Source organism: Pararge aegeria, chromosome 20 (genome assembly GCF_905163445.1).
Source record: "Pararge aegeria chromosome 20, ilParAegt1.1, whole genome shotgun sequence".
Taxonomy (NCBI): Eukaryota; Metazoa; Arthropoda; class Insecta; order Lepidoptera; family Nymphalidae; genus Pararge; species Pararge aegeria.
The window spans coordinates 11,171,490-11,315,668 of record NC_053199.1 but is presented as its reverse complement, the minus strand read 5'-3'; the positions used below and the strand labels follow the sequence as shown (position 1 = coordinate 11,315,668).

The 144,179-nt window shown below is 34.8% G+C and overlaps 1 protein-coding gene across 1 annotated transcript; it reads right to left on the bottom strand.

The window, feature by feature from the left end:
- Window positions 1-36,909: 36,909 nt before the first annotated feature.
- On the bottom strand, window positions 36,910-119,593 carry LOC120632887 (lachesin-like). The gene is made up of 11 exons (XM_039902926.1): window positions 119,558-119,593; window positions 118,032-118,196; window positions 82,906-83,078; window positions 67,213-67,420; window positions 53,601-53,771; window positions 46,940-47,068; window positions 45,325-45,463; window positions 41,596-41,747; window positions 40,466-40,570; window positions 37,406-37,468; window positions 36,910-37,124 (listed from the first exon to the last, which is right to left on the bottom strand). The coding sequence occupies exons 2-11, from the start codon at window positions 118,135-118,137 to the stop codon at window positions 36,910-36,912; spliced, it is 1,461 nt and encodes a 486-aa protein (XP_039758860.1). The 5' UTR covers window positions 118,138-118,196; window positions 119,558-119,593.
- Between the last annotated feature and the right edge of the window lie 24,586 nt (window positions 119,594-144,179).

The following is a 144,179-nucleotide window of genomic DNA, read 5'->3' as shown; positions in this document are numbered from 1 at the left end:
CTTTCTTACAGCAATTGAATCAGATAATAAATATATACGACAATATATATGCGACAATATGAATATTAGTAGGCAATGGTAGGTACAACACTAAAGAAGGATAATCTAATAGATAATAATATTTATCTCCGTTCACATACACGGTAATAGAAATCCACCAAAATCCATAAAACATTTAAAGGGGGACGTATCTACACCAGTGGAAAGCTTCATCAGACTTTGAAATTGAAATGTAAATAAAACAACGTCTAGACGAACGTTTTGGCTGAAGTGAATAGTAAACATAATATTTCTGTTTTATATTCTTTTATTGAGAAGTGACTTTACTTAATGCCGAGCTGATATCTAATATTAATAACTTTATTAAAAGATATCTATAGGTAAATTAACCGAGGTTAGATATACTTACAAAATTCAATTTTTTACAGATTGCTTCGGTACTACAAGCTGACAAAACAAAACATGAAAATTTTTGACTACGAAGAACTAACTACGAACTACGACTAATGAAGATGGATGTTTTTCAGTATCTGGTTGCTTATCTGTATAAGTATTTATATGTATTATAATCATAAAAATATTCATCAGCTATCTTAGTAGGTACCCATAACACAAGCTACGCTTACTTTGGGGCTAGATGGCGATGTGTGTATTATTGCAGTATATTTATTATTTTGTGTGTGTTTTTGTGTTTAAACTTATCCCTATATTTTATAATGAGAAAACGTCAAATTCTGGGAAATTAACCTTAAGTTAGCGGAGTTAATGTCGTCGATTGAATAACAAAAAAGTCAAAAATTAGGACGTCTTTTATTTTCTTAATAAATATGGAATGGCCGTCCAAGTATTTCTAGCAAGTAAAAGTTGTTTTTTGCAATATCTGTGGTATTGTTACAGCTGAAATTGAAGCATGCTTCCGTAAAAGGAGCTAATTTGCTCTTTACTTGAAGATACTATAGATCGTACAAAACACTAAAGCCGAATTGCGCTAAACAAACGCAAAGTGCTTTGTGTACTTATGCATAGATTAATCTACTCATTATCGGCCCACTGAAAGGCACGAGTCACCTTTCAGAATGAGAAGGGTATAGAATAGTCTACTACGCTGACTTTGTGTTAATTGCGGAGCCATCACACGACTATGAACAGATTATGGAGAATATGCATGCAGGTTTTATCACAATTGATATGTAACCGTTTAAATTAAAATACTTTAATTGAGGAAGGCAAAGGAAAGGACGACATGGAGAGAGCTGGGGGAGGCCAACGTCAAAGAGGCGACTTCTACCGTAACTGTACCTAATGGAAAAACTTAAACCACAGAGACAATAACAATTAAGAATCAAACGAACTTACCTAGCGATGTTTGATTCCAATTATGTGAGTGTTGCAACCGAAGACAATTACTATAATATTACTTGCAGCAGTACACGGTCTGGTGCTATCTCTGTCACACATTTAAAGCTATAGCATCCTGAAAACTCTTTTGTCTCACTCCCACGGTTGGAGGCCCAGCTAACGCTAGCTGCCGTGCGCCAGCGCCACCTGCACTCATTGCATTGCATTGTTTCAGAGTTTTATAACTTTTGTGTTATTATTTTTTATTTTTATTTTATTTTTTGGGTTGGGAGGGAGGGATGCCGTAATTGTCTTGTATGTAATGTTGATTGCTTTGCTACTAGACAATTAAATACTATGCCTTCATAACGTAATAAAGGTTAAATTAACATTTATCGTCGTTTTAATAAAGTCTTTATCATTTGATCCTACAATTTCTCTGCAATATTACTTAAGCAATAGGTACGTTGGAATGAACGCCCGCCATCGTCCGAACCGACTCCAAATTGACCCCGGCGCGGTGCGCGGCCGACTTGGATGCAGCACGGGTGCTGTGCGCTCCAAAGCAACTTAATTCGATGCCAGTGGCTTGTAAAACTTTTTTCACTCAGTGCGCTAATGTCTGAGACCCAATCTTTTTATGGGATCTGGATCTTCGTATTCTAATAAAAAGATGTCCTTCCGTGCGGCTTTGCCGCAACTTTCTGATTTTACGTATGTATGTTTTTATAGCCAACGCTGGACAAATACTAGGATTTTTACGAATAGGTAATCTGATAAGTGGTTAGCCAGTTCCAGGATTTGATGTCTTGATCAGATCGGTAATTGTAATTACAATAAAATTTGATTGAACTGACACATTTTCTAATTTAATTAAAATAAGGGTCTGCAACGTTTGAGCAGAAGCGATAGCTAAAGGGTGCAGACTTTATACGATAAATCTCCAAGTTAAATATAGAGATACAATTAGGAGAGATGATAATTTAATACTACATTTGTGTCCCAAATCGATCTTTAGTTTGCTCTTAGTCGATCAGGTGCATTAAGAAACCGATTTACACAATAAATTAATGTCACCTTGGCTAGGATAATTGATAAGGCTGATCTATGTGTATTTAGACTACTGTAAGTAGCCCCTAAGTTAACTTTTATTTTTAGAAAGGAAATAAATTATTCAATATTAGATTCATAAACATCAAATTGACTACTTTTACAAAAGAGCCAAAAAAGACTTAATTCAATTGTTATATTGATTCAAATAGTAAGTAGCGGTGGGAGCCAATACTAAGAGTATATCAAAGGAACCCTGTGTACTCCACGCTTGGTCATCAATAAATTGGTTTGGCTTTTTTTTTTTTTTTGACGACCATGGGTTTCCATGGCTGCCATGGCTGAATGGTCAGTACGGTATCACTAGAATTTTTTTTCGGTAATTATTTTTCTGAACTCTAGCTACTAGGCTCAACGGAAGAAAGGCAAAGAAGTTAACATGTTGCCAACTAAACGTGAACGCATCGACTACATCAAAGTACGGGTCGAGTTTCCAAGATGCATAATATCTGCTACATTTGTTGTTCTGAGCACTTGCAAAGAGGTCAACTTGAGGCATTCCGGATATATTGATAATTTGTGTGAACACCTAATCAGAAATTTCCCACTTCGTGTCATTACCTAGTTGAGATTCCCGATCCGCTATTACATTATCGCAAAATTTGATGTATGATGCAAGAACGTGAATGTTTCTTGACTCACACCACTGCCAAATTTTCACATCAAATATTGCACATCTCCCATTTTGTTCACATAGCATATGGCAGTTTTGTTGTCAATTCTTAATAACACATACCTACAATCTTTTAAGTCCATTGTAAATATATTTAACTCATAAAACGCGGGTGTTAGCTCCAGCGTGTGTATATACTCGTATATGTATATATATATATATATATATATATATCTATATGTAAGCTCATTTAGGCGTCCGTCCAATTATTGTTGGCATTCCGATCATTGCATGTCATTGAGGCCTACTAAAAATTTCTAACGAATAATTACTATTTTTTCGAATTGGAGAAAATGAAGAGAGTATGTTATCTCCCCACCATAAGAAGTCCTCTATTAGATATTTTCCTAGTTTAATTTGTTGGTTGTAATCTTGCGAAAAATTCAATGCCAGGAAATTGTCCCGTTCGAATTATTTAGTGTACCGTAACTGACGGCAGGACATGCGGAGGTCAGAAGTCTTATAAATTCGGCGAAGTATCCAATTTTACTTTTGTTGTATATTTGCGCATGAGCTTTTTCGTTCCATTTCTAATACGCTGTTTCTTTTCGTCGGGTAAATTTACAGTTTACCTTTAATTTGCAATTTGTGCTTGTTATCATAACACTTTTCTGGTGATTAATAACGAACCCTAGTTCGTTTCGTAGTGTTGACGTTCATTAAACAACCCTTTTTTGACTTTTTTTGACTTTCATATGAATGAGACTTCTATTAAATCTTAACCGTTTGCGATCAACTTTATGTACGGAAATTAGAAAGTACGCGTCTTTTGAATCTATTGCAGACATAAATTAATTATCATTTATTAGTTTTAACGCAGTCCGATGGCCCTCCATCGTGAAATGATTAACATCTAAAACATAAAGCTATTACTTCTGTTAGGCTGTACTGGCTGGCTGGCTGTAAAATGTCCCTCACATGGGGTACAAGATCATATGAAATTAGAACGTAATAAGTCCACATTGCATTCGTCAATTATTGTCGATTTTTTTTTTTTTTTGTGTTTGTTATTTTTAAAAGGTATCTTGAAAATGAAATGAAAATGAAAATGAAATGAAAATTCAATGTGCAATTCTTTATCTTATACCCTGAACTCAATTTAAAATGGTGTTACCGGTAGTAAATTTAAACCATCGGTCATAAAAATAGGTCAATCGGCCCGCGATAGGTACCTGAGGTTCCTACGCGAAGAGGCGTCACTAGTGTGACGCCTCTTCGCGAACTGGTGAGAGTAGCCAGCCGGGCGGCGGCCGCGCGGCGCATGCTGGCTCCGGTCCCGCGGCTGGCGGGGCGCGGGGGTGACCGCGGCGCGGCCGCTGCTGCTACTCTTGGCAGCGCCCCCCCCATTAGTTTAAAGCGCCCCGATGAACCGCTGTCGCTTCTGCAGTTACTCTGTATAAAGGTCACTGAAAGCTATCGACTTAATCTTTGCAGGCCGGAGCTGAAAAGGTGCTCATCAATTCTTGTAGTCTTGACCGTGTCTCTAATATTTTTATTGAGAATATTTAGAGCCGCGAACCTTCGCGAATGGGACTAGAGAGACTCATTATAGAGATAATGGATACCGTAGATGAGTCTGCCCGCGTCACTCTAGGTTTTTATTATTTCTTGGGCAACATTTTTAGAAGCCTGGGCCCAATTAACTACTTGTCCTATTGCGGCTAGGCTACTGGAAAGTTAGTTTGGCTGTATAAATCCTTCTTTACATTGATCTCTAAATTTCTAAATTTAGTTTTGAAACTCTCATGTTTGGACAGTTTTCGAGCGGTAAATAACGTTTTCCCTGCTCCAATTGGATATCTTTAGTTAAGCCACTTGTCAATATGTGCATCCACAATGATGCAATATCCTTGTGTTTTTTTTCTTTTTTTTTTTATCTTCCTCTCCAAGTAGTTTCAGGCTCCAATGACGGTATAGTTTCGTCATCAGGGGACTTGGTATGGACATTTTCCGAATCTACCCCTAGCAGTTCAGGCCCGATCTGTATTAGCGATGTGCACTCATTAGACGCCACGGCCGACGTGCTAGGCCCGGGCGGTAAGTCGGTCAGCTCAGCTTCGTCATTTTGAGCCTCATCGTAGTTTTCACTTAAATTAGAGCTAAAAATAAATAATACTTCCTCATCACCTACCTAGGTGGATTTTGGTATTTGGATAAATTCCATTAGGTATTAAACTAAAGTTCTCTATATTTTCTCAACAAGGCTCTTGTGGAGTAATATGCCTTTATTAGGTGCAATTCTTTATCCTCTACACGTTTCACGTGGAGTGTGAAAACCTCAACACTGTTAAGGTGGAGTGGTAAGAGACATATCCTCAACACGACTCGCGTGGAGTAACGGGTCTCGACACTGTTCAAATGGAGTGATTGTTTTAAGTATATATCCTCTACACGATTTACGTGGAGTTGAGGCAGTCTTAAAAATTATAATGCAGTAAGTAGGTACCGTACCTATGCCCATATTTGCTAACTTCGGAACTGCAATCTGTTGCCGGCCTCGTATCCAAAATATTCCATAATCATTTTAATGATTTAAATGCCAAGATGACAAAAAATAAAATATTAGGGTAGTTGTAACCTATTCGGTAATCATGTGTAAACAAATTTCTACCTTATTTCAAAGTAAACTGATAAAAATTACCTTGCTTATCCTAGTTAACCTCGTATCTTTCTGACGACACGGACGATACAGAACGTCGTAGTTTCCTTCATTTGGAAGCGGTCTTCCTGATTTTTCGCAATATATCATAGTAATCACGCTCTCACTTTCGTTTTCCCATAATAACTTTATAAGTAGGTAGGTACAAAAAAACCTAATCAAAAACAACGTGCGACTTTGATAACACAAAAACATGTAATGAGTGCAGGTGGCGCTGGCGCAGGGCAGCTAGCGTTAGCTGGGCCTCCAACCGTGGGAGTGAGACAAAAGAGTTTTCAGGATGCTATAGCTTTAAATCTGTGACAGAGATAGCATCAGACCGTGTACTGCTGGAAGTAATATTATAGTAATTGTCTTCGGTTGCAACACGAAATATAATATGAAATACCAACAATAATAGTAATCTTAAGTGAAATTTATAATTATTGTTGTCGAATAAATGGCTCTTTTTTTTTACTTAAAATACAAGGTAATAAACAACCATAAAGATCCTTAGATATTTCGCTGCACTTAATCGAATAGTTTTGAGCATCCCACTGAATTGTGTTTTCCAATAATTTGTTTTAGTGAAGGTTAAATACACTTTGGTGCAGTGGGTTAGCTGATGCGCTAAAACAATCAATCACGTACGTACATCCGATACATGATAAATGCAAACGTTTACACGAACTCGCTCACTGAAACATTTAACTTTATTCATTGCGTTTCAATCAATTCGTTTTACTAGCATCGGATGGTACTTTAAAATTTATAGGCATTAACTGTGAGTTTTTGCAAATATTAGGATGTGGAAAACGCGTTTGTTGACGCAAAGTAGGTAGCAGACAGTATCACGAGTCGCAGGATATAAAAATATACGTATACTGTGTATTCAGAAATAATAAAAACCAGCAGTCATATTCTGCAGTGGACGCGCATCGTTTGAAATGCTCTTCATCATTATAGGCGTAGAGTATCCATGAACCTGAGGTGTAGGTGTTCAGCTTCATATGCGTGTAATTACACTGGCAAACACACGCTTCAGACCGGGACACAGCGATGCCAAGCAGGTGGCAGAAATAAGCATGGCAGTAATACGAGCTTTGTCACAAAAAGCTCTACTTACTACTCTACTAATAACAAAAATATAGTAAATCCTCTGAAAAAGATTTATGTTGAGAATGGGTGCTGTGGTTGTGCGCTTAGGGTGGGGATGTGCGCTAAGGATGTGCGTAGGGGATGTGTGGATATGTCTTTCATCATCAGGTCAAATATGTAGTACGAACCAATTAGTTGGGCTGCCATTTATTACTCCAAAAAAAATATCGCACTGTATAGCACAGCTTCTTAGGTCAACTTGTTGGCATAGCTCTTATTGACTACTGATGTAGAAAGAATTTGTGAGAAATATTAAAGTAAATACTCTAGTTGAAAGCTGGCCTTAGTTTTTGTTATAGTCACGCGTAAAATCCATTTTGGAACTCCATACTGCAGTCAAAACATATGCGTCAAGAAATACCAACTCAGGACTCATATACAGACAATTTAACGGCGTTGCATTCAAACAAAGGAATTCTCAAATAAATACTAATGGCGTAATCTCAGGCAATTCAACACTGTCCCAACGTCTTCAGGGAAGAGGCGCCGCATTTATAGTGCATTAGGAAACCCATTCGCTAGTCAGGGTTTCCGTAGAGATTTAGATACGTCTTTGTAAGTGAAGTATTCTTTAACTAACACATACCTACACAACCACACTTATTACAAAGGAAAAAATACCACTATACTATACTATACTCAGATTCGTCCGAAAGGATAAGCAAATAATACTTAATTAATGGTTGAATAGGCAACTAAATGAATGCCTAAAAACAACATGCCTTTTCGGGAAGTTCGAAAAATCATTATACACCGTCTAAGGACTTAGACTGAGCTTGATGAGTTAGTTAGTGAGAGAGTGAAAATTAATTGTTTCTTAAGTGTTAATATAAAAAACGCATTTTTCCTTTAATAACAAAACCATTATCCTTCTTAATCTATTAATGCCTGGGTAACTACTAGAAACAGTTCTCTTTTTTTCAAAAAAAAACGACAGCGAAATGTCTACACTTGTCAGACTTTGATTTTACGAAAACAAATGATTGCTCTGGAGTTTATTATTCAGGGAGGAAACGGGAATACAGTCGTATGGAAAATCCCGCCTTCACTTTTCTCTCGGTCCCGATTATTATCGCTAGCTAGCTGCGCCCCGCGGTGAATAAGTGTCCACGTAATTTATTTAAGAGAAAAGACGGCTGACGGCAGTAGGCAGTAACCCTGCTTTCTGAGTCCAAGGCTGTGGGTTCTATTTCCACAACTGGAAAGTGTTTGTATGATGAAAATGAATGTTTTTCAGTGGCTGGGTGTTTATTTGTATATTACATTTATTTATGTATATTATTCATAAAAATATTCATCAGTCGTCTTAGTACCCATAAGTAGATTGCAATGTGTGTATTGTCGTAGTATATTTATTTATATTGATTATTTATTTATTTTAGTGTAATTACGTGAACATAATATGTTCACCCGTGGATAAGTATATTCACCCGTGTACAGTAACGGGTGCGCGCCGCAGAATGCGGGGTGCAGCTATTATACATCTAATTTCAAGGAAGTTTGCCATGGAGAACTATAGCTATAGTTCATCAACGGAAAATTTAGTTTGTACAAACAGCTCTGGAAAGATGGCTATTTCAGGGTAAAATAGGTACACATAGACTGTGTTAATCTAGGGTATAATCTATGTCCGTACCAAATTTCAGTCAGTAGTATCAAACATACAAACTTACCTACAAACTCTCTATATAATATTATATAATAGATTATATAATATGTATGTGACGTGTGATAATAATCGTCAAAGCTCGCAAACCTGTATGAGAGTGGGGTGGACCATCTAAGCTCTTAATATCTCTTCTAATTTTAATGAGGCCTGTGTACATAAATAAGCTTAGTTTCGTAAATATTATATGTATACAAATAATATGTATAAGAGTTTTGTATCACAAAATGAAAATTCTAATTTCAAATCGCTGATAGCAAAGTCTATGTTACATAAAAATTAACTCCTGTTCTCTTTGCATCGATACAATGGGCAAATGGCGGCAATTATGATATTCGTTTAACGAGATAAAGCTTATTGCTGGAATCGGTAATGAGGACATTATGCAGACGACATGAAACCAATCTGTGTTTCAAATTTAAACCGATTTATACATACCAATTCGTAAAGTGTACTTAAAATACTATACAAATAATAAGTTATTCTAGGTTATTTATATTTTTCTTTTTTATTACTTCCCAAAATTTTTAGGCCACACCCTTACTCGTTTTTCTTGCACGCCTGCTGCTAGTAAATGCTTAAGCATTAAGTCAGCCTTTTTAAACCTTTTCAAACCTTTTCTTTGGTTGTGCAATACAGTGAATATTTTTTTTTTATTAACTAATATTATAAAAGCAAATGTTTGGTAGAATGTTTTTAACTTATTAATGCCAGAACAGCTGTACCACGCATAGAACGTTTTATGGAAATATGTACGGTCTAATGGAATTAAGTTCACATACTCGTAAGTCCCCCGGTAGATAATAACGAGTCCATTGACATCTCATTCATAAAAATTGGCTAAATAGATTAGGTGCTACGGTGGAATTTCTACATACATAGACTGCTAAAATCATAACCTTTCATTTTGGCTATGTCTTATTCTGGTAAAAAATATTCTACATCACACGACGTAAAGCTCACATTTGTATGCGTAAATTTGGGTAGAATCGATGTTGAGTCGAAATGGTATGTGAAGGCCATTAAAAGGTTTTTTATTTACTCGCTAAAGCTTGGGACGTGCGCTCGGGATGCGAGCGAGACATTTGAGTTATGGATTTATGTAAGTGTAAGAATGAAAGAAATAGCTTTGGTTCTTTTAAATACGAACTTAGTCTTATCTCCGAGATGAGGTGCACGTTAATCTCTAGTACCAAGATTTGTATTTCAGGACACAACTTTTGTGCTTATAATTTTAATTTTACAAACACCAAATGCGCCGGCTATATTGAACGAAATTAAGTTTTAAAAAAACTTTAAAAATTCCATTTTACTCTGATATTTTCCAATCAGTACCATCGGCAGCTGTGTTTCCTGCCACGCATAATTTGAGTACCTTTAAGGCAAGAGTGAATAGGCTTTTTCTAGGCTACAATTTGACTCCCTTATTGACTAATGTTTTTACAATATTAATGAATTACGAGAAAAGTGTAAGATCTGACTTTCAAATTTATTATTTTAATTCTTTTTTTATGAAATCCTTAATATTGTTATCCTTGTGTCTTAGTCGTTATCACGTTCCTTTAATAAAAAAAATCTAATAATAAAATTATTGATATTGGAATTATTTAATTAACATATTCCGAAATTTATAATTTGTAATAAATTACTTTTCAAAATATTTTCACGCCATATTCCTATAGTTAAATTTGAGCATAATAATAAAAAACACCACTATTGTTTATTTAGCAAATAACGATTATTTGATTTGAATCTTCGAAGAGAATTGTTAGTAGGACAGTCCTTGTCAACAGAAAATAATAAGAAGTGAATAGTAAGATTCAAATATTTTAGATTATATAAGAACGGGCATGTATGTCAAAAAAACATATCAAGAGTCTGCAAAACCGCAGCCGCTACCCTAAGCTGCACAGAAGACATTAAGAGTCACTTATTTACTTTATTCCCGAGAACGTGACTTGAGCGTGTTGCAAGTTTTCATTTCGCACTCGGAAATTGCGCATCCAGTATAGCCGTTATTTAGAATTACGTTATTTTTTTAATGTCTTAGATATCTAAGTGCGAGCGATGATAGCCTAGTAGTTAAGGCTTCGGCTTTCCTTGCCGGGGAGTGAGTTCGGTCACCGGCATGCACCTCTAACCTTTAAATTTCAGCAATTAAATATCACTGTTCAGTTTAACCCCACCAAGACCAAAGTCACCGCGTCACAAAAAAAACCGCGTTCACCGCAGCACCTCAGTTCCAGAACACTCTCCTCACTATTTCCAATAGCATTGGGAACCTCGGTGTCAACATCTCGAACGAAGTCCAATTCCGCGCTCACTTGGAAGGCAAAGCTAAACTAGCTTCCAAAAAGCTTGGTGTGCTCAACAGAGCCAAACGTTACTTTGCGTCAAAGCATAGACTCCAGCTCTATAAAGTGTAAGTAAGACCTCACATGGACTACTGCTCTTATCTTTGGGCTGGGGCACCTCTTCACCAACTCCTCCCATTTGATCGGATACAAAAGCGGGCAGTTCGACTTGTTCCAAATTGACTTGCAGTTTGGAGTCCCTGGGGCACCGAAGAGATGTTAGCTCCCTTTGTGTATTCTATCGACTCTATAATGGAAAATGTTCTGAAGAGTTATTTGCGTTGATACCTCCTTCCCTGTTCTCTGACCGCACCTCACGCCGTATAAATAAATTCCACCCTCATCATCCGCATACCTGGTATTCTTCTACTGTTCGAAATACTAGATCATTTCTACCGCATGCTTGCAAATTATGGAACAATCTCCCATCTGATGTGTTTCCTCAAAAATACAATCTAGGGTTATTCAAGGTGGCATCGGTGGCTCCTCTGGTGCTGCAGATGTTTATGGGCGGCGGTGATCACTTATCATCAGGTAGCCCACTTGCTCGTTTGGCCAAACCAATCACTGGCATGCTTGAGAGTTCTCCATAAAGTTCTCAAGGGCGTATAAAGTCTACCAATCTACACTTCTTATTCCAAGAGCTCTTGCTCTTTAGTGGACCGGTAATGGGTGATGATGGTAAAAAAAACAACTTATAACTCTCTAAAAATCATTGAAATACGTAGGATCTCAATACAAATATCCAACCGTAAAGCTTAAAAAGAAACCATGATAATTCCTTGCGGTTGTGAAAATCGGTACAGAAATTCTGAAGTGCCAGCATAAAAAGACAACAATTTTAGACATGGCAGCAGCAGGCGACCGTTACGTTGTCTGACATACACTTCAATTTTATTTGTTGTTGAAGATACTTTACATGAAATCAGTAGTTATAACTAGGTACTTTTTGATAGACGTATGTGGGGTGTAGTCCTTTGCGGAGTGATGATAAACGATGGATATTGCTAGAGATTGATAAGTGGACTGTATTTCCTATGATAATAATTGATAATGTATATATGTAAATGATATAATGATATTTATAATGAGTACGCGTCGAGTGGCAACCCGAAGTGCACTGTCCTAGTTATGGCCACGAGGTTCGACGATTGGGTAAACTGATGACGGTGCAGTGTTCGGTACACGCTGTGACCCAAAACGTGTAAAGTCAGTGTAAAGTTCAAATAAAATTTGGCCTACAAGTAGATTATGTTTGGCCTACAAGTGAACCATCACGTAATTTTTGCTATAACAGTAACACTAATTGCCATGGTGTGACGGCAGATCAGAATACCGTTGACACTACCCCGATTCCTCACACGGGTAAGAGGCGAATAAGGGAGTCTGACGGATGACGGGATGCAACGTCCCCTGTGCTACTTCTACCATCTCCTGCGATCACCAATCCACCTACCCAGCGTGGTGATTATGGCCAAACCCTCCTATTGGGAGAGGCCTTTAGTCCAGCAGTGACCTGTTATAGGCTGTTGATGAAGAATAACACTAATTGGTGAAACTCACTAGTCTTGCGGTAAGCCTGTTTAACTACAGATCATAAAGTAAAAATACAAAAATTCAAACTTCATTCATTTCAAGTAGGCCTAATATGAGCACTTTTGAAACATCAAGTCAGTCTATTTGAAGTGACTTAACCACCGGTTCGGAAGGCAGATTCTAACGAGAAGAAGTCGGCAAGAAACTCAGCAGTTGCTCTTTTTCAACCTTATACAGTTTACAAATCTTTTAAATTTTCTATCTCGTGAGAGATGAGACCGGAGCCTCCTTCTAAGCAGCGTTGGCGTTAAGAAATCCATCAATCGTATAGTAACCACGATTTATTAAATGTGTTTTAACACATTGTTTAAACTTACGCATTGGCAGGTCCAAAGTTACCTATATATCACATTGAGGGTAAGGAGGCGCCACTGACGCGCGCACTCCGTACCCTCAATGTGATGGCCGAGAAGACGGATTTATTTTGTTGCACTCTGAGTGAACTCACAAATATAGCGATTTGAATTTTATCATATACACTATAGTTATATATATTATTAAAATTTACATAACATGCTGCATTGTCGTATTAGGATAACTTTTTCCTGTAATGACAAAAATGTAAGATGGGAATAAATAAATAAATAATAAAAGGTCCATGGTCGGGAAAAAAAAATGTTAGGTAATGGGTTATTCTGTTAAAACATCAGTATCAGTGCACGTCCGAATTGCGAAGCTAGGATATGGCAGAGTCAATCTTCGTGGCTCGGAGGGCACTTATGCCTTCAGTGCAGTTTATTATCACTAACATGTGATTTTTGTCGTTCAAGGCCGCCAACCTGCATTGCAGCAGCATGGTGAGCTTATGCTCAAAACTCTCTTGTATGGAGCTCTCTCCATACAAGAGAGTTTGCGAGGCCTGCACTCGCCAGTTGGACATTAAATGGCTGAGGGTGGTGAGGTTAAACATGCTGTAAAACAGATATACCATGCTTACCTAGTGTTATCTGGTGGGAGGCTTCGGCCGTGGCTGGTTACTTACCTGCCCCAAAAGGCGTACCGAGTTCCATACGATCGCGTAGAAACCTATTAGGCGTATGGGCCTAATATAGCTGCCGTACCCTTAACAGGTTGGCCCGATACCATTTTAGACTGCAATTATCATTTACCATCAGATGAGATGGTAGTAAATGGCTTAAATATTGGATAGAACCGGGCGTTATTTTGTGGCATTCCTTGTAAAGTCAGCATCTCATGGGGATGCTCCGGTTTCCGAAGATCTGTTTGGCGTGGAGCATAAGGATTAAAGAAATTATAAATTACACCATACATATTCTCCTGCTTTTCGAGGAGTATGGCAAATTTAACTTAATTTTATAATACTTCAATGGCTTACTTGTAGTCGAAGAAAAAAAAACAATGCAGCTGTAGACGAAGATAAGCAAAAGGAATAGATACCTTTTGTCTTAGCAAATAAATAAAGCAAGAACTCTAAACGAACGGATTACAGGAAGTAGGTATTTGCTTTGAAATTATTCTCCAATACCACCGTAATGGCATTTGTGCACGTGACTTGACTCCGGGAAGGGAATGCTCGCGGCTTAATGTTTTCCTAGTATCCGGTAGTATTTCACTGATATTAAGTGCGATATTTTTATAGGAAAATCTACCAAAGATACTCTTATTGAAATTACAATTTGTTAGCTAATTGGTCCTACATTTATCTAGGGCCTCGTAAATATAATTTTTTTATCTATATTTTCAGATGTAATGGAAGTACATTTGATCTTCGGAAACCGATCATTTTCATCAACTCGTAACGGTCCACTACACGGTCCACGGGTTTACCTATCAGAATGAGAAGGGGTTAGGCCGCTGTCCGCAACGCTGGCCAAGTGAGCATTCATCATTATCGTCATAAAGTCAACCAATGGACGTCCACTGCTGAACATAGGTCTTTTATAGGGAATTCCAATTACTGCGGTCTTGTGTCGCTTGGGTCCAGCAGCTCGATAGTGCGGATTTGTACTTTAAATGTTTTTAAATGTTTTCCCTCACCGTTGATGCAAGTGATATTTTAATTGCTTAAAACACACGTAACTTCCAAAAGTTACAGTTGCGTGCTGGGATTTCAACTAGGCCCCCGAATGTGCAGCGAAAGACATAAAAACTGAGCTATAACCGATCATCCAATAAATCCGTTACTTTTGGTAATATTGTGTAAAGCAAAGGTAAAGCTTTTTTTATTTATTCTCGTCTACACCCGTAACAAAATTAATCATACCAACATTCAACATTTCTTTCATGACCTTTACCATATACGTATAGGTATAATACAGGGACGCGTTAAGGCTAATTTAATTTAATTCAAACATCGGAGTCGTTTTACGTAATGTAATGTTGGGTAATTCATTTCCGCAAGTCGCAACACAAGTGAAGAAATGGGTTCCGCTCATTTATCTTATTTACGAGGGCGTGACTCGTTTTGCTTTGCGTTTTAATTTAACGCGACTATTTTTAAAACTAGGTGCGCCACGCGGCTTCTGCCGTTTCTGCCGTTAATTTATTAACTCGCAAAGATCTATAGAAATAACACCGCCATTTTAACTGCTTCCACTCAAAGATGGGGGGGGTCTCTAATATAATATTTTACTTTCTTTCAAACTATGCGAACAAACAACATTTAAGGCAACATTGTCTCGACACTAAACTGTCTAATTTTTTAATGGTTTTTTTTTTTGTTTAATGCTTTAAAATAACGTTTGAAAATCATATGAGGTAGATATATAATATGTTATCGAGGTCTTTTTTTGAATCTACAAAAGACCAGTATTTAGAACTTAGTATTTCCGCATAGTTGGCCGTTTTGACAGCATATGTGGATAAAACAGATCGCGGTAGGTTTTTCCTTCTGGCTTGACTTTTAAATACTAGCACTTCAGGTTAAAATTTGTTCTTACTGTAATTCAATATAGTCTATTTTCATCATCATCATATCAACTCATTACCGGCCCAGTACAGGGCACGGGTCTCCTTCACAATGAGAAGGGTAAACGTAGTGGATTAAAACCGGGGTCATATAGGTTTTTTTACTGTGGTAATTTACTCCTCAGAGGCTGAAATTACCCATCAACATTAAATAAATAAATAAATAAATAAATATATTACAACAATACACACATCGCCATCTAGCCCCAAAGTAAGCGTAGCTTGTGTTATGGGTACTAAGATGACTGTTGAATATTTTTATAAATAAAATACATAAATACTTAGAATATACATATAAACACCCAGACACTGAAAAACATTCATGCTCATCACACGAACATTTTCCAGTTGTGGGAATCGAACCCACGGCTTTGGACTCAGAAAGCAGGATCGCTGCAAACTGCGCCAATCGGCCGTCGAACATTGATTCTCAGTCCTGAATACAAGCCACTTCTTTTATAGGAAAATGTATTTTAGAGCATGGACCCAGTAGGCTGTTCCAATGTGGTTTGGCAGGCTTAATAAAGATTAATGAAGATAATTTATTGCGGCATTAGACACAAATCAGATCAGTTAGGTCATCTCTCACAAAACACCCTGCTCAAATACCCTCAAATTGGTATTTTTGTAGCTTATCGCCAAATATTGAACTACGATATTAGTTATAAAGTTAAACGCAATATTAGAGTAGTTAAACTAGCTTCCAATATTTTAACTAAGCAAATTTCTTAAGCTGGGAAAGCTTGCATGAGTAAACTGGAGCGGGAATTTATCTTGTAGCTCTTATAGATACTTTGTAAACTATGTAATGTACCTACGTAATGTAACTTGAAATCGATTTTACGTTTTACTAGCGGATGCTAGCAACTTCGTTTGAGTAGAATTTCCGATATCCCGAGAGGTTGAGAAATTTTCCCGCGTTTTCCTATAACCGTCTACAGAATGCAAGCCTTAACATAATTAAAAGTCGAACTACAAAAATGGATATAATAACTTGAAAAATTAAATTTTTCTACTAACTTTTATCCTTTGTTTGAACTCTCGGAAAGAAATTATGAAACTGTGTAACACGTACTTCTTTTTTTTTAACTGAAAACCAAAATACACATTTTTAAGATAGTTAATGCCTCGGAAAATTAAAGACTTTCTTAGAAACTTGCATTCTCTAATTTAATTGTTCGGGGTTTTTTCCAGAATTATGAAACATTTACGAGTATGTTCTTATTTTCGTTTCATGGTTAAATACCAAAACCTCAAATAACTTGGTATGTGGGCCTTTCGTATTAAACCATGAAACTCATGATGATTCATGAATATAACTTGTAGAATTACAGACTGTCCGACAAACTTTCTATCCCTATTTAACTTATTTTGTATACGAATATATTACAAAAAATTGTTTGCAATAAGCCTCTAGGGTGCTCAATGAATATTCTCTCAAAATTGCAAACTTCTACGTTCGGCCGTTTGGACTGTGGGTCGTATATCAGTCAATACGTCCAAAGCCTTTTATAGATATAGATTTAAGTTTTTATTACTCATAATGGAGAAAATATCACAAATTAATAAAAAAAAAAAACATTTTATGGTAAACGTTTAGGACATTAGAGGTAAAATAATTACTGTCAACTGCCAAATGGACTGGTGTGACTCACTGCCTGTTCGAGAAACACTACTAAGGTGGGGTGGTTTTTAATGCTTCAATCAATATATGTCGTTTATATATGGCTCCTGCATATTTTAGACATATATATTAACAAATTTCAATGCCAAAGAGAATCAAGGCCCTGCTTATAAAGTAGTCATCACATCATCTTTGTCGCTGCCGTTCAATTACAGGCTTTTTAGTGTAAAGAACAAATAAAATTAAGAGCATATCTTTTGACAAAGGTAATTGAATGAATATGTCTATTTTCATATAAATATGGGTGAATGCACCCGTATAAGTACCATATCACTAATGAGCTGTATGCTTCAATCTTGTTTACATACTCAGACCTGTGGTTTTCACTGGATTCTGAAGTAACAATGAATATAATAATAATAATAATAAATGTACTACGACAATGCACACAACGCCATCTAGCCCCAAAGTAAGCGTAGCTTCTGTTATGGGTACTAAGATGACTGATGAATATTTTTATGAATAATATACATATAAGTAAAAACCCAGACACTGAAAAACATTCATGCATCACACAAACATTTTCCAGTAGTGGGAATCGAACCCACGGCCTTGGACTCAGAAAGCAGGGTCGCTGCCCACTGCGCCAATCGGCCGAGAATGATAATAACGTCAATATGTCATCAAAATACAGAAATGACATAGACTATTTTTTAGTTAAAACTTCGGATGCTCCGGTTTCGGAGCAAAACGTGCTCATAGGGTACATTGCCGCAATCTGTTTGGTGTGGAGTATAATCATTATAGAAATTATAAATTACACCATACAGATTCTCCTGCTTTCTGCGGAGTACAGCAAATTAAGTTTAATTTACATAATATATCATGGTATTCCGCTAAGTAAAACCTGCTTCTATCCAATACATAAAACTTCTAAGTCATATACTCGTAATTTACTAAAACAGTTTTTATTTACAAACCGTCTAATGAACTCTTGGCACCTGTTTAGCGAACTGAAGCGTCTGCAAGCACTCAACTGTCTTAAGAGCTCGGTGAAGTGAGAAGCTCTGAGTAATACGACAGAATAAATCGATATTTTATGAAAGGGGATTTATTGATGCACACTCAAGCTAACATACCAATTATCAATGTGAGAAACATATTTCAGGGAATGGGAAATATACGTAAGTTTATAAATTTTAAGCATAAATTTAAGCAATGTGTTATAACACAGTTTGTACAAAAATGTAAAGAATAGATTAATTTCATAAAAGCAAGGTCGCTTGGAAGCCTTCGGCTCAGCTATCATCTCTCACAAGATTGAAAAATGATTATATAATATTTGGATAGATGCAAGCGTAACTTTGCGGAAATCCATGATATATTATGAAAATTAAGCTTAATTTGCTATACTCCGCGAAAATCAGGAGAAGCTGTATGGTGTAATGTATGATTTCTTGAATCCCTATACTCCACACCAAACAGATCTTCGGCAATGTACCCTATGAGCACGTTTTGCTCCGAAACCGGAGCATTCTTAGGAGTTGTTGACTTTACAATGAATAATTGTTAAGACTATATAATATTGATTCATTCGTCCATAATATTGATTCGTTCTTCATTCAGTCATTGTATTTTATTGATTTTGGAAAAGAGCAACTTCTCAGTTTCTTACAGATTTCTTCTCAGTAACGTCTGCATTTCGAACCGGTGGTCACTACAAACAGGCTGACTTAACGTTACAAAGGTGCTTTTTAAATTAAGTCTACTTGAATAGATTTAATTTAGTTTTTTTTATCACATTATCACATTCTTGTATTTTGTGCCTTCAATTGAACGTTAAATATAAACCTTTCATTTAAATGTCATACCGCTAACATGGAAGCTCGCTACCATTTAGCTGCATCATCACTTACCGCCAGGTGGGATTGCAGTCAAGAGCTAACTTATAGAGGAATAAAAAAAATATGTAAGGCTTGTACCTTAAATATTATCGGATTATACATCCTGTTGTATATATATATATATATATATATATATATATGTGAATGACGAGGCTCTTGCGATCGACTTATGGACGGGACAAATGGTCCAATATGATCTGAGCTACAACTAAGCTTTATCTGCTTTAATCTTATTAGATTTTAGAGGAATGTGTGAGTTTCAGGATGCAAAGAATACTAATTTTAAGTTTGTGTAATAAATAAATAAAATAAAAAAATAAAAATAAATGAGCGTGATACAGACAGCCATGTAACCCTCATATTCCAGGCATCATTATTGGCGAAACTTTTTTGATGAGTAATAGCAATCTGACGCCCCAGGACTAAGAACATACAGAAACCGTATACACGATTAATATTGAAGCATCAAAAAAACTCCACTTTAGATTGGTTTCTCGAATAAACCATTTTGTCCACACAGTCACTTCATACCATTACGCAGTTGATAGTTATTATTTTGCCTGTAATGTTCTTAACGTTCACCATAAATTGGGAAAAAGAAAAAAGTTTGTGTGCTAGCAACATTCTGCGGCTGTAACGTGAGACGTTTTCACTTTTTTTGGATACAATAACAAATGAAGAAGGAGTATGTTCTTAATTCAATGTCTGGCACAGTACCTAGTCTCCGGCGGCCCCATTTCCCCGGATATTTTTTTCTATTTCGAAGAAGAACATTTTTGCCTTCCGCATGGTGATGATAACATCAGTCAAGAATAATATTCTGTGATGGTATCGGTTGGGGCTGTATTTATAAATTTTGTAGTATCGAAACGTCCAGAACCAAAATTATTCAGAATTCATAATTCATTTATTGCATAAACTATGTACATATATATAATGGTCTTATGACCTAAAAGAAAACAGCATGCCTGAGAATCCACAAATCTGCACTGGGCCAACGTGGTGGACCACGGCTTTAACCCTTCTCATTATTTGAGGAAACCCGTGCCTTGTAGTGGGCCAGGTTGAGGATAAAAATCCGCAAAATTCAATCTCGCTTACGTACAGTACGTAAGCGAGATTGAATTTTACTGTTTAAATGCACAACAAAATCAGTAAGAACGAAGATAAGGAGGTAAGTAAGAGTCGATTTACAAAGGAAATTGCTCAACCCAGTCTCGGACTTGCATTTACATAAGTTCATAAGGAAAAATTGCATTTTAAAGACAATATTGCGATTTGATATAGTCGGAAGGTAGCGGGTGTTTCCGCAGCACAGTTGCAGTTGATATATGACTGAGCGAAGATAAATTGCATTTTGATTCTCTTCCACTGTATGAAGTGTAGTGTGACTTATGGATTTTACATTTTATTAACGTACAGCTGATCGGAATAATGAAAATGTGTTTAATATTCTCATCACTTCTCTTAGAATCTTCTTGAATCTTTTTCTTTCTTACGAACTTCTACTTATACAGACATACTTGACGTTTCAAAAGTGCTAATAAAGTAGGCCTACTTGAAATAAATGAATTTTGAATTTCGAATTTTTATAACTGTACAAACTTTTTCATAATAAATATTTTTGTACAAAAAAAAACCGACTTTGTTAAAATTACTAAGATTATAGTACCTCACAAGGAAATTACCTAGCAATATTCTACATTTTATTTGTCACCGCCTTAAAAATGTACAAAATATTTATTTTATTTCTTGCTTTTTAATTGTTTAACGAAGGAAGTTTTTTTGTGTCAATTTTTTTTTACGCTTTTTGGATTGTAGTCTTGCATTTGTCTAAGTGATAATAGTCAAATGTCAACTGATCATAACCCACAACAAGATATTGCTTTTCCCGAGGCAGGGGCTGTTAATGGTTGAGTAGTTCTCCCAGGATTCCCCCTCAGGTTTTTATTGTGACGAGCATAAATAGGTTGTTCGTGATCATTTATGGTCTTCATTCATAAAAAAACAAAATCAAAATTGGTTCATCCTTTCGGGAAATACCACAAACAGACACACACCCAAACATAGAAATTCCAACTTATAACACCCCGTCGTTTTTGCGGCGGGTGTTAAAAGTGTTACTAAAATTAATAATTTTATCAGACATATTCGCTTAGAATGGTGCCAAAAATGCTAGCTCGATTTTCAGGTTAAAAAGTCAGACTACAATTATTTCTCAAAAGTGATAAATTTAAACATGAGAATAGTTGAATTGATTATATTATGACACAAGCCACTGTAATATTACCAGCTACTGTAATATCTTAGGTAAGCTAAAGGTACCGTGTCATTACCGTGTTTCATTTCGCGTCTTTTCATATGATTTTCATCTTATTAAATCCTTGAAGGTTATTACGAATGTGATGTGAATAATAAATAGATCTCAGCTGAAAACGGCATGATGTAAACAGAGCTTTCTTTTTTGTTTAAAATTGTAATTTATGATGTATTAAAAGGTTTTTAGTTCTTGTTTACAGTTTCCAAGTATTTGCGTGTAAATGCCGCCATCTTTAAAAATATAACAAAGCATGTGGGAAATAGGCTAGAATGTGACAAAATGGATAGACTTAAGTTAAATGTTATCTACTGCAACAAAACCTCCTCCTTGGTCGTTCACTCTTGACAGAGTTGTCGTGGTCGACGATGATACATTTTCTTTGGCTACAGCAGCCCTCGCGATGCGCCTCTACTTGTTACGATCTTCAGCGTTTCTGGAACATGGGACTATGGAGGTTCAACAAAACAGATAAAGTTTTTTTTAATTACTGTATGTTAAATATCATTATATATGTGCAAGAGTTCCAATTTTTTTTTTTTATTTAATAAAACAGACCTTTTGAAATTTTATATTGGCGCCTTTTTCGGGGTATATTATGAGTTACCCAAGGGTCAGTTTCGGTATCACTCCAACATGACGGAATAAATAAATTAGGCTTCTCCCAACGACCCTCCTCAACCCTTCCCGACAAATGGAACAATTATGCATCCTTTTGCGGTGGACACGTATTTATTATTGACGTAAAAAGGTGGTGTAAGCGTAAGGGCACACTAGCTACATTACTCGACGAAGAATCTATATAATAACGCAATTTAGCAATAATAAAAAGGACCACAGTAAACTTTATTCTTGGCCGTTTGAATTTTTAGACGGCCGACTGGCGCAGTGACGCAGTTATGCCATTTATACTGAAAGACTTAGTTTATTCGTAGTCTATACCTAGTTCTGTATTTAAAGAGATGACGCTGGTTTACGTGAGTCGAATTAGTAATAGATATATTTTTTTTGCTGGAGTATATCTATTCGTTTACAAAAATGGTGACGATACATGTTTATTGACGTAAAAAAGTACAGTGTAAAGCAAGACAATCTAATTCCAATTTAACTATCCTTAAATGGATTATTAAATGGCTTTTATGTGTTGTAATTTGTTTTCTCGATGATCTTTAACTTCGTTACTCTACGAGTCGTTGACTTTCACTATGCAAAATTTAAACAGAACTTTTACTCCAATGCATGAAAGAAAGACAGTAAATATACATTCGTATTTTTAAATACACGGTTGCATGCTCATATCGATACGTCAAGTGGAGGAAATGACGAAAGCGAGAAAAGCGTCACCTACTCGGGATGTATGTCTAATAAGATCGCTTCATTTTAGTTACCTATCGAAGCAATATAAAAAGCAAGCTCGGGTGTCACGATGCGTATAAATTAAATAAATGATTTATCTTTAAGTTTAATTCAAATATTAAATTTAGTCATAAAACATCATCACTCCATCGTCTTGTGTAAGAGTTATTCTGTTTGGGAAATAGACTTCAAACTCGTTCATCAACTGCACTTCTTAACTCCAACGCTCATATTCGTCACACATTCTATTTATCCCTGATTTAATTATCGTTAATTGATTTTTGTGGAAAAGGTACTAAGTAAATGTATAAACCATCAAATCTCACCTCTAAAAGTTATACGAAGGAATTTCAACCCATATTCAGATAGTTTTGAGACATTTAAGACCTTTTTGTAAAATTTTATTGGTGTTTTTACCTACACTTGAAGGAATTATCAATTTTTTACCGTCGCTATGAGACTGATGTGAAAGGCATATACTAATTTCGGCATCGAAGGTAGGAGAGCCGTAGCTTAATTTGATAAAGCGCTCAGGCCGAGATTGCCAGAGAGTCGCAGGTTCAAATCCTGTGGGTTCCGAAATTTTTTATATGCATTTTAAATTTAAAAAGTTTAAGACCTTACAAATAAATGTGACACAACGTCGCAATTGATAACAACACAAGGTGATAACAGCAACTGCGACGTTATATCACATGATGATATTGACTTACGATGCAGTGATTTACCACACTCCAACGAATAAAACCTTGTGATGTAAGACGGTAAAAATAATATAGTAATAATTGTCGGACTAAGCAGATAGGTCACCTGACGGTAAGCGGAAAAAAATCCATACACTATAAACAGAGCGACCATTCGCAGGGCAAGGAACTGGTACTGCAATGCCGCTTTATGCCGCTTTATGTCCATCAAACTTGGGCGTAGGTGCTGAGTGTCATGCGCTTGTAATTACACCGGCAGCCATGCTTTGCAGACCGAAACACAGCATTGCAACAATGTTGCTGAGCAGCAGAAATAAGAATGGCGGCGGTTCTTCCCCGGACGAGCTCAATCGTAGAAAGCTCTACGACTACTAATACTTAAGCCTCGGTAATGAACTGCTTACCCAAGCTCCCACGTGCATCTTCCTCCTTCATCTCATTTCCTTCAAATCACCATTTAAATTTTCAGGCAAAAGGCCACATTCACAACTTGGCCACGCATCCTTGTAACGCTCAGCTATGGATCTCAAGTGAATAGGCAGCCTTATAGGTCACGAACGCATTTATGCGCACAGTATTTTAAGCCCGACTGTCAGTCAAATACGAAATTTCCACTCCACAGTCAGGTCAATCGCAAATACCCTGGTGAATTCTTTATGTGCTCTCACTAAGAACCAAATTTGAAATGCATTTACGATGTTATACCGTACTAGCAGTGCTTGTGGTCAAAATTTTGGAAATTGTTTCTGTAAATAAACTAATAATTTTCTTTTTTGTCTGCTTTAACGGTCACATAAACATAACATGATTGTTTCCATATCAAGGTACTTCTCAAAGTACATATCGAGGCACTTTACAGTTACATTCTTCAAGACATATGAATGCATAGTGAAAATTATACTTGGTTTTACACGAATTTCGTTGTCAGGCAAATTTCTAACTTCTAAAGCCTGAATTTTTGGATATTTAATTTCGTATTGGTTGCTATACGCGCAATAATGTCCCTTTGTTTTAATTGTCCAACTTGAACCTAAAATCCTTGTGTTTTTCCTTTCTTCTACTGGGTTGCCCGACCGAGATAGCTTCTTAGCGATAGGGCCGTTTATTTTTGCTTGTTATATGTGTTATTAAAGTTCATTTCATATTTGGTTTATAACAAAGTGGATTTCATTAATTCATTCTCCCATTTCTGGTATGAGGAAATTAATATCCCGAACATTAAACATATTCGAGCATGTTGGTATAAGTAACTTGAGTAAATTATACAAATATTATATTATAACCACGATTATTCAAACCACGTTTCGAACAAATTTATCTTTGTCCCGAATAAGTAATATCTGAGACAAGAACAAAGCTGTGATTTTATCTTTACGTTTGCACATATAATATTATAGGCGCAAGTGTTCAAGACAGCGTACACACAAGATTAGTTAGAACTTAACTGAAATAAAATAATTCAATCGACCTAAGGTCAAAGATCTATGGGATGTGATTTTTTTGGTAATATTAATACATATCTATACCATCGCTCTGTTTCCACTTTTATAGACTAGCGCTCATAGTAACTGATGATGCAGCCTAGATTCTAATTCTAGATTTTAATACTCTCTTTTAATATTCAATAGGTTGCATACCTATGTACAACGGAAGGTTCAGACCAATCAAGTACGGAGACAGGCCCAGGAAAAGAAATTGATTTAATTCTCGATTTTGTCAGTAGCCATTAAGTTTTCTGGACAATTTTGAAACTTCGGGTCGAGAAACTTAAACAGACACTTAAAGTCTTTAACACTTTTAAAGTTTCTGTAAGTTATAAAAAAGTTTGATAAGTTTATATAATACACTCGCGACATTAGGACACTCGCGACTTCATTCGTGCATAAGTCAACCTTAAAAAAGATAGACATATGCTGCCTTTTTTTAGAACTTTTAATTACTTTTTCTAACATGATTCGATCGAAACTTTAACCGTTTACTCAGCGGAAGCTCTCAAAAGAAAGAAAAGCCCTGATTTTGAAACATTCTTCATTGGTGCTGTTATTGTTCGTAGCGTGATAAAATATAGCCTAAAGCTTTTAATCGGACCAGTAGTTCCTGATATCACCGCGTTTAAGTAAACAAACAAACGAACTCTTCAGCTTTATATTAGTATAAGATAAGATAAGATAAGTAAGTGTACGAAATATTTTATAGTTTTTGGCATAAACAATTCTATTTTGTCTAAAGTCTACGTTCAAGGTGCTAATATTTGTATATCTCATGAACTCGTTACACGTAGTTCTCTGAAATGGAGCGATCAAAGTTAATAGTGTTGACTTCGTTGGTAGTGTTACGACTACACAGAGGTTGTTGGAATACGTTTAAAGTAATATTCTACACAAACGAGCTTTCTTTTTCACTTTGTATCAGTTTTCTCTGAACTTAATAGAACTTAGAATAAATTTTCAGTTAACGGAACTTTTTTTTTAATTACATCATTAGTACAGAAGTCCCCAAAGTTTGGGAACGTGTCTTCTTTTTCGGTTTGGGATAGATTCCATGGTTACCTAATATTTAAGGTTTGGGAAATTCAGTAACGTCATGTGTTTTTTAAGCGATGTCTATAACAGCCTATAACAGTCCACTGTTGGACTAAAGGCCTTTCCCAACGGTTCGCTCATAATCAATAACGCTGGGAAGACGGGTTGGGGATCAGAGTAGATGGTCGTAGTAGCACACTGGTGGAAGAAGCTCATCCGCGGGAAGAGAAAGGGCGCTGACGACTGTAAACTAGGGGGAGTTTGATCCCCAGCAATTAAATATCGATTGCTTTAACGATGAACAAATCATGAGGAAACCTGTATTCCTATGATTACTTAATATAATTAAGGGGTTGATAAAAAACACTTTTAAGGGTATTTTTTTATTTCATTTTAAAAAAGAAAGATTCTTACCACAAGAGTGTGAAACGTCTATGTTTTTTTAAGTTTTAAAAACAGGATTTTTTTTCTTCTGTGCTACTCTACTAAGCGAATACCAAAATCCTTAGAACTACCTTCTAATTTTTAATGTTCTAAACGTTGAAATATATAGAAATCTCATACAGTCTTTTAATCCTCATTCAACCGTTTGAGGGTAGATTTCCTGAATAAAAATACTTGATACATTAACCGTTGCATAATTCTGCCAGTAAAAGTCAGAATATAATCTAAAAATCAGTCTATCTGCTTTGTAGATTAGCCGAATAAATTAGGCAGACAGGTAATACAGATATTATAAACAGACACTTCAATATTATCAATTGTATAGATTTGATCACGTTTACTACGTGATCGAGCTATCTTCGTCAGTTAAAGTCAAAATTTTGGCGCCATAAATCGCCATTGGCAACACGCACTGCCTAATAATAATTCCAAAACAAAATTGCTTGGTCGCAGGTAGATTAACTTAGCTGTACCTACTAAGCCATTTGTAAACGGACAAACAGGGCAGTGCTTAAAATATAATTACGCGAGTCTGCCTTCGCCGGGCAGTGCTCTTGTTTTATTTTAATAGCCTCCCGCACACGTTGTTCGCCATTTTCATCGGAATTAAAATGAAAATGAGCTTTTAAAATGCTCCTTTTTAAAACGTATGCAAATATTGACGGTTTATTTTAAAATATGGAAATGTAATATTTATGTAACTTAGGGACCGTTCTTCTGTAAAGCTTTACTAAGGCGTATTGCTAAGCGATTTTGCTTCAACATGATGTTTTCGATGAATGTGATGCGATAGCCTAGTGGGCAAGACTTCAGCTTTTCGAGGGTACCGAGTTCAATCCCAGGCACACACTATGTGCCTTTTAAGAATAAATATAATTTGGTTTATAGGTGAAGGCAAAATATTGTTGAGAAATCTGCATATTTACAAAATAAAATTCTGCCAATACTCCCTATTAAAATTATCTCACTCAAAAAAGTCTAAGGTAGCGCTACTTGATTAATAGGTATGAATACTAGCTCTGCGTATATCGTAGTATGTAGCCATACCGTTATTAAGACATTTAGTATTAAATGTATTGGATTTTAAAGTGGCCCTTGTTCGTTTCTAAGTACAAAATTAAGTTGAGATTGTATCGACGGTTTAGTCGAACACACATATATGTTATTATGAATCCTATAGGAAGCTTCTTTTGTCATTTTAAAATTAACCTAAATCCGTCTCCGGGAATCAAGCTATAAACAAACTTCTTCTTCTTCGTCGTTTGCTTCATTACTGAAGGTCATGTCCGGAGCCAAGTTCCTTCGTAGCGATTTTTATCACAGCCTTCCCATCATGTTCTTTACTCGGCCTTATTGATAGCTTCTGTGATAGGAAGGAAGGAGCGACTTTACCTGGTCAGACCAGCAACGAGGTGAAACAAACACGCTGTATTTAATATTTTAAATCTTAGTATGGCCATGGACTTTTATTCGCTTTAATCCTTCTCATTTATATTAATATAAACGTACTGACCACTAGTACTAGAAACCATTTTATCAACAGTCCTATTTAGGATCTACCGCGAAGCGTAGTTTTTCTTTCCCATATTCATCAGGAGCATACTAACGTCCACCTGCTGGGGATAGGCCTTTAGGAATTAATCAACTCAAAAATACTGTAGGTAACACATAGATAAACTCTGAAATCATTGCAATCCTTTTTTGGACAGTTGCATTATAAGGAACATTAAACGTTATACCTTCGATCCCGGGTATTATCAGCATGTGATAATCACCGGAAACCGTATTGGAGTAGCGTGAAGGTTCTAAGCTCTAACCCCTGTCCCTAATGAGAGAGTAGCGAGTGATAATTAATTAAAAGGTGAAATATAACGTATTATATATATAATACGTTATATTTTACCTTTAACTAATTATTTTAATATAATAATATTATATAATATACAAGCTCAGATAAAAAAGAAAACTCCGCCATTCTATCGATCGTAAATAAATTATTTCGTAACCAAAGAATTTTAAAATAATTTAGCTACATCTTTGTCTCTTCAACAGCTTGGTGAGAGAATAAAATAATAGTCCCTACCTGCATGATTGATATTGTTGCTTGTTATTTTACCTTCGTATTCAAATGATATTGTAGCAGTTTTTTTTCCTTAAAATGTGACTTAGCTACTCGTATATCGGTTTACCGCTCCCAAAACCGACTGGATACTAAATTTCACGAAAATCATCGGAGCCGTTTCTTAGACTCAGATTATATACATCAAGGTATTAGCCTATTAGGTATTGCTCGTTTAATATTATATTATACTAAGACAATACACACATCGCCACTCATCTAGTCAAATTAAGCGGAGCTTATGTTATGGGTACTAAGTTGACAGATGAATATTTTTTATGAATAATATACTTCTTATATACAGATAAACACACAGCACTGAAACATTCATGGTCATCACACAAACGTTTTCCAGTTGTAGGAATCTAACTGACAGACTCAGAAAGCAGGGTCGCTGTAGATAAATATATCAAAAGAAAACAATTACTAACAACGAGATAACAATGAGGAATGTAACCAAATTGGTGCTGTCCGCCTCTGAGCCTCAGAGAGAACATTAAACCATCGGACCCGGTTATTATCACTAATATGTGGTATTAGCCGAAAATAGCGTAAGCTCTGAACCTCTTTCTCCCGAGAGAGACGAGAGAATGATACGTTGATAGGTGTAATATAATAGTAATAATGGTCACAAATTGTTTACTAACTAATCATTTAGATGTACCAATTAATTGAAAATATGGAAGTAACAATTAATTAAAATCAATATGTTCTTCCGTTCCTGGGCCAATATACGTTAATCATTAAAGTAACAGACCCGGTTATCATCACTTCATCATATCAATCCCTACCGGCCTACAACAGGGCAAGGGTATCGTCCCACAATGCGAAGGGTTCAGGCCGTAGTCCACCACGCTGGCCCAGCTCGGATTGGTGGACTGTGAAGCTGTTACAAACATTATGGAGATCACTCAGGTATCACTAAGGCATCAGGTGTCCTCAGGTTTTTTTTCCTTCACCGTTATAGCTAGTGATATTTTAATAGCTTAAAACACACATACTCGTAACTTGGGAAAGTTAGAGGTGCGTGCATGTTTCGAACTCAGCCCCCCAAAATTGAAACCGAAGTCCTAACTCCTAGGCTATTACCGTGTTATTATTTATTTGTGTTTATATCTGGCAATATGTTGTATAATGGGAGAAGAGGATCACATGCTTCCTCTAGCTAACTTAACAATCACATCGTCATCATCATCTTAACCCATTACTGGCCCACTACAGAGCACGGGTCTCCTCCTACAAAGAGAAAGGGTTAGGCCGTAGTCCACCACGCTGGCCCAATGCGGGTTGGTGGACTCAACACACACCTTTGTAATCATTATGTAGAACTCTTAGGCACGCAGGTTTCCTCTCTATACTCAACTATACGTGGCATTTAATATTATTAATATAATAAAGTTTGTAATTTCCTACATAAAACTATACAATAGCAAATTAAGCTTCACACGCTCAGATAAAATAGCAAACTCGGCAATTTTATCCGTGATAAACAAATTAACATTTAAACCGTTTTTGCCCGCATATCTGCATAACAAAGAGTCGCCGTAGCGAATGGGTCGGACAATAAATAGGGGTAGATAAGGGTCATCTTGTCTTACGTATAAAGGGCTCTGAAATTAGTATTCGCTATTGTAAGTTTTATAGTTTGCCAGTTACATTTCCGCAAATCTTTATATTCACACAATAAGGGTACAGAGATAGTTAATGCGTTTCGCATTGCAGCTTCAAACCACAAACCTGATTCTAATTAGCATGTAAAATTTGCTGAATGTATTCAATAAACCTTCTCTTCATTAAATGGTAAAATACCTATTAAATGAAATGAAATGAAATATTTATAATGCTAAATATAAGTTACTTATTGGTGTTTAGGATATTAAGTTCCAACATATTCTGTTAATACATCAACATGCAAAATTTAAACATTAAGTTATATTAATAATAATCTTATTTGTTATCAATTATATAAAATAATGTTTTGAGATTTATAGTGTCATATTAAATCATTGTATTAGTTATTTAATCACAATTCTAATCGTTGACATCGTTCAAAGAGCAGAGGCCCTGAAATGGAGCTGGGCTGGCCACATATGTCATAAGGGGGATAGGCGGTGGAGCCGAACGATTCTGGATTGGCAACCGCGCACTGAACACAGAAGCATCGGCCGCTCGATTGGGGGATGATATCGTAAAGACAGCAGGGAAGAAGCAGGGTGCAGCTAACCAGCAATAGACCGAGATGGCGGCAAATGAAGAGGCCTTAGTCCAGTGGACTGAAATAGGCTGATGATGACCTATTAAGGCTGTAACGTATAGTATATCCTTGCCAAAATTGACTTTTTAGGGTCTTCAACGCAGATGATAGATTATCTGCTTGTTTACTGTAGTAAATAACAAATTTGTGATTTCTGCAGATTTATTAAATGAAATGAAATAAAAATTAAATAAAAATACACTTTATTGTACACCTAACAGAAATGAAATTATAAACAAAAAAAAACACAAAATAAAAACCAACAGGTAAAATCGGCGGCCTTCGCAAGAAAGCGATCTCTGCCAGGCAACCCAACAAAGGAATGGAAAAAAAACACTTTAGGGTTAGGTTGTACACAAGAAAAAGTTACCAAATTATGATATATATATATATATATATATATATATATATATATATTTAACTCAATTATTCTATCATAAAAATTATAAGCCTAAAACATAGAAGGTACTATTTATTAGTTGTTGCTGGTTAAATATAAAAGTATAATTACTCGTATTTATGTCCAAGACTAACACGTAAATGTAAAACAATATTGTTTTTTTTTATTTTCAAACACAGTTTTAACCCAGATGTAGTCAGCATGTCAATTTATATGATGAAATACGCTAACGCACAGCAATTAGGTCCAATTAATTGCGCTTGAGCGCATAATGTTTGGGTAAAATAAAATGCTGCTGTCGTTTAAATCAAAGGTGTAAACTTTGTACGTAGTATTATCATATTCTTGTGTGTATCGATTTGTGCACCAGCTTATTTTTGTCTAACGTTTTGACAATGTGCCACAGTAAGAGAACCTTTATGAGTATATTTTGACAAGAAAATAGTAACACCTGTTTTCTTCTTTTACAATAATTCACGATTGATTTGAATCAGATAAATTTTATAATCTGTAATAAGTATGAGGGCAGTAAGATGTAGGGTTACAGTGGCGTGCATAGAGGGTATGCACAGGGTATGCAGATGATATAAATAGTGAAGAAATCTCTCGTACGAGTTAGGATATACTTAAGGGTAGGCTTTTATAACTCTTGCAATGCCTATCCTGAAGTTTTTTATAACTCGTACTGGTGATTTTCTAAATTTTATATCATCTGCATACCCTTTATGCACGCCACTGTGGGGTTAGAAATAAATAATAAAAAAACAATTTTTATTATTAAACATGTTTAATGTGATATTTATTATTTACAAATTATGATTCTATAGGCAGGTAATATATTGTAGTCTACAAGAACAGAGCTGTATTTTTTTTTGCTTGTTTTACCTCACTATATTTACATAACATTACCTAAAACTAAATAACGCTTATGATAAACAAAGTTTATTAAAAACCAAATCGATTATTAAGTCGTTTGAAATATGAGATTTGTACTTTAGTATTTATTTATTAAAATCTCACGTTCAAGGGACTTAATAAAAACAAACATTTTTCTATTTTTGTAGTCGTGTATTAAAATTCGTATTAATTATAAAATGAAGATTAATAATAACTATTATTACTTTATTTCGATAGACTTAGAGCCTAGCAACCTTATTTTTAGTAACTTAAACTAGGCGAATGACTAATAATATATATACATTTAAAATTTACATTTTATTGATATGCTTTGTTAAAATAATATATTTGTACATGTAAGGTTATTAACTCCAAGATTGTTTGTGTTACATAACAATAAAAGTTATTACTTTAAGTTTTCGTTTAAACATAATATTTCTTGTAACATATTGTTATGTTAAATACTCAACGGATGGTTATAGGTTTCCGTATATTATTTTACCCGGGTGTTAACAAGATGTAAGTAGCATCGTTGGGAAGTTACGTAAGCTAAATAGCGTATGAAAATCTATTTTTGTATTTAAATCTGCTGGTTGTTAAACAACCACGTGTTTCTGTTTAATTAACAATTCCCAGTGTGGCAGCATTGGGCCAGTACGGTACAATCAAAGATCCTACGGGATCCTGCAGTGCCGACAACAAGACAAAAAGTCAACCAAAAGTTGTACTCTCACAAAGGAGACAGACGGATCAAAGGCACGCTGCACACACGCATTATGACTGTCAATAATATTGCGTGTAGTTGGTGACATAGAGAAAAAGGGCTGTGGAATTTTGAAAATCCCTTAAATGATGATTATGAATGTAAAAATAATCCCCAGTACATTATTTGAATTTTTCCCGAGTACAAGTGTGACCTAGTTCTGGTGTGTAGTTTGCAGGAGTACAAAATTCCAATTTTCAGCTTGTTAGCACCAGGGCCAGTTAACAAAAGTTCTATTGTCCTTTTGTTTCGACTTTTGAGTTGTGTTTGACCCTTCCGGGATCCTTAGGGTTCGTTTCGAGAGGAGATGAGCGGAGCAAAAAATTGACAATTAGAGTGTTTTAATTGGGCGACAAGAAAACGCTTGAATGTGATCTCACTTAATGGCAAGTCACAATGCAGTGCAATAATAAACCTAATTTTTAAGACGGTGATATACGGCAACAACCTCCCATCAAACTACAACAGCACGACACGAAATGGGCAGGAGCCCATGCTAGTAGTAATAATTTACAAGTTCCCAAAGTTGTCCTCCCATCCTCCACTTACAATACAATAATGCTAAGCAGGTTTTGACCACTTGCGTTTAGAAATTACTTTCTTCTAGCAAATTGATTTAAAAACTCAACATTAACTGTTTTCTAACCGGCGCATGTGATGCGCACGGTTCAAAGCAACTGGAAAACAATGAACGTTGGCTTCCTGCCGGACTGCTAACTGCAAGATAGACCACGAGCGGTCAATCCTCTCAGTAAACCTTCATACAAGGAATCCGCTCACGAGCTAGTTAATGATCGCTGTTTCCCGATTTTTTTTCGATTTTTACGAGTGAAATCAAACCATTTATTATATTTTTAAATGTAACTGAATCCGTCGTTTAAGCCGTCAGAGATCGCATAAACTTATCCCAATATTTGAAACACCTGTATCTGCACATGTCTAGGTAACAGATTTGTCTACTTTTGATAACTCATCTCCTCTTCGCTCTATGATACAGTGTCGGGCAAACTCTGACTAAAATAGGTTATGAATATAATTTGAGTACCTAAAATTCAAAAACTATTTCAGACGTATTTTACATTAAAAATTTACAATTACTACTTACGATAATAATTATAACTTATATCTCCTACGAGACAGGAGATTTATGCCCAGCTGTGGGACATAAGTTTGATGATAATGACAATGGTTCAGTAACTTGCTTTACGATCATATTCAAACATATATTCATACATATTATTCAAACGCTTGTTATACCTTTTTTCGCACGTACCCGCTCTTTTGCCGATTATTCTCTCATAAAAAAAGAAGTCTGTGAGATATTTCTTACAACAATAACGCTGCCTATAATTTTATTTGTAATGCTAATTTATTTTCTTTCAGGATTTAAGTTTGTGAGAGCTATAGATAGTATTTCTTCTTATAAAATATTATGATTCCGATAACAAAAATTAAAATTAAAAATTAATTTATTATAAATTTCGTTTCAGTGTCGCGCTTACAACAATAATGAGAACGGGAGCCTTGAAAGTTCTTATTCAATCTTAAAGGTACTCAAGCTATACGTGGCAGGACACACATATGCCGTAAGAAGCAGCAGTTCGTATGAAATGTGGATGAAAAGGTTTCGTGAGAGTTGATTGGATTGCGAAGTCCCTTAGCATACGCCACGGTTAGTGTTGCCAGGCGTCCGGATAAAGCCGGACATAGTTAGGCTATTTCATTGCGTGTCCGGTCAAAATAAACGATGTCCGACTTCTCCGGCTTTTATCAAGCTTTTACATTTCGCAAGTCGATAAATGTTTATCTCCAATATACTTTTTATTGATGACTCTATTTGACTGATTAAGAAGTACTAAGACTGACTTGGCATTCGATTTTAGTTTATATTTCAGTAGACTAGACACTATCCAGCCTTTTTTCTCAAACGTCCGGCCTTTTTATCGAAATATTCGGCCAAGCTAGCTGATGTGTCCGGGTAGTAGGTTTGGCGACATGGTAACCTATCTACGGAGCATATTCAGTAAAAACTGCTACGAAATTCAAACACCTCTTTAACGACTCACTAGAAAACTTAGTCGTTTATACGACTTTTTCGAAACAAAGGCGTGCATTTAAAAGAACAGCACAAGGTTCCTAAAACTTAACCTGCGCGGATTACTACCTACACAAAACTAAATTGCTTAGAGTAACCGCTGTCAGTACAAGTACCTCTTGGCTTTTGAAGTAAAAGTCACTGAAGAGGTTTTTGTATAAAGCGCAATACTTCAGTCTAGGCACCGCAAAGATAAGATGGAAGCCGACGCCAAGAAACGCGTCACAAACTTTTGCGGTGAAACTTTAATACTTTTGTCTAACTATTTGAGTCTTTGCTCTGTTTCAGTTTATTATAATATAGCTTATTTTATTTAGAGTACCTACTTCCCTTTGAGCATTATTGGCACGAAAGTTACTTTTATTTATACATCTTAATGTTCTTTGTTTTATAACATAAAATATTTCACTTATAAAATAATGCTGGACTAATAAAACATGCAATGATTATGTATTTGTGTTTATTATTAGTGAATATAACAGGACGTCAAATTACGGTTAATGCTTTAAATTTATTCAATAGAAATTAATTGCTGCATAATATGCTATATTATTGTATAATACAAACTATAATTGGTAATAAAGTAATTGATTGTCAGCACATATTATGTAGTAAGGTCGTTTTGTAATATTTTGTTATATATAAAAAACACTACAAAAAACAACTTTATAATGCCTAAGACAAAATCTTAGGCATTATAAAGTTGTTTTTTGTCGTTTAGTTGTTATATTATACTTCGTCGGTCGGTCGTTAGTTCCTCAGTTAGTTTTCTATTTGAGTTATCTATGTCCACTGGCTTGGGTTGTCTTGCCTGACAATCATGAAGAAACAATAATCTTAATCAAAAAATAATCTTCATTACAGTTTACTTAACTATTTCAGAACATTATGCGTTTCCAATATATGTTGATGGGCGGAGGCAAGTTAATAATTGCAATATACCAGGGACTGATTATATAATATTTATACATTTATTTTCATGAATGGATAGTAAATCTCCAATAACTTGACTTCAGCTCTGAACTTTAGATAAAAAATAATTTCATCGTACCTACAATGGCAATAAAGAGAATAATATTTAAAGTCATATTATACCTGAATAGAGTTTATTAACAACAATAAGTCTCAAGAAACGTAACAAGTGAATTTACTTGAAGTATAGAATACTACAGTAACATCCATAACGAAAAACTGGCAGCAGCGTCCTCTGCTACTACTACTACTGCGATCACCAACTGGTCTGGCCATCGTCGTGATTATAGGCAAAACATCCCGTTGGGAGAGGCCTTTAGTCCAGCAGTTGACTGTTATAGGCTATACATTGACAGTATTGTGCTTAGAGAGATCTAAAGTTTGTTAAATCATATAAATGTAGAATCATTAGTTTAAATCAATAGTTATAAATGATATTTAGGTTTATATTGATTAATTTAATCTTGCGGTGTTAGTTGAATTTCATTCGCAACGGCACATTATTCAAGTAAGCAAATTATAAATGACCAGTGAATACTGTGAATATTGTAAATTAATCAAAATGAAACAATCAAACCCGACAAAGAGAAGGTAGCCCGCTTTCGCGGTTGCGTGGAGATTTGAGCATTACTTGTGACGAATTATAAGAGTCTTACTCTAACCGAGGGCGTTGGGTCAAGTGAATGGTCGTAAATTCACACGCTACTGCAGACTTGGTTAATGGTTTACAATAGTTGATATGAAAATTGTATCAGGTTACCTCCAAGTGATCTTATTTCCTCATAGTTTAGTTCCACTTCGCTGTATGAAAACGTAACATTCCGAATCGATTGCTTTTAAGGTGATTCAGGTCAATGAAAAAATTATATAAAAAAAAAAAATACTGTAATGTGATGCGTTTTTGTCCATTGTAATGGACGTATAATTAATTATCTTTACAATCCTTACCAACGTTATGTATTTACTTACAAAATTGATAATGATCTACGGTGAGCAATTCTATATTATGTTACTTATTTTACAAAATTATTCAATGTAAAACATTAAATTGACACACATTTTATTTTTGTAAACTTATCATCTTTCACCTCTTATCATTGGTTTACATCTAAGTTTATAAGTATAAGTAAGCATTTTTACATAACTAATATAGTTCATGAGATGTGGCAACATTGATATAATTGTAAGGGTGGGGAGAGAAAAAGCTTGGTGGTAGCTAACGCTCCTAGAACCCGCAGTCGGTTGCCAGTTGTTGTCCAAGACGGACTGCTCTATCACGTTCTGCATTGTATCTAAATGGAGAAATATTTTTTAGTATGAGTAATAACACGGTAGGAACATTTTTGATGATAGGAGATAATAATATGTCAAAAACATTGCTGTACACCTCACCAAAGGTCAAGCCACGTCACGCGTGCTATTTAATTGGATTTTGTAAATCGATAGATTCTTATACCAGAGTTATAATAACTTACTAAGATAATTTACACAGTTCCGCACAGAAAATCAATTTTATACAGGTTTTAAGGTTTCAAACTTTGTAATTTCAAAAAAAAAAATAAACAATTCTTACCATATGTTGTCACATCGGGTGTATAAAATTTCTGCTCAGCTGGTTGTAAAGCCACCACGTAATCTAAACAAGAAAATTAAATAGCATAAGTTCTAGATTGGTCAATTTAATAATAAACTTTTCGCTGCTATTAGAACAGAGCAAGTTTAATCTAGTTTCAACAGGATTACACGTGGGACTCATTAATTAATAATTTATAATTCTTCATTACACGATTATAAAATACTAGCTGTTTCCCGCGACTTCGTCTGCGTTTGATTTTGTTTTTTCATGTGGCATTAAATTTAGTTGTAGTTCTATAAAAATATTCAGTATCGCCTTAAATGAGGGGTTTGCTGCTGTCCGCTGAGGAGTTCTGTCCCCTATCTCCAACCACATTCAACAGATCTACACAAAGTTTGGGCAAAATTAAAAGCATATTATTACCTCTATAGTACAAAAATAATTATTTAAATCGGTTATAATTTGTCGGAGTTATAGTGTAAAATCATCAAACACTTTCATCCCCTCTCCCAAAGGAACCGAGCTTAATGTCGGGATAAAAAGCATCCTTATTCCTTCTTACACTTCCAAGAATATGTGTACAAAGTTTTATGAGGATCGGTTTAGTAGTTTTGCGTGAAAGCGTAACAGACAAACTTACATTGACATTTTATATTAGTAGGGATCCCTGTCCCTATAATATTAGTAGGGATTTAACACTAATGAAACTGCAACGAATTATCAGACTTGTCAAATATCTTCAATGGACCTTGCGGAAAGACAGAATTTTATAATTATTTTCGACATGTGTTTTATTATTTTTAGCAATATTAGACTTTTTATCTCTTCTTTTCAACTCAACTTTAAATTTCTATCTCAACCTAAACGGATTCCAGTGAAAATATCATGGGAATCCGTTTTTGAAAAGAACAGTTTCCCCAACTGTTTAACTATCTGGTGATAGAAGATGTGTAACGTCTTAAGCGGCCAACAGGCTGTATTTTTTAAAGTTCTGTAGTAAAGAAGTAGGCAATTAGGTCATCGTCACTCTTGAACATCAATTTACGGCAAATAGCAACTGCAATTTACGGCTAAATTTCATAAATTATTAGAAGAGTACCAGGCGTCCAGATAGAAATTGATGTTTATAGTATTTCTACTGCGTGACGAGAGGAGGAATAGTTGTATTATAGGTAATTAATGTCACCCAAGAACATCCGCAACATAATTTGCGGGTAAGTTTTAGAAATTACTTTTATGGTATGGACTGGTAAGCGTTGTGGTGAGCGCTGTGGTTTTAAGTTGCAGGCCCTGGGTTCGAATCTCGGCCGAAGCTAGTTAACACAACAAAGACTTGCCGCCAAGGTATTTAGCGTTTCGGTACGATGTCGCGTAGAATCCGATTAGAGGCATGGGTTTAATATAACTGCGGTTCTCCTTAACAAGTTAGCCAAATACCATTTCAGACTGCATCTTCACTACCACCAGGTGAGATTGCATAACTTGTAGCGTAGTCCCCCGGGCGTCTAACAAAGCCAACAAGATTAGACGCCCGGGTGCGTGCCCTATTGGTTTTTAGTTTGGGTATAAGCCTTTAGAGGGGGGAGTCCCACCAAGCCTCCGTCCTGCCCAACGGTCGGAGGTAGCAATAAAGTTTTTCCACTACGCCAAAAAAAGAAAAAAAGGCTTACTTGTAGCGGAATTAAAAAATCGGTAAGAAACTACCAGGCATCCAGACAGTGAGGATGTTTATTTCTACGGTGTGAGGTCAAAGAATAGAGACGGTGTTAATAATGAAAACGACTATTTATATGGATATTATTCGTATGGATAATACACAACATTCTTTACTGTTTATACCACGGTAAACAGATATGCAGCATTGCCGTTTATTGTCGATTATAGCCCACATAATTGGAACAGATGATGCCCCGCGGTTGTCGCTAATAACGCCTATTTGTTCAGCTGTTGGCAATTTACAGATGCGTCATGTTACATTGATGTATTTATGTGTAGTAATGCATTATGCATATAACTTTTATTTTATTAATCATAATAAGTCGAACTAATTGAATTAATTTAGTCTCAAACCACACGGGATTTGGGTACTGAGACATGGTAGGGTTGCACTCCCGGACTTATAATCTTATAAAACTTTCACACATTTATGGTGACGCTTAGCATATTCAACAGATAACTTAAAATTCAGTTAATCAGTAATGGAAGCGTACAGCCAGGTATGCTTCCCAGTCGTATTATACATATGTACGTAAATAAACAAACAATCTATGGACGTTGTCTATGGACGTTTAGGAAAAAACTCACCGAACACTTAACGGTGAGTTAAATTTTTTGTCAAATTAAGTTTACATCGCATACGCTTTGTCAATGCTATATGCACTTGTAATTTACGTGCATATCAGTCCATGTTTTCTTGTGTGTGCTATACTTAAAAACGTATAATATGCATGTTGTTAGTGCTCTTAATAAATAAATAAATAGACGTAGCTCAAGTACAAAGAATTAAGAGAATCCGTGTACACGACCAATATTGAAGCATCAAAAACCACTCCACTTAAGTAGTGTTCATCGAACAGGCTGTTAGTCACTTCTTTCAATTTAGTAGTTGAGAGCAATTATTTTACGTCTTATGTTGTAAATAAACATTAACCATAAAATGGGAAAAATGAGAAAAAGTTCGTCAGCTAGCAACATTCCGTGGGTTGTTAGCCATTAGCCATACGTGCGCCGGGCGTCACTGACACAACGAACATTAATTAATTAGGGTTCTTTAAGTTTTTAATTCTATGCCCACGTACATAATTTTAAATTCCTTAAACTTGTATCTCTTGTATTTAACTGTCTGTTAATTGAGTTGTCGTTAGTTCTCTAATCTATTATGTCTATTTAATAATAATTATAATAAATTCCGTGGTTGTGGTTGTTCTCGTCGTTGTTGTTTTCGCCTTTAGAGTTTAAAAATTATTAAATGAAATACTTACGATTTGGCACTGTCGTGGTGGTGTTTGCCATTAGTACTAAAATAATAATTTAGGAAATGTTAATTGTAACACTTACGATGCGGTGTTGTAAACTCTGTTGTTGTTGTTGACGGCGTGGTTGTCGTTGTTGTGGTAGTCGTTGTTGTCGTTGTTGTTGTCGTCGTGGTAGTTATCTTTATTTCTGCGATAAAATAACGATATTTTAGAAAACAAAATTGCCTAGTTTATTACCTGACAGCTTTATTTTGCTGAAAAAAATGTTAAAATTGTTCCAGTAATTCCGGAGCCTATTGAGTACAAACAAAAAAAAATCTTGCATCTTTATAACATTAGTATTGATATATCCACGCTTACAGAAAAATTCAATGATATCAAATGACAGAAAGATGTTTTTTTCTTACTAATAGAAAATCTATTAATGATAACTTATAATAAATTGACACTGGATGGTAAAAGCAAAGTTAAAGGTGAAGTCTATTGTGTGCTTCTTATAAAACTGGGCGTGTTTCGGTTTAAAAATTTCGGTTTTGCTTTTCGGTTTTCGGTGATATAAGTATGCGATGGATATCTTGTTTTTAGAACTTAGATTATAAAACTAGAATTCTTGCGAAGTAATTTACGCTGTACAAAGATAAACGTGTTGTTTTTCACGATCGCGTGACCGCAGCTTGGAGAGTAATAAATCGCTCCTTACATGTCAGCTAACACTTGGTTAATTTTACGTGGGTATAACTTCTAAGAAATTACTATTACAGAAAAGAGCTAACGCGTATTCGTAAATGTGTACACGCAAAAGAAGAAAAAATCTATTATTATATTTTATACACTCATATTGTTTCTTCAATTTTAGGTCGGGGTTTATTAATTTATATAGGTATATATATAAATATTCTCTAAGAGCGTACTTGCAACTTGCCTTCTATTTATTTGTTTCTTCAACTGCCTCGTTGGTCTAGCGGTTAGCATGTTCGGCCACCGATCTCGAGGTCCGGGGTTCGAAGCCAAGTCGGGCAAATTAATAGTATTGGGTTTTTCTACCAACAAAATTCTTAGTGCCAGCTCGGGGTTTGGAATTTGGAGGTGATTCACCCCCGTTCCTCGGAAAGCACGTAAATCTTTCGGTCCTGCGCCTGATCTGCTTCCGATCGACCACTGTGACCGAAATCGGTCAGAGAAACTGTCTTTTGTTTATATTTTAGCACTTACCATACAATCTCAAAGTCCCTTCAGATTTGCCAATCGTATTTGTAGCTATACAGGTATATGTACCAGTGTCTTCGTTGCTAAATTCTGTAACAGTGAGGACGGTCCTTATCTGGTAAGAAGAGACGCGAACTTCGCTTATCTCATGTTTTCCTCTGAAAAGAAAGATAAAATAAATAAATATTACAATACAAATATCGCCATCTAGCCCTAAAGTAAACGTAAGATGACTTACCTACTACGATAAATATTTTAATGAATAATATACATAAATTCTTATAATATACAATAAACAACCAGACACTGAAAAAAAATTGTATTCATTACAAAAACATTTTCCGATTGTGGGAATTGAACCCACGGCCTTGACTCAGAAAACAGCCGCCGCCCACTGCGCCGACAAAGACATGCCGCTAAATGAAGAAGCGTTCGAGTACCATCTTGCTTGGAAATTGATTAGGGTATGGGTGTAATATGCCATGCACCTAACAGGTTGGCCCGTTATATTATGAAAATTAAGCTTAATTTGCTATACTCCGCAAAAAGCAGGAGAATGGTGTAATTTATAATTTCTTCAATCCTTATACTCCACACCAAACAGATCTTCGGCAATGTAAGCTACATTTCTTTACATTCATTACATTAATACGCACGTTTCGCTCCGAAACCGGAGCATCCTCAGGAGATATTGACTTTACAATGAATAATTGTTTAAATTAATTGTCTTAACATTTTTTTACTTTTCGCGTAGTAAAGCAAATTAAGCTTAATTTTCATAATATATCATGGATTTCCGCAAAGAAGCGCCTGCTTCTATCCAATGGTTGGCCCGTTATCAACATAGACTGTACCATCACTTATCAGTAGTTGAGATTGCAATCAAAGGCAAACTTGTAGTGGAATAAAAAAAAGATGTGAGTAATATTCCTTTATGCTGCTGTTTCAGCGGAATTTCATTATTAAGAAGACGACGGTAAAGTTTCACGGAAATTATCGTCGAAATATGCAGAATAGTTTCGAACCTGCCAGAGTTTATCTTTAAATTGATAACATCTTTACGCAATTTCAATAGGCTTTTGGGAAAAAAGAGGAGTTTACTGATAGTAAAACAGTAAACGTCCTTGGTCAGTTTGTACTTATAATAACAAAGAAAACTTCTTTTGGTTGGCTTTTGAAGGTAAATAACAGTTTTATTACTCATACTGAATAACCCAGATTCTTCTTAATAATAAAAGAAATTCAGCCGAATTTCATTATTATGAAGACGACGATGAAGTTTCACGGAAATCATCGTTAAGATCGGTCGCGTCTTAACGCGATTTCATCAGATTTTCGAAAAAAGAGCAGTTTTTCTAATATTTACAAAGTTATTTATGCTTTTATTTAATCCAATTTTTTTGTTTATTTAATTAACTTATTCTTAATTTTATATAGTTAATTAATGTTAGCTATTTATGGTAACATAAAATAGCAATACTACATCTATTAAAAATTGTTTTGATGGCCTAAATGAAATTTATACATTGTCTAAACTAGATAAATTTTTATCTTGTTTGTGTAGTTGTAAACTAGTTTAACACTATTCTTCCGCATGCAGTGTTTATCGATAAGTAGCTGTACATTTTTTCTTCATACTGTATAAGCTAGTTTAAATCGTTTTTTTAAGTTGTTAGTGAACCAAATAAAAAAAAGTGTGTGCGTGTAACCTTTACGCGCGATTGAAGTAAAACTTTAATTATTATTTATTGATGAAAGAGTAAACTGTTCCTGGGACGCCCCAATTGAATTTAATATTCACTATTTCATTTTATATTCTATTTAAAATTCATTAATTGCACTTTCACATTTTATAAATATTTTCATTTGTTAAATACAATAATTGGGAGTAAAAGTTGAAGGTTAGATAAGCACATGTCAATATAACCTTATCAATTAATATTATAGAATGTCGCAATCGTCAGAAAATTTATTAATAATTTATTTATTACAAAAGTAATAAATAAACATAAGTAATAAATAAGTATTTTAAGAGATTTTCAAATAACTTTGCAATTTAATTTTTTTTTTTAAAACTGTTGAATTTTTATTCACTTTGCTATTCACAATTGATAGGTTTGAAAATATTGGAAATAAATAATCATATGATATTTGCCACTAGCTGGCGTATAAGTCATAAAGCGTTGAGTATATGACATATACTTACGACCAATCCAAATTATTAATTTTTAATATTGGAAACTACACAGACGTCTGACGTATGACGACGCTAAAAAACGACGCGACAAGGCCTGACGCGTTACTTCCGTCAGAAAAAAATCTGAGTTACTCCCTAGTCGCGCCTAAAGAAGTTATAATTTAAAAAAAAAATGCGTTTTTATTTTTATTAATGAAGTAATCAGAAAATCCAAGTATGTAAAACGTGAGAAAAAAAAAATTGGACAATTTGTACTATTGCTAAATTATTTTGAATAGCGCAACGGTGCGCCTACTCTCGGACAGAATGAATGATCAAAGGCAATCTGATCCGGGTTACGCCGGATTAAAACATTTTGATGTCAACATTTTTCAATTAACAAACAAAATGGACACAGCAACATTCTGCCAACCTAGTGATATATTGACAGTACAAAAAGCGTACTCAACATAGGTAAAATCTGGTCTGACAGTGAAAAATAATTTGCTAGGATGTTCCCCGTCAATCATGCTTTAGACTATTTTTAGGGTTCCGTAGTCAGTAAAATACGTATCTTCTTTAATTTCATTACATAATGTCTTCAAACATAAATGTTAGAAAATAGAAAATAAACTTTGTCTGGTCACGTCAAAGCTATGTTCTATTTTTGTCATTGGTTTTAATTTATTCAAACAAACCTATATCGTAAATCTATATAGTATTTATGACACACTAGTTTAATGCGCTTAATGTAATCAGATTTGTTAAAAAGTCCCAGAATAAAACAATAACTTCTAAACAAAGGTACTGAAATATCTTAAAATTTTCTAATTTATTTGTTATTTTAAAACGGCCACTTACTCTAACAAATTTAATGCTTAATCCAAGAAAAAATATATGCTTAAAATAAATTGCTACTACTAAATGCATTGATTAGTCTCATAAAGGTAAACACCTAACAGGTTAGCCCGTTGTCATCTTACACTGCATCGTCACTTAACACCAGGTGAACCACAACATTAACATAGGTGGGTCGCCAAGGAAAGGAAGTGTTACCATCTCGGTATTATGCTGCGTAAAAACCCTTTAGAAGTATGAGTTTTTTAACCACTACAAGGTAAGCTCGCTACCATTTTATATATATAATCATCACTAACCACCAGATATAATTGCAGGGCTAAAAAACAACGCACTGACTATTTTGGAAACAAGGTTTCTCCAATGGTGTGGCTACAGAACCCTGCCGTATGCGTGTTCTGACACGCACTTAACCAGATTTATGTCGTGTTTCGATACTGATAAAACCGGCGACCGGGATTTATTGGAATCGAAAAGAAACATTTTTACACCATCCCATACGGTTCGAAGTAAAATTTTATTCATTTAAAGTGATTTTTGAATCCCCTTTCAGTATTTATAAAAGGCATTTAATAAAATAAATTGGATTTTATGAATTTATGAGTTAAGCCACCGAATTTTATTGAACAAAACGATGCCAATTCGGAAGCTTATGTCGGATGAAAATGGGATGGGAAAAGTATTATAACTCACTTACATACCCAGAGAGTATCATTTCCTCTCCACTCTTTAGCCAATAGTTGATGGCTGGAGGATAAGCTTCTACAAGGCACTCCATCTGTGTTTGTGATCCAGTGGGTACTCCGATCACCTTCGTCGCTATCATTATTGTGGGCCCAACTAAAAAAAAGGAATATGGCATGAATATTTTTAAAAGTAAAGCAGTAAGAAGTTGTATGTCGAAGTTCCCGGGTTCGATTCCCGGCAGGGACAATTTGGGAATCTATAATTGCTATCCGTTTGGTCCGTCAATTATTATTATAAAAAATACCATTATTCGAAAAAAAAAAAAATAATATTCATTTATTTATAGTAGTACCTAGGCCTATAAGCACTTTTAAAACGTCAATTCAGTCTATTAACTTGACTTTAACACCGGGTCACAATGCAGACCATACTAAGATCATTTAGTACTACGATTGCTTTTAAATGTTTTTGAATAGAAATCATAGAACTTTTCAACTTAATAAGTTTTAGATGCCATACTTAATTTTATTGTTCAAGAAACTTGTGCGAATATTTGAACTCACACTGCGCTCTCATAACTCACTTTGAAGTTTTACAACTCTTAAAGTTATTTGGGAATGCATGAGAAATTATTATAAACTTGAATTAGTTTCGGTAATAACATATTTTGGAGTTGTAATAGAGTGTACAAAGTTTCAGAATATAGATGATTAGGTACATTCCTAACTATGACTTTTTTGCATTCCCCATTAATCGTAAAATATACACGATGAAATTTATTACATGAAATATATGTAAAAAAGCGTCTTCATTTAACAGTTACAGTTAAAAAAAAAGCCCCAAATAAGCGCAGCTTGTATTATGGGTACTAAGACGGCTTTTGAATTTTTATATGAATATACATAAATACTTATAATATACAGAAAAACATTCTCCAGTTGTAGGAATGAGCCAAAAAGCCATGAGCTCAGAAAGCAGTGTCGCTGCCCACTGCGCCAATAGGACGGCAAATACATTTAAATTATTAGACGGCCGATTGGCGCAGTGGGCAGCGACCCTGCTCTCTGAGCAAAGGCCGTGGGTTCGATTCCCACAACTGGACGACAATGTTTGTGTGATGAACATGAATGTTTTTCAGTGTCTGGGTGTTTATCTATATATTATAAGTATTTATGTATATTATTCATATAATTATTCATCAGTCATCTTAGTACCCATAACACAAGCTATGCTTACTTTGGGGCTAGTTGGCGATGTGTGTATTGTCGTAGTATATTTATTATTTATATTTATTAAATAGTTTACAGAAGTTATAAAATATATACCTTCATCACAACATATAACATTTTTATTTATTGCAACATGAAAGGTAATTTTATCCATATCCAAAATTATGAGCTTGGCATCTCAACAAGACTAGGAGCTTCTGTCACTCTCCCTGCAAAATTTAACCATAGATATGACACAGCGAGCAGCGAGGTTTGAAGCTTTTAATAACTTTCTTCAATTGGAGAAGTGTTTTGTATCCAGAATTGGGACATTAAAAGGATGAAGGTGATGATGATGATAATTATAGTAGTGCTGGTGATGACGATGACTTTTAACTATAGGAAAAGTTAAAGAACTAACAGTTAACACTGAGCATTATCCTCTTGCTCACCGAAGGCGGTACATCATTGGATGCTATACACAAATATGCACCCATTTGTCGACGTTGCACCTTTGTGAGGTTTAGTGATGGACCGGTGTACATATCAACTGAAAAGGAATAAACATGTTTTAATAATTGGATAGAAGCAGGCGTTACTTTGCGGAAATTCATGATATATTATCAAAATTAAGCTTAATTTGCAGGAGATGTTTGTTGACTTTACAATGAATAATTGTTAAGTCAACATCTCCTGAGGATGCTCCGGTTTCGGAACGAAACGTGCGTAGAGGGTATATTGCCGAAGATCTGTTTGGTTCGGAGTATAAGGATTGAAGAAATTATAAATTACACCACACAGATTCTCCTGCTTTTCGCGGAGTATAGCAAATTAAGCTTAATTTTGATAATGTTTTAATAACACTTTTACAGGTGACACTAAACTACGTTTGCTTAGAATCTAGAATACATGATACTTTTAGCTTCCGTTGCTAATTCAACACGTTTTGACACCTGTCAGCTTTTGATCGTTCATTAGCGATTGTTTGGGTGACTTGTTGCATTGTTGGTTGTATCAAAATCACACATTCGGTGGTTCTATTGAAACTGCACTGGCTCACGGAAAGATGAAGCCTAAGGAGTGGTAGTGGTGCTCGAAAGTAATAACGCAGATTCGTTGAGTTCCAGTACAAAATTGAAACGCAACCACTAACCAACCAACCAACAAACCGGAGATAAACACACTTTACTATCTCGCGAACACATTTTGTGCGAAGTGTTCAATCGCTGCATCGGCTGAAGTTTGTATATGTGTACGGATTGGAGCATTCGGAAGCGGTATCGAGCTTTCGAAAAGCGAATTGATCGCTACGTTTGGAAACTGTATGTGTCTATTGCAGCGTTCTAACGCAGCATGGAGCGTCCGAAAAGCAACTAAATCGCGATCGCAGATGCTAAGAGCATCGTATGTGCTAGAGTCCCAATAAATCTATGTATACTAAGAATGCCGTTTGGTTTATATTAAAGTTTTATTACTAACTAAATGTGCCCTGTGGCTTCGCCTGCGCAAAATCCGGGACCGAGCGTACTGCTACATTTTTAAAAATCTTCCTCAATAAATCAGATACTTAACGTAAATATCTTTCATCGTGGAAGTGCCAAATAAACAAACTTCTGATACTAAATACACATAGTAGAAAGCGATGAAACAATTGATATTTAAACAAATGGCTGAGATTTGGGCTATCAATATATCTGTTCTTCCTTTTGGAGCTTTAAACTTGCCGGTTTTATTATATGTCGGTATAGGTTTTTTGAATGTGAAGGTGTGTTTGCTGTTTAAGCATTTAAAAATACTTCAAAGAGCAACAATTTGATAATATTTTTAATGAAAGGGTATGTTCACTCTATCGGATATTGGAATATTGGAGAGAAGCAGGCATTCCTTTGTGGAATTCCATGATGTAGTATGATGTAGTAATTTGCTATACTCCTGCTTTTCATGGCAGAAAATTAAGCTTTTTTTCATACATATATGTTTACATAATTGTATGGGGATTGTGATAACTTCGTTTGCCAACTTAAATCTAAAGCTACGAGGGTTCCAAAGGGGGAGGGTTTTAAGTTTCTTATTTGTATGCCCACTTCCTTAACTTTTGCGACGTATAAATAAAGTAATTAATTGAATATGACAAGGAAAATGACAAGTACATAATTATATTAAGTAATAGCAAAAATATTTCGTGAGGCGAATAAATAAAATAAGGCAAAAGAAAATCTTTAACAATTTGTAATACAAATAAATGTATTATACAAATAATGTATGATACCTTAATTATTGTGTCATAAAAAGATAAAACAAATTACCTTTTCGAATATTATTTCAGAGGGAAGTTTGAACTCGAATTAAATGTTTAAGCATAATAAGGAATGTTTTTCTCTCAAGTAGGTTATTCGGTGTGGTTCTCTGTAACTAATGCATTTTGTGGGACCTTTTACTTAGTAAATAAACGATGCCGAATGATAGCTTGGAACAAAAACCATTACTGAAATAATATTCAGACAACACCGAGAGACAGAAGTCAAAGTCAAAAATATCTTTATTCAAGTAGGCCCCCACAGGTGGCACTTTTGATGCGTACATAAGAATTACACGGTAGTGAGATGATGGCGATAACCACATTCGTAAACTTAAAACTAAAGCTACGAGGGTTCCAAACGCGTCCCGGTCTAAGAAGAAGCCCACAACAAACTTAGCCGGGTGTTTTTTTTTTGTTATCACCATCTCACAATGTCATTTTAAATTATTAGAAGAGCAACCTGGTTAGAGCAATAATTTACACCCAAGCTTTTTTATCGTTTACGTAGTCCTTTATACTATAATAGGACTTTTCTATAAGCTTACGTTTAACACAAACTTTGAACTTTTTAAGAGACATCTCCAAGATGTCAATTGGTAGTTTATTGTAGAATTGTATGCATGAATTATGAATGACATGAACCAGATCTATCGAGAAGACCACATTTTGAAAGAATCACACTCGTACATATTCTATTCCATAGCCAAGAAGGGCTATTAGATATCGCTAGAATGAAAATCGTTAGAAATGAAGGTACGATCATACAGCAAAAACCTGAGTTCGTTTGATTTAATGTTATCGGTGCTTTTTTGACGTCTAATTTTGTTTACAACATTGTTTTCTAATTAAGATCTAATTAATTGAATTTTTAATAACACGTAATAAGGTAACAAAAAGTAAAAATATACCTAAATTTGTCAAAAAACAATCAATATGTTAAAAAAGTACCAGCCGAAAAGAAAAGAAAGTAAAGGAATGATTTCCTTTTGACAATAGAACCCCTTAAATGAGGAAACGAGGACCGGAGATGACAGAAAGAAATTAAAATGGCTACGTTTTATTTAAGAATAAAGTGTAACCAAAACGTGGGAGCGGGTGCTCACAGTCATTTGTAAAAAAAAAAACTTCCCTAATTTTTCCTTCTACGGTATGACACGAATATTCATATCGGATTGTCGTCTTTCATAATGCAGCCGAGATATTTTTAAGCTGTATTTTTAATCTGTCTCGGAACCGGGCTTTTTATATCTCGTTTGTGGTAAAACCGCTCCTCTTTTGTTTGGTGCTTCATATTTTTTCTCATTACACCTATAGTAGGATGTGTATTATGGGTATTTTTTGGCTAACTTTTGAAATCTCTTTGACACAGGCTTTTGATTAAAATGTTTTTTTTTTTTTACTTTTTATGGTTTCAATCTAACATTTCAGGAAACCATTCTTTACATTGGCTAAGGCTTTCCACATAAACCAATTCATCCGTTTTAGTTTTAGCTACTTAAATTTTTTTATTTTTAAGTTATTTCCCAACACAATTAAGCCTTAGAATGTAACCTCACCTGGTAAGTGTCAATGCTACCACGTGTAGTGGGCTAACCGATAAGGCGTATGACAGATATAGGTATTAATAATTTCTTTCATGGTTTCTTAATATTTATTTTTTTGTCTAAATTAAAAATACAATGCAGAGTTACAGCTTTAAAGTGGGTTTGAATACTTAGAGTATAATGTGAATTATTAGTTATAATAATAGCAACATTATAAAGCAGGGTTTATACGAAGCCAGTGGGCTGGTGCTAGTTTAATAGACAAGCAATTGCTGGCCCGAACCTTGATTATTAGACAAGGTCAGTCATTCCAGGATTTTGAATTATGCAAGCATCTGCAAGTGTTTGCGACGCGGACGGAAGGGCACGAGAGTGGAAGTCACTGGCTTAAAAAATAGACTGGCGGTCGTTTCCCGCTAGCACTGGCGGCAGAGCTGGCTTGGCTAAAACTGTAAATACGAGGCCAATACTTAGCTGGCACAGTCTGCAAGTGAGACTGGCAGCCAATACTAACTTCGTCCAAACTATGCTTTAGGCAAAATACGCAAGGTTGTCTTCCTATTAAATGGATAAATCAAACCTATACCTAGAGGTTTCAAGGTTTTTTTTAAAGTATGCGGTAATTCAGGATGTACGTCCATGTCAAACAAAGATATATAAAGTACATAATATCAGGTATATATAAAATGCACTTGGAATTGACCGTAGTCTGAGGACAATAAATTAGCGGTATTGGATGATGAATAAGTGTCTTTATATATAAATATGTCAACTAGGGTTCTATAACGTAATTTTAACCGAGACGAAGTTCTAATGTATATAGCAAAGCTAAGTTAAATTTATTACAAGTCACCACAAGCAATCCATTTTACTTTAGACACTTTGTTAAGTTATTACCAAATTTTCATGTCATCATGCCGTAATATTATATTATCAAAATTAAGCTTAATTTGCTATACTCCGCGAAAAGCAGGAGAATCTGTGTGGTGTAATTTATAATTTCTTCAATCCTTATACCCCACACCAAACAGATCTTCGGCAATATACCCTCTACGCACGTTTCGCTCCGAAACCGGAGCATCATCAGGAGATGTTGACTTTACAATGAATAATTGTTAAGTGAAAAATTCGCCAAATGTGTCGCCTTTTATACCTTTCTGACCCCCACCTAATCTATCTAAGCCCCTCCCACCTCATTAGTGCCTCTGAATATGTTCAATAGAGGTGAAGTTGATAAATTTATTTGTTCGTTTAGTAATTCGAACCTCCCATTCCTATGTTTAATAATTTCTAATTGTTCCCTCAAATCAAGTTTCAACCCTTTGTCGCAAGCATGTAATATTTCGTATGAATGATTACTGGTTACGTTATGTCCACTGTCTAAAAGATGTTTTGCAAAATGAGATTTTTCAGGATGGTTATGATTGAAGGCTGCCATATGCTCTTTGTAACGTGTTTCAAATTTACGTCCGGTCTGACCCACATATGTGGCGTGGCATTCAGAACATTGGAGTTTATATACCCCTGATCTGTGCTTATTGTCCAATCTGTCCTTACCGTTACAAATAGCTCTCAGTTGGTTATTTGTTCTAAAAGCCACATGAACTCCATGTGATCTAAGTATCTTTGCTACACGCTCTGATATAGATCCGAAGTAAGTCAGACTGGTCTTATACCTATTCAGTTTGTCCATTGGTACGGCGTATAACTCCTTAGCAATCAGCCTCTGTTGTTTCTTTTTAATTATGCTATCAACCAAACCTGAATTGTAACCATTTGCATTTGCCATGTGATAAATGACATATAACTCTTTCCTATAATCCTCCTTAGTTAATGGAATAGATAATAATCTATGAACATAATTAAGAAATGCTGCATGTTTATGCTGCCAAGGATGACACGATGAAGCTGGTATGGTGTTATCTGTATATGTAGGCTTACGATAAATCTCAAATCGATGCTTATTGTTACTACGAGTTATTACCAAATCCAAGAAATTTAATGAATTGTTTTGTTCCATCTCTGATTTGCTAAGGAGTTATACGCCGTACCAATGGACAAACTGAATAGGTATAAGACCAGTCTGACTTACTTCGGATCTATATCAGAGCGTGTAGCAAAGATACTTAGATCACATGGAGTTCATGTGGCTTTTAGAACAAATAACCAACTGAGAGCTTGTGTAACGGTAAGGACAGATTGGACAATAAGCACAGATCAGGGGTATATAAACTCCAATGTTCTGAATGCCACGCCACATATGTGGGTCAGACCGGACGTAAATTTGAAACACGTTACAAAGAGCATATGGCAGCCTTCAATCATAACCATCCTGAAAAATCTCATTTTGCAAAACATCTTTTAGACAGTGGACATAACGTAACCAGTAATCATTCATACGAAATATTACATGCTTGCGACAAAGGGTTGAAACTTGATTTGAGGGAACAATTAGAAATTATTAAACATAGGAATGGGAGGTTCGAATTACTAAACGAACAAATAAATTTATCAACTTCACCTCTATTGAACATATTCAGAGGCACTAATGAGGTGGGAGGGGCTTAGATAGATTAGGTGGGGGTCAGAAAGGTATAAAAGGCGACACATTTGGCGAATTTTTCACTTAACAATTATTCATTGTAAAGTCAACATCTCCTGATGATGCTCCGGTTTCGGAGCGAAACGTGCGTAGAGGGTATATTGCCGAAGATCTGTTTGGTGTGGGGTATAAGGATTGAAGAAATTATAAATTACACCACACAGATTCTCCTGCTTTTCGCGGAGTATAGCAAATTAAGCTTAATTTTGATAATATATCATGGATTTCCGCAAAGTAACGCCTGCTTCTATCCAATCCGTAATATTATAATATTATAAGTTAACTTAGTTTACTTAGGTGATGATTTGACTTTTAAAAATATACATTTTATAGATTGTTAACTTCCGTGGTGCAATAACGAGCGCTGTGGTTTTACAAAGGCCTCGGTTTGATACCTATCAGAGGCAATTTAGGATTTTTTCTTGTCTGATCTAGTGGGAGGCTATGACCGTGGCCCAGCAAAACAATTTAGCGTTTCTGTACGTATGTGGACTTAATAAAACTGCCAGATTCGTAACAGGTAAGCCTACTATCACTTACCAGGTGAGATTGCAGTCAAGGACTAACTTGTAGTGGAACAAGAACTTATTAGTCGCAAACTTACTCTAGTGCTCTACTAAAAAAATATAATCCAAACCTTTACGAAGTTCACCATCTTCATTCCTCAAAAGTATGTTGGTAACATCTTCTCTTCTCCATAGTATCCTTGGTAGAGGTCTACCATCCGCTTTACACGTGATGCTTACATCTGTGCCTTCTCTTGCCACTATATCTCCGCTAGTACCTTCGTCGACTATGTTGGGTGGTACTGTATAACAAAAGATAAGAACACAATTTAACATGAGATGTTTATAAGCGATTTAGTTCAAAACAAAAACTTATGTCACAAAAAACCGACACCCTGAAGTTAGCTCTAAGGTTTGACAGTTGGGTCATTTAATTGATCATTTATGCAAAAATCTCAAATTTTAATGCCGAGAAAAACTTGGTTGTCCTATAATGAGTCTATTAGTATTCCAAATTTAATTATATTTAATATGTCCATTTCTTTAATTATGAACACCGACCTAGGTCAGTGATTATGTAGAAATATTTTTTGTGATATATAAATATACTTTATTTAACTAGATTGTATAATAAAACTTTCAATGTATTAAATACCTTTTTTTCTATCTGCTGGTGCTGAGCTGGTGTCGTTTTTTATACAACCGTAGAAAGGCAATTTTTAAAAAGATTTTTATCTTGTAAGTATAACTTCTAACGCGTGTACATAAGTACACACACTTTTTTTGTTTTAGTAACCTATAAAAGTCTACTGCTGGACTAAAAGCCTTTCATAACAGGAGGATTTGGATAGGCGGGAAGGTGATCGTAATATATGGTAGTAGTAGCACAGTCGACGGCTGCCACACCCGCGGGAAGAGGAGGGGTAAAGCAAAGCAGTATATATAGTATAAACTAGTTTTTCGGAATAAAAAGGGTACCTATTACCAATCTTATTCTTAATCCCAATCTATTCGTATTTGAACAATAATCAGGGTATTGTTCAAATACTTAAGATTTGGAAACATAAAGTATATATTTTGTAGTGACTCCGCCTCTAATGATTTCTATTCAACCTGTTAGCATGAAAACCTGAATAACACAATGACCTGAATAACAATTGCACTCTAGACTTATTTCATCATCACCACTGATGGACTTCCAAAATTGAAAGACAAGTTTTGGAAAAGTTTCCAAGGTACGGAAACCTCAGAGCGCAAGTTAAACTCGTACTTGGCAAATTAAAAAAAAACATTAGGCGATTTGCACGTAACGTATAATGGCTAATGTAGCACTTGTGTAGTTTCTAGTACACGTTTCAGCTATAATAGAGTTTTAGCTGTTATTTTCAACTACCTTTTCGTGCTAGTTGCATAATAAACACTGCTGTAAGATTCAGCGGTGCCGCAAAGATATCGATTAGTGGTATAGGTTTAATTCGCGACATTACGGGATTCGATTTCAATATGCGACGGAAAGATTTGCTTTTTTTTTACTTTATTTTTTTGTGTGTCTTCGGATTAAACTTTATATTTCTGTAAAGTGCTTTAGACCTGGCTATCAGTATAATTAAAAAGTTAAGATAACAAATACCTACTCAGTAATGTGTAAAAATGTGTGTGTTTTTTTATTTCATCCTGATATTGGCATAAATAACTAAGAAAAATGTACCTACTTACAAACTTACATAGCTTTGTAATTTTTTTCTATCTAGAACATTTTACTGGAACGTATAAAGCGGATAAGAATTTAGTCAGGAACATGGTCAAGAATAATATATATTTATCGCCGTGAAAAACAACATAGATTATTAATAGTTAATTCTTTCCATTTAACAGTACAGCACCTTGAGAAACTACCAAAAACCATTTGTGTCTGGTTAATTTTGCACATTTGTATGCTAGATATAATTGCCAAGCGCCGTCAAATATACAAAGCTAGTAAAAAAATGGTAGTATACTGATTAGTATTACAATATTCATGAAGATAAAAGCTTTCATTTCATTTCACAAGGTTTTCCTAGGATGAATACTTTCGGTAAAATATATAAGTGTATATTTTTATAAAAACATATTGCCGTAATAATCATAACCACTTTGACAATAATGAGAACAAACATAACTTATATGGAAACAAAAATAAATGTTTCAAATATTATAAAACAATAATAATTAACACACACGTTAGCACATTCACATACACTTGTAAATGTAATGTCAAGACGTAACATTATCAAGGATTGATAACTTTGCTTTAATATTTTATGGCGCCATTTATGGCGTGCTAGTACCCTCTATATAAATGAACTCGAAGAGTTAAAAATATCGACTTAAACTGAGGCTGGGATCTATCAAGCGTAATTAGTTGGGACTCAAACTTTACTTTGGAGTGCAGGCAGATTCAGTGGATATCGATTGATAATGCGAGTTCGCGATCACAAAATAGACTTACATAAAACTTACTGATCCCAAATAAGTATAACTTATTTACAAGCCCTCTTTAATATTTGAGCGCCCCTAAAATTCAATAGGGCCCTTTGAAATGTAAAATAAAATAAAATAAAAAAGCCTTTTAATTCTTGCTTACAATACATAGATAACATTGCAATGCATATTATGATTTTACGTGAAAACATTAAATACAAAGAAAATAAATAGAAAATAAACAGAAAAATAACAAGTGGTTTTAAATTGCGTTTAAGAGAATTAAAAATTATTATCTGGTGTTATATAACTTCTAGCAAGAACCCCTCTCATGCGAGGGTAAAGGTCTTCTCCAGAGATGACCACCGGTCTCTATCCTTTGCTACTTGCATCCAGTTTATGCCGGCTTTAGCGATATCGTCGGACCATCTTGCATACGGTCATTGAAATGTAAACATTAACTTAATCGGAACGTTTTCCCAAAGAAGTTTAATTTTGCCTATTTTATGAGTAACTTACCCTCAGTATGATCTCAACTTGATACCTTTATAGATTCCAAATCTCAGATTATGCTAAACCTAAGCTTAGCTAGCTTAGTTTTACGCGCCTTAGCAAAGTTTAGGTTTGCTTTCTAGATCTCAAACTTCAGTATTTTCTGTTTAAACATTTTCTTCGACATCGTTTCATATACTTTTATCTTAAAATACAAGTTATTTACCATACCTTGACATCTATACTTATAATAACACTGTAACTGGAAGATTTCTGTATATTTAATATATTTTGATTTTTTTTAATCAATTTTACTTCATATCTCCGATAAATTTGCACCGATTTTAATAATTCTTTTTTATATGCGTGATTAGAACGGTAAACGTTCCGCCAAACGACGGAAGTATGTAGTAAGCAGTGGCGTGCATCATACATGCACAAAAGCACTGCATACCCTAACATTTTCATATAACTGGCAACGGAGGAGGATTTTGCCATTTTATGCCATTTTACTTCTTTATGCTTACCCTGGTATAAATTCCTATGCACGCCACTGGTAGTAAGTATATAGGAAATGTCGGAATTGTTGTTTCTTTAAAGTTCTATAAAACAGTCCGCGACAACATACGACTATTTTTTACTCGGCTAGTTCTAAATATAAGGATTATATTTCTGAAACATAACGTTAACGATTTTATATTAATACTGTTATAAGAGATGTTAGTTAGGCCTCAGGACAAAATGTAAATTCTAAAAATTGAGTCATCGTAAAACAAAGCATACAAAACAAAAACCGTTCAAAAGAATCACAAATATAAAATCCCCAATACGTTTACCTATATTTGTTTGAAGTGGCACTTCGTGGTATTTGATGGTTTTCATTGAAATTGCCCGGAGTTAAAACAATGGCCGTTAAGGGAAACAGTGGTAATTTAAACATCATAGAATCGTTATTCTCGCCCGCGGAAATAAATTCTGGTTGGATAATTTACGTTTTATTCGCTTTTTCGGTCGTAATGAACGCATAAATCTATGGATAAGGATCCCTGTATAAATATTTATGCCCTTGAAATTAAATAACGACAACGGTATGTTACTCTGTAATATCTGAAGTGGTTTTACAAATAAAAATTATGCCGCGCTTATTGTAATTTTTTTATACTAATTTTATTTGCTTTTGTGAAAATTTTAATTATAACATTAAATTATCATTGACTGATAATTTATTGATGACTTATCATCTAGTCTACAGATCCAAGATTAAGACCTGATTCCAAAACGCCGTCTAAGGTATCTTCAAGGTTGTTTTGTAATACGTTTCTTTTTTATGTCCTTTTTGTGGCGTGCAATAAAAATATATTCATTCATTCATTATTCAAATTACACTAACTGAGTTACCCAATTCTAATCCGGTCGTTTTTGCAAATCATATAAGGGTCCTACGGCAACCGCTTTGTGAAACCAGGTCAACTGTGTAGTGAATAGTGGATTACGATAGTAGTACGTAACTGAGAACAAAACCGATCATCATGCCCATTAGATCGCGTATAGAAAAATGACTGTAGATTATTAACTTTGAGGTTAAGCTAAGCTTACATTACGCCATTATACATAGTATGTGTGAGCACGGATATCTCTAATGTGCCAATCAGCGGCTTTGTGAACACGAACTCATCAAACACAAGAGACATATGGAGTCACCATATGTCTCTTGTGTTTGACGAGATTTCACCAAGTTCGAAATTTTCGGTGCGATGTCGCTTGTACACCAATTAGGGGTATGACTACCATGCTCCCTAACTGGTTAATCCGCTACCATCTTAGACTGCATAATCACTTACCACCAGCTGAAATTACAGTCAAGGGCTAACTTGTAGTGGAATAAAAAAATATATAAAAACTAAGAACTACATTACCAAAAGTCATAGAACTAGTGTTTTAAATTAGTAAAAATTATGCCACTAACAATCTTTAACCTAAGATATTTAGGAAAGTGTTCTTATTAACTACGCGGACTTATGTTATTTAATAAAACTAAAACTACATAAAGTCTAGAAGTACTACGGGTACGACTATTTTCATACGATGAAGTAACTGTATGCAGTTTTTAAAAAGGTCATTAAAAACAAGCCAATAAATATTCTTTTTTGATCAGTTTTAAAGCGGTGATAGCCTTTTGTGGAAATCGAGTTCCAGCCCACAAATGCACCAGTGATTTTTAGGAGCTATGTGCGTTTTTAATTTAAGCAATTCAAATATCACTTGCTTTAAACGGAGAAGGAAAACGTAAGGGAAACTGCATGCCTTAGTGTTTTACATAATTTTCTCAACGGCGTGCGAAGTCTACTTACTAATCCGCACTGGTCTAGCACGAAAGACTACGGCTTAAACCCTTCTCTTTCTGAGGGGACCCGTACCCTGAGAGTGAGTAATGGGTAGATGATATCAGCATAATGTGCGGAACCATAAATAGTAGGAACCTACATGAAAAATTTTGGGAGATTCCAAATTGGTAGGTCATAAATCGTTTTAAATTATAATAAAATGTATGCTAACAATAGTAATTTGCGATTTTTCTTTTCAGAATTGGCTGGTGCTAAAACAATGGCCTCTGCAAGGGACAACATTAATTTAAACATCATAGAATCGTTTTTTTCATCCGCGGATATAAATTCTGGCTGAATAATTTCCTTTTTATTCGCGTTTTTTAGTCAAAATGAACGCATAAATCCACGGATAAGGATCTTTGCATAAATATTTATGCCCATCTTAAAATTAAAGGAACGACATTGGAATGGCCATTTTCGTCATTATTCTCGTTTTTTATTTGACGTTTATCTGTATAATTTTTTAATACTGTTCTTATCTTGAATGTTAGAATTATGAAAATTTTATACAGAATCTGTTATCTTTGAGCTTTAGTCGGTATTAGGAGCTAAACTTACGCTTGTGCACAAATGAAACGAACACTCCAGGGAAAGTGGTCAGAAGTTAAACAGTTTGCAGCAAAGTAATTACTTAAAACTTGATAAAATCAGCATAATAGACGTAACTGTTCAGGTAAAAATAACTAGACATTCTGTTATTAAAAATAGTTTAGGTATAGCTTGTTAAATGAAATAACTTTTTAAGAATCCTGCAACATCAAAACTGTAAATCAATTTTTAACAATAGATTTTCTTTATAAATTTCTATTCACCGTGAGTTCCTCGCGACACTATTCTTTAAAATTGCCAACAATTTTCTCCAATAATTTATGTCCCGTCAGAAACACTCTACGAAATCCATTTTACAGTACGTGTCATTTATTTAGGACGAGCACAGTGGGTTCAACGCCGACGAATAAAGCCGATGCATAGAAATATGGCAACATTTTGTAACAAAATATTGCTTTGAATCTTTCGAACCGAGGTCAATATTGATACTCCAAATGTTCCTACCCAAATAGCCTGTACAATCCAATTTCTAGCATATTGATAATGACCCTAATTTGAGGGCGGGCTACGAACTGCTTGATACTGGATGCACACATTTTAATACACACTGTATAGCGCAGATCAAGTTTGTTCAGTATAGTAGTTTAAATATATCGGTATAAAAACAACTTTGTAAGATGTACGAATATCTATGTTTATTTTTTAATCTATAGACTAGAGCTTGACCGCAATCAAGCCCGAAAATAAGTAATGATGCGGCCTATAAGTAATATCGGCGATGCTTATTCACTCTTGATTTGAAGGAACCCATATTATAGGTATCGGGGAAGACGGAAGCCGGTAAGGCATTCCAGATCTTTGCGGTGGGAATTAGGAACGATGAAGCAAAACGCTTTGTGCGAGTCCAAACGACATCTACTATGTAACGGTGCAGATCCTTACGATGACTTGCAGTTCGATGGTAAAAAGGTCAAGAAGGAACCAAATTTAGCAGTTCCTGATTAGATTACATCTGAGCAATACAAATAGGTTCCCATACTTTAACAGGAACAGATCCTGACCATATTATTAACACACCAGACTGGATCCAGATATCTCTATAGATAATTTTTTTTTTAAATAATTAAATAAATACATATACTACGACAATACACTCATCGTTATCTAGCCCCAAAGTAAGCGTAGCTTGTGTTATGGGTACTAAGATAGCTGTTGAATATTTTTATGAATATAATACACATAAATACTTATAATATACAGATGTTCATCACACAAACATTTTCCAGTTGTGGGAATCGAACCCACGGCCTACGACTCAGAAAGCAGGGTCGCTGCCCACTGCGCCAGTCAATAAAAATGAAAGTATGAAACGTGTTTACTTATTCATAGGCCCAGTTTTAGAAAGACAAAAGTAGTGTCAATTAATTGCTTATTAATTACATCACTGGAAATTTTGCGAAGTATCTCTATCAGAGATCAGAGTTAAGTATACGAGATTTAGTAAAAAAATGGCTATGCAACAATCTATACTAAACAGCTGACTCATGAAGTGTCATTCTCGACAATTTCATTCTATGGTGTTAATAATTTCCAATCGATAGTAACATACTTTTTTTGAATTTCTCTTGATTCCAGATTGCGAATTAAGCATTATTTTCTCATGTTAAAAATGGATAATATAGGTAACGTTTTTTTAAACATATCTTAAGTTATTACGATTGGGGCAATTTCCGACTGCTTTTGTCCCCAAATGCGGGGCCAAATAGGACGTGAATGTCTCTGGAAGTAATAAATATAGTGTATTTAGTAATTCTTATCTTAGTTCCTTGGATATTCGCATTACAGCTACTCTTATCATCATCATTATCAACTTCCCGCCCACTACACGGTATGAGTCTCCACTCAGAATGAGAACGTTGGCCAAGTGCGGATTGGTAGAGTTCACGCGCCTTTGAAGTCATTATGGAGAACTTTCAGCCATGTAGGTTCCCTCAAAGTTTTTTCCTTCCCCGTTAAAGCAAGTGATATTTTTTTATTATTCATTGGCAAAATAACTTTTCAAACATATTTTATTATATTAACTTTCCACAAAACAAATACATTTACGGTGAAGTTCTAACGAAACTCCACAAAGTTGGAGGTGCGTGCCGGGAACCGAACTCGTTTACCCCGAAAGGGAGACTGAAGTTCTGACCACCAAACTATCACGGCGTCAATCGTGTGTAACTTCACAGCTTAATATTAATTCGACTGTGCGATGGTGATAACAAAAAAAAAACCGGCTAGATTTGTTGTGGGCTCTTCTTAGACCAGGGCACGTTTGGAACCCACCTAGCTTTAGTTTTAGGTTATCACCAAACACCATATTATATGTATGGACAATTCATAAGCGCCTGTGACAAGGTATACGTGAATAAAACATTTTTTAATTTGAATTAATCTTATCTGTGTATGTAAAAATTAATTGCTCGTTAGTCACACTTAAAACCAAAAACGGCTGGACCGATTTGGCTAAATTATTTCTTGAAATATTTGTGGGAGCCTAGGGAAGGTTTAAGCGGTGAAAAAAATTACTATAACACATTTAATTCTTCTTTACGTGTGTGTTGACTCCTAATTCCACTAGATCACTAATCAAATAAAATTTTGTATTATTTAAATGGCATGCTAGTTGTTTTGAAAACGGAATTTGCCCCGGTTGCTGACGCATCTTTGCCGGGCAGTACCTACCTACGACGTCACTGTCAAAACCCTATATATTATGTGTTATAAAATAAAGTATAGAAATAGAATTGAGTTATAACTAGGTAACTGTTTAAATTATAGCTTTTAATGATACTATGTATCTACACATCGCCGCATGGAATACTATTTAATTAGTTGGTCTGGATCGATGAATCGCATTAGGATTTAATGTGGCGGAATGGCAAGCACCGGACGGCGATTAATAGGTAGATTTCAGTGTTCATCAGCACAATGAATTACATTCATTTAGGCTTACTCATTGCAATGCAGGAGGTAGGTCTAAACTGAAATATATAACCAACACGAGTTTTACTACCATCGCTTGAAAAAGTATTATTTTAAAATTACATTTTGATCACACTCATGTTAAATAGTCTTTTAATACACTCAGAAGATATGTATATTTGATATGTTACTACTTCACGTAAAAAAAATTCGATGGAAAAAAAACAATCAAAAAGTTACAATCTGGTCTGATCTGGTGGGAGGCTTCGGCCGAGGCTTGTTACAACCATACCGACAAAGACGCGCCGCTAAGCGATTTAGCGTTCCGGTACGATGTCGCGTAGAAAGCGAATAGAGGTATGGGTTTCTATATCCCTAAAAGATTATCATCTTAGATTTCATCTTCACTTACCAGCAAGTAAGATGGCAGTCAAGCGCTAACTTGTAGTAAGAAAAAAAACAATGATTAGTACGTTTAAAAAAACATTGATTTATTATGAAACTTAAATTTTTATAACAATAGTAATTTTATAGTATTATTTTAAAATGACAGGTTTATAAAACTATATTTGGCATCCTTAAAATAAGAATTAAATTTTTTAATAAAGAACATTAAAAATATTACTGTCTACTTACTGGCCCTACCTCCAGGTAGGGGTCAAGTAGCCTTTTTCTGAAAGTCAGCTATAAATATGCTATGACAACTTTTTGTCTTGCGACATGATTCTAGTATGATCCATGCCAACGCTGATAAATACACAGAGCGGTGAATAAATATACAAGGCAAATTACAATATCTTCAAGCTTTTGTATTTTATTATTTTAGTTCAGAGTTCAACAATATTTGTTTTGGTATATAAACAATATTTGCTTTGGTAATTTCAAAGTCAATACGATGCTCTTTGGAAGAATTCCTCTAAAAATAAGACCACGATTCTCTTTGAGATTGTAAGTACACATGAAATGTGTTCGGATGTGACGTCAAATACGAAAAACTAATCTCCTATAGGAACTGTCAAGGGTGACAATACAATTTCCAGTGTGATGAGATTTCATTCCAAGTCTTTCGGAGTTCTTTGACTCTTATGGCATTCGCATACTTTTTCGACAGTCAGTCAACATCGACTTATAAAGTACCAGTGAAATTAGCTACATATCACTGCATTGATTCGTGATTAAAACAACGGTTGACCAAGTAAGATCCAAATTCATTTTTTATTGACACGTATTTACTGTACTGTAAAAAGTCCAAATATATTCACTAATTTACAAGCTATATATTAAACTCCATGTAGGGCTGCCTGGAGACAGAAATTGTAATTTGTAACTTTTTGTATATTTAATATTAATTCTCAAGTTTTATTTTTGATTTAGTTTAGTTTTTAATTATTTTATATAATTTAATAGTGTAGATGAGTCATAGTTACCAAATAAAAAAATATTATTTTAATTATATTTTTTTTCTATAAATTATATATCTTAAGATATATAATATATATCTTAAGATATATAATTTATAGAAAAAAATACAAATATAATTTAAAAATACCTTCAAGATTAATCTTGAAGGTATTTTTTAATATCTATACTTATAATAAAACTGTAACTGGAAGATTTCTGTAAATTTAATATATTTTGAAAATTTTGACCGGAGGATGCTTTATAATCGATACTGAGTCCAAAACTTATTTTTATTTAATTTTTGTCTGCTTGTCTGTTGGTCTGTCCGGGTATCATTTGTAAACTACTAAACGGATTTAAATAAAATTTGGTACACTAGTAGCTCCTAGGCTTTTTTTATCCCGGAAAAGCAAACAGCTCCTACAGGATGGCATCGCTATTTTTTCCGCATTTGTCTTTCAAAATCTGCGTAACGGAGTTTTAGATTGGCCTGGTTTTTTGGATAGGCATAGTTGAGGATATGAAAAGTGAATTCCTATCATGATATTAATCCTTATCCAAATAATTAGTTTTATAATTATAATGGATTATTAACCTGCAAATTCCTCTTTAAATTATAGTTTTTCTTAAGTTCTTGATTTTTTAAGATATTTAAACCGATAATAACCGATTTGATGCAGAAGAAGTTGCGCGCGTCAGCTGGTATATAATAAAATTCCACTAAGTCTGTGGCGTTAACAACTATTTCCACTTATAACCCAGCTGAGATTTATTACAAAAAAAATTAAGTCAGTTAACATTTGGTAAGCATTTATCCATTTTGGGAATCACACATTTATTTTTGTAGGAATTTAATTACGTCCAACTTATTTTTGTCTCGATAAAATTATTTAGGGAGATTTTAAATTGTCGCCCTACTCAGTCAGCTTTTAACTGCTTACTGGTACTGTAAGATATTCTGTATTATCGGTACAGAGCAATCGTTAAGCTTTTCTGTTCCGAGTCTCTGACTTCAATTACCGAGTAAAACTTTCAACTGTTTTTTTAAATCTATAATCCTCTTAGGTAAAGTTTAAGCCACTAGAAATAATCAGCAGTAGACCATATTTAGAAATCCGTATAAAAGTTCCATGATTTGAAGTTCACATCCATTGCTTTTTATGATGATGATAATGATTTTTTTTAGTTTACTCATCATTAGATCAGGCATGACAGTCGTCGCAATTTATCAGATTTTTGAAATATGACGATAAATTGCGATCCAAAATAATAGTGGATATACAAAGGTGGTTCGGATAAGGTACTAGACGAGGCATTACGAATTATTCCTGAGCCCAAAACTTTCAGAGAAATAACTGTACAAAGTTGTCATAAAAAAATACTATAGACAACATAACATCAGCATACCATTTAAAGTCACAGATAACTTTAGCAACTGCAAAAAAGGTCATGACCCTTGATAACATTTTATCGCCCACAAATACATTTTTAAGTCATTTTAATTAGTAACTTTAAAAACGTTTTATATGAAAAAAGAAACACGTTATTAAAAATTTAAATAATTTTTCTTAATCGATTAATAGTTTTAATTATTAAAGGTGGTAGGTAATCCTAGAAGTCCCTTAGTAAGAACTTGTACATAAATAATAGGAGAACCTAAATAATACCCCCTTCAAGTATAACCCTCATTCTGGTGCAATACAACGCAAACCGATGAAACGACAAAATTACAAAAAGGCGAATTTGTATGCGTTTCATGGATATTACGTGTACACTGTGTCCTGCACCAAAATTGACAATATGTACGTAATATTAATGTTGCGTGATTTAAGGGTCGGATGCGGGCTTACTGAGCGTGTTCGCAAACTCGTGACTTGAAACCGCAAGAGACAAGAGGCTTAAAAGATTAACCATATCGCGAGATTTCGTTGAAACAGTCACTAGTATATTACTTAAGGCCTCTTGAGAATACTTTTTTCTAAAATTTCTTGATATATTTCGTAACTAAGAAACTTTTTGTCGGACATTTTATAGAATTAGTTTATTTATCTAACCTTAATAGTAATCTATCTTAAATTATGTACGTCATTTTCGTTTTTTGTTTTGATACTTCTATCATTACTTGACACTGTACCTTTGTTTATGTTTAAAGGTCGCTGTGGCTCTCATAGTCACATACTCTATTGCGTCTACAACGACAAAAGCCAAGAAATAAATGTTCAATTTCATAATCAGTTTTCAGGATCCCACTGAAAACCTTGCTGCTTCTGCAGAGAAGATGAATAATTAGTTCAATATAAGTTTAGAATAGAATATAATAATAGATTATTATATTAATTTTTTTCCGTGATTTTCCCTTTCTCAACTTCCTATGTCGGCTGTTATAAATATCCCGTCCCGCAACTCACAAGAAAAAAGATATTTACACCCCCATTCTATGTATCTATATTATGGTGTTCTGTACTTCTTCTTCTCCTCCCTCTGCCTCTACCTCGTCGTCTATTGTGATGAGTCTGTGTATGATTTGGGTAAGATCTATTTATTCCGCTTGGTGACTGCCGCGTGTTTTGTGTGTAAGTAATGTTTGAGGGGCCTGGTGTCCTTGAAGACATTTGAGTATTTGGTGGTTGTTGTGTGTTTTGTACGTGCTGGTCTGGTTGAGTATTGTGTACAAATACAGTGTCACCTAGGACTTTGTTGTATTGATGTATGTATGCTTGTTTTTGAAGAATGCTGATGTCAATGTTCGAGTCTAACTTATCTATAAATTTTGTAATACTTAATAGATATTATTATATTATATAATCTATAAACATGAGTATTGTACCAAATTAGAAAGGCTTTCTTTATTTTTATCTCAATGATTATTTTAACTAACCGAATAATACTCAACGCACGTTTTATATGGGCTAATTTTGGAACTGATTATAACAGAGCTTCACTACTAGATAGAAGAGTAAACGAGGCTAGGCTACTTTTTATTGTAGAACTCCATTTTTAAGGGGGGTGAGCTGAAATGGGGGTTTGAAAATTGCACGAAAATCCTCTTTTCAAAGGTAGAGGCATTCACAATTAGGAGCACAATTTCGAACCGGTGGTAGAGTCACTCCAAACAGACATACTTTAAGTTTCAAAACAGCTTATAAAGTAGGCATATACTTATAAAATAGTTATTTCGAAGGTAGATTATATTTAGGGCATCCTTGTACCCAATAATAAATAATTAAGGGTTTTACTAAAACCCTTAAGGGTTCATACAAAGACTGGAAGATTCTATAAAACTGTAACTTAAATATTGTCTAACGTCCGTTTTCTATATTCAATCTATCTGCAATCTATTGATAAGTCATTTAGCAAAGTTGTTATTTGTTCAAAATTGTGTGGATATTTTTTGAAAATAACAACGTTGCTAAGTAGTAAATCTATAGATTGAGGAAAGATTTTATACAGAAAATGGACATAAGTAAGTAACTATATAGCATACCTAGTACATCGACGCAGCCAATTTGTTTCTTCATAGTGCTAGTATTGATCTGGCACATATAACACCCCCGGTCCTCCACCTTCAATGGCCGGATGTGTAGCTGCCACGAACCTGGTGAGTCGTTGGTTACCGCGTACCGGGTACTGTGCGTCACTAGCTTCGTGTGTAGCGTCAGGATTGTCTGATCATCTGCTCGGATCCACGCCACCTATTGACAAAACATTTTTTTTAAACACTTGATCGGTATAGTTTGCTATATAAAATGTGAATAATTCGAAAGTACACATTTCTAAAATCGAACTGAATTTACTCTGACATATGTCAACCATTAATCCATCGTAAGATGACATTATTTAAAAAAAAACTTCATACAGCGATTAAAAAACTTCTATTAGGCGATCAGGCAAACCTGTGCTTAGATTAATAAACAAGCACGCTCATACGTACAAAAATCTTTCAACTAAATTGACAGGTTAGACCTATAGCATTCTTTCCACATCAACCGTAATAAAACTTGGGGGGTACTTTGATTACATCAAGGCAAGAGTGAATAGGCATTTTATAAGGCAAGCGCGTTGCAACCTATAGCTCATTATCAGGCACGTTTGTCGTCATCCGTCATCTAACAATAATAAGTAGACAATGTGACCGGGCTAATTGAAGTTTTTATTAATAAATAAATATAGTCATTACAACAATAAACACACCGCCATGTAGCGCCAAAGTAAGCGTAGCTTGTGCTATGGGTACTAAGATGACAGATGAATATTTTTATGAATAATATACATAAATACTTATAATATACAGATAAACACCCAGACACAGAAAAGACACAAAAACATTTTCCTGCAGTAGGAATCGAACCCACAGCCTTGGGCTCAGAAAACAGGGTCACTGCCTATTGTGCCAATCGCCCGTCAAATAGGTATAGTATATAAATATATTAATGCAGTACATAGTCAAATGTAGCATAAAGTATATAATATGTATACATTTAGGTAGTGCTATATTTTTACAAAAACCATTAGCACAGAAATGATTAACTAAATTGATAAGGGAGCTTATTTTTTATCGGAACATAAGAAAAAATCACGTAGTTAACAAGATAAAATTACAAGATTCCCGAAAGCGATGGAACGTCCTAAAATAATACTCATAAAACAGCTCCATGGACTGTAACATCACGCTTTACAAGACGAAAATTTGCAAGAAATCTGAAGTAAACCGATGGCTATTGTGCCCGAGGTCAGAAATCAAGTGAGATCGCATTACTTTAAATTTCACGAGAGGGAATCCCTCGGAGAAAAGAAAATTACTTATTCTATTATGGCTCTTTTGTACTACTTCCAGTTCAATTTAATATAATATTGCACGGGCTTTATACGCACGAATTCGCGATCGACTAAATATGTAAATGATGCTCGAACTCAGAAACATTTGGTAGAAGTTGACCTTTTGTTCCAACCCCACTGATATGGCGTTATCTATTAGAATATTACTCTGGAAACGTTTTGATATTGTTATGAAGTTTTTTAACTATGTCCCTATAAGCCGAAAAGTTTTTTTTTTCTCTTTATTTAAAGAGTTTAGTCACATAATGTAACTATGTCGCTCTGTTAGTTATGTACAGATATTTATTCTCTTAATCTAAGCGATATCTAAATACTTTTCAGCTAAATAATACTTCTCTCAAATGAGGTATAAGAACAGCATTTAAGAATATACAGAAACCGCGTATGCGACTAATGTTCCAAACGTTCACCATAAAATGGGTAAAATGCTCACATACTTCTTCGTATGTGAGGTAGCAACTTTTCGCAGTTGTGAAGTAACAGCGAAGTAGACGTGCGGTTTCACTGTGCACTGCATGAAATAATGCATGGCTGCATGGGGGTTCTGCACGATCTTAATTCTATGCGTATTGGTACCACTATAAAAAACAGTTTAATCTTTCGGTTTAATATCGAAATCTATATATATATAAAATAAAGTTGTGTTAGTTACACCATTTATAACTCAAGAACGGCTGGACCAATTTTTATGATATTTGATTTCTCTCAGACCGGAATAAGATATTAAGTATTAAAATATAACATTCATAAAAAAATATATATCCGCGGTACGAAGTTCGCCGGGCAGGACAGTAGATTATAAAATCGTTACTGACTAGACATTGAGTCGACATAAGTGAGTGAAAAAAGAAGACATGCTCTGCCATGCCACATTAGAATTAATAAAAAACTAAAAAATAGTGTGAATTAAGACAAGAAGAAAACAATTATAAAACCACAAATTATTTATCGGGGCATTTTCTTTTGGTCTAATATTGGCGTCAAATATGAGCTACTCGTAGATTATACGCCGTGAATAGAATTTTATCAAGAGCAAAATCCATTTTGAATATTAAAACCCATATTTCCATGCTAAACAGAGATTATAATATCATTTGCCAGATTGAAATATACGATTTCCGTTAATACAGGCGAGGGATGATGTTCATAAAGGCGATACGGTATGGCTCAGCGCACCTACTTCGTTTTCTGGTTTTATTTCACAGAACTCCTTGCGCTAGCAATTTTCTACTTGTATGCTGACAGACCGCTTGACATGATTTTACCGTTGCATATTAAAAGGGACTTTATGCAAAGTGCTAAATATAGCATGCGGACAATTTATAATACCAATTGCCCGTCTATTCTTGTTAATAAGTACGCAACAGTTTTAGCTCTTAGAGAGAAGTGAATAGGGTAAATAATATGTAAGTTATTTAATAACGCAATACACTGACAAAATGTGATACTTGAACGTGGCGTCACCTAAAAATCAGCGCAACAATATAAATATATTTCTATATATGTATATATATCAACTCAGAGTTGCAATAATGGTCCGGACAGGGTGTTTTAAGTTGACTTGTCAAAGTGTGCATGCGTATTTCTATCTGTGGTATCGTAGTGCCGGAACGGATGAACCGATTTTGATTTTGTTTTTTTTTGTTTGAAATTTTTGTGTATTCATCAAATATTATATATATATATAATATATAAATATTTTGTGTATTCAAAAATTTGGTGTATTCATCGGTTGTGTTATTAGCTATGTTTGATAAAAATGAATCGAACGAAATCGCCGGCGCTTTTTTTTCCTAACTTCCTCGTAGAATAACGTATACTATATTGAAAGTCGCAATTTATTACATTCTTAATTTAAGTTTCATAGAAAGATTTAAAATTCTCTCTAAATGCTTGAAAAAAAGGTTTGCTGTTATACTAGTCTAGATTATATTGTTTCGGGTGGTGTGAAAAGTAAAGTATCAAGCAAGGGGTACATGATGCTGTTCTCGTCTTTGACGCCCCTAAACCCCTCGTTACTCTCAGGAACAAAGCAGATCGCCCTTCTGATGGATTATAACCTTTGCCTTTAAACAGAGCAACTTTTTGCAGGGCATGCAAGTAACACCTTCTGCAACGACCTGCATTCTACAACCTAGACTTTAACAACCTAGGTTAAGCCGCATGTGTGTAAAACAGAATAAAGAACATACAGAAACCGTGTACACGACTAATATTGAAGCATGAAAAACCACTCCACTTTAGAGTTGTCTCTCGAACAAACGGTTAGTCACTTAATACCATTTAATAGTTGATAGTAATTTATTTACCTCTAATGTTTAAAACGTTTACTATAAAATGGGAAAATGAGGAAAATTTTGTGAGCTAGCTACATTCCGCGGGTGGAAATTGAGACGTGTGCAGGGCGTTTTCACTGTTGTTGGACACAACGTACTGCATACAATAATGGCTGAATGAGGATTCCGTATGTTCTTAATTCTCTGGCCTGTAATAACACCGGCAACCACAGCTTTGTAAAAATGCTTCTTAGCGGCAGAAATAAGTGCGGTGGTAATACTACTCCGGGCGAGATCTGCCATGAAAATCTCTACTACTATATTATTACTTTCCAAGCAATTTACATAAAACTTGATTTAAATTGAAATTTGTTGGCGAATTTCAAAAATGATAAGTTGGCAAAGAGTATACAGCTTTAATAGGGTAACGCCTCAGAATGCTAATAAATTTGCCAATTGGTCGGCCACAGCTGGAGATTGAAAGCAAACTGTCGCTTACTGCCAAGTTTTCGCCTCACCGTGAGATAAGGTAATTTTTTGTTTGATTTGTATATTCCGATGCTGTGTATTATTTTTCGTTAAAACTAAAAGGATGCGAAGCAGTAGAGCCGATGCAACAGTATTCATAATAATAAAAAACTATAGTTTCACAACTTTTTCCAACGATGAATACTTTTAGAGAAATAAGTATACAAAGTTATTAAAAAAATACGCAGTGAAAACGAAATGCTGTGTTTATATCTAGGGCCAAAGAGACTTATGCATTACTAAGACAACAGCAAAAAAGTGATCCGGTATTGAACTCGGGACCTCAAGGACTACAACGCTCATCACCACGCCAGAGAGGTAAGACTTTTCTTGAATCTCGTGATTCTTCTTTTGATACTGCTAGCAACAAAAAAACCTTTTCTTCTAAAATAAGAGTCATTGTCTTCATCATAATTATAAAAAAACTATAGTTTCACAACTTTTTCCAACGATGAATACTTCTAGAGAAATAACTCTAAAAAGCTATTAAACAAATTCGCAGTGAAAACGAAAACATTAGCTGTGTTTATATCTAGGCCAAAGACTCATGCATTACTAAGACAACAGCAAACGCCACGCCAGTTTGAGAGGCTAAACGAGCCAATTGCTCAAACACACATCCCGTGCGATCCCCGAAATGCACCTTTAACTTTTTGAAGCTAAAAGCTTTTTCAATTTAAGCTATTTAATATTATTAAACGTTGAAAGAAATCATCCTAAGGAAACCTGAGATTAACCATAATGTTCTCAAAAGCATGTGAAGTCGTGGAATACGATCTAAACCATTTCCATTCTGAGAGGAAACCCGGGTCCTGTAGGTCGGTAATGAGTTGATAATGGTGATGATCTCTCTTTCTAACTTATTATCTCACTCATATTCTGAAGACTGGCCCGAAAAATAAGGCGTCAAAAATTAAAAACTTCAAGTGATGCTTACGATAAATTAATAATATGAGCTCGCTATTTCGAAACCACAGACAACAACTTCAGATTTATTTATTTTCACAGATAGAAAAAACAAGTGTTTCCTTTATAGAAAAAAAAGAATTCAATTGATGCTCCAATTTGTTCATTCGCTTATGAAAAATGATATCAAATATTTCAACTAGAGCGTAGGTGTATAAAAATCATTTCTATTTCAATATCTGTATTCCTCGTTAAATTAAATAAAACCTATGCAAAGGAAGCAAAGGATAATAAGGCAACGACTCGAATCGCAAATGAATTTTCTACTTCGTTGGTCACAGCTGAGTGCGGATTGAAAGTGAATTTGAGCTGACGCGGATGGCCAAGTTTCCACGCCCTGGAAAATATAGTTCCTTTAATTTGCATGTTCTTAAAATGGAATTTACGTTTATTAAATTAAAAAAATAATTTTATCTCTTGATCTCTTTTGATTTTGGAACCAACAGACTGTAAATAATTAGTTTTCAGATTTACTTATTTTAGCTGCAGTGACGAATCTGTTTATTACTAGACTAGCTTCTGCCCGCGACTTCGTCGGCGTGGGCTTCAGAAATGGACAAAAAGCTCGTTAAGAATTTTTAATCTTACCACGGGAACTATTTGAGAGATCGTTATAATAGAAAGTACATGTTTGACATGCATACCAAATTTCAAAGCGGTCTGCCCGCGGCTTAGCTCGTAAACTATTTTCAATTTTCCTTCAGGAACTACTTAAGGAATTGGTATAAAAGGTAGCCTTTGTTCTTTTCCATTTCAAAGGCTACATGAATGCGAAATGCATCGAAATCCGTTTAGCCGCTTTTGCGTGACCGGGTAACAAACACCAACACTTTCACATTTATAATATTAGTAGAATAATCAAATATTCGACGCCGTATTCAATTCGGCAGGCGAATCCAACTCGGATGGGCATTTGGGAAAAATCGTGACATCTTTTCGTTTAAAATCCCAAAAGTCTTCGAACAGTGCGTTTTGCCAGTGATGACAAATATTCTTATTTTTATATGATTTAGTGTGCCACAATATTTTTGCAAATTCTAAATAAGCGCGGAATATGTCACGGGCAAGAGTGTGAATGTATACTAACATATATATTTTTATTCCACTACAATTTAGCCCTTGACTGCAATCTCGTTTGCTGGTAAGTGATGATACAGTCTGAGATGGTAACAGTCTAACGCTTAATCGTGTGGCGGCACTTGTTTGTCGATAGGGGTGGTAACTAGACACGGCGGAAGCCTACCACCAGACTAGCCCACTGGGGACGGATCGGGACCTCCCACTCCCACACAGACCCTGACGCCTGGTGCTAGTAGTTGCAGGAGGTAGATTTTTGATTACATGTGCACTAAAAACCCGAAGCGTGTGTTGATAATAAACACTCAGAACTATTAAAATTTTCCTCAACCTCAATATCCGCACCACATTTGCGAGATAAATTATCACTCGGATTAAAACTGTGTTTTTAGTCCACTTTCTATGACTTTTATTTCTATTTACGACCCTAGAAATACCATTTACGCCACAAAAGATAAATGTCCTACTTTTCGTCCGATAAACACTTCCCTTTTGTACTTGAGGAAAGATCTATTTATTTTTACAGTGAGCCCTACTTTCGCCTGTTTATAAAACTTCTCTTTTTATCTCGTATCTCGTCCCCTACAAATCTTCAACTGTCCACCTCGACTGTTTGTTTTCTCGCTTATCATTGTAATATCTATTTACTCTACAGTATAATACGTACTTCATAGTAAAAACTGTTCTTTTTAACTTATTAAGTTAACAGACTTTTTGCTTATCATTGTTACATCCATATTCCGGAGCAAGTATCTCTTTTGAGTTATTTTTTTAAAGCATAAGACCACCTCCAATGCAACTCTAATGCAAATCAGAGTACGATATACGCCTGAAATTAATAATCAATCTTATCCAAAGTTTCTAGATGACAGATTGTATTGAGTTATACTATCCTATTCCTACTCTATACTGTGGATAAGGCTAGCACTACTAAGTTTCATGCTACCACCTCAAGATAAAGTTAATGTTCAATTTGTTTCAAACGGTTTTAAATAAAACTTCGCAATCAACATACATATACACCAATTCCTGGATCCATACATTATATATTACATAAACAAGGGGTTTTTTTAACTCAAGAGAAACACTAATAACTAACTAAACATCAAAGGTTGTCAGGAAGAGATCGCTTTAGTGGTAAGACCGCTTTTGCACGCTCTATTTTCTATTCTAAGTTTCATTCTGTATATATGTCTACTTTGTATAAAATACGTGTGTGCAATAAAGCTTTCTAACAAACAAATAAACTAAAGTGGACGAAGTCGCTGTTGGAAACTAGTGTGTGATACCAATCACCTGCGTTTATAAAATATTCTATATGATAAAATATACGCTATTCAGATCAAACTAATTAATTTATAGAACTTAATTTGATTCGCAATAAACGTTTAAAAAAATAATATCTGAAACAGCGAGTTAAAAGCGCACAGCCCGTTCCTATTCCCTTTCTGAATAGTAAAAATGCATTTAATTCTTGGTAAGCGCGAATTTCAAAAAGATTGCTAGCGAGCTAATTTTACGTAATAAAAGCAAACGGCCTGAATGGTCTTTGTTTCCGCCGATTCGACGGAAATACGGCTACATCACTAAAAAGTAATTATTGTTCTCCATCTTTCGGTAGTCAGCCTTTATTTTTGTGTTGCGCCGAAATATTTCAACGTTTCCAAAAAGTGCATTTGTTACTCACAAATTAAATGTTACAATTCGAAACACTGAGCTTTGTCTAAGAGAACTATTTACTGAACAAAACATTTAATTAATGAATTTATGAATTCCATTGTATTGCACCAACCAAAAGTACACAAAACAAACAGCAATCATAACAAAGCGTATACAATTAGGCGGTCTTATTACTGCATAGCGATCTCTTTCAGGAAGCCAATGGCAGTAATAGCATGGTAACAGACATTGTACAAATTACTAGGCTTGTTGCAAAAATAGTGCAACTATTTTGACTAGCTATAATATATATAGTGATTAAACTGATTTAAAATTAAATGCGTAGAAGAATCATAGTAAACTGTACGAGTTCCATGGTGGAAGTGGCAATGGGAAGTTTGTTTATTTATTTCTTATTTTTATTTAAACTCTTTATTTGTACATCACTACCGAGTTAGGAAAATATAGGACGAATAGAAAGAAACACAAAGACTGAAGTAGAATACAAAAGGCGGCCTTATTTCTTAGAAGCGATCTCTGCCAGACTTAGGATTAGGACAAATCTGCTATAAATTGTATTAATGTATATGTGTTTATAGACATATTTATAAGCGGGTTGAGGCTTGACTTTACACGCCTTTGAAAATATCATGGAGAACTTTCAGGTATAGTGGTATCCTAGCGACGGTTTCTGCAGTGAACTTCAGTATTTGCTTTAACCATTCTTATCTTATTATGTTTTGTTAGATTATAAGTATTTTGTTTTCATTGCTAAGATAGATAAATTGTATAAGGAGGAGAGCAGGAACCTGAGACACATGTTTTATTTTAAAACTGACCTCAGGATTTCGAACACTATTGTGAACTGACGAATATTTTAAGAATAAATTTCATCCCCGGGATCAAGCTATGTCTGATGTGATGATGTGAACTATAGAACTTTGACCGCCGATTGGCGTAGTGGGCAACGCTTTGCCAGATGCTCTCTGAGTCCAAGGCTGTGGGTTCGATTCCCGCTACTGCAAAAAAGTTTGTGTGACGAGCATGAATGTTTTTCAGTGTTTTTATATGTATATTCTAAGTATTTCTGTATACTATTCATAAAAATATTCATCAGTCATCTTAGTACCCATAACACAAGCTACGCTTACTTTGGGACTGGATGTCGATGTGTTTATTGTCGAAATACATTTATTAGTTTGTTATGTACCCCCAAAGCTAGATTTCATTATTTTACTACAAGTTAGTCCTTGGCTACAATCTCACCTGATGGTAAGTGATAGCAGGGTAACCTGTTAGGGAGTTTGGCAGTTATACTAAACCCATATATCTTACCGGTTTCTACGCGAAGGCTAAATTGCTTAGCAGGACGTCTTTGTCGTTAAGGTGGTAACTAGCCATGGCGGAAGCCTCCCACCAAACCAGACCAGTGAAAATTTAGAAATTACAAATTTCCAAATTGCCCCACTGGGAATCCAAAACTGTACCTCCAACTGTACATCGTAAAACCACAGCGGTCACAGCCGCACCAGGGAAGTCGTCAAAAAGTATATTAATATAATTGTAATGGAAAAGGAATCCCGATCCCGATAAAAGAAAATGACAATTTATTTCTTCTACCCAAGTTCGATAACGTGGTATAAACTCGCAAGTCATAAGGATCATTCGTGAAATACTGTTTAAATGTCATTAGATTGATCGATCGCCCTCGGGACGTTGCCTCGTTTGTCATTGAAGATACTAAATGGGCCCTCCTTAGACGTGGTTATTTACGGAGCACTTTCTTAAGAAAAAAAACACACCAAAGAGCAAATCCAACGGATAAAATGTTTGCAGGAGTTTCACATTGGACGATCATTAATTTTGTTTACTTCGCGGTCTACGTTTTGAGGGATTTTGCATCTGCAGTTTGTTAAGCGAATAATAAATCGCTTCTTGCTTCTCGTACTTTATCGGTTTTATTTGCATAATTTATGTAAATAACTTAAGAAAGCTTAGATGTACGAAACGATATTCCATTACTCGATAATAGAAAATAAGAATATTTTATTACAGAGTTTTAAAAGTCTCGTCTCTAATTAGAAGGTTTAGGCCTTAGTCTACCACGCTGGCAAAGTCCAGATCCATAGACTTCACAAGACCTTGAGAATATTATTGAGAACTCTCAGGCTTGCAAGTGTCACGATGTGTTACTTCACCGTTAATGCATTTCAATATCAATTATCACAGGAAATCAGGAATTCTAGTCAGACGGAGTCGCGGGCTTCCGCTTAAAGCTCTTAGAGTGCCAATACTACTAAATGCTTGTAAGGCTCATTATCTCGCTCAGTAAAGACGACTATTATTATTTATTTATCCACTCAAACTCATATTTAAGTATTTATGGAATATTAAAATATGTATTAGTATATATTTTTTTTTATATTTTTCAATAGTATTGTTGAATTTGTGTAGTCTGGTTTATGTATTAGTATGTAGATATTTGTATGTATGTACTTAATAGTGTACCCCACCTATTCGTTTTTTAGTTTTCCTAAGCCTAAGGTTGCCTGGCAGAGATCCCAACCTAGCGATAGCGATCGCTACATAGCCTTTTGTATCCTGCTTCATTCTTCATGTGTTTGTTCTTTTTTTTTGTCTCGTTTTTCTGAGTGGTGTACAAATTAAGATTATAATATAAATAATATCCTTTTTTATATGGATAGATTTAAACAGTTTTTTTTTATCTTCGCTTTAATTAATCAGACGTGATAGTAATATAAACTTGAACGATGTATTTCTGTCTGAACATGACCTGCTAACGTTTAAATTATGTTACTGATTTTGAGGTTCTGCTGGATTTACTCCTACGTCTCGACGAAGTCGCGGGCAACTGCTAGTTGATTTTATCGCACATAACTCCAAAAACTCAGAAAGGGAAGGTTAGAAGGTACATATAGGTGGTCACTGCTCCCGAATGGCAAACGAAAGTACTCGTATTATAGTCACTACGAACAGAGAGAATTAGGGTTACTGAATGGCCAGGTAGAATTTAAATGTTTGGTAATTCGTCGTTATTAATTTCAACGCAACGCTTCTCAGAAGATTGTAATTCCTACGGATAAAATATGACCCATAGCACCGTATTAGATGGCCATTCAGTGTATTTTCTTCATCGTATATCTTAATCTTCGTTGCATTTGTTTGTGGAAAAGGTAATAAAAGCACACACACCTATGTCATATTATGTGCGGTAACTTTATAGCAGCGAATTAACTGCCTTTTTGGTCCCGGGGTGAACGTGTAAGACTGCTAATCACGTGGCCCCGGTTTCGTTCCCTGGGTTATGACAGCACGTTTAGCAGCCGTTCCTGCGCCTGATCCGCCTCTTTCCGGATCTATTCGTGTCGGATCTACCATCCCTAGAGATGACGTACTATAGGAATATTTCCTCGTCACTAGGGACTAGGCGAACAACCTTTTTGTGATTTTTACTAACCTTTCTAATTAAGGTACGTATATTACAGGGCAGGTATATTAGATGTTATTATTATAATTATTTTTTTATTCCACTTCCAGTAAGCCCTGGACTGCAATATCTGCGGGTGAGTAATGATGCAGTCTAAGATGGCAACGGGCTCACGTGTTAAGAGTATGTCAGTTATATTAAACCTATACCGCTAATCGGTTTCTAGGCGACATTATAACGGAAAGCTAAATAACTTAGCGGCACCTCTTTATCGGTAGGGTGGTCGCTAGTGATGGCCGAAGCCCTGGCCCAGACCAGATAAATTGCAGAAACTATGAATTCTCAAATTGGCCTGTGCCGGGGATCGAATCCGAGGCCTCCCACTTAAAACCGCAGCGTGCACCGCGGCGCCACGGTGGTCGTAAATTTTTTTAAATTTCCATTAGGTATATAACATAAACTTTCTAACAGTTTCTGCTGATTGTATCGAACAAATTGTCTTTTATAACGATATAAGTTTAATAGGTGACCCAAATAGACTAACATGACATTTTATTTCTCCCGGCGAAAGTTCGATTACACAGTATCCCGCAAGTCATGAAAAGCGTCGCTAAAACACTGTATAAATGTCATTAGAGTGATTGATCCCTTTGAAGAGCTTCCTCGTTTGTCATTGAGGACATAATCGGTCCTCAATAGATGGGGTTAGTAGATAAGATGTGTTGTGATGAGACATTATTACAGTAAGTGCTCTGAGAGTAAATTGAACTGAATCTACTAAACATGAATATTGGAGATTCCTTAAAAAATGTATTCAAAGTCTTGGTGACTTTGCCACTGTATAAAATGAAAAGTAAGTAGGTACAGTGATTTTTTTTTACTTTATAGTCTAGAGTACAGTAAAAACACGAACTTTAACATTTAAAAAAAGCGCGGCGGTATACAGCCACTGCATGTGCCACATTTTTTTTTTTTAAATAATAGCCAGGGTCACAGCAACTTCCCCCCGAACTAGCCTACATGGCTTGGCTTGGCTCTTATTATGGACCTTTTTTTCATTCTTTAACTAATTGAACTAATTTATTGTTATCTCGCTTTGAATAATTAATTCTAAAAAGAAGGTTTTTTCAACTGAGTGACTTTACAAGCACTTTTGAAACGTCAAATAGGTATGGTAGCTATTTGTAGTGACTCTACCATAGGTGCGGAAGGCAGATTCTAACTAGATTATACCTCATGAAAAGCAATGATGTGTTATATGTGCATATAGGTTGGAGCTTAGCTTATTCACTTTTGTTTCAAGGGTAGGTACCTACTACCTACTCAAGTTATACGCGGCAGAAAACACAGTTACCGGTAGGCTACGCCTTAAAACGTATCAGAAACGTGGATAAAACGAGCTTGACAAAGTTAGGTTGACGACGTCTGATTCATAAGAAACATGAATTTTGCTAAGGCAAATTCTGACTTACGTAAAGCGGAATACGGTGGAAAATAAACTAATACGTAAATGTCTGGTAGGCTTAATAGCTTAAAGAGTTGCTGCTTTCGAATAAATTTGGCACACATATAAATTCAGCGAAGGATATTTTTTCTAATCCATCGTGTTTTGAGTTAGATTTGGAATGGCGCCCTCGTATTAAATTTCCGGATCAAGAAGTAATTTAAGCTAATGTAAATTATGTAGATTGGATTTATGGTACGACGGATTAAGTTGACAATACAGGCGGGAGTCGATCTTATACGACTAATGATTAGGCTTCTCAAACTGGGCGCGTAGAAAGTACAGAGGTGCGCCGCGAGGCGTACTACGAAAAAAATAAAGAAATTATTTTTTTATAGTCTTTGTGCAGCGGTGTCACCGCTAGTTGCCACATTTTGAATTATTGTGTGGAGCGATGACTTCGGCGGGCCGAGTTCGAATCCCTAGCGCACCTCTAAGTTTTATGCGTTTCAGGCAATTAAAATATCACTTGCTTCAACGGTGAAGTATAGGTAAGTGATATTTATGATTGCTTTCATCATCATCATATTAACCCTTTACCAGTCTACTACAGGGCACGGTCTCCTCCCACAGTGAGCAGAGTTCGTGAACCACGATGGCCCAGTGCGGATTGATGGACTCTACACGCCTTTGCGGTCATTATGGAGAAATGTCACACATGTACACAACGTTTTCCTTCCTCGTTGAAAGTTTTATTTGCAAAATCTGAACAGTTATAGGTGCGTGCCAGGAATCAAATTCTGTCCCCTGGATTAATACGCTGACGAGGATTGTACCTACTAACGGAAACTTCATAATATAAGAAACTTTTACTAAAGTCCATATTGGCATATTCATTAGTAAATTGAGTTAACCAAGTTAACTCACTAAGAATAATGATTAGGTACTTGGCGAAATCTCATTCTTAAGAAACATTAATTTTGCCAGGGTAGATTCTTACTTATTTTCTGCCGAGTAAGGTACATAATGGGCTAATGCATTTAGTCTGATAGGTTTAATAGTTTAACGAGTTTTCTGCCTTCGAATAATGGAACACAATATAATAATATATGCCTATATATTCGGTGTAGGGTTTTTAATACTTCATTGTTTCGAGTAAGATTTAAAATAGCACCTCGAAAATTGATATTAGTTATGTAGATTGGATATAAAGTAATAACGATTGAAGTGTAATTAGTGTGGCTTTGATTAGAACAGAATTAGGATGTCTTAAAATTATTACGTGAGGTTATACAAAGTCATAATAGTAATCGGAATAAAGACTTCTACTTTTTCGTACAGTAAGTGTTACCAGTTATAACTTCTTCCTTATGGTTCCAGAACAGATCGCAAACTAAGAAACAGAATGAGGTAGGGGAATCCGAGTAACTGACATCGGTTTGAAGATATATAATTCTCAAAAAGAACATACTGTTCACTTAAAAGAGCTTTACAATTAATTTTTAAAATCTACACAGAACGCATGCACACATTATATTATGTCTAACAGTATTTCTGTTGTGAAGTTGTGAATTAGGAATTCTAGATATAGTGAATGACTAACTTATCAATATTTTCTAAGATATTATCCTTTAGCTGACTTTTAAAAATGTTCATGTTATTACATTATTTTATTGAGTTTGGTAATTTATTGTATAAATGAGCACCTTCACACGAAATGTTTTTATTACCATAGGTCTTAGTTCTTGGCCGTTCTTGATGTACATTGGCCCTATGCGTAAATGTTATATTTCACTTTAGTGTCTTACTCATGATATCTTTTACAAGAAGAGATGTATTATATGTATATGGTTGTGTAATATTGAAGTAATTTTAGTTATTACATAGACAGCTCAGCTCGATGTACTTTAGGATTCCAAGGTGATCAACCGATAACAACTTCATTTTTCCTTATTGTGGTCCTAGATTTAACAAAAAGCGTCAGCTTTAGAAACCACGCACGCCAATTAGGCGTTAGTGATCAGGTGGACAATTGACATAAGAATAGTAGTGGAGAGCAGCTGCCTACAAATGGCAAAATAAGGTAATATTTTGTGAAAATTAAGCTTAATTTGCTATAGTCCGCGAAAAGCAGGAAAATGAGAATTTTACAATTGTTAAGTCAAAAAAAAGTTCATTGTAAAGTCAACATGTCCTGAGGATGTACCGGTTTCGAAGCGAAACGTGCGTAGAGGGTACATTGGCGAAGATCTGTTTGGTGTGGAGTATAGGGATTGAAGAAATTATAAATAACACAATACAGATTGTCCTGCTTTTCGCGGACTATAGCATATTAAGCTTAATTTTCATAATAATATATCACGGATTTCCTCAAAGTAACGCCTGCTTCTATCCAAAATAAGGTGACGTGAGGAGAGCCCTACAAGATACCTATTACCAGTCCTTCGGGTAAGAAGATGTTATTGGGATATTATTGGGGCACTGAAAAGCCAAGTCGATACAAATAGGAGGTAGAAGGTTTGTAAGTGGTATTGATCGATTAAAAGGAAAACTGTGAGTTAATCCATCAAAGCAGATCACTTAATCACTACCTACAATTGGAAAGTAATTAACACTCACTTCTGAAGTTGCGAGGCAAAAAAAACCTTTGTTCAGGTCTTATATTTCTTTCCGAGTAAGATAAGCAAGTGAAGTTAACGTTTGCTGGTTTTTTCTTCTTTTAAATAATACCATTTTGATGAACAATACTTAATTTGAATTTGATCGACATATGGCCAATATGTACCGTCGCTTCATATCAATTAACAACTTTAATACTAAAAACATCAATATAAAGTTAGCTTGGTTCTACGTGCAAGTCTGTTACTAAGTGGTAAGTGGATATTTAAGCAAACAACTACTACAGTCTTCAAACCACATATTACGCTACTAAATTATTTTTACCTTATAATCACCGATGTCTGACACTGAACACGTGAGTACGGCTTCTCTACCAAGAGCCACTGTGACGTTCTCGATAGGCCCAACGAAATTTGGTTCGACATCTCGCAGAGTCGCTGTTGGGCCAACCCTGCTTAGTGGGGACGTCGTCTGGTACCGCATACTGCTTTTCACCACTGAAACAATACAAAATTTAAATTAATAAACAAACCTATTTCTAACATGTGCTTATTTCAGCTGCCAAGCTGCATTGCTATGTTCTGATCTGAAGGTTGCTGGTGTAATTACAGAGGTTTCGTACCTATGCCTCAGGAATATGAGGCACTTTATAGAATACGTTTCTTACATGCCCTGCAAAGTGTTGTTCTGTTTATAGACAATTTCCTTTCATGTATCATCAGATCATGGACCATGGATATAATAATAAAGCCTTTTTAATACCCATCACCTTAGTATTACATTTATGTGTATCTATCTATATATACAAAAGAGTAAGTGTGTGGGTATGTTCCGCATAGGCTCCGAAACAGCTGGACCGATTTCAATGAAACTTTCAGGGAATCTCTGGATTGACCTGGCGAGTAATCCTGTAGAGTTTGGTGACGATCTGAGCACTCCTATTTTTGAACTGTCAAACTGTCAAATACAGCTTTTATTTACTATGATGATATTTTATTGTTGGGTGTATCTGGGTGTAAATAATGATCTTCACCCGCCCGAGAAGAGAATAGAAGAGAATGAATACGGAGAGAAATAAATGATTTAATATATTATGAGACTTAAATTAAAAATTTTATGATGTAAGTTTATTGTTTAAATAAAGTAAAGCAAAATCTAGCCCGGCGGGCTGGGTACGCTAGTTATCTATAAAAAACCCTTTTATTTATGCACATTATTCACTTCTAAAACTATGTATATATAATATTATAACTCTTCTTGGGTGGGAACCCCTTCTTGGGTATAGGCCTCCTCCAGTTTAGTCCAAGTTTTCCTATCTTTGGCTCTTTCGATCTTCACTCTTCGGTCCTCTAATTATTAATCTAAAAATATTATTTATTGCATAAAGCAACCTTGTGACAACTTTAAGTCAAGTATTTGAGTTATTTTATTATGGCTTGCGATGTAGATGGTAAGCAATGATAAAGTCTAAATGACAATAAATAAGTATCATATTAAACTGCTTCTGCCAGGCGCTGTGTAAAGAACGCAGTCGGTGTAAAGGTTTCCATAGAGTTTCATACGATACTGAAGAATGCGGTGTCATAGTTAAGGACAATCGTATTTCTTCCTAACATCTGCTGCATTTTACACTTTCTTCTCTATGGTATTTTAATCTTACTGTGATAATAAATACAGTTTGTGACATAAGAGTTTATAACCCTCGCCAAACAAGTCAACGTACATGGTACTTAAACCATTTCTTGCGAAGTTAAAATTTGAAATCGATGCTAAAGACAATCAGAGTGTTTCACGGATTGTAATTCTTGCGGATCTCGTGGCAGTCTACTAGCAGCTTTTGTTAAAAGAAAAAAAAACTGGACTAAAAGTTCCCGTCCTTTCTTTAATCTCTATGGATTAGGACGACTTGGTTTATGATCCCAACATATAATCTAGTTAAAATGTTGAGGATATTGGGATTGATAACAGCGAAAAAATTCTTATGGGATCCATTTTGTTTCTTGTGTTGTCGCCAATTTTTATCAAAACTATGCAACTTGTGTTTCACGATTTATATCCCAGAAATCCTACAAAACATAAATTACAAAGTTCGGACTAAGAATAGCTAAAGCAGTAATATACCGTTTTATTTCAAAGGTGTTATCATGATAATTTGATTTCCGTGTTTATCAGTGAATCTGGGAAATCTGAGGTTTTCTCGTAAACCGTTTCAGAAATGGACTTTTTAGTATCCTTTGTGAGAGTTTATTTTTCTTCAAATACTGTAATAAAATATTTGGAAGGGTGAATGTTGAAACTTATAAGGAAGAAATATATTAGGAAAGTGTTATTTTTTTTACTAAAAAAGAGAGGAGACTTGTGCCGTGAGACCAATGGAAGGATGATAACAAGTTAATCTGCCCGCCTGATTGAGGAGATGGAGAAGATGTTTCTGGTGCATTGCAGAATTTTATTTAGTCTACGATTCAGAGGCGGGCGATAATAACTGCAACTCAGTTTTCTACTATATCAGTATTATCAAATTTGGGTTTCTTAATACACATTACTTTATGATGGCCTGATTTTGTTTTGTTTTTAATTTAATGAGTAACTGTTATATGAAATAAACATATTATTAATTCTTTTATCGGTGTTACTATTACTTATTTTTTATTATTCTATCATTTATTGATTTTCATTTTTTTTTTAATTCTTAACAATGCTTACAAAAAAAAAAACACTATTATAAATTTTTAAGAAAAAAAATTACTTTCTTCAATTATTTCGGTTAACTTTATATCACAGTAATGCAGTATATTTTTTTATTGTTACTATGAAATGTTATTTCATAGTTAAATAACTATATATTTACTATAATTATTATACACTTCATGATTAAGCCTGACACTAATATAATTTGGTTTGTTTCTAAAAAAAGTGGGAATAATAATCGCTTGCAATAAGGAGAGTTTTTGTTAAAATTTTACATCACTTTCCTAATTACAGATAATGGATTTCAAACCAATAGCGTACCTAAAGGTATTATTAATTAAACTAAACCCCATTAATATTTGTTAGATGCTATTCAAATAAACTTATCTATATATTAAATAAGTGAAGCAAAATATTATGAAAATTAAGCTTAATTTTCTATAATTCGCTAGAGTGTACATTGCCGAAGATCTGTTAGGTGTGGAGTATAAGGATTGAAGAAATGATTAATAACACCATACAGATTCTCCTGATTTTCGCGGAATATAGCAAATTAAGCTTAATTTTCAAAATATATCAAGGATTTCCGCAAAACTAACTATCCAATTTGTGAAGCAAAACTTTGCAAGAAAATTGTGCAGACGGAAGAGTATTCAATTTCCCAGAAAAGAGCATTCTGCACTTCTTCTCTATATAAATATAATTTATATAGAACGAAGATTTTTTAATCATGCATAAAATACTTGGCGAAATCTGTGAGGTTTAATCTTTGACTACAGCACCTTTATATAGTTATATATAGTTCGTGTAAAGCGTAGACCGCTGAAATTTGGGCCCTTGTTTCTAATCTCACGTGTGATTGCGAAACGCTCCTCATGATTTTTACGAGGCCATTAGGTACGCCTCTACGGACTAGTGCGTTAAATTGTGGTCGAACGAAACCCCTATTACTTTATTATTCGGTGGCTAGAATTTAGCGGAGCTTTACTTAATCATGGACTGGAATTTAAGGGATACAAAGATGAGATTAACGAATATATAAGTGCATTCTAAGGGTATGTTAATCCTTTATCAATGATGATATAGTAACAGTAAACTGTCTGATTTAATTGCACGCGAGAATATAGCTATGTAGCGATAAGGCCGCAAAATTGTATTCGTTGTTTTGTTATACTTTTCTTTTTGTTCTATGTACTTTTTGTGGTGTGCAATAAAAGCATATTCATTCATTCATTCATGAGAAGCCGTGCCTAATGTATGACTTTTTAGAAATCATTAGGCACGGCTCTACAAGCAGAGCTATGTGCGTTTTAAATTTGAGCAATCAATCGCTATTTCGGACAAACAAATTTTCGTGAGAAGCCATAATGTCGTTCTCATAATGTTCTCACAGGCGTGTGAAGACTACCAATCTGCATTTGACCAGTGTGGTGGACTACGGCCTAAATTCTTTTCTTTCTGAGATACCCGTGCCCTGTAGTTGGCCGGTGATGGGATGATAAAGATGACGATGATGATGAAAGGTCTAATAAAGGTAGAAACTTTGAGACAATATTGTTAGTTTTCTATCCCGGTCAGCATAACTGAGTTTACGACTATAGTAACCCGTCCTAAATTATCGTCTGATCGCGAATCGCTTCTCATGATTACCATTAGGTACCACGCCTCTACGGGTTACTGTGTTTAAATTGGTCGTGCGTTATCTCAACTATTTTACTGTCCAGTGGCTAAAACTTTGCGTTGTTTTACGTAATTACAGACTGGACGTTAGCGGATATAAAGATTGGATAAAGATATAAATGCATGCAGGGAAAAACTGTTAAGTAAGTAATAGGCATATGATGGACTTTTGTGAGGACTCCGGTAATATTAAAACGGTCCATTGGCGCAGTGGGCAACATTGATGTTCATTTTCCAGTCACACAACTGGAAAATGAACATCAATGTTTTTCAATTTTGCGTCTGGGTGTTAACAGGTACAATATAAGTATTTATTTATACAAACATCTTTAATGCGTAGTAAAGGAAATATTACAAATATACTTAAAAAAAAATTAAAAGCAAAAGGCGATCTTATCACGAAAAGTGATTTATGTATATTATTCATAAAAAAATATTCACCAGTCCTCTTAGTATCCATAATATAAGCTACGCTTACTTTGGGGCTAGATGGCGATGTGTGTATTGTCGAAGTAGATATATAGGTATATGCAAGTGCATATCCTACACTCGCCTTTAGGTACATCGAGGGACAGTTGTGGGTGCAAGCCCCTCATAACTACTTCGTATTCTCCAATAAAATGGTGTGCGTCGTACATTTTCTCAGTTTAAAAAGGCTTCTAATAAAAATAATGCGTACAGTCGGACAAAGTGGAGTATCACCCAATAGAATTCTAAGATTTTGTATCTGAGTGCTTGCAGAGGAGCATGTTGACCGTTAGCGCCAGTCAGAATCACCGCTGTAATAATTTACTAAAAACTTGCTTACAAGCCTTTGAGCGGAATGACGAGTCTAAGCTGCCTTATGGTCTCAGCTTTGGGACATGTGGCTGCTTACAAAAGACATTTTTTTTTAATAAATAGTAAGCCAATGATGGACCAGATGCCAGCAGATGGCCCACCCCATTGTAAGACGAAAACATGCAAGGAGCACGCCCTGCAAAATGCCGCCTTATATCAATCAATTTGAGGCGTAAGTGTTAAGCCTAATGTATCTGTAACTACGGAATTTCAACAATGCTGCTTAGCGGCAGAAATAAGCTTGGCAATAGTTCTTTCCCGTGTCACAAAACGCTCTACTACTGCTTCAAATAATATATGGGTTGGTATAACCTCGTGAGCAATATTATTTATCTCATTCTATAATGAGACCCATCTTAATAAAGCAACATCAATCGGTTTTCAATATTCCGCACACAACACTTGAAACACGATCCTGGCGGCAGGCCAAATTTAGTTACCTTGTAACGTCTGCCAAATAAGGTATGTTTACCTAAGTAATTAAACATACATTAAATTCTAAGCTCGGTATAAACCAACTCTGCGATTGCTTTGAAATCCTAGTACAAAAGCAATACAATTTCTGTAGAAAATAGCTTACTTTCATAAAAGAATAAATATCTAAGCGGAATTCAATACCTCGTTATGCATATAAATTGACTTCGTATATTTATTGAAACCGGAATATTGAAAGTTATTATATTTTTAACCGACCTTAAAAAGGAGGAGGTTCTCAATTTAGTTTAATTGTTTTTATGTATGTAAATAAATAAATAAATATACTGCGACAATACACACAGCGCCATCTAGCCCCAAAGTAAGCGTAGCTTGTGTTATGGGTACTAAGATGACTGATGAATATTTTTTATGAATAATGTACATTAATACTTATAATATACAGATAAACACCCAGACACTGAAAAACATTCATATTCATCCCACAAACATTCTCCAGTTGTGGGAATCGAACCCACGGCCTTGGACTCAGAAAGCAGGGTCGCTGCCTACTGGGCAAGTCGGCCGTCAAACAACGATTATACAATATGTACAACGATTACGCTGAGATTTGTGTTCTGATTTACGTGATTCTTTTTTAGTTTGATGTGGAATTGTTGCCATTTGTTAACTTAGTTTTGATTTAACTAAACCTAGCAATAGGTGTACCTAACAAGAGGTGTATTAATATAAATCTTTATTTATTTATTTTATACGTTTTGTTTTTTGACGTCGGTTTTTTTAAACATAGTTTTTTTTTATTGCAATCAATCAATCGAATAGGGTAGTAGTAGTATGGGGATGATTGGTAAACTATTTATATATATATATATATATATAAATTCTACTTAAAGTAGTACAGTACAGTACATAGTTACCCTATCTACCTACCCGAAATATATTACCCTTAAATCGGGGTAAAATCAAAGTAGGATTAGACTAGCGCCATATAAACGGAGCTTTAGGTGTTCTATCAAAGTAATTAAGCATTATATTACAATCAAAACTTGTTTAGTGTGTTTAGCCGTTTGTGGGTCCAATTTATAGTATCAGGATTATTACGTCTGACACCTTAGTTGACTTTGATAGGGGTTATTAAGGGTGGAACGAACGTTTTATGTGGACTAATTCTACATGTAGTCGAGATAAAATTTTATATGTCTACAACTTCGGGTTTACGATTTCTGAACGACTTTGCAGCGATATAAGCGATTAATTATAGCTAAATTTGTAATTTTAGCAGAATTTTTCTTTTGCCCCTGCTTTGTTCATTTATTACCATTAACCATTCCTGGGCCAAAATTTATTAGCTTTAGACGTCGGCTTTTTATATTTTCAATACAAATCTTTATATCACACTCTATACATTAACCTCATAATTATTATTTACATAAATATATATGGAGTTTGGTTTAATAAATCACTATTGCCTTGCTCAGATTTAACGTGTCAACTAACTGATTCCTAACTCTATGATAACGAGCACATTCCACCAACAAATGTTGTACGTACATTATCTGTCACAGTACGGAGAAGAAACCAGAATTTTTTGAACGGAATTATCTCGGCTTTAGCCTATGTGCGAAGACAACTAATTTTATTTTCTTTTAATACTCGTAAAAAATTTAAAAAAAATTTAAATTTAAATCTGTTTATTATAAATAAAAAATACATGGTTGTTTAGATCTCAATTACATTACGCTAATCTTCATTATGGTAGATTTTTGCGCTTGAGAGGGTTGCACAAATATATATTGATTATTATATATTAATTAATGTATAATGTAAAGAAAAAAAAAACAAAAGAAACATTTCTATAGTGATAATTAATGGAATTTGTAGGAATGGTCTGGATGAACTTCCGCCTAGTAGTTTTTGCACGTACCCTGAATGTAATAACGTTTCAATTTGTTTTTGATTTGCTTCAGGTTTTTATTTTCAATTTCTTCTAGCAAAGGTCTAGGTAATTTTTCTAAAACACTAGGCAGGAGGTACTCCCATACCCTCTTTCCATATTCCATTATTAAATGTGGGTACAAATATATACCAGCCATGAAACATGGGATGACTACACTATTCAGGTTTCGTACAAGTATATATTTGTATTCTTAATATAACTGCTATCCTTAGTTATAATCATATAAAACAGCGTTCTCTAAATATATAAAAAAGCAACTCATACAAAAAGCTTGAAAAATGGAACAGCTCCAGGTCACATAGTATCTCGAATGCCCGGAATCTATCATCAATCAGGTCGAATGTGTTTTAACACTTTCATCCAACGGCGTCCTTCATAATGAAAAGTTATTAATCATTGATGGTGCAAAATGACACTTTTATTACAGGCCATAGAGTAAAGCAGCTGAACTGTCATGTTTTTAAGCTTTCATACATAAATATTAACTTGTTCACTTTGCTATAAAACCAGACAAAAGTACTGCCCATTGATATAACATTATATATATTATATTATTGAGTACTGTCTCACAATAAAATGAAAAGCATAAATAACACAACAAAAATATTTTTTTAATACACATACAGAATAAAAATATAATTACTGGCAAACAAAAGCAGTAATTAGTAACTGCTAAATATTACTATTGTGTAATGTTCATGAAATTCGAACAAATGACCTGTCAGAACCAGGCCGATGTACAAACAATAAAAATACGCGGAAAATTAGGGCAAGATAAAGTAAGTGCTTAGTAACGTGCGAAACTCATTTACAAATAAGATCCTCCACAAAATATTATTGTTCATTTAATCAAAATCATTAATTAAGAGACAAACACGACTACAGTTTTCATCATGTCAATTTTTTTTCCATTTGAATTGTCCTACTATTGGAAACTACTACTACTTTAGATTATTAAATTATTTTCTCGCAATTCAGTGTCAATTGATATCACTGTAAGCATTTCCTGAATAAATACTTATGTGTGCTGTTGCTGCGTGTGAGTTTTGCTGTTTCCTTAGTAATAAAATTGTTATGTTCACACGCACTCGTTTATACTCACGCAAGTTAGTCTAGAGTTATCTCATTGTTTAAAGTGCATTTCTTTCATTCACTTTAAAAAATATTCCACCACAGATAAATTATATATTTATGGTGACATTATATATTTATTGTTTATTTTTTAGATATAACATATGATAGTTTTATAAATATAACCTTAAATAAACTATTTAAAACTAAATAAAATCTAAAACGTCCTCGAAACCACCGCAGCGAGGCACAGTTCCTAAGATGCTGGCAGCATTGTCCCTTTGGATGGCCAAACTAATTCGTTGGCCAAGGTAACTGCCCGCTCTAGGATCACCGGAAGATTTGATAACCCTTTTCGATAATTCTTTGAAAAGGGCATCAACAAGGTTATGGCCACACGCACTTGTTTTTATACTCACGCAATTGGCATGATGTTTGCGTGAACCGTTTGTTTTCCTTGGATAAAAGTAGCCTATTTTACTCTCCGCTTTTTGAACTAACTCTAAACCTTATATCAAGTTGATTCGTCGGTTAGATAGGGCAAATAACTAACAGACATAACTATGCATTTATAACATTAGAATAAATGATTAAAATGGCAGCGCTGTAGTTGGAAAGTCTTACTAGTTCCTAAAAAGATGATTTTGTATTTTTAGGGATCGACGGAATCACTTTCAAAGTTACGCCAATGCCCATCAGTCTTGGTAAGCGTGTAATCTATCACGTGAACTTTCAGCGTACGTAATTAATGTGTGGCCGAAACAAATCTAACACTCTGTGAAGAGCTTGTGTATCGTGCTGCCACGCCAAAATATTTTTATAAAAATCGTTCCTAATATTATAGTTCCATAGCGAATTCTTTTATAACTATTATCTAACGATATATCATGTCAATGTCAAATACACATTTTTTAAAAATGAATATGTTTTTATATTTTTTGTCATTACTAATAACAGGTTTATTTTCAACATTTTATAGCCATTTTATTGATCTCCATATTGGATAGTGGAGTGCACTCGAAAATTTTGATAAGAGTAAGGTAAGAAAATCGCAAGTTTTACAATAAAAAAATGTTGTTTTTTAATAGTAGATTTTAGGTTTAACAAAGCAGTGTTTATCTAGAGTGTTGCGTTAGATTACATAATGTGCATTTTTTCTTACATCACTTCATAATGTGCATTTTTTCTTACAGCACTTGTATGCAAATTTATCCCTGTGTAATTTCATAAATGTAAGACTTAAAGTTTATCTGCGTTTATTAAGTTACTATTATATACTATTTTTTCTTGTGTGCATACGCTTTTAATTCCCAAACAAAAAAAAAATAGCATAATTAATCGGAATCCGCACTTTTCATGAGAAAGTAGATAAGCAAATTATAGGTAACTTGCTAACTTAGAAACTACTAACATTCCCTAAAATGAGCTCAGAATTTCCATTCTAACTCGAATAGCTATATCTTGCGACCATAATTCTTGATGGTCGTGATATTTATCATGTGAGCCTTCAGCGCCTGTTAATTATAAGCGTGTTGCTAATACGCAATTAACGCGTCGTTTGGGGTGTTCTTTGTTAATAAGCCACCTAAGACAAATACTAAATTTATTGATGTAACGACACAACGACGATGTGTAACGACAAATACTAAATTTATAGATGATTAGCTGTTGCCCGCGATTTCGTCTGCGTTTTGATTTTGATTTTGTTTTTTGATTTGGCATTAAATTTAGTTGTAGTTCTAAAAAAAAATAAAGTACTCAGTATCGCTAAGCCTTGAATGAGGGGTTTACTGCTGTCCGCTGAGGAGTTCTGTCCTCTATCTCCAACCACAGTTTATATAGTACAAAAATAATTATTTAAATCGGTTATAATTTGTCGGAGTTATGGTATAAATCGTTAAACACTTTCATCCCCTCTCCCTAGGGAACGTCGGGATAAAAAGTATCCTATATTACTTCTTACACTTCCAAGAATATGTGTACAAAGTTTCATGAGGGTCAGTTAAGTAGTTTTTGCGTGAAAGCGTAACAAACAAACTTACATTCACATTTATAATTTTAGTAGGGATTTATATATGATTCGTTGTAGTTGTGGTAATGAGAGGAATATAATGTCGAAAATCATTTTAAGGTGTACCTCTGTTAAGAAAATTTGGAACCAACCTAAAAAAAAATTAACGCTCATTTGTGTCCTACTTTCGTAGACAACTTTGGACGTAGTATTTATGGTAATTATTTATTTATTTAACTCTTTATTTGTACCCCACTTTGAAGTTATTAAAGGAAAAAAATAAGCACTTTTGAAACGTCAAGTCTTTTTTTTTAAATATACTACGTAAATACACTCATTGACATCTAGTCCCAACGTAAGCGTAGATTGTGATTGTATGGGTACTAAGATAACTGCCGAATATTTTTTTTGAATAATATACAACCTATACAAATAATATATAACCTATTATAGTGACTCTACCAACACTTCGTTCAATGTTAAAGGTCATGTGAGGAAAGAGGTGTGTAAATAGATATTTGTGTAGAGTAAAACACTATCCTTGCTAAAATTCATTTCAAATACACGATTTGAACAATTCAAAATAAGTTGCACCAACTATCATTTGGATATTGGTTAAAACACATGGTTAAATAAACACCAGGCAGATCGAATATCAATTTATTATTGAAATAAGGTTGATATATGAATCGACAATGAGAGGGAATCTGCCTAATTCAATTAACAGCTCGATATCCTAATTAGGATTACTATTTGGAATACATAATAATAAACCATTATATAATTATCCTAATGTAGCTAATGCTAACGATTTAGTAGGTACTCAAGAATAGAAGGATTTTAAAAAGCTTAATTTTCCGTGGAATAAAATGTCCTTGCCAAATTTCGTCGAAGATTTGTAGTGGGCCGGTGGTGGGGTGATAATGATGAAGAATATATGTTTATGCAAATCTAATCAATTTTTAGCCTTAGAATTCATTCTCATATTAGTTTTTGTTTGAGTATAATTCATACATATATACATACGCAAGGAGAGCTTTGTTCCCAACAGTTTGAAAATGAACGAAGTACCAAAATAATAATATAATAAACGTTATCTGCCAGTAATAAGCGTTGCTCGTATTACGCCCACATAATATCAACCCGATATGTTATCCTACTAATATTATAAATGCGAAAGTTTGTTACTCTTTCAGGCAAAAATTACTGAACCAATATGAGTGAATTTTAAAATGGAGATAGATTATACCCTGGATTAACACACAGACTGATTTTTATCCCGCGAAAATGTACAATTCCCGCAGGATTAATGAAAAACCAAAAACCACGTACAAATCCGCGGGCAATAGATGGTATTATCATCTATTTTATTAAAGCGTTTTTAGCTTTGACTATTCACTCTCGTTTTTAGTTAGCCAAATCATCAAGCGCAAACCGTGTTACGAGAACGTAGAACTTTGTTTGTAATTAATTGTTTAATATAGGCACGTATTGAGTACACAAAAAGAGTGTGCCAAAGTGCAGGAGTTAGTTAGAAGTCTTCTTTAAAGTAAGAACCATTGATAACGCCTGTATGCGATAAAGTAGGTACCTACACTCCATTTATTCTTAGACATGTTATTAAGTAAAAAAATTTTTCAATTAGGTACTTGTAAGTAAGATGATTTTGAAAGTAATATTAAAAATAATAGAAGCATATAGTCCTAAAGAATATATCTTTCTATATTCCATTCCTAATAAATATATACCTTCCCTTTTGAAAATAAACTTTTGACTAAAGAGTCATGAAAAGTTAGTTTATGTAATAAAACAAGTTAGAAAAATAGACTACATCAATTAGTGACAGAATTTTTGCGTTTTTCAAGATAAGTTTTCTCTTTCTCATTCTTAAAATACCAGTCTTGCGACAGTGGTCATGGTGATCCATGGTGTCGTTGGGACCTTATGACAGATTTTTGACAAAGAAGACTTCGTAAATCAACTGAAAAGAAAGAAAGAAATATTTTCTGTGACATTTTTAAGTCGATGCCAAGTTAAATGTAGTACGGAATGTTACTAGTAATTATCTATTATTACTTGCTCTTTATTTTTTTTTTTACGAAATCGGTTCTCTGTAGTAAACAAATTTTTCCACGCCTGACCTTACCTAACCTACCTAAGGTTTGCAATTATAATTATCTAAATTATAACAGCAAGATGACAACTGCTCATAACGTTCTAAAAATTTTGCTTTTCCTTAAGAATATAATGGTTGAGTTGTTCTCCTGGCACTTCACGATCAGCTTCTTTACTGAGACGAGCATAAATTTTAACCTCCTATATTCCATAATCGAATCGCATCTAGTGCCTAGTTATAATACCTAGTTATTATTGTATAGTTTCGGTGGCCATCCTTCAATTTACTTTTTCGACAGAAAACGCTCAAGTAACATTAAAAAATATTTAAATCGCTATAGGTGTGCCTATTATATTTCAAGAGTTCCCTCAATTTTTCAAGGAGCCCTTCAATAGATCCTCACTAAATAAAAACAGGACTATATCTTAAATACGACGTACCAAACAAAGAAAGAATCAATATCGATGCATTGAAATAGTCGCAGTCGTAACAAATATAAAAAAAAACACAGTCGAATTGAGAACCTCCTTTTTATGAGTCGATTGAAAATAATTTTCAACGCTGCGTCTGCGATGAAATCATTAAAAGAAGCTGTTTATACCTAGGAGTATCAAAACGTTCATCACAATTCACAGCTGCCGAAAGCGATCGCTGTATCGGCCACAATCGTGCAAAACCGGGTATAGAACTGCGATACGGCAATTATATTTCGTCGTTACTATTATGTTAATGGAGCCATTATCATTGGATCGTTTTTGTATTGTACAGCACGCCTCCCGCCGGCTGAAATATGATCCTCATTGTTTGGGTAGTTCCAGTTGTAGCTAACAATTAGCTGTTTTTATGAAATCTGTTATCATTTTTCATTTTTTGACGGCCGATTGGCGCAGTTCTCAGCGACCCTGCTTTCTGTGTCCAAGGCCGTGGGTTCGATTCCCACAGCTGGAAAATGTTTGTGTGATGAGCATGAATGTTTTTCAGTGTCTGGGTGTTTATATGTATATTATAAGTATTTATGTATATTATTAATAAAAAATATTCATCAGTCATCTTAGTACCCATAACACAAGCTACGCTTACTTTGGGGCTAGATGGCGATGTGTGTATTGTCGTAGTATATTTATTTATTTATTTATTTATTAAAAGCTTTTAACAGTCTACCGGACAACAGACAATATCTTAATATTAGGAGACTACTATAAATATGAATGTATAAAATATGTTGTAGTTTTGACCTTGAATCTTTCATTAACAGCTTTTAACAGTCTACCGCTGGACAACAGACAATATTTTAAAATTAGGAGACTACTATAAATATGAATGTTTAAAATATGTTGACCTTGAATCTTTCCCAAAAGAATCCTTATTTATGCAAGCCCACTCGCTCGAAACGTTAGTTAATTAAACTATTTATGGTATACCTAGATAGCTTTCAACGTATATTATATATGTAACTATATATATATCGTGTTATATGATAATATATGTATATGTTAATCCTGTTCAATTTTGTGCTTCACTTCTTATAAGCTTTCCACGACCTTGTTTTTATTATGGAGCCCTTGTTTGTATAGCATTCTATCATTACTAAACAGATTCGATTCCAAAACAAATCCAATTTGCGTAATGATCTAAAGGCTTCTTGGATTGGCTTCATTGTTATTGGAACGAGGGCGATGGAATTATATCAAACTACGACTTTTATTGCCACCACTTATGTTGACTATGTTCATAATGCATCAGAATCTATTGAATAAAATATGAAGTCATAAAATGTGTATTTATTAGAAGCAGCAAATATTGCACCAATTCAATTAAATTAACTTGGTCAAAGTGGCTTCCTCTTCTTCTTCTTCTTTTAGTGTGTCATTGCTGAAAATAGTCCTTCTTTGAAAGAATTATAGGAAACAGGAAACCAGAGCACAGATCCGCTTCACCTACACAATGCGAGAAGTCGGGTCTCATAATAACCGGTATCGAGGTTGATTATTCTGACGAAACCGATAAAATGCCGGACCCAGATCAAACCTAGGGATCGGGATCTGTAATTCATTACGAAAACCACACGACCATCAAGGTAATCTAAAATATCAAAATTAATAAAAATTCGCCTATTTGAGAGATGTCCTTTGAGATGATTTGTCCTTTTCCATAGCACATGTGACATTTATACCAAATTTCTAAGCTGTCTGCCCGCGGCTTAGCTCCTAAACCATTTTAAAATTTTCCTCGAAAACTACTTAAGGATTCGGGATAAAGGGTAGCTAATGTTCTTTTCCATGTCAAAGGCTACATGCATGTCAAATTTCATTTAACTCTGTTCAGCCGTTTTTGCGTAATTGAGCAACAGACATCCACACTTTCACATTTAAAATATTAGTAGGATTCATAACTACCTGTTGTTGTATTTGTTATAAGCGTCGTCTTTTTAAAATCCTGCTGGAACCATTGGTTCTTCGGAGCAAAAAATATCATATTATGCCAATATCCAAAGTGCAATAACGATCTTTACCTTGCTTCATTTAATCGACAGTCGTTTAAAGTGAAATGTTAACAGAAATACAGAGTAGTATCGAATTTATAATCAGTACTGAGTATGGATAATATTCCAATAAGGATGTTATAATTACTTCTATTCATTCTATATTAGGTGCCCCACAAACCTAACGAAGGATATAATAGCTAGCTAGCTGGTAAGCTATACGGTGCCCCTAACACACACGAGCTTGTTGACATACAGCTGAAGGCTGCCCCTTTAACGAGCGCGGCAAAAGATCAAAAGCTTTATTGAATACGTGACGCGAACAATAGGGGAATAAGTAAATTTAATTAATAACAGATCGACGAATGGATTAATTAATGAGCAGATAAGAGAATTATTTCACAGGCTGTTGACCTGTATTGATAAAAAAAAACAGTCTTTTACGCAAGACTCGCTATAGGCTTATGCTTCTTACCTATCTAAGTTGCCTATACGTTAGCGCATTGTAGGAGCTCGACTTCACTTTCGGGGACGCTGAGTTCGAGTCCCAGTTCGCTTCTCCTACTTTTCTAAGTTATGTGCGTTATAAGTGATTAAATTAAATCACTTGCATTAACGTTTTAGGAAAACATGAACATTAGGAAATCTGCATGCCTGAGAGTTCTAGATAATGTTCTCAAAGGTGTGGAGTCCACCAATCCGCACTTGGTCAACGTGGTGGACTACGGCCTTAACCTCTTCTAATCGTAGGAGGAATAGACCCCTTGCTCTGTAGAGGGCCGGTAATGGGTTAATTTGACAATGGTAATACGTAAAACTTAATCGTGAACAAATTATTACAAAAGTAGCGTTAAATCTACGTTGTATTAATGCCAAAAAGTGTTTTTAATGTTGGTTTGTCTTTCCTTGACGCCCTAACTCAACTTGATTTTGCAGTTTGACAGTTACTTAGTTAAAAGGATGGAGAGTAGAGTAACATAGGCTACTTTTTATTCCAGTAAAACAAACGGTTCTTCAAAAACCGCAAAAAACGCAAACAAAGAACGCGGATCACAGGTAGCGAATTTGTTATTAAACTGTACTTATATTGGAGCATGAAAGTCTATAATAAAAGCTATATGCAATCGTATAGTTATCAAGAAGTTTATTTAAACTCTATAGTTAAATTAAGATGTTGTCGTGTGAACTTTACCAGAAAAAAATTGTATTTGAGATATCCGTCTCAGGCTTCGATCTACTGGTAAATAAATTTATCCTATAACAATATTAAACTTTTTTTAAGCCTATCCAGCTTTTGGCGCTTTAATATAGTAATAAAGATCTTAAATACAGTAGCCTGTATCTAACCTCCCATTTGTTAGAGGCCGAATAGAAGTTGATCAATCAACTCAACTTAATTAATAATACTTTTTATTAAAATGTTTTTACCTACACTTGGAGGAAATGTAAAATTTATAAAATTCGAAAATGCATTAAAAATTTTCGGACTTTCGACGCTTTCCCGCTAAGCTACGACTCTTATACCGCCATTGCGAAAGTTAATATATTTTTTATCTATCTTATAGTGATAATAGCGCCATCTAGTACGCAACATTGCAGTTTCGATCTACTTTTTCATAGATCCATATTACAAGAAGACACTTTTGCAACAAAAGACGACACATTGCTTTAATATAATTTTTTTTTGAAAGTGTTTTACCTACACTTGGAGGAAATATAAAATTATTTTTTTTTTTAATTGCACATAAAAATTTCGGACCCGATAGAATTTGAAACGGTGACTCACAGGCAATCGAGCTTTGAGCGCTCTCCCACTGAGCTAGCTACGACTTTCGAGGTCAGACAGTCAGACTTTTGAGGTCATGGAGCATGGGACGTGTTGCAAAAGGAGAATTAAATTGAAGTAACAATCAGTGTTGACCTTCGTAGCGAAAGAGTGCAAGAAGTGTTTTAAACGTACGTATTATAGTAATACCTGAAGAATAATAACATTGTAAGTGCTTATTTCCAAACCATGTAAAATAGTAGGTTTTTTTTTTGTATAGAGCGAATAAAACAATTCAACGTTGCATTTGTATTTTTGTATGTTCCGGAGTGAAAGTCATTAGTCGTGTACTGAATTACTCGTAAATACTGGCAACATACGAGTTGTTATTCGAACTACAATTGTGCAGTTTTGAAACACCAAACACTCGCGTTTCTACTGCATTTCTACAAGTTTGTTTTGGTATTGTTTTTTTGCATGTTTAGTATGTAGGTAGGTAGTTAAAGTTAACAAAGCTGTGCGTTGGACCATGTACCTCTACAAATGGGGTTTGTTGCCTACCGTAAATACTCTACGAGATTTTAATTATTTTTGCAGTGCGGTCTTCTATCGGAGGTTGGCAAGTGGCAACCAATAAGTGAGTAATCTATCTAATCTAAAATCTTCAGATTGAAGATTAAATTTAATAGTACTATCATTTTTCTAGTCTACCCTGTGGATAAGGATGGATTTACTAAGTTCAATATACAAACTTCATTGTTTGATTTCAAGAACTTCGAGCGTTAATAAAGTCCAAAGTCCAGGTAAACTACCTGGACTTTAGACACAGCTGCACGAAATAGCTATCAGGGAATTTTAACGTACCCGCGTGTAACTCCCATTGAAGCTTCATGGTGGGATAATGATCTTGTTTCTCTTTCATCTGAAAGAGAAGGTCTGTGCCCAAAAGTGGGACATTCATAAGTTTTACGGCGTAAAAATTTCAGTTAAAACATCTTCACTAAAATTTTTACGATTGTATTTCTCCACTGAGTTATGAGCTGATGAAATTAATCAGAAATGATCCGAATAAATGATTCTTAAATAGGATGTATTCATGAGCATACCTTAATGATAAGTAGTAAAATTCAAACCGGCCATGAATCCTCGTAACAACCAATTTACACGCTTTGAAAAATAGGTAGAGTTTGGTCTCAATAATTAAGTTACCGTCTTTATTAAGTCCATATAAAATCGTTATCAAACATTGTACATAGTGTACTTGTAAATCACGGTTTATATAAGCGCATGTAGTGGCGTGCAGAGAAGGTATGTACAGGGTATGCAGTGAATGCAGGGTATGCACAGGGTATGCAGGGAATGCAGGTATAAAAAACTTAAGGTTAGGCGTTGAAAGAGTTATAGAAAGCCTAACCTCAAGTATTTATAACTCATACTGGAGATTTTCATCATTTTATTTTATCTGCATACCCTTTATGCACGCCACTGAGCGTATGGACCGTTATAGTCCTCTATCCGGGTCAACACTAGTACCGTAGTACTATTATCTGTTCTGTACTGGTATTACCGTTTGTAACATTATATTGAGATAGCGTACCGGACGCACTCGTACGGCTACGTGATCCAGTATGGGATGTTAGCTAGAATGGAGCGCTGTTAACTTGCGACATTGAGAGCTATATTTTAGTGCACAGGCGTCCCGTGTCACACTCTGCCAAACAAAACGAGTTAAATCTTTTTGACATTGTACGAGCGTTTTCGTATAATTAGTCACTGAAATGTATGCAATTTATATTCGATAGATCAGTGTCGATAACATTATGCTAGAATTACTAACTAAGATTAGAAATATTTGTGTATTTGTGTAAGTGTATTTGATTGTTTGTTTATCCTTTCTTCACGTCCTCATCAAGCAACCAATCAACTTGACTTTTGGCAAAGAGTTAGTTGAAAGGACGGACTGTAACATAGAACCTTTTATAAATGCTTACTAAGAAACGCAGGCAACAGCTAGAGTTATATATGTAAAAGTATGTATGTGTGTGTGTGTGTGTGTTTGTGTGTTTGTCTGTTGGTTGTTAGTTACAGGGTTTTGATGTGAAATATCTACGCACCTTAGGAGTAATTGTTACTCGGATGCTATCACATGGTGATAATAATCTTTAAAACAACCCTAATCTATGATGCGAGGATTTCCGTAATGAATGGCAATAATTTCATTTTCATTCCATACAATTAAGAAGATACAGAATCCTTATTAAGCCATTATTGTGTCCAAAAACTGTAACGCAGAATGTCGCTGGCTCACTATTTTTTCCCATTTTGCCATTTTATTGTGAAAATTTAGAATATTAGAGGTAAGATAATTATTGTCAACTGCTAAATGATATGAAGTGATTAACCGTTTGTTCGAGAAACTATTCCAAAGTGGAGTGATTTTTGATGCTTCAATATTAGTCGTGTATAGGGTTTCTGTATGCTCTTAATTCTGTTTCATTAATTGCCTCGCAAGTTGGTCTCGATCTCAAGGAGAAATTAATGTATCTACAAAGCTTCCCAACAGATATAAACATTCTAAATAAAACCTTCTTTTTTAATTAAATTAGTAAATTGGCTTCCCTTGCGGACGGAGCGTGTTCGATTCCGGCATGCACCTCTTACTTTTCGGAGTTTTGCGCGGTGGTGGGAAAACATCGAGATGAAACCTGCGTGCCTTACTCTGAGAGTTCTCCATAACTTTCTTACAGGTGTGTGAAGTCCGCCAAACCGCACTTGGTTAGAGTGGTGGACTACGGCCTACACCTTCCTCATTCTCGGAGTTGACCTGCGCCTCATAGTGGACCGGACTGAATGGGTTGAGAATGATGATAATGAATGATTGTACAACTAGTAGTTGAACTTAAAACATACAACGTTTGATACAAGCATATTGACTGAAACTGGTCTATTTGTGTCGATAAATATAATGTTTTAGTTTTGCGCAACTTCAAGCGAACGAATTGCTGACTAAGAACGACATCAATAACGGGTTTGAAGCTAGTTGAGTGGTATGCCTGTACCCATACAAATATTCCCTGAAGTTTCCGAAGTGTTATTAGTTCCGACTCCTATTTCATTAATCTGATGCTTGGCATTTGGGTACGCATCTCCGAGGATACCATGTCAATCGGATAACCGATACTGATTTATCACTTGAGATTCTGATATCTACGCGCAGCTTGGATGTTTCCAAAACACTGATTAAAACATTGGTTTAAATATTTTAGTACCTGTTTTTAATTAGCGATAAAATAAAGTATTCTTTAATGGTTACCTCGGTTTTTTTTATCTCAATCAGTATTCAACTAGTTATCAAATTAGAACTACTTGGTTAGTATATGCTCTAAAACCCTATGGGTAGGAATCCTTTACCTGTAGATGATAATCATAATTATAAAATGTAAAATATCCTTGCAAAGTTATCTTGTTCTGTTGAAAACGTATTAATTCTGGTGAATGAAGAATAAATATAATAATCTCACATTATTTTTAAATGTCCCAAACTTACCTATCCTCTTTATGACGTTCCTCCTTCCAAAGTCCATTGAATGTTAAATGTTTATTAATGTTTGTTTTCAGACCTTATTTTAGATTTTTATGTAAATATATAATAAGTATTAAATTAAAGTATAATGTATATAAAGTTCCGTGTTATAAGCATATTCATATTTGTGTTGTCTGTGATGTCTTAGGTTAAGAACTAACAAGCTCATCACAACTATTTATTTATTGTTACATATCAAAAATTTAACTTTTCATTAGTTTCACCAATCAATCTCCTTCGTGCTTTCTCCATCTACAAGACATTGGCGAAGGACCGTGTGCCCAGTTGGCATAGACAAAAGCCATAAACAAGAATTGAATTGAAATATATTGATTAAAGTCAAAATTTACTATGCCAGTCACCAATGGAAAATATCAGTTAAGATATTGGGGTGTGGGATTTATGGTGTCATAAAAAAGAATTTAATTTAAAAATAACGTTTATTTCGGTAAGAAATAAAGTGGTATCAATATATCGCTGAAAGCTTCTTTTAAGAGAGTATTACGACCACTGTGTTAGAAGACTCCGCTTTTCCATTACAATTAAAATAAACTTAACAAATTACATTAAAAGGAAGGTAGTTAAACAAACAAAATAAGAGATACAATGATATACAAAAGGACAGACATGTTATACAGAAATGTATATGATAATAAAAATTCCAACCTATTTAACATACAAAACAAGTATGCGTGTTCGCATGTTTGGGTGTGTGTGTATGTGTGTTTATGTGTGCGTGCTCACGGTTTGTGTAAGACAGAATGTATGAATTATATTTACATAACAAAAGCTTGCTAATCTGCCATATATAACAATCTTAAAATTTGTTGGCAATAAAGATAAAATAAATTATGAAATACTGTTATGACGTGAAACATTAAAGCGCAAACTTGCTAACAATAGCTGTCCCCTAGGGTGGCTAGAGTAATGACATAATCAAATTGTCCCGCGCATCTGGCCTGGCGTGGGGACAGACAATAGCTACGCACCAATACCCCCGATAATAGCGCCGATACATGCATGGACAAGGTGATTTATTACACCTTAAACGGATTGTCGGTGCATATTTGCTAAATTGCTTTGACAGTATCCCCTATGACAGGGGTGAGATATTATCATCTCACTGTATAGTACACATTTTATTTGTGAAAAATTTACAAAATTAATGCATACACGGATTTACATACAAAGCAATAGATGCAGTAGAATGCCAACGCATATCTAAAAAAGTAAGATGAATACTCATTAGGCAGATGACACAAAATGGAAGGTTCTTCTCCAGATTTTAATGAACTATAGGCAATGGCGTGCATAGGGGGTATGCACAGGGTATGCATATTACATAAAATGATAAAAATCTTCAATACAAATAAAACTTAAGTATTAGGCAGTAGGATCAGGCGGTAGGATTAGGCATTGTAAGAGTTATAAAAACCGACCCTTAAGTTTTTATAACTTGTACTGGATTAATATAACTCATTTTATATCATCTGCATACCCTGTGCATATCCTCTATGCACGACACTGACTATATGATAGATTTAGGTTAGTCGTTAGAATATTATAGGTAGTTTGAAAGTCGACAATGGACAAGACATTACCTAACTTGTCCCCCGCATCTGGCCCGGTTCGGGGACACAGGAAACCTCCAATAATAGCAGCAATACATGCAAAGACAAGGTGATTTATTAACGAACTAGCTGTTGCCCGCGACTTCATCTGCGTTTGTTTTTTTTTTGATGTTGCATTAAAATTAGCTGTAGATCTCAATAAATTTAAAGTATTCAGTATCGCTAAGCCGAAAATGAGAGGTTGCTGCTGGACAGCAGGAGTTCTGTCTTCTATCTCACAGAATAATCACAGTTTGGGCAAAATTAAACATATATTATAACCTCTATAGTACAAAAATAATTATTTAAATCGGTTATAATTTGTCGGAGTTATGGTGTAAAATCGTCAAACACTCATTCCCTCTCCCAAAGGAACCGAGCTTAATGTCGGGATAAAAAGTATCTTATATTACTTCTAACACTTCCAAGAATATGTGTACAAAGTTTCATGAGGATCGGTTAAGAAGTTATTGCGTGAAAGCGTAAAAAACAAACTTACATGGGCATTTATAATATTAGTAGGGATTGTAGGCGCATATTAGCTACATTGCCTTGACAGTGTCCCCTCTGACAGGGGTGAAACATCATCTCAATATTACTTACATAAATATTTCAATTTGTGCAAACCTGACAAAATTAATGCACGCACGGATTTTGATACATAGATTTAATCGTTAGCGTGGGGCGTTCGACCATTCATTTATGATATACAATTTGTTACAAATCCCTCTCCAATGCTAATTATAAAAACATTTTTGTGCAGTTAAATGTGCACCGTAAAAAAGTAATAACTTGTTTTTAAATAGTTCAATATCCAATCGGCTTACAGAAGCTGTTATGTATATTTTCTCCGCAATTTCTTGGTTTATTTGCGTGTTTTAAAAAAAATTGGTAATGAAGGTTCTTAAGTTAATAATTGTGACTCCCTGGCGCAGCGGTGAGCGCTGTGTTTTAAAGTGGGAGGTTCCGGGTTCGATACCCGACTGAGGCAGTTAGAGAATTAATAATTTCTGAATTTTCTCTAGTCTGGTCTAGTGGGAGGTTTCGGCCGTGGCGTTTTACCACTTGACTGACAAAGTCGAGCCGATTAGCGATTAAGTGTTCCGATATGATGTCTCTTGGAAACCGATAAAGGATTTAATATAGCTCACATAAAAGTCCGTTCCAGCAGGTAAGATTGCAGTCAGAGGCTTACTTGTAGTGCAATAGAAAAAATTTAAAAGTAGGATTTCCAGAAAACCCGAATTTTTTCATAACCAAGAGCAAACAATATAAGGTGAGCTTTCATTTCGAGAACACACGTTCATATGCTGCTGTTTGAACTTTTATGGAACTATAATAGTACAAGCACTTTTCGCGATAGCTAGCGCCGTATGTAGATTAAAATGCTCCCTTGTTTTTTTGTGAAGTGAATATTAGCTAGACGGTTTTATGTTTTTACATCCACTCTAAAACTGAATCGATCAACGATCCCATTAGTCTCAACGTCGCCCTAAACCAGAAACATAAGCTAGTTACACGTTCATTGTTATAGCTTAAATTATAATAGCTCAGAATCCAAACAATAGCAGTCTCCTAGGATGACCAGTTTAATGACGTAGTCAAAGTGTCCTGTCAATCCAGATTGCAGTCTGGCAGGGGACAGACAATTGCCACGCACCAATGCCCCCGATAGTAGCGTCGATACAAACGGAGACGAGGTGATTTATCACTCTGTATCTATGTTTGATAGTTTCTACTTCAATTGATAGTTTCTACATAAAAGACATAGCCTATATGTGTGTAAAACCAGATTCGATTATACAGAACGTTGGAGACTGAAACGCTGCTTAAAATGCTTTGTAGCTGCTCTGTCAGTTCCCCTTTTTTTTTAAATTTTTAGTAGCCTTAATAACTTTTAAATTTTTTGGTGGCAGCCATCTTTGACCAATTTTCATCAAACATAGCCTAAGAACAGTTCTGATAAATTTGGCTTTCAAACAAAAAAAAAACATAAACAAAACGGTTCAACCGTTCGGGAGCTACATTGCCACAGACACGCACACACACTTACCACACAAACACTCAAACACCCAAACACTCAAACACACATAGACACGTCTAACTTATAACACCTAGACGTTTTTGCGTAGGGAGTTAATGACCAAAACTAAACCATATAACAAGTGTACAATAAAGCTCATTTGTCTACCTAGCCATTAAAAGTATCCTGTAAACAAGAGTTAGCAATAAATAACAACCTTCTTGGTCTGCCAAATAAAATCTTTTATCTCAACATTTTGAGAATCAGACATCTCGGCAAATAAATCTTCAGAATGTAGCGAGCCATCTGTAATAAGACGACTTGTAATAAGTATTTTTCCCATTCCTCCAGCGAGCGCCATGATTAATGGCAAATCGATATAAATCAATTAATCAGAAGCGTATTTATTAAACATACATCAATAGCAAAGTCCAATTCTTTATTGCCAAGGCATGAAAGGAAGTATTTGATGTTTTTTATTTCTCTTCCCCAAGTTATTTTCGTTACGAGTTCCTGTAATTTACGGATTTTTTCGACCGATACTCTAGCACGACGTTGGAAATAGGGGCGTACGAGGGAGAAGTTGGAAAAGGAATAAATCTGAGAAAAATAACGAAATCGTACCCGAGCAGCGTCGGGGGAAACGGATAGTCATTTATAATTTAGGGACCGAAGCAAGGGTGAGCCTCTTAAAAAGCAATTTCCTTGCTGCCAACTTAATCCCTAAGGGTAAACGCATAGGGGTTCAGGAAAAAATGATATCGCCTCTCTGAACAACAATGCGATTTACCAACACAATAGTAGGTGATGATAGAATGACATGCGCATACATGCACTGCACTAGTGATGGACGTCGGTGTGAGATATCGGTAAAATGCAGGGCAATATTTAACAATAAAATATAGCCATCGTTAGTTCGCTGGACCGTTACAATATTGGTATAACACTAGCCGACACAATATTTATTTTGTAACGTCGAGAATTTTATATGCGAATGGGTTGGAGTGATGAACGGACGGACACTTGGTAAACTTTAATGATACACGGATAGTCCAACTTGGTATTTTGAAGCTTTGCAACACTTTATTCTAAAAGTGAAAAGACTAACTTAGGCAATACTTTGTGGATTACCTAGTAAAAAAAAAATGAAACGAACCTTAACCGACGTATAGCGACGTATACGTCTACGTATTTTTCTTTTTATATTTATGTACTAAAGTAGATATTATTTTTAAGATTTCATGTACTTATAATATTGTTTCTCTTATATATTTTTTTTAAAGGCTATAAGCCGTAGTCCACCTTGCAGACCAAGTGCGGATTGGTAGACTACACACCGCTTTGAGAATATTATATTGAATTCACGATTTCCTTCGTCGTTAAAGCAAGTGGTATTTTAATTGCTTGAATTGAAAAAGCCACGAAAAATTACTAGAAGCTCTAACCACTGAGCTATCACCACCTCGAAACAAATAAATAAATGATATGAAATCTTTTCTATAATTGATATTTTAAAATTTCAATTGTTCAACAAAAGTTGAAGTTACCCTTGAAGTTTCTCTAAAATTATTAACTTTGATGCTTAATCTACCGAAATCGATAACACAATAATAGTTAACAACACTTTGATACAACACTTATAATAATGTGACCCTTACTATAAGGGGAAACACAAGAGTCCATGGGAGACGTAAAAAGTACAAACAATTACAACGAGATCTTTATAGCGTAACCCACAATAGCACTTTATGGTGGCGACAGCTCATATCCATTTTGAATATCGGCAACCCCATTAGCTGAGTGCTCTAGACATCTGCTATTTTCACACTGCTAAAAGTTCGAGCTTGAGTATCATAATAATATTTATGTATACTCATATCTTAAAATCCTGATTTATAAAATGTATGTTTAAATCTCCGGCCCGGCTTTGCACGGACGCAATATAGATACATTAATGAAGCAATTTTGAGTGATTAATAAGCGTACAAACAGCAAAAGCGACATGGTCACAAACTTATTCGGAAGAATCTGCTCACTCCAAGATTTTATTTCAGCAACCAAAATATGAGAATGCCTCCGACATAACACAGTTGGAGATTATACAAAACTAAAACAAAATATTCGAATTAACATTTGTTTATATCTTTTCAGTTCTTCAATGAATTTAAAAAAGATGGCAGATATTGATACAGTAGTGTTTTTTGTTTTTCAGTAGTATTTTTTCAGGAAATTCTAAGTACTAGCCCGGAGATTGGGAATTGGCGGTGATTTACTCCTGTGCCTCAGAGAATACGTTAAGCTGTCGGTTCTACGCCTGATCTCCGCGTGGTCTTTCGTTCTTTCAATAAAACAATCTACTAAAGTAATCTTCATCAACACATTGTATTTCGCAGATTACATTGCAATGCTATTGTTTTCGGTTTTATTATCTTTATCTGGTCGGAGGCTTCAATTATGGCTAGTTACCACCCTACTGATAAAGACGCTAACTAACTACTTAGAGTTCCAGAACCATGCCACGTAGAAACCGATACTCCTAACCAGCTAGAAAACTACCATTTTAGACTGCATCATCACTTGCCACCCGTATTGAGATAGCACTAAAGGGCTAGTCGTAGTGGAATAAAAAAAAAAGTTTAAAGTGGGTAAAGTTGTGCAGTAAAAACTTTATTTTTACATTCGCAATAATGTATTGTTACATTCGCACTAGGTACAAGCGATGCAGTACCAGAAATACTCACCTAGTGAAATTGACGATGCAGTTTAAGATGGTAGCGGACTAACCTGACAGGGATATCTATAACTCTAACCGATCGTCGACGACATAGATAATAGACATTACATAAAATGTTATTCAAATTACAGACAGAAAGTTGCTTACTCAACTTTGCATATCGTATGCATATATCGTTGAACACAATCAACGAATGTATACAGATTTCAGCATACATTAGAGATAAAGTCTTTCAGAATAGCAATTTGAAACCAATCGTATACAAACTCCGTATTGGACTACGCTAAAGTATCCCCAGTATGTAGTATTTCTACGAGATTTATTTCGTACTGCTTTGTATTGTTAGTATTGAGGTACGATCACCAGTTCCATTTCTCCTAAATACATAAGCATTTGGAAAACAGCGTGGATCCTCGCTCTGCGTGAACCTATTCGATCTCATGCATTTAAATTCAGAATTAGTGAAAAGCTTTTCCGCACAGACTGACTTTTTTTGCTAAGGTAAGCAAACCTGTTATTTAAAATTCATTTAAAATAACAAATTTGTTTGGAACGTGATTGATTTAATGGCTTTTTGTATTTGTTTAAGATATTCGAAATAGATTTTCTATTTGCTGTGGAAATATTAATTGGTTTACGGGGAACGTTTTACCGTGGAAAGTTAGTAGCAACCTGCTAGTAACCATACCGCTAAGTTTGTTAGCATTCCAAAATAGTGCGGCGTATGGAACTCATTTACAGTAAAGTGTCATTAAAAAGTCTTATTTGAAAATTGATTAAAAATAATGGATTAGTTTTTTCTTCTTATGATAATAATTTGGTCGGGGCTCCGTGTAAGAAGCATCAGAACTGGGTCGTAAATGCCAAAATGTTAAAAGCTTTTACGTTCCTCTCGATTATATATAAATCTTATTAAAAATAGATATTTCATAGACTTTCAATATATTGTACATTATTCTACTAGTCCTTTACTTTGATACTCATATTGAGGGAGATGTGACTTTCAAAAAAAAAATGCAAAGTATAACATACAGATAACATTTATTTTATTGGTCACCTATTTTCCTTATCAATGTTATTCTCTTACTAAAGGTTGTCTGGAAGAGGACGTTTCAAGCGATTGGAACATTTCGTGTATTTCTTATTACTTAAAGAACACGTTATATTCAAACTTTTTGTATTTTCTTGCAAAACAGAGTTTAAAATTCAAATTCAAAAATGTTTCGTTCAGGCACTTATGAAGCGTTCATACATAGGTATAATATATTACCATTAATGTTAGGTCATGGTGATAACAATATTCGTTGAAATTAAACTAAAGCTGGGCTGGCGTTATTGACGCGATCTAAAAAGAGCCCACAACAAACTTAGAAGGGTATTTTTTTTTGTTATCACCATCTCACTTTTTGTTAATCCGTCTGCATGGAAAACAATTATTAGGAGATCAATAAACTTTAACAGGTAACACAGGTTGGGATTAATGATTCATTATGGGGTATTGAATAAAAAGTCATAAAACAAATTTTTGCTGAAGAACTACTCGGAACTCTGCTAATATCTGTAAGACAGTTGGTAATTACCAAAATAACTTTAGGATACTACCAAATAAAACTTTATTATACTCGAACATCTTGAGATTATCTTTTAGCAATATTTTCGCTCTATACGACATCCAGAAAGATGATTGCCATTAATCCAGCAAAGTTTCCGAGGTATAAAAATTAAATTCGAAGTTTGCAAGTTAAATTGCTTTTTGAATACTTTGGTGAGCTCCATCGACAAATCCATTATATAAGTCCATTAAGGATCTGCAGCGTTTCGCATTGTTAGTCCAGAGTAGTATAATAAAATAAGATAAATTGTAACTGCGATAATTTCGCTAGTTTAATGTCTTTTGATATACAACTGTTTGAAAATCTGATACTCGAAAGCACAATTATATTATTTTGCTTTTGAGCATCCTTACTATCTTGACTAATATTATTAATCTGAAACTGTGTTTGCATGTTTGATTGTTTGTCCTTCTTTAAATCCTAACTGAAACACCAATTAACTTGATTGTGCATAGAGTTAGTTTAAAGGACGGAGGAAAAGAAAGGTTTCAGTTTGTAAAAAACCGTTATTAACGCGAACGATGAAGGTCGTTTTAACAATAAGAAGGGTTTATCAAACAGTAGTCCACTACGCTGGCCCACTGCGGATTGATGGACAATCTCTATACTCATTATTATCAGACTTGTAGGACTAAATGCGCACCACTAGAGAGTTATGCCTACCCAGTAACGGGTATTAGATAATTATCTCGTGGTGCGCATGCTAGCCCTACAGGACACGGGTCTCTTCTCAGAATGAGAAGAACTAAGCCAAGCTGTTCATGTGCGGATTGGCGAAACGCTTTTGAGAAATTTTGGAGAACTCTCAGGCATGCATGCGTGGATTTCTTCACCGTTACAAGTGATATTTAATTGAAACGGGTTAAAAATGATGAAAAGGATAAAGCGAGCATTACGCTATGTAACGCTGGGTCATGCAGGTAATCACTTAAACATTTTTTTCCTTATTACACAACAATTAATGTCTTGCTTTCGGACTATCGCTAAGCTTCTATGTTGTATTTATATAGGTCCATTAAAAATTTGCAGTGTTTCGCATTGTTAATCCAAACTCGGATAATATAAACTGCGATCGGGTAATAATTTAGCAAGTTTTATGGCTTACATCGAAACCCCTATTGTGTGCTGAGCTAAATTGGAACTGTTCGTCCGATACGGGCGAAATGAGTTGAAAACACGTAGTTACTCGGATCACATACAGCTTTTTGTAGACTATCTTAATGACCTGGAGCAAATAAATGTTAATAGCGCAAATTCGGGCGTACCGAAGAACAGCTAAAGGAGGTATAGTCAAGGCGCTTCTCGTTTCAGTAATTCAGTAAGAATATTGAGAAGAACATTACAGCACTTTAGACTTGCCAAAATATTAACTTAAATTGTGGTTGATACACAACGTGTAACCGAATTACGAAATACTGTTGTAGAGTGCATAAGAATATTTCATAAGGATTAACCCTGTAAAAATATTAAATAAAAAGAAGCATATTTATTTTTCCATACAAAATAATTTAAAAGATTTTAAGTGTTTCCATATGACAACCCTATTGAAGACGCATTAGTAACTTTATAATACATTAAATAACTGACAGGTGTCACTTGATTTTAATTTTGCAAGTGATGTTAGGGCTGTATCTGATTTTTTCAGTAAAAACTATGGCAGTGGTGTACTTAAAATATTAGAGTTTCGATTTCACGTACCTATAAGTCTCAGAGATCGTAAATAAAGTGCCTCTAAAACCTGTGGAGAAATATTTCGGTTTTCAACAGACGTTATCTAAAATCATCTACTAATTTCGTATTTTAAAACAGATACTGTCAGTTTATACTCAAAGGAATAATTTGGGTGAACCTGGGGACTTGCTTTAATTTTGTTAACTTTTTGGTTCAGATAAAATCTATGGTACACAAGCTGTTGCTCGCGAACTACATCTGCATTTATTATGGTTTTTACAAACCCCACGGGGACCGTTTTTATGGGATATAAGTAGCCTATGTCACTCTTGGTCTTTTCAGAAAACTCTATGCCAAAAATCCAGTTTATTGGTTGCTTAGTTAGGACACAAAGCAAGAACAAACAAACAAAACAAACACACACACACATTTACATTATTAGTAAGGATTATAAGACCTATGTTTAGCACCTTAAATTATGTAAATTGAACTGACATTTTAAACTAATAATGAAGCGATGGAACGATGAAAACCCCCATTTATTTGTAAATCAGCTAACAATATTAGAGAAAACCTATGTTACGTAAGTTAGTGCTAAGAATTTCCATCTACATTTTACTCGTGTCATGATTCTACTTCCGCTTGCGGATGTTTGCAACGCCAAGGGCATTGCTGAACGTGGTTTAATTCTGAGAGCATGCCTTTGCTGAATGAGAACGCAACAATACATCTTGTGCAAGTAGGTATATGGGTCATCGTGCCTACTTAAGACTAACCTACTATAAATGGTTAAAGAGAATTATAGCATATCTCACCTATGACAACCTATATTTATAATATGCTCTTACTATTATTAAAGGTTACCTTTCCTTTAAATTAGTTCCTGCCCTGTCCTCTCAAATATCGCCACGTAAAATTCTAGTGAAAAAGTCTAATAGCCAATATGTAATGCCGCTTTTATTAACGCTGACATAAAGAAGGTCCAAATTAATAGCCTAACAATTCAAATGAAACGAACCTACCTATAGGCAAGTCTAAACTTATATAAATTCTTACAAATTTGAAACTCGAATGGTGATTAAAACTTCATCGCCGAAAATTTACCGCACGTCCAGCCGCACTAACTTAACAGCGCAACTGACTTGAAGTCCAAACTGAAACGTCTGTAAAATTATATTATTGCATGAGGTAAGTATTGGTCAATCAATGCTTAAAACTGTACCTACCTATATGTAGGCTAGTTTATAAATAAGGTCCGTCCTGCTATAAAAATCACCAAATCGCCGATGTCGATAACATTCGCACTTAACATTATTTCCTTCGTACATTTGATTGTGCCCACAAAGGTTATAGATGTTTTGAGTTATTGTACACACTAACAAAAAGGTCTTTAAATTTCTAAGAATCTTCCTTAACGAAAACCTCCGTCAACAAACACCCCCATTACTTTTGACATTTACAAAATTCTATCTCCTTACTCGCGGGACAAGAGATATGGCCTATTGTAGTGCCCATATTTCCTTCATTGTAATTGCAATTTTTCCGCTTGACAGGGGTCGCCACTAGCAATCAGCATACCTTTTCGCGGCGAGAGAACGTAAATAATCTATCTAGAGACAAGTCGCCCTTTCCCGGCGTCAGAAAAATGTATTTGCGACATAAAAGGAGGGGGAGAGGTTCGTTACGTTTTGTTGCTCCCTGGGGGACACCTCAGCGGGCTCCTACTACATGAATGTTTTACGCTCATGTCACAGTTCTGATTTGTAACCACTAGGCGACAGGTTTTATAGCTGTTGTTTTACATTATGCGATAAAGTTACTCTCATTGTTTTTTTTTAATACTAAAGATATAGTTGCTATAAGATAACCTTGAAAGAAGATATATTATGTAGGTTTCAAAGGGTATATGCCATAATATTAAATTAATTGTAAACATTAAGATGGGACTGGGAAACTGAGATGGGCACAGAAGTGAAATACTAATAGATTGAGGACAGTGATGAAATATTTTTTTCTTGATGAGATTGTATTCCAGCCTAATTAGCAATATCCTAACTATTTCTAGTGACAAGATTTAAAGTCAAGTGCTATCCGTTTTATTAATTAAGAGTATCATAACATAGACAACTAACTAACATAGACTAACATAACATAGACTGTAATATCTGCGTCTAATTATATGAAAAAAACGCTTCCGTGACCCAACAATCAGTCAAAAAGTTAATAAACGGTTGGGGGTTTAGTTGTTCAAAAAGTTCAACATAACCTCTTCGTCACTCCTAGACAGAGGCACCTATGTATGAGGAAAAAAATGGTCACGATGTTCAGTAATAAAGAAACAGGAAAATAAAACAAAGAAATAGATAAATAATACTCAACATACAAGATAAATAATACTCATCATTATGAGTATACCGTCCCGCAAAGATGAAACATGAAAGGGCTTATTCGTTTGCTCAATGTGTGGCAATGAAGAAAAAACAATAGTGGCAAAAAAAGAGTCAACTGACTCTATTAAGTGTGCCGAGCATGGCATGAGTTTTTCGGTAATCTCCTTCAAAAAATAAATACTGTTAATATAAAACTGTAAAATCTGTTTGTGTTTTTTATTATTTTTTATTATTCCACTGCAAGATAGCCCTTGATTGCAATCTCACCTGATGGTAATGATGCAGGATGATGCAAAGTAATAATGCAGTCTACGATGGTAGTAGGCTATCCTGTTAAGTAGTATGCCAGTTATAATAAACCCCAATCGGTATAAGTTGTGTGTATAAGTTTTTAGAAGTTTTAGTCAGATCTATTAAAAATATAAGTTTCAAAACACTTTTTTAAATGTTACCTAACTTATCGTATTGAGATTAAAGAATTTATACTTTATATGGTTAATTTTGAGCGTTTTGATATATAGTATATATTTATATAGGTCCGGGATATTTGAAAATTATTAAACTTGCGTCCTACTTTGACGAGTTTCTGTATCATCATTATGTTTGTGGTACATGATTTTTACTTGATGTATATGTAGGAAATATAATATTAATTACGCTTATTTTGCTTCATCATAATCATCAAATCAACCGATAGACGTCCACTGCTGGATATAGGTCTTTCGTAGGGAGTTACAAATTCCACGGTTTTGGGCCGCTTGCGTCCAGCGAGTTATATCTAAGTAATATATATTATATGCATTTGTACTACATATGCACGTTGCTTATATGCGTCGTGCGATACAATATACAACACAGACATAATCTTCATTGGATAAACTATTATACAGATGTCTTGTGTATGCTGGACGAAAGCTCATGGTGGCTTAGCTCTCGCGTATATGTCTCTGTCTCGTGCAATGCTAATATCACATTACAGGTAAATCCTGACACAATAAGCTTGCATTTCAATTTCGCTTCCCGGGAAACTGCTTTGTAGGATGACGTGACTGATTTTAATTCTAATAGCAAAGGTTTCCTATCAAAGAAATTCATTATGGACAGGTTTTTTCACACAGGTTTCTATGTATTTGAAGGATTACCATTTGTTTCTTTCTCTCCAATATTAGATACTTATACAAGTGGATATTGATAGAATTTGGCATTCTTTAAATAATACAATTCGTACGAAAAAAAAAAACTAATATTATAAATGCAAGTTGCATTAAAGTGACGGCAGATCAGAATACAGTTGTCACCACACCTGCGCTCTCCGTTCTTCTATGTCGTAACACTCTCGCCAGAGTGGTCGTGTTCTTCGCGGTGGGATATTGTTTGTGGCAGTTGTTACTTGCCTCACGACATTCACCACTTCTCTCTATTTGCAGATAGTCTGGTAAACTCATGCAAGGGACCTCCCACTGATTTGATTTGATCGGTCCATCGAATGGGTGACCTACCGCGCGCTCTAGTGCCTTCTACCTTGCCCTTGCTCGCTCCAAAAGAGTCGTATGAGGTGACTAAGGGAATGTAACGGAGGGCCAGAGTCACGTTCTGTGATACTACTAACAACTATATATATATTTATTTATTTGTATATTTTATATTTATGTTTATGTATGTCTATTTATTTTCGAATATATATGTATATGTAATTGCACTATCCCGCTCTTGCAGCTTTTCCTTCTGCCAGAGGTTGCCTGTATGAGATTGCTTGCAGCAATAAGGCCGCCTTTGCATGCCTACAATTCTTGTTCTTTTGTTTATTCTTTATTTTATGAATATTTTGATGTTTATGTGCAATAAAGTATTTATAAACAACCTCATGTAAGGTTTATAGTCTGTGCTGTGGACTGTTGTAGGCCTTTGATGACAAATGCAAGACGAAATTTGTTTTTACGAGTATGTCTTTATTTCACGCTGCATCGTTTGCATTTATATAGACACGCGAACAATACTCTAATAAATACAATGTCATGCTTTTATTTCATTATGACTTCTTAAGTTTTTAAATGTTAATTAAAAGAGAGAAAACAAGAAATAAAAGAGAAGCGGAGTTATATGCATGGATTGGATCTCAAAATACATTAATGTGAAAATACTGCAATGCATTTAGATTTTAGCCGGACGCTATGGTTTAAGTCGAGCTGTCTCGTCCGATGCAATACTAATATCCTGTTACAGCTAAGCCTCCGAAAATACGGCTTATACTGGAGCATAATGGCGAAATTGTCCAATTTTGTTGTAAAAGCGTAAGGTAAATCTAATTTGGGATACCAATTTTAGGTGATGATTATGATGATGTAATACTTGATTTTGCTTCATCAAAAGTGTGGTAAAGTAGGTGATGCGTAATACCATAAAAAAAAGGATTGCGAGAATCTATATGCACCATGTACAAGCAAAATTTCGGCTGAGCTATGTTATCATGGCAACAAGCTGTGCCCCATTCTGGCTGCTTATCCAAGTTCCTCTGCCTCTTCTCTTCGCTCGTTTCAGTTTTTGTAAGTTAGGGTTCCATTATGCATTATCTTAAAAAGCTTAGCTCCAATAAATCCCTATATGCACATAAAGTTGGACTTAGTTATGTTAAGAAGACCCAACCAACAAAATTTGTCAAAATTCATAATTTGAAATCTTTTCCTTTCAATTTAACAAATGTTGTGGATTGAATCTTCTAAATAATAAATAAATATTTAATTGCTAAGGCAGTTTTATTCCTAAGCTATAATTAATTACCTTTAGTGCTTTCAACAACGCCGTCTATCCTCCATAGAAGTAGCGCGCAGTAGACCGTCAGAAGCATCTTGCAGTTGCAGAGTTCCACTTTACGGACCCCACTCATCTCTACGCAATCTCTTGGCTATTACGCCATCCACTTTTGACAGCAACATTAGAAAGTCCCTATTATTGACAGAGATATGTATTTATAGTCATTACCTACTTAGCTGGATAAAATATATCTTCGCTTAAACAACAATACAGCGCAAGTGAAATTAACAGCGTTTTAGTTATACACAAAAAAAACTCTTACTACGTAATACAAAAATCAATATTGAAAAGGATCCCTTTATGAAACCCATTAAACGTAGGTTTATTATGTGATTTTTGAATAAAATGATACAATAATCTCGAGAGCTACTGTATCTCCTAAAAACTATGCTAATATGACTTGCGTGGTATCTGTTATTAGCAAAGCGACGATTTGACAGGCAAGTTTTTCTCGTAATAAACGAGCTTCTACTAAAATATTATTTTAACTTTTCAACAATTATTTAGTTTAACCAATATATTCGTTAGCGATAGCAAATATATTCGTTATTTAATTTTTGCATTTATGTTTATCTATCTAGAACGGACCGAGCTTACTAATTAAATCATTTTTTTTATTTTAAATAAATATAAAATAAAAAAAAAATTGTAATACTTGACTTATTAATCGACTAATTAATGAATTACAACACTATACATTAAATGAATTGGATGAACTAGATAATTGGTGGAACTAAAAAATTACGTAATATATATTATCTAATTGTCACAAAAATGTAGGATCTGACTTATTTAATTAGCCCATTCATCAGAAAATATGTCAAAATGAGGACACTCCATCAACAGCGTGTTATATCTCAGTATTATCGTTTGGCTATGGTTGTCCTCAGATGTATGTTACAGACTTACACGCGCAAATGCTAGCCTTACTGTACCATTAGTATACTACTACTGCCGAGGGTTAATGACCTTATCTTTATGAAATAGGAGGACAATAACAATAATTGGTTATGATTACGCCAACTCAATTCACATTATCGTTCTATAATAAAAATGTGGAGCCTAAAATGTTGGAGCTCTAGTAAAAAAATTATTATGTTTTGTATTAAAAACACCATCTATTTTATGCCAAACTATGCACTTGGTTATATAAAACTTTGTTGTGTATTCCGGATCTGTTTTTATTGATATACTAAAAACAATCACGCATTATGCACGCTCGAGGCAAGTTAACTGTTACAAATAACTAGTTTATAGTTTCTAAACAGGTCATGTGGGCGACAAATTTCCTCGTTAAAAACAAGTTGAATTACCAATTCTAAAATGTGACTCGATATTTCAAACGTTTCATAATAATGTGATTTTTCTTCTTATAATAATGAACTTTGAACAAGAAAATGTCTCTATAATGAGCTCAGAACATTGAATACTGAAATAAAACGAGTCTGTAAAAGAAATTGTGTAGAGATGAGCGGTTTTATCGTTCTAATTACATCTGTGACGACGGAGTCCCGAGTCACCAAAAGTACCTGTAACAATTAATGACTTTGTTATAAATAGCTTTAGGAATTTTTTAGGTAATTAAGTTTGTAGGAGTTGACATAAGCAAAATTCCAATTTCAAAGATTTGATTGACGTTCAATCCAAAATAAATAAGCTTAACCCATCAAGCATTTCTTTGAATAATGCATAGGTGTTATTATGATTACTCTAAATCAGGCGCAAGTTCGGTCGTGCATGGAGTACTGCAGTCACTTTATGATGGTACCGCTAAGTACCAGTTGGCTGCTTTGGATGCTGTGGGTCGCCGAGCCTGGAGACTTATAGGTGAGTATTAACCACTTTTGGCCTCCAAATTCTTGATTATCGCCGTAAGGTAAGTCTTTCGGTGTTTTACAGGATAAACTTTGGAGAGTGTGCTCAGGATCTATTCGATCTCATCCCCTCCTCACCATGTTACCATCGCACTGCAAGGCACCGGGCGGTTTTTCACCTATGTTGTTAATATCCCAAAACTCGCACGAAGCGATTCGCATCTTCTTTTCTTATACGCATGGCTGGGGTTTGGAACACCCTTCCGAGTTCTGTGTTTCCTAATTCGTACAACCTGGGTATCTTTAAAGCAAGAGTGAATAGGCATCGTCTAGGCAAGCGCGTCCCATCTTAGGCCACATCTACACTTTCGATCAGGTGAGATTGTGGTCAAGCGCTAGTCTTTTATAGCAAAAAAAAAATAGTATATATTAAGTGGAGATTTATCGGTGCCTCATCTCCCATCGCGGCGGAAGGAGCGATAATATATTATTGGTTTGTTGTGTTGGGGTATAGGTCCCTCGTCCGTGAAATATAATCTAGTACGGCCAACTAGAGGGACAGACATGCTGAGGTGGTTTTTAGTTCGGGTATAAGAGTTATGTAGGACTCTAGGACTAGGTAGTAGCACTAGGTAGGTCTGCTCTGCCCAAAAGGACGAAGGTAACCACTAAGCATTTCCAACACGCGAAAGAAAAAGAGAGGTAAAGATCTCCCTAGAACATTGATATATCAATTTTCGAATTAAAAGGTAGGTGAACTAGATTAAAAGACGGATTGGAAAACGTAGCTGTTCCTGTACACTTGACGGTTGAAAGAACTAATATAAAGTTGGCAATAATAGTAAATAATCGAGAAACAAATATATTTCAACCGCCAACTAACTTTTAAGTGTGGAATTTAATTAACATTTTTTAACAGTATTTGTTAAGGAAATTATCATAACATTAATGTTATTGGTTAGTTAATTTTAATTGATTAATAGAAAAATTTGCCCTGAATGTTTCTTTTAAATATAAAAACTGACACAAACATTGTTTCATCTTTCAACTGGCAACGTAAATAAACACATAAAGATTCATTCTCAACTCGCCGCTGATGTCTAAACTCGAAGGATAAAAAGGCCACCGTATAACATTTCTAAAGGGCCCGTTGAAGCTGTAAAAACATTTCTTCTTTCCCCTCAAAGACGTCATGGAATGGTTTATGACATTTAAGGAAGGATTTTATTACATCAATGACGCTACTTATGTGAAAAAAAGCTTGAATAAAGGATATTTTACTTTAAAAGGACCACCCGGCCTTAAGTGATTGTGTTTCTCTTTGAAGTGAAGTACCTAGTAAATTGGTGTCGGTTTTCCTTTTACCTTTTCTGTAGAAAATAAAAATGATATCGTGCATCAATATCATTTGTGCTTAAGGGTAGGCAATTAATGAACAATCAATGGTTTACAAAAATGGAATAAACGGTTTTCTATTCCTTAAAAATATAAAATTACCTTGTTAAATAAATATAATAAAAAATAAAAAATAATTATTATTGATAAGGATTCAATGATGCATTTAAACCTGTTGAAAACATTGCTCAATTGGCGGACTGTTCTGAAACGAAACTGATCCCACTACTCTTCATCATCAACAACCCAATAGCGGCCCAGCACTTATACCTCTTTCCACTAACGACGAATAAGGCCTAAGTAAGTAAGCCTAATCAAAAGAGATTCCTTGGCATACATTTCTATAACCCATTGATTTTCACTGGGCAACTCAAATAATCTGACTTTCTATTAACAAAAAAGAATTTATATTTTTATTTATATGTGTCAGTTTACGAGTTCTCTAAAAATTACGCACCGCCAAATCGGTGTCGTGACTTAAGATGGCGCCTAACGATAGTCATCATTTAAGAGTTGGTGACGCGTTTTTTTTCTTTACGTATCACCTAAATCATTAGGAATCCGATTTAAGCGTTTCCTAGGTTTAGTGATAACGGATATTAGTGCATTAACCCCGAGTCTATACCAGTACAAAAAGATGTTGAGATGTTGACTTTACAATGCGGAAGACCTGTTTGGTGTTGAGTATAAAGATTGGAGAAATTAAAAATTGCACCTTACGGATTCTCTTTCTTGCGCGGATTCTAGCTAATTAAGCTTAATGTTCTTTGTATATCATGGAATTTAGCAAAGTTGTGCCAGCTTTTATCCACTTCGCGTTGACAACCATCAACGCAGAGTCACAGGTCGGTGTAATTACAGACACATGGGGCCTAATACCTACGCCTCAAATTGGTGGGCACAGGGTGGCATATAGCTGGACATGCTCCTTGCATGCCCTGTGATATGTAGCTCTGTTTATAGGCGATGGTTTTCCACTTACCATCAGGTGGGCCATCTGCTTTGACCGTCAATCCTCATCCTCCCAGAGTCAACTATTGGTAAGCGGGCAGTAGGTGTTCCGTCGAAATGGGCAACTTGTGGTCCACTCATTGTAGACATGTGTGTTTAAAAGTTTTTTGACAACTTATACTATGCCGCACGACAGAAATCTTAATTTTTCTTGCTCGTTTGAGTAGAGTTGGTGTATAATCAATATGGTAGTGTATGGTATGGTAGTGTAGTGTGGGTATGGCAGTTAAGTGTATTGTGCGTTGCTTAAAACACGGTCCGTATGTTCCTGTATACAGAATAGGACTCCTGTAGTAGACTACGGCACTATTAATAATTTTACAAATAAATCTCAATAAGTTAGTCAAAGGAGGTTCGAAATAGCTCGAAACCGTTCGTGTACATAGTACTTGGTCTACAGATGCTACAAACTTTGTTCTAACTTTGTTCGCTTCCGGACGCTTTTATGTAGATATTATAAAATGCAAACGATACTCTGATATTGCACGAGATAATCTTGCTACTGTGATAGCTCAGTGGTAAGGGTTTCGGGTTCTCTTTCGGGGTGATTGAGTTCGATCCTCGGAACGCACCGATAAATTTTAAGAGCTATGTGAGTTGTGATTTTAAGGAATTAAAAAATCACGTGCTTTAACTGTAAAGGAAAACACGGTGGGCATTTTAAGGAATTAAAATATCACGTGCTTTAACGTAGAGAAAACCTGCATGGCTGAGAATCTATGATGTTTTGAAAGTCAAGGGAAGTTTAACAATGTGCACTTGGCCATCTTTGTGGACTAGAGCCTACGCCATACCTATTCCGAGAGGTGACCTGTGACCTGTAGTGTAAAGGGGCTACTTATGATTTTGATGATAATAAATTACTACCTATACCAAGCCTCCACCCACTACAGTTCATGCGTTAAATTAAAAGTAATATTTTAAGCCAAACTTCATTCAATAACATCATCATCTCATCCTATAGGTTTTTCGCAAAATATCAGGAAGCAGACTCTAGGACATTCATTCAAACTGCGAACTCTATTGAAAGTTAATTAAAAAAACCACATTATGAACATCTGCCTACGTTCTGAAAAAATCTTACCTCCAAAATTAGAGTTTTCTTTGATAAGAATGAATCTCTACAATCCTTTACATTTCACCTTTGGTGGGTATATGGACCAAATAGTAACCTATTTTATGGCCTCCACTCCATGTATGTATATCTACTTACCTTTGTGAGTCTCGTCATAATATTTGTCACAGACAGTCTATTTCAAATGATGATAATATGAGATTAATAAGAGGCAGTTATTTCAAAAGACTTCAATTTTATTTGTTTAAATATAAATACAATTTTATTCAAACTCTAAAGCCTTACACGGATCGCCTAGTAGGTATTTCAGAAGAAGTCTCTTCAGGAGACAATTTTAAACAATGTTAATTAACGTAATTAACTGAACTCCTCAAAGTGGAGAACACGCGGCGCGAGGCGTGTAATAAGACGGTACAGGTAGCTTTGAAGGAATTCACTTTGCATACATTATCCACTCCTTTGATGTGAAACCTTTTTTCCTTTTAACTAGAGAGTAAAAATAATTGGATTCGAAAGTTGATTTCTTTGTTTGCAGTAAGAAAACTTTACACTTACATAAAATACTAACATAGTATTACCCTCTGTCTACGATTGGCTGCCTTGAAATCTGACAGATCATACCTATAATTTTTGAGGACGTCAAATACAAACACCGAAGGAAGGTAAATAAAAGAAGATAATAAACTTCTAAATCTTGGATAGACGCAGGTCTTACTTTGCGGAATTCCATGAAATACTATGAAATTAAGCTTTGTTTCTTATGCTCCGCGAAAAGCAGTAGCATTATATTATGTTATGAAACGAGGTTGTATATATACGAAAGAATATTGACGTTGAGAATCTACGCTAATATGGAGTTCTGTGAACATCAATCATTTTATGTATATAAAAATGTTATATTTTTTTTTACGTTTGAAATAAAAACAGGGAAAACACGATACACTCTCGACGTTTCTTATTTCTGAGTTTATACGTACTACAAAATCTTACTTCTATCATATATGCAAATGTTTGGATAGATGAATATTTCTTGACTCAATCATGATACAACGGCTAAACCTAGAAGCTAATATATATCGAGAGAATCATCGCGGACTATCATCGCTATATTTTGAGCAATTCAAACTCGAGTATGCCAACGATGTCATTAACAAGAGATTTATAAAACATGTTTAAATTAAATTATTCCTACATAACTATATTATAAGTAGGTGATAGCCTAGTAGTTAGGGCTTCGGCTAGTTTACGCGACTTATTATTTTACGGAGTTATTGAAAGGAAACCTTGTTGCCTGATAGACTAATAGTTAGTGCTTTGGCTTTCCTTACGCGAGTTATTACTTTTCGGAGTTAGTGTGTTTTGAAGGAAAACATCGCGAGGAAACCTGACAGTTCTCCATAAATTTCTAAAGGCTCTTTAGTCGGCCATATATGGTTTATGATGATGATGATAATATTATAATCGATTTGTTATTGATTTGTATTAATATTATAAATGCGATAGTTTGTCTTTTGTTTATTTGTTCGTTCGTTTGTACCACCACTGGACCGATCATAATGAAATTTTTTATCCAGGGCATTTCTGGGGAATTAGAAAAAAGGAATTGTTAACTATGCACGACTTTACAGCTAAACAAATTTTAATTAAGATTTGCATTGCCATAGTAACCTAGAGACGGACATAGGACACTTTTTTTCCCGGATAAATGACGGTGTCGGCTGGATTTTAAAAGCAACGAAAAATACGTGGACTAATTCGCGGACAACAGTATCTTTTAAATTGTATATATAAACTAGTTAACATAAAATGTTTTATTCCGTCCCAAGTTGAACATTTTTGTATTTTCTTACACAAAGAGGCGATAGATTACAGCGCAGGTACACCCGTAATACATTTTACGGCAAGATTACGCCACTAAATAAAACCTGTTGGCGTTATTTCGCAACTAACTGGCGATATTTTGTAAATGTTTAGGCGTTTTTATGTGATAATATACAATACGTAAGATTACATACACGGTTCGGTAAATACAAAATGTTTCTTAGATCATTTATTGCGAAAATAATTTTCATAGTCTTTTTTTTATGGTTAACATTTTTGCTTAGTTGTGAGATTTATTTTACTGTCAGTCTTTATTCCTATTTCCGTACTAATTTTACTGATGCAAATATTACTGCGTTAAAGGAGGATAAACTAATAACTGTGTTTCAAAACTGGGCAAAACACAAGTGAGTGAAAAAATTGGAAAACAAATAAAATGGAAAGAGATTTGCGTTATGCACGTGGGTATATCTTTATTATTTCAAAACATATTTTCAACTAAAAATAAAGCAACAAAAATACTGTTTTTTATCAGTTTGAATTATAAGACAGTTATGTCTAAGAAATTAAGAAAGTTGAGTTAAGTTAAGAAATACTGGACTTTCACGTATTGTACAGATGCTTTATTTATTAAGAACCGCCATGGACTGTTATCATTCTAGAGTCCAGAGATAGGTAGGTATACTACGTAATAAATTCATTTGCAAGTAAAAAGCCTCGGACTCCAGAATGTCCTATCAAAAGCGGGGACAATAGAATTCGGTCCAGTCCCTTCGAGCTTTAGCATACAATGTAGGTTAGGAAGCTTGCCAGCTGTCGTAAAATATGGAAACCGTTTTATTACATCAACGCCTTTTAGAGATTTCGAGAGAGTCTTGAAAATATATTTTTATCGTCTCATACTATTTACAAAATATTATTAAATATATCTAAATATTAAATCAAAAAGTATCATCGATTTCATTAACAAGCTTACTAGACACGTATCTCCTCACAGAATCCGAAGGGTTTAGGCCGTATTCCACCACCCTGACCAAACGTAGTTCGTAGATGTACTTTGACCGCCTTTGAGAACAATTTGGAGATATCTTAGGGATGTTCATTTCCTCACGATGCTTTGCTTCATCGATATAACAAGTGACATGGCTAGGGATCGAACTCTGTAAATAGTATTCACCTATAAGAATTCGTTTTAACTACCTGTAGTTAGCATACTACATATAGGTAAGTAGAGAAATACAGAGCACTAGCAAAAAGTTCCTAAGTCAGCACGAATATAAAAAAATTACGTTGTCCAATCTAGTAACTAGGAAAACAAGTTAAGCCGTCTGACCTGGTTACCATAACAGACATGTCATAATAAGCGTTAACCTATATCGAGGTGACGTGGACGGTTTAAGTTCTAAATCTTCCTTTCCTATGATAGGTGCCAGCAGTAAGTTTTTAATAGATAGAGGATCATGGCACAATTCCTTTTTTTTATTTGTATTAATTTGGCCACAATATTCTCGATAGACTAAAATTTATATTATTGTAACACATTGAGTCATTTCAAAATATGCTCACATATCTTATATTACTCACTCTGCTTTCTTAATAAAACTTACTCTACTTACTTGACAACGTATCATAAATTCAAAAGAGACAACTCAATACCGACATTTTAAAATTAAAAAGCTAATTACGTACACGTATGTTTATAAAACTCAAGATTCACGAACACGCGTGCGTAATTTTAGCATTCGTTTTAATTTAATATTAAATACAGAAACCTGTATAATTACCCCTCATGTCATTTGCCGGAGCGTAATTTATGATGAATACACGCACACAGAGAACCGCGTTTCCCCGTAAGCATGGACAGAAATAAAAAAGAGAAACTCGCAAACGATTCCCAAGGGAGCTATACCCGTGTTTTATTCTTAGATAATTAACTCTTTGATGCTGTGGACATCTGTTTATACTGAAACTAAATTTATACGTTTAAAAAGAAGATATTAATTGTCGTATTTGATACATATTCGTTGTGTTTGGTGCATCTCCATGTAAAGCATTATTATGATTCTACGTAAATACACAATTAGATGTCGTAGAACAACAGGAAAACATAGGGTTTTCGCGGAAAACCTGGGACAATAACAAAGGAGCGAATACTTATCTAGTGATATAATAATTATTTCTGAACCCTGAGACCTGATGAAGTTTTCAGTTAATTAACAGTAACAACATGTTTATTTTTATGCATGGCGATATTATTTTACTTTTAATGTTTTGACAAGCAGTTTTAAAAATACGAACAATTAATGTAAAAAAAAGTTTCAACAACTCATGTGATAACTATGGTTGAACTTGACGTATGCCTAGGAATCTCCAAAAAAATCTCCTTGGATAAGGCGTTACTTATTTAGGAATTTCCTAGTTCGTCGTTAGTGTACGGGCGTATGTGTTCTTATATTATCTTTGTTATTATTATATGATAAGCGATTTTTATATGTAGAACATCTATTGATGCAATTTGGATGTAAGACGACAAACGGTAGGACTCTTTTATGCCGTCATGCGACATGCACAAAAAAATGAAAGAAATATTAACAAAAGTTGTAACATAACTACATCTTATGAAAATATTTATTTCATGTGTTATAATATATTCTACCTACATACTACCAAGTTTGATTTCTCACATCGTTATGGGCAATTTTATAAACTATAAATTATTATAGTTAGCGAAATAATTCTATACTATATCGTGGGTATAGCTGATACCTGACTAATCGCAACATGTCCCTAAGGGGCTTAAGAGCCCATTAGCGATAATACGCAATACTTCCCCGTGACTATATTGTGTTGTATTGAAGCTAATGACCTCTTCACACTGTTGACGGTACCATATTATATAGAAGTTCATATCCTGGTGACTAGCCTAGGTTGAACAAATCAATAATATACTACTTACAGTTTAGCAGGTTACAACACCTTTTTAAAACTTTACAGCATATAAACTAAACATTTTTAACAACTTATTGAGCCACATAACAGATGATAATAACTTGTTTTACGTAGAACTTAGTACAGACGTACGTTTATTAATAAAAATTAAATGCATTTAACTGTTAAAGATATTAATCCTATATTTCCTCCAACAGTGGAGCACTGCACTTGAAATTTTCGTTAAATGGTGCCAGCAGGGTCACATTCCTTCACAGCCAGCCAATGTAGCCTTTAATCAGCTCGTTTGGTGTTTCGTGTTTTATGTTATAGTATTCAGGTTGAGATTGCCTTTTACTATCATAACAGAGGATTATATAACATGAAGAAAGCAGTGCGGCCGAGGGTAAATTTCAATTTATCGCCCCGCTGGTAGAATAGCTAATTCATTTACATGGTTTAGGATTTAAATTTTCTATACTGTTACTTAAACTTATAAACATAAAGTGGGGACGGAAAAATTATAAAAGGCGATTCTTTTGGCAAACTTTTCACTTTAATATTATTCTTAGTAAAGTCAACATTTGCTGAAGATTCTAAACGTGCATTGAATTATATAAAGAAGACCTGTGAGGTGTGGTGTTTAAAGGATAAACACGATTAGAGGTCTGGTTGTTACTGATTATTCAATTTTTATAATTAATACTACTACATTATGTAAATTCAATAAACTAGTTACCAATGTGAATGCACTGGACGAGTCAAAATTAGTCAAGTTGGAGAGTAATGAGACAAATAACGCAGAAAAGGCAACTTCAGGTGCAATTAAACTACGAATATTCAGTAGCAGATATAGGTAGGTAATTATATTTACAAGCATTAGTAGTAACTTACGTTGATAAGGAGCGCGCGACCAGAATTTATAGCGGGCTGTTTATAGTCATTAGGTATCTGCTTGTAGACAATACCTCTAGTGGCACGCGAATACGCGACTTATTAGGCTCAGCCCTTAGTTTGTTTATGGAATAAATTAGAGCTAAGCTAAGTTACTTTCACAACCTCATTTTGAGATAACTCTTGCATTTAAGATGCACCATTGTCATCTATTCGCTATCAGCTGTGACTTACGTGTGGCAACACTAAGGCGTCCAACTTAGCAGCCTTAAAATTAAAGTCCTGGTCACGTCCTGATACGTTTAATTTATAACCAAAGCGCGACGGTTAACCATCGTCCTTGATGGCTTTCAAGGTTGCGGCCTGCGTGCGCCAATGACAACACTAGCTTAAACAGGGGTGTCCTGTGATTGGTCGTGCACAGACGCAAACTTTAACGTCACTGCGGAGCTCCGGGTTTACATGAACTGCAACGATGGTCTATTGGTTATCATGTTCAACTCCGGATGATATACTAGGTCTGATTCCCAAGTCGGGTAAGACAACAAATTGCCGGTGGCAAAAAATTTGCGTTGTCGATACATGTACCTTACAGTGTACGTCTTGTTTTTATCATTGGCATTAATTGTGGCAATCTTTAAAACCAACCATCTTGCATTGGGGGGGTCTGTTTTTGTTTCTTTATTACACTACAAGTTAGGCCTTAACTGCAATCTCACCTGGTGGTACGTGATGATGCAGTCTAAAATGGTAACGGACTTACATGAATGCGATTATGGCAGCTATATTAAACCCATAGATCTCATCGGTTTCTACGCGACATCGTACGCTAAATCGCTTAGCGGCACGTCTTCGTTGGTAGTTTGGTTTACTAGCCACGGCCGAAGCCTCCCACCAGACAAAATCCTTTCGATGAAATTTAATTCCTCAGTATATAATTTCTTGAGTAAATTCCTCTTTATATTCTAATCGCTGTGCGGCATATTCTAACATATTCCATAGCCCGAGGCACACATAAATTAACTAAGTAAATATGATTACAACACTACAAACGAAGTGAACTTCCATACAACAATTCAAAGCATTAACAAAGCCCACCTAAATTCATAGAAACTATGTTATAAAGTTAGCATAAATAAAACGTAAAGCACAAATTGTACGCCGAGCCGTATGAATGCACTCGTAAACGTAAGGTCTTGTTCAGAGCGGGCAAAGTTCATACGAATCATTTCGCGTGACTTCACACTCATAGTGGCAGGGTTCTTTCTTTCTTTTTTATTTACCTCACCTGGTAGTAAGTTATGATGTAATTAAAGATGGTAGCGCGCTGACCCCTAATCGGTTTCTACACGACATCGTGCCGGAACGCTAAATCGCTAAGCAGCACGTCTTAGTCGGTAGGTTGGTAACTAGCCACGGCCGAAGCCACCAGACCTGACTAGAGAAAATTCTGAAATTATAATTCCCTAAATTGCCTCTGCTAAGAATCGAACTCAGGACCTCAGACTTGAAAATACAGCGCTCACCGCTGCGTCAGGGAGGTCGGCCAAAACTTTCCCGCCTGTTTGTGAAGTCATCACATGGCAGATTGAATTGTAGTAATGCTACACCTTTCCTACTTATTGCATTAGATAAGGGCAAAACAATTCAGTCTGCCACTTTTGCGCTTTTTTCGCGATTTTAGATTAAATGGATTTATAGCATGGATCGTGAATGTCTCAATCGATACATTAACGATCGATGCTAGAAATCAATTTACTGTTTAACTATTTTGATTGATGTAGGCGTTTTATTGCCTTTATTCGATACATCCCGTTGCTGGATCTCTCCGACGGAGGCAAGCCTAGACGGTGAACATCAAATCAGACCCAATCAGCCATCCATCGAGCTAACAATTTTGACAAATACGCGCTATCGTACCTTATACCACTTGGCCACTATATGACTTTGTGTTTTATGTAGGAAATCCTCGTGAACACAACCCTTATACCACTGGGCCACTATATGACTTTGTGTTTTATGTAGGAAATCCTCGTGAACACAACCCTTATACCACTGGGCCACTATATGACTTTGTGTTTTATGTAGGAAATCCTCGTGAACACAACAGCAACACTAGCCTTTTCTGGACAAAGCCTAAAGCGCGACTTAACATATTTAGTGTACAGGGACCGGGCCTAATTTACTATTCTCTTTGTCTTTTGTGTTATTAGTCTGTATACATTACATTTATATATATAAAACTCATTTGGTTCGTGTAATAATTCCCGCATGTGAATATGTAATGGGAGTTTTCATATTTGATGTAGACAAATGTTTGTTAAGCGAGAAGAGAAGGGAGAATGAGCAGGTCATGCGATTCGGGATTTCCTTGTTTCAGTTGTATAAACTTCTTCTTTCTAGACAACTGATATCTATCGTACTTTTTGTACTTATATATATATATATATAATTTCAGTGTGACGACGTTTGTTCGGGATGAACTCCGAAAGTACTGGACCGATTTTAACTTTTTTTTTCAAATAGTTTTATTACTGCCTAGGAGATAAGATAGTTTATATCTCAATTTATAGTTGCAATATTATTTTGTCGTGAATTATTTGTTTAATATTTTAAAAAATTACAGCCGGCCGGATCTACTACCTGGATATTTACACTCTCTTTTCGTGGAACGATGCGCTATTTACTTCAGAGCTGATTTTTAAATCTCCAAATTATCTTTAACTCATGATTTCGTCATTCAGTTGAGTGGTTAGTATGTTTTATAGAAGATCACGAGAACCTGGATTCGATTCCTGGGTCCAACCTCTAAGTCCTATGTATGGGAGAGGAGACTTGAATCCAAGTTTGTAACGTTAATGAGCTATTAAACAAGTTATTTACCAATTATAAGTCTGAGCATGGTAGGAGGAGGAGTTTATAATTCAAATTTTCGAAAATTAAAAAGAAAATCTCATATCTCCTAATATATCTTATTCATAATCCTAATATTCTCGTCAAGCATCGAACGAATAAAAAATCAGTCGTGCGACCAAAATAAGCCCAGCTTTCAACGACGAAAGCGTATAGGGCTAGTCTCGTTTTGGTATCAAAGCCTAAATCTGTAAATCTATGAAACATTCATCTAGTAAATTTCTAACATCATCGTATCGACCCATTACCCGAGCATGGATCTTCTTCCACAATGAGAAGGGTTAAAGCTGCAGTCCGCAACGCTGGCCCAGTGCGGATAAGTGGACACGCATTTGGAAACATTATGGAGAACTCTCAGGCATCCAGGTTTCCTCACAATCTTTTTCCTTCACCGTTAAAGTAAGTGATATTTTAATTACTTGAAAACGCACATAACTTTCGATTCGAGCTCGCACGCTCAAAAGTGAAGCCGATATCTTAACCACTGGGCTAATGCCGCTTGCCATTTCCATTCACACTAAATTTGTAGGTATATGAATCTGATAATCTGGTATATGAATCTGATATAAATGTACGTCGCTTTATGATGCAATAGGCTTAAAATTAACAAAATTTACCGTAAAACCTCATAATATGTTTGAGCTGTTAACTCATATCTTGGTTAATTTGCTTTATAATTTACATCTCTACCATTATATTTTGATTGCTACTAAAACAGTCACAATTATACCGTCGTTATATAAATACATAAAACTACTAAAGCACTTTAGGTCGGGCGACTGGAATTTTTATAACCAAGCCGCACAAAAAGCCAACATAAACCATCGGATTTGCTTTGATGTTGGAACTAATGATGCGAAAAATAGACGCGGAAGTCGATTGTGTTGAAACTTATAATAAGGCGAAAGTCGAAATTTTTAAAAATATACTCAAGCAAGGGGTGTTTGTTGTTTTGGAGTGTTTGTAGTTGTTAATCAGCTAATTAGCAACAGTGTCACTGAATCTAATTGACAATCGATGGGCGCCTCTTGCTACGTATAGTACGTCTATGATGGCGTCGGCGGATGGGACCCGGGACATCATCTTTATCAGCGACGCAGTTCAGAGGTTGAAAAAATTATTTTGTAAGACCTTCTGAATTTCTATATAAGTAGGCAGTTTTGAAACGTCAACTCTAGCTGTTTGTAGAGTGGCAGACCAGAAGATAGGTTATACCGAGTCGGTAAGAAATTAAGTTGTTGCTCTTTTCTCAATAAACATTTTACCATTTAACATTACCCTAAGAATCATATCACAAAATCATACTCACATACCCCACAAATGATTTCTGTACCTTTCGCAGACGATATGCAGATATCAATAATTTATTTTCATTTCCGTTGCATCCATATATCCTTATTGTGATGGAAGACTAGAAAATTAATGACATTATATGGCAAGGTTCAATTGTGATCAAAACAATAAATAAAATTGAAGCACGAGTTTCTTTTGTATTGCAACGTTCACTTTTCAAACACTTTGAAAAGTGAACGTGTTTCGAAATATTTTTGCTGACTATCTATGAGTCACGCAATAAGGTTCAGAATCACTTCACTGCATACAGAGAGAGCTATGCTTCGAGTTACGTAAATTAAAAAATGGGGAGTTCTGAAAAGAATCAGAGAAGCGGTGCAGCAGTGGCTGCGCAACTTACAAAAGTTCATACCTATTAGTGAAATCATGGGCGACGTCTGTAACTGCGCAAATTACAGACAAAAACGTCTGTACTGCGTTAAATTACAAATCCGAATTAGACTGTACAAGTTACAAGTATCTACTATAGTTAGGTATATTAAGCAGCAGCAGTACAGGAGGTGTTTCTTTGGTCTTCTAGCATGTTTGAATACAGATCACGAGACCATGAACCCAATTCCGGGGTCGGGCCAAGCCTTTGGGGATTTTCTGTCAGCTTATTCTCAGTACCAGTCCAGAGGTTTTCATTCTTATAGTGACGTATTTTATAAAACCATTAATTGAAATTATGAAAAATCATTAAAAACTTTCTTCGCCGAGCTCGTAATAATATTAATTTATTCTCGTATCAATCTCCGGAGAGACGTGTCAATAAGGGCTCCGAGCAGATTTATAAAATCGGTACGAATTACCCAATTTCCCTGAGGATACGTTTCAATAAAAAGCGGCATTAAAATACAATTACGTTATTAATTGATTGAGCAATAATGGACGACAGATTCTTTTGTTAAATCTTAAGTTAACGAGCCAAAATTTTCATTAAATTAATTGGTGCTTTGTTCGATAATTTTTTAGTTACCTACAATGTAAGAATTTTGCGTAAACTTTCATAAAAAAAATTAAAGACAAAATGTTTAGTTTTAATAAGAAGTTCCCGCAGTTTCTCTCGCGCGTTTTATCTTTAAATACTGGTCCCAGCTTCCCCACTAACGTTATAAATGTGAAAACGTAGATATCTTCTCCTTCTGCTTGCGGCTCAGATTCGCCATGACCCTGGTGTCCCGTCGACCGGTTACAATCTATTGTGACAGGCGTAGGTAGAGTGAAAAAGTTGTAACAGGATTGCGCTTTAGCTGTATGCCATGGGAACTGTGTATTTTGTGACCTTTATTCAGCACAATGATGAGCTGGCACCTTTTTCTAGGTTGTGACACACATAACATACGTGGTGTAGTTGATATTATAATGTGTGGTGCAATGTAAAAATAAGGTTTATTTCTTTATTAATAAAAATACGTCTATCCATTGTATTGTTTGTTTTAGACGACCGATTGGTACAGTTGGCAACGACCCTGCTGTCTAAGATACGCACAACCGGAAAATGTTTCTGTTACGTGTGGAGCCGGAAAATGAGTGTCTAAGTTTCTATCTGAATATTGTTAGTATTTATGTATGTTATTTATAAAAATATTCATCAGTCATCTTAGTAGCCATAACCCAAGCTTTAAACAAGATGTGTGTGTTGTCGCAGTATATTTTTTTAATAGTTGTTGCTGCGTACTTAATTGAGCTCAAAGACTTACGTATTTAAGGACTAATAGAAACGGAGCAGTAATAATTTTCTTTTAATTAACGTCTGGTGCATCTATAAAAACTTGGCTTCTCCAATAATATAACAAATATATTAATTTTGCAAGACCCAGAGACATAAGTAAGCTCAACTTATTAATATCAAGCATTTATCTTCAGAATAATACCTATTATTATGATTTACGAACCGTTTCAATATTTTAAATGAATTTCTTCCTCGGTGAAATATTAAACTTCAATGTAGAATTGCTGATTAAAAGAGCCAATCAACAGAACAATGTCGTTGTTAATGAAATGTTCAGTCTGTTTGTAAATTTATAATTACAGGAAAGCAAATTTTGAAGTCAATTCCGGGGAAAATGAGATCACTAATTAGTACAGTTGGCCATTTCACCGTTGCGACAAATACTCCAATTGATAATCAAAATAAACTACGGAGTCAAAATTACTTTAGAGTTGATGTAGTTAAAAGTGGCCGTTGAAATTTGTTCATTATTGTTTCAACCACATAATAATCTGGTAGGATACTAACCATTTAACTAAATGAAAAAAAAGCGTGTGTGCATTTTTGTACACGCGTTAGAAGTTATACTTCTTTGGCGTAACAAGGTAAAAATCTTATCAATAATTTTATCTTTCGCCTTATTCTACTTTTGTAGAAAAACGCACTAACAATAGAAAAGAGTATTTAATACATTACATATTTTATTACAACGCATTATCTGGTTAAATAAAGTTTATTTAGTGTTTAAATATCACAAAAAATATTTCTACATAATTGAAGGTCCATTGTCATTTATCTCTTTGTCTTATCTAAAACCGTTGCTTTACATTATAATTTATAATAAATTTATCAAAATATCTACGGTGTTAGAATTATTGTATAAGCTTCATTTCCCTATATTAAACGTGATATTCGTTATGTATATTTCCTTAAAAAGAGTACTAGCCCCACGAGCCCCCGAGATTGTGAAAAATAATTAATCAATAATAGGACTACTGGCGTTTATAATTGCTCATCCTTTTTAATTTCGACAAGATCGGTGTAATGGTTAGGCACAACAATTACAATAGAATTCAGGTTGTTGTTCAATGTTGCAAGCTAAAATACAAAAAGAAGTGTTTGCACAAAACTGTACTAAAGTCTATATTGAGTGGATCTGAATTCTGGGAATTTAATTCCCGTTGATCATACTATTCTTACTTATAATATTCAGCTTAGAATTGGTAAACAGCAACCCAAAAATTAAGCATTCATAATCATGAAAGCATAGTAATTATACTTTCACATCTCATTCTTAGTTTTTATAAATATTGTGTACTAATATTATTTATTTTAATTTTTGCTGTGTAAATAGATAAATTAATTATGAAATGTAAAGCAACGGTTTTAGATAAGACAAAGAGATAAATGACAATGGACCTTTCCACTAGAATCGAGCGTCTATAACTTTAAACAATGGGAAATTTATCATCAGACAATATAATAATATGTAGTTTGACACTCAGATCAGTAAGCTAAAATAATTCGATTTCAACCAAATTATTTAAATTAAATGTAAACAGAAAACATAAAATTATTATTATTAACTTATTTGTGTAATCTAGATAAGTATTGTGTGTTATTATTCTTAAGTATGTATGTAATAATAATACACCCCACCAATCGTTTTCTCTTGGTTTTCCTAAGCCTTAGGTTACCTGGCAGAGATCGCTACTAAGCGATAAGGCCGCCTATTATTTCCTGATTTTAAGGTTTTTTCATTTTCGAGGTGTAAAAATAAAGTGTTAAAAAAAAAAAGTGCACAAAAATTCATGCCCTGCTCTCATCTCTCACAAGATAGATAATTTATTATTTCATTGTAAAATGTAAAATGATGTTGAAAAAGAGCAATCTGCTGAGTTTCTTGCTGGCTCTTCTCGGTGGAATCTGCCTTCCAAACCGGTGGTAGAGTCACTACGAACAGTCTGACTTTACTTGAAATAAATGAATTTTGAATTTGAATTTATTACGTTCATTGTTCATTATATAATTTCGCTACTTCTATCCAATAGGTAAATAGTCAAACCCATTAGCTCCCTTTGCCTGCTGCAATGGGAGCGTGGAGGGCCTAAGCTCTATATCTCTCTCCTCACAAAAAAAGACCTGCGCGTCGTGGTGCATGTGTACGGAGAAAAAGGCTAAGGATGATTAAAATATAAAATGAACGCAAAACCTTTAAACCCACGTTCAGCTATTTGCAGAGAAGCTTTGTGGAGTCAAAAAGGTATTTTGGTAAGTTAATAATCCCCTTTTTGTTAGTTATTTCACAACAAGACTTTGTGAAGTTGTATTTGACTTTCAATCTTTCCTTCGTCTTTTGAAACATTGTTTATAAAGAAACTAAATCTGGGAAAATCCAATTATTCCCCTCAAAGCTTTATTATAAAGTGATGTTAGGAAAATGAAACTGATTTTTGTGAGTTCGGCGTTTTAAAAATCCGAAGATAAGATAACTAGGCCGTCTAATTTCGTGCTTAATTTTACTTTTAATACCACAGGGTAAAAAAAATCGAGTGTCGATTCTCATTTTCAAGCGTTTATTTGTAAATAATGGAGGCATTTTCCCTTTTTTTATTCCAATATTAGCTAGCCCAAAAACAGCTGCTGTTTTTCGACCCGATTTACGGATTTTCTGAACTAAAGGACTATAGTATTACGAGCAATTATTATCTTCGCTTCTGATTCGCACCGCAAAGATTTGGAATTCCCTTCCAGCTTCTATTTTCCCCAGTACCTACTAATACGAAGATTCTTTTCAAATCATAAGTGAATTGGCATCTTCTAGGCAAGCGCGCACCAATTTATGCTGCATAATCTCTTCTTATGTGACGTGTGATTGCACTCAAGCCCTCGTCTATAAACATGAAAAAAATAATAACAGCAAAGGAACACAAACAAAAATTAGATCACTTTTCAAATCAATTATTATTTAACAGAATCCTTATTTATTCATTTATTTATACTCTTTATTTGTAAACCACTACCCAATTAGGACGATAAAGAAAAAAATGATCGAATCACAAAGATAAAAGTAGCATACAATAGGTGGCCGTATGGCATAGTTATTCATCATACTTATCATATCAACCTATTACCGGCCCACTACAGGGCACGGGTCTCCTCCCACAATGAGAAGGGGTTAAGGCCCAGTGCAGATTGGTGGACTTAAAACGCCTTTGAAGAACATTATAGAGAACTCTCAGGTATGCACTTTACCGTTAAAGCAAGTTATATTTAAATTGGCTAAATCGCACATAATTTAGAAAGCACTGCCCACTGGGCTGTCACCGCTTCGCATAGTTATTATGCATAACGTGGATTACGTTCATCAATTTCAGAATGCAGCGAATAATCAACGTTTTTTCACCACATTCCTCACACATTCCTTCGGTGATTACTCAAGAAGTTTTCTTGCTTAGCTTCTCCATAGTAATAATTTCTTATAGTGCGTGTTATCACACAGATCTAATTGAAAAACTTCTGACAAGGGTTAACGCTCGACTCATGCCGGTATCGCGTAAATTGTTGTATACTATTACGAACAGTGTCAAAACTGGACGTATTTATGGCTGTTAACATTCCTTGATTTTGTTAACATGCCCAAAATTTAACACAGGTTAACACGTAGTGTTAAGCTTTCTATTTGAAATAAAGCCTTTTGTAATCTTCAAGTCTCAATTTATTTTCAAAGAATACCCACTGAACTGTAGGATATTGATATACAAAGATTAAATCTTTCTTAAACTTGTGATGGTGATAAAAGTAACAATCCTTATTTTTTCAACTTTCCCCGACTTAAAAAACGGAAGAGGTTCTCAATTCGACTGTTTTTTTTGTATATTTCATACGCGTTTACTCCGTCAGTTATACACCGATTTTGTTGTTTCTTTTTTTTTGGTTGGAATAGAGAGAGGTGATCACATTTTAATTTGGTGAAGATCTATTTGAAGGATCAATCAAGGAACTCTTCAAATATCATACGCAAATCTATAACGATTTGAGTATTTTTAATTTAACTTGAGCATTTTCAATCTGTTAAGGATGGCCACTGAAACTATATAACAATAAGTAAAAAACTAAAAAGCAATTAATAGATTTTTTCTGCATTATTTTTCAAGTAAAATGTAGAATATTAATAGATAGGTACTTCATGTACTTGTCGTACGTACCTGCAGTGATTAATCAATAAGTCTTCTTCTTCAACTTTTCCACAGTATATTATAATAATTTCTCGCAGTGTGTATTATCACGCAAATCTAATTGAAAAACTTCTGACAAGGGTTAACGTTGGACTCTTGCCTCGCGTAATCTGTTGTATCTTATTACCTAAGATTATAACGCTCGGTATCAAAACGTGGCGTATTTATGTAAACATGCCTTTATCTAGTTTTCCCAGTAGCATATTTCTTTCCAACGGTGATAGCCCAGTAGTTAGGACTTCGGCCTAACTTTCGGGGGAGCGAGTTCGAATCCCAGCACGCACCACTAACTTTTCTAAGCTATGTGCTTTTTATGCAATTAACATATCACTTGCTTCAACGGTAAAGGAAAACATGGTGAGGAAACCTGCATGCTTGAGAGTTCTCTATAGTGTTCTTAAAGGCCTGTGGAGTCCACCAATCTTACTGGCCGCACTGGGACTATGACCAATACCTTTCAGTGGACAGGTAATGGGTTATGATGATGATGATATTTCATCAAGGTGTGGGCGGTTATAGCCCAAAGTGGGAAGGACTTTGGCTTCCCAGCCGAGCGGGGAAACGAGTTCTATCCCTGGCAGTTTTAACTTTTCGGGGTTATGTGCGTTTTAAATAATTAAATATCACTTGATTTAAGGGTACAGGAAAATATCGTTAGGTAAAGCCTGTTTTATAATTCGCAGTTTATAAGAGTTCCATTTCGGGGCACAGGCCTCCTTTCTCATTGGATAGAGGGTTCCTGAGCATAGATCAATAACGATAAAACACTACTATTAATAAAAATATTTTTTGCCATAACCATAATTTATGAAGATATTTTAATTAAGTATTCTAGGTATAAAATTAATAATAATTAATATCTCTATTTATATAATTTAATACTTTATCATGTATAATAACTTTTGTTTTTGCATACCCCCACTCGTTTATTCTCTTTCGTCAAGGTTTTTGGTGTTCATTATAGAGTTTAAATACAAAAAAAAAGTATGATGGTAATAAATATGATAACATGCAAAAACATATTTTATCGTGATCTTAATACTACAGTTCCTATTTATTCAGACTGTTTTTTTATACCTCAATTACAGAGGTTAGAAGTTAACATTGCGAAGAGATGTATTACATAATCTACAGCACAACGGCGGCATTAGCATTATATCAACCCACACAGCTTAAAATTTCGCTGGGGGCTGTATGCGCTAATGTTGTTACAGGAATATTTACTGGTATGAAACCTATACAAGTGCACAGTGAATTAAGCTGAAGCGACGTTGTTTGAAATAACTTATTTTCCTGTTGGTTGTTTTTTTCGAAAACTTCTAATCGCTTTGTAAATGTGACGTAACGTTGGAAAAATTTTGCAGTGTGTTGACACACTTCACAACAGCACCCTACAAATTTTAGAGCGTGAAAAAGCATTGCATTACTTTTTCAACGTTATGCCACTTTTAATATGGTTGTTAAATTGAAAAAGGACACCGGCATTAAACATTTATTTTCATGGATCATTAAAATTTAATATTTGAGTGCTTTGAACTATTGTTTTCAAATTCTCAACACACACAAAAACATGGGGACATGTCCCCACGAAACGGAATCTTTTTTATCGGTAATTTTTTTTTCTCTTTTCCAGGAAAATACTAAAAGGGAATGATAGAACACGCCTAAATTTAATGACTGCACTTTCGACTAACCACCTATAAGTACCTGACTAAGGAATATTTTTTTATAGCAATAATTAACAGACAGCAGATAGCCTACCTGATGGTAAGTGCAAAACTACCGCCTATAAACAAAGCAATACTTCACAGGGCATCCAAGGAGCACGTCCTACAATATGTTTTTCTAAGTAAGCGTATTAAATCTACATACTTTTAAATAAAATACAATGTAAACAAGGTACAAGGCAAAAACATGAAATTTGAAATTTCCTGGAATTGTAAAAATATAAAATTGTAAACCTTATTTTAGCGTGTGAAATAAGGAATCAATTTTTTTTTCGGAATTATAACTTATAACGAATTGAAAGCGGACAAAGTAGTAACGTAAACACAATTTTTTTTCATTCTTTTTTCCCAGGAAAATACTTAAAGGGAATGATCAAACACGCCTGAATAATGTCTGACTTTTCAACTTCTCACCGAAATATAACAATATTCCTGATATATATTATATATGCTACTTTATTACGCAGTTCAATGAATATTATGCACGTGCGAATAATAACATTTAAATTACATTTAAATAATAATTAAATATATTATTCGAACAATATATTTTCCAGGCAGATAGAAGAATACATAAAGCTACATTTATAAGATTTTTTTTCTTCTTGCAACATGACAAGTTAGCCCTTGACTGCAATATCACCTGGTGGTAAGTAATGATCTAAGATGGTAGCGGGTAAACCTGTTAGGTATGGTAGTCATACCCCTAATCGGTTTCAACGCGACATCGCACCGGAACACTAAATCGCTTAGCGGCACGTCTTTTTCAGTTGGTTGGTAACTAGCCACGGCCAAAACCGCCCACCAGACAAATTGTACTTTTTATTTTGGTTTCAATGTTACGAAATTATAACCTTCTAGGCTGTCGATTAGGAATCCGCAAATAAAAAGATTCTCTAAAATTAACACGTAAGATGTGGAACGTAGGTGGAAATATTGCAATTTTAAAATCATATGTTTTCTTAGTTATTGTATTAAAATCTACATACTTTGATCAGAAAAACAAGGTAAACAAGATACAAAGTAAAAACAAGAAATTATAAATAATAAATAAATAAATAAATATACTACGACAATACACACATCGCCATCTAGCCCCAAAGTAAGCGTAGCTTGTATTATAGCAACTAAGATGACTGATGAATATTTTTATAAATAATATACATAAATACTTATAATATACAGATAAACACCCAGACACTGGAAAACACTTAACACTTTTCCAGCTGTGGGAATCAAACCCACGGCCTTGGACTCAGAAAGAAGGGTCGCTGCCCACTGCGCAAGTCGGTCGTTATTGAATTATATATCCTTTCAATTGTAGGTAGAACCACTGTAGTAAAAATGTAAAATTGGAAACCTTATTTATGCGTGTGCGGAAAAAATTACGTATTAAGAATTGAACGCGGGCAACCGCTACTAACATAATTTTAAAGTAAAGGAATTGGTTAGGAGCTAAGAACAAAACATAAAGTACCTAAGCAAACAAAACAAACAAACAATGCCTTTATTGCTGCGAAAAATAATTATTACTTACCTTCAAACTTCTGGGAATGATATCTGAAAGCGAGCCCAAGCAAATGGGCTATACTTAAGGAGCAAGCACCCACTTATAACGAAATCTGAGGTGGCACTTGTGTTTTCTAATCTCGAGAACCTCCTTTGAAATGAAAAGATTTGAATAAAGTATTACTCAGTATAAAGTAATACTTAACATCTGGCGAAATAGGAAAATGTAGATGAAGGGGCTGGCTTTTCAATTTCAAATAAGGTTAGGCTAAAAATAAATGTAAAAATTGTATGGTCTTAATATAGGCCACGCTTGTGCTACGACGTTGGCCACGTGCGGGTTTTCACTTGGTCAATAAACGGAAAAATAATTTATAAAAGGAAACCTACTTGCACAAAAACCAGCAACTCCTGCATTAAAACTCTTGATTTTTCAAACGTTTGAAAACCTTTCCGAGGTATAAACTTTCCCAAAACTGACAAAACATCCCATTTATGCCACAGTTTATTTGGCAATGCCGATAATAATCTAATTAAACTAGGTTGGCAGATAAATTAAATTAGCTTCGCAATTAATTTAAACTAGTTTAGCGATTAAATTAAACTAGCTTAGCAATTAAATTAAAAGCGATTGGTTAACTCCGTCGGGGACATGCTTGCGGTACAAAAGTAAAACTGTTGGTTTCTTCACTTTTCCTGATAATCCGTGTTATTACTAATATAAAGATACATTTAGCTATACCTAATTTATCAAAATCTACGAATCAGGCCTGGGAGAAGTTTTCGCTGAATTGGCGTTCCGATCTATCTATATACTCGTATCTATACTTTTAATGAAATCGTAGACTAGCCTTGTCCGTATATTAGACGAATAATTTAGCAAAAGGACATTTTGATTAATGTTGCAAATAAGGAGACGATAGAAATAAGCAAGAGAATTTAAAAATGCATTATTTCAATAGTTGTCTGTCTGTCTGTGAGTCCGTGTGTCTGTATGTCTGTTGCATCACGCAAAAACTACTGGATGGATTGGAATGCAATTCGGTACATGTATAGCTTCGGATTAAAATAAAAAGAACTTTTTATCCCGAAAACAATAGGGTTCGTTCGGGATGTGCGATGAAAGTTTTTGTCGATTTTATTTCATAAGTCCGCCACACCTAAACCGATTTTCACAATTCTTCTTTTATTCTATTATTAGTTTAAATTCCGTGAATATATGGTCAATATTATTGTTGGTAGGGGAAAGAACTCCTCAGCGGACAGCAGCAAAAAACATCACTTTAGACTTTACAAAACATTATACCACAAACATGCCTGATTCGTGCACTGAGAGTAACTTATGTATCTATGTTGTACGCTAAAAATAAATCTATAATTCGCTAAAAGCATACAAATATGTATACGGTACAATAATTCTATGTTGTTTTATATGTACGAACGCCACGCACGTTTCAATCCGAAACGGCAGTATCCTCTAGAGATCTTAACTTAACGCAATAACTATATACTGCGTTAACAGCTGAATATCCGTACAGATTTAGACAAATCTGTCAGGAAAATCAGACAGTTTTCGCGGATTATAATATGTATTTTTGACGAACTCCATGCCGCAACGCCGCGTTATGGTCTTATATTGAACCCCGGCAGGGTCTTGTCTGGACTGGTCTGATGATGGTGTAACGATTCTACTGAAAAACACGTGCCACTAAGCGATTTAACGTCCCGGTACGATTTCGTGTAG

Bases quoted from the DNA above. Each gene is read 5' to 3' on its own strand.
- LOC120632887 (XM_039902926.1), bottom strand. From the start codon at position 118,137: ATGAGTGGGGTCCGTAAAGTGGAACTCTGCAACTGCAAGATGCTTCTG. The intron at 67,421-82,905 runs GTAAAAATAATT...TTTTGTCAATAG, and splicing joins CAGACATCGGTGATTATAAG to GTGGCGTGGATCCGAGCAGA. The intron at 45,464-46,939 runs GTTAGTTCTTTA...CCTTTTTTTTAG, and splicing joins GATAATGCTCAGTGTTAACT to TTGGGCCCACAATAATGATA.